Here is a 131,594-nt window from a genome sequence, read left to right as displayed (position 1 = left end):
AATGAACGCTGGTTTTCTGAAAGAACAGGCAGTGCTCTTAACCAGCTGCTGGTTTCTTAAGGAGCTGAGATGCTGTGCTTCACCCTTGGCTTGGCACTCAAGAGAATGACCCTCTCTGTCCTCTCTGCCCATACAGGATGTCACATAGATTTATTCACAGAAGTCAAGGACTTAGAGCAGTCCCACCTACCTGTGCTCCTGGGAAGTCACACAGTGAGGAGAGAGCCACGCAGTCCTGCGAGAGAGAGAACCGTCACAGAGCCCACTGCTGTGTTTGCTTTCAAGATAGTGTGCATTCGTGTGTGTGTGTGTGTGTGTGTGTGTGTGTGTGTGTGTGCACGCTTGCACGTGAATGCAGGTTCTTGCAAATGCACTGGATCCCTCTGGAGCTGGAGTCTCAAGCAGTTATGAGTGACCTGGTATGGATACTGGGAATCAAACTTCAGGCCTCTGGAAAAGCAGTATGTGGCGTTAACAGCTGAGCCATCTCTCCAATGCTTGCCTTTTTTTTTTTCTTTCCCTCCCCAACAGGACCACAAACCTGGGCTAGCCCAGCACACATCTCAGCAATCTGGGTTAATGCTGGGTACAGTCAGCTGCATCATCAGTCACTCAGGCTGCAGAGTGGTTGTGTCCAGGCTGTTCCTCAGAAGCAAGACTTCACTGTGTGCACCTGGCTGCCACCAGCATCCATTTCCTTGCAGCTGTCTTTTTGCTGATGCTGGGCCCAGCTCCTGGAGGCCACCAGCTGCCTCATGGCCCTCGATTTTATAAGGCTGTCTCTTATCTTGTATAACATATATGTTCAGAGCATCCCTGTTCCTTTGCCCTATCTAGAAGCTAGTCACACACCTAAGAGGAGGTAAAGATGTGACATAGTACTCATGATCATAGATGCAAGACTATAGCACTCATGCTGGCATGGGACGGGTGGGCTGTGTGTGTGTGTGTGTGTGTGTGTGTGTGTGTGTGTGTGTGTGTGTGTGTGAGAGAGAGAGAGAGAGAGAGAGAGAGAGAGAGAGAGAGAGAGGGCCACCTGGAAAAGCATCCCTGGATACCTTCCTTTCCTTTGTCATCTCCACTCCCACCCTAATGTGGAGCAGGTGGACAGTGCTATGCCGGCAGGAATGAGGGACTTTCATATATGTACGTATTATAAAATGATGTGAGCTGTGTGTTTAAGCCTGTGTACTTTATGGAAATGAAAGGGAGGAAAGGGGATATGTGGAATGGAGAGGAGGCAGGGTAGAGGAAATGGGGAGGGGAGGGAGGTATCCATCTCCAGGCACTCCTGAGGAATGGTCGCTCAACCTTTTGGTAAGAGGAAAGGCAGACTAAACACATACATAGAGCCACAGACTATCTTTGGAGAACTGGAGATGTCTTAGGCTTGGCTATGTGAGCCCAGGCTGCCATCATTTCTCTCCTGCTGTCCCAAGTGGGGCTTGGAAGACAAGCTTCTCATTGTGCTCCATTTTCTGTACTACTTGAATAAAAAGAAAAGAATACCTATTTTAATCATTAAAACATGAGTTGTTGGGGTTGGGGATTTAGCTCAGTGGTAGAGCACTTGCCTAGGAAGCGCAAGGCCCTGGGTTCGGTCCCCAGCTCCGAAAAAAAGAACCAAAAAAAAAAAAAAAAAAAAAAAAAAAAAAAAAAAAAAACCATGAGTTGTTTTAACCGAAGGCTGGACTGCATGGAGGTCCAGGGATCTGGAGCTGTTACCACGCTGCCCCATGCAGTGGCACAGTTGAGAGGTATGTACTGCAATGTTTTGAGGCTAAGGAAAATTCTTGTATTTCCTAAACTGTAGCAGCCAGGAAAGGACTGTTTGTGTGGTTCTATTGCATCAGAGCCATGTGGGAATGACGGTTCAGCCGTGCCTGAAGCTCAGTGTCCTTGGGTCAGAATAAAGTTAGTAAAGCCACAAGGACAGATATCGGCCAGCACACACCTGTGAGTTCCTGCCCATTGCTGATGTCTGATACCCATTCTAGTTATTAACTAGTTGGAATGTCATTTTAGAGTCTGCTCCTCGAATCAGATAATGTTGCTACTCTAGATGGCGCTTCCAGGGCATGAGTGTGGGCCAAGTAGTATGTGTCCAAGAAGAGCAGGCTAAGCAGCTGCATGTGAAGCAATGACTTTGGTACCTTCATACAGTCCCTGTGGATCTAAGCCCGTGCTGAGGAATGCCGAGGCCCATGACAGCTACCACTGCCTTTGAGCTACTGCCAGCACAAGCCAGAGAGCAAAGGATGCTGATATTCAGTCCAGACTTTTCTGGCCCAAGGAGAGGGTTGGGGAGTCTGAAGCCACAGCTAAGATCAATAGGGTGACTCCATGGAAGGAAATCCTTCCAGAACGGAGTACCTCCAGAACACAGCACATAGTTTCAGGGAAATCCCTAGAGGCTAGCAGGGGCAGAGCAAGTCTTCAGGGTGGAACCAGCTGCAGAGAAGAGCCTCTCTCCCCACAATCTGTTCTGTCACAGGTTCTTTGGGTTTGGTGCCTGGCTATCCAGGGTAGCTTGCTCTGTGACCTGGAGCATGTCACCGTGCTTCTTGATGATGCATACTCACACCCCCTTTCTCCCTGTTGGTCATAAAGCCTGCATCTTCACCTTTTGCTTTTGCTCTAGTCTTTAGTGACCCTGGATCTGCCCATGAGCCCCCAAAAAAGGCTTCAGGTGTCTGCCTGTGTTTGTGCTTATAGGCCTGTGCTGTTTCAGAGGGAGACTATGACTGCTCTGGGCCATTCCTGTAATGGGGGGCTTCCCTGTAGAGTTGATACAGAAGGAACAGAAAGTGACCAGACTACCTAGAAAAGCCTCCCTGGTTACCATCCTTTCCTTTATCATCTCTATTCCCACCCTACACTCACGGCAAGTGAACAGTGACAGACACAGGGCAGCAAGTGGCATAGGTGTGGGTCATGCTCCAGGCCCTGCTGCCACCCCAGGGCCAGGCTATATCTTCTGGTGTCTTAACAGGACTTCCAGGTACTCACATAGGCAGGAATGAGGCCAAGATTGGCACTCTCCCCATGTAGGTAGAGATGCTGCTTTCCATGCCCCCTTCTGTCTCTGGGAGCTGACATGTCAGAAATCATACCCTGAAGCCACAGTGCAGGAGGAGCCATGTCACAAGCCACACAGGAATCAGGTGAGGCACCAAGGACCCAGGCCCCAGGAAAGTTGTAACATGTTAGTGGTCAGTGATGAATCACAGCCTGTGGAGGTCCTGCTTTAAGGATTCAGCTGCTGGAGCAGTGACTGCCCTTCCTACTGCCTCTCTGAACCAGGAATACCAGGGATCAGGGGTACCACGCAGCTGCTTTTAGAAGCCTTTCATCTCAGGGGCTGGGGACATCCATAAATGCCATATACAATCCCTAACTTAGCCACACACCAGCTGGGGCAGACACTGAACTACTTGGTAAGGGTGATGGGGATTGGCTACATGGAGTTCCCATTCTGGGGTGACCAATGACAGCTAAGTTAACAAGGAAGCACTAAGAGCTGAGGAATGTGTGCTGTAATGAACGCAAGTGGGAAGCATCTCCCATGAAGGACTCGGTTTCTGGAGAAAGGATGTGAACCAGCCCCAGAGAATGAAGAGATGAGATCCGGGATCTGGGGACTGGAGCTCTCTGAATCTCAATAGTAGCTTCCGAGGGTGGACTCTGGAGGCCCTGCAGCAGCCTTGTCCAAGAAGCAAAACTTGCAGCTAGCTGGGAAAGGGTCAAAGCAACAGCCAAGGAATTTTCTAAAACTTAATTTTGAAATTGTAACTATTATAGACTCACAGGAAGTTGGAAAGAGCAGAGGGACTCTTGTGTTTACTGTTCTCCTCAGTGGTCACACCATCTTGAGATGAGGGCATTGAACTTGGTGTCAACAAGTTCTGTGTCATTTTGTCATGTGGACTCATGTCACCATCAATAACATCAAGTTATGCAATCATTCCCTTGAGTTGGAAATGGTAGCTTACTCATGTGACCTCAGCATTCCAGGGGTCGAGGCAGGAGAATTGCTGCAAGTTTGAGGCCAGCCTAGGCTACACAGTGAGTGCCAGGCTAGCTAATGCTACATGGTAGAATCCTGTTTCAGAGGGGACAGCAGGTGAGAGGGGGAAGGAAGAGAAGAGAAAATTGTCTTGGCTTGAAGTTCTGGAGGTCCCAAGGTCAAGGGTATCATTTGGTGATGGTCTCTTGCCATGGAGTCCTGTTGCTCAGGGTTTCATGTAAAGAGAGACAGGAAGCATGAATATGTGTGTATCTTCTTGTCCTGCCTCCCTTTTCTTTTAAAGCCACCAGGATTCAAAGGGGGTCTACAATTGACATTCTATATCTTAAGCCTCCCACAGGCCCTGGCCCTCAACATAACTCCTTAAAACTCCACAAGGGGATTAAACTTGAATGCACCATCCTCAGAGTCCCTCCTCTAATCACAGCCAAACCAAAGCACACTCATAACCTCCAATTTACCCCCCATCTCTGTAATTTTGTCATCCTAGAAATATTATACAAACAAAATCATGCCATTTGCGTTCTGTAACTACTGTCTGCCATTTTAATGTTGCTTTGCTTCCAGTTGTTTTTGTTTTCTTTTTCCTGTTAAGTGTCTAATTTTGTCTTCTCTACCTTGTTTTCAGTGTGTACAGGTTTCTGTGGTTAGTGTTACATCATCTATTAGGACACCAGACAACATCTAAATTTCGATACTCTGCAATTGTCTATTGCATTTACGTGTCATCTTCAATATTTTTTTTTATCATTTCCTTTCTGCTATGTAATGGCTTTCTTTAGCCACAAGGAGCGTGCATATGTATGGACTGGGTAGTATGCTGGTGAACACCTCTTTTCTTTCTCTTTTGCCTGTAGATGTCTCCATTGATGTCCCAGAAGGATAGTTTCACTGGGTATAAAATTTATGATTAGCATGTCTTCTTTCAGCATTTAATAGTGTTCTACATCTTTCTGGACTTATAATTTCTAATGAGAAATCTGTGTTATTTGAATTGCATATCTCTCTAGGGAAAGTGGGATTCCTGTATAGAGGCTTTCATTTTTTTTTTTTTTAAGTTTTATGAGTATGTTGTCTTAGTGTGAATTTCTTTAGGTTTTGCTCTTTGGGGTTCATTCAGATTCTTTTTTTTTTTTTTTGGTTCTTTTTTTTCGGAGCTGGGGACCGAACCCAGGGCCTTGCGCTTCCTAGGTAAGTGCTCTACCACTGAGCTAAATCCCCAGCCCCTCATTCAGATTCTTGAATCCTTATGGCTACTTCTTTTTTTGGCAGAGTTTAGAAAATTTCAGTCATTATCCTAGCTTCTCTCCTTTTTCTTCTCCTTCTGGTACTTGGATGATATGGATGTTAAATGTTGTTCTATCCCAAGAGTCTTAAGTTTCTCCCCTCCCCAAAAGTTCTGCCTTTTAAACTGGGTAGTTTCTACCACTCAGATTTCTACCACTAGATTGTTCCTCTGTCCCCTCTGTCATATTGTGGCACTATCATTAAGGGAGTTTTGTTTTTGTCTTTATACAATATAGTTATTTCCTTAGTCACACTCCATATTTTCATTGTTCTATGCATGGTCATAACTGCTCATTGAGACATCTTTTATGATGGCTGCTTTAAAATCCTCAGATCATGCCAACACTGATGTCATCTTTGTTGTTATCCTTTATATCATTTGAGATGTTCCATGCTATGACAGGTGATTTTTAGAAATCTTTTCACTGAAATAGAATTATACCATGTCTCGTCCCTTTCCTTCCTCCAGCTCCTCTCAGTTACCCTCCTTCCAATGTCTCCCTCCCACCTTCAAGTTGATAGCTTTTTTCTCTTTAGTGTTGTTACATGCATACATATATAGGTATGTGAATATGCACACATCTATATAATAGAACTTATTAAGTTTGTTTATGTTGTCTGCGTGTACATAGTTCCAAGGCTTACCACTCTGTACTGGACAACCAATAAGAGAGCTGCTCGTGCCTAGGAGAGGCTAAGTCTCCTTTTCCTAGCAGTCATTAGTTGCCTGTAATTCTTTGTCTATGGGTCAGATTCCCTTCTGTGTTAAGTGTCTATAGGCATCACTATTGTTCCAAGAAACCTCCTTTCAAATGGTTGGTCAGGGTAGTTTAAAGTAACTCTCTAAACTAGAGACTAGAAAGGTAGCCCTTGGTTGACTCTCAAGTTTTTATTTGTTTGTTTTTTAATCAGCCCTTGAATATTTTGGGTTTGGTTTGTTGAGACTCTAGATTCTGCTTCCTTCTTCTGTGCCATACTCTCCTACCCAGTGCCTGTGGGCAGAGTGGCACTGCCCATCACTATCAAGAGGGAAGGGAAGTCTAGCCTCTATACTTCTGCCTAGTTGTTTATAGAATAGTGGAGGGGGACAAAACAAAACAACAACAACAATCTTCTGTGCATCCAGGAGGTTCATGTCTTGGCACTGCAGTGGCTTAGAGCTCCCATGTCTTATAGTGGGGGCTTCTGGAGTGGCTGGAGAAGCTTTCCATCCTTGAGGACATCATCAGAGCCACTGACTTGGAAGGAGTGCCAAGGCCACATGGCCACAGGAGATCCTGCACACTTGCCCTCTAGTTCTTCAAGCAGCAATATCCTAGTGAGCCCAGGCCCTAATGAGCAATATCCTAGTAAGCCCAGGACCTGGTGAGCTGCATCCATCTGCCTGAAGAGATTAAGCAGGTTATGGGGGTGCACAGGGCCAAGCAAGTCGTCTGTCTGTAGTACCAGCTCCTAGCCTAGGTGGTACTTCTCTTTTTAGAGGGCTGGGCTAGAGCCAAGACCAAACATGGGTCTGTAAATACCTTCCACTGACACCCTCCTGCTTTTGCTCACATTTACACTGATCATTTCTTTCCGTGGAGCAGAGTGGGCTTTCCAGAGTAAGGTGACTATACCTGGCCCATTATGAGGCTTCCCAAGGCCTGAGGTGTGAGGACAAGCCAATGGACAAGAAGCTCTTCTCTCACATACCTGCTCAATAAACATCCAGGAAACCAGGGGACTATGCCATAGGCTGGGTAGATTGGGTATGTAAAGTTCATACAGAAACAGTAGAGGAATGTTGTCAGAGGCTGGAGCAGGACTGTGGGATTGTGTGTGTGTGTGTGTGTGTGTGTGTGTGTGTGTGTGTGTGTGTGTAAGAGGAAATCATGCATGAACTGGACAGGGCATTTACTGGTAAGCCAGAGGGATGAGCAGGCCAAAAGGTGGACATATGGAACTCTCTGTGCTGGGGAGTTGTACAAATGAATGTTTGTGAATATGTTTCTGTATACATAAGTGTTTCACATGTATGTACATGTGTCTTTATGTGAGCTCATGTTTGTATGTACATGACTACATAACATAGGTGGGTGGATGCAATGTGTATCTGCATGTACAGTGCATATATGCATGTGAATGTATGCCTGAGTGTATGTACATACATGAATTATGTATGTAGGTCTGAGTGTGATTGCATGCATGTGTACATTTTTATGCATACATGAGTGTGAGTACATGTATGTATACACGTATGTATGCCCATGCATGAGTGCCTGTGAGTGCATGTATGTTTGTATGTCTGAGTGCATGAATATATATATATATGTACATGTGCGAATACCTGTGTGATGTGTGTACATGTGCACGCCTGTGTGTGTGTACATGCATACATGTAGGTGTGGAGGGTTCTGAACAGGAGAACCCTTTACTTTGACCCTTAGGTCATGGGTGGAAACCAGAGACAGGAAGAGCCCACAACCTCCAGAAAGGAGGTAGCAGGTGGGAAGAGAGTGAAATGGGCAAGGAAGCACTGATGTGGGAACAGGGGAAGACTGGAAGAAGTGGGTCCTTTAGCATGCCTGGGCTCTCCCTATGCCTTTCCTCCTTACCTCTTACCACTAATATGGGGCTGTCTGTAGTGAGGAAGAGACAGCTGATCCCATCTGTAGGAGAGACTGTCACAGGTGCAGAAATGACCCTAAAACTGTCTGGGACTGGACATGTGAGGAGAGGGGTCTTAAGAATCTTATTAGGCCTCCTTGTCCAGAACCTTGCTTCTGGGAGTCCTCCTCTCCTCTCCAGTTCCTGCAGGGAAGTGACCCCCAAGGGGGAAACCCAGAGGGAGGAGCCCTGGCAGCAGCAGTCACAGCAGCTGTGCTGACTCACTTCCTCTCTAAAATGTGGTTAAGAGCCCTAAAGCTGCAGACCCAGGTTCAATCCCAGCTTTTCTATGGTCACTGGCTTTCTTCTTCTGCTTCTGGGGACTCAGTAAGGCCACATAAAAATGAGCTGAGACATCAGCAGAGGCCCACAATGCAGCTGAGAGGAATCTGTGGAAACTATTAGCATCAACTAGTCCAAAGCAATAGCCCCTAGCTGGTTTTCATCCAGAAAAAGGGTTGTAGAGGTCATCTATCCCGTCCTACGGGATGGTAGCCTTCTTCGTGTTGATTTGCTGTTTTTCATGTGTTCTGGACACCTATCCACTGTGTGTGGATCACAAAACAGGAAGAGCTTCGAGTGCCTACCTAGCTGTACTTTGGAAGACAGGTTGGCAAAGGCAGGTGTGGGCAAAAGTAGACTGGAGCCAAGGAGCAGAAGCAGCTCAGGGAACAGCTGGATAGGCCCATCCCCAGTGTGCTGTGGCTTTCACACTGTTACCTCTCCAAAGTGTTGCAAGTGGACTACCAAATCTGTGAGGAGGTGAAGCTGTGGACTGGACAGCATAGCCAACTATTGGAAGGAGACATATCAGCTCTGTACCAGGTGTGCAACTGCGAAGCCCATGGTTTGAACGGCACCTCTGGGCTAGGTTGCAAGCTCTAGGGAGCGTGGGCAGGACACACGGCCTGTGCAGTCTCTGTCTACCCCATTTGTACAGTACAACAGAGATTTGTACGTTCAGTATATTTGTAGTGCCTGTGGAATCAGATGGTAAATGTAACCGTGGGAGAAGGGTCTCACCACCATTCAGAAGCATAGAGAACCAGCGCCTATTCTCAGCCTGGCAAAATCAAATCATAACCTTTCCCACTGTTGCTGATATTTCTTCACCATGCGGAGGGGTGGGTTTCACTGGGGAAAACCAAGTTTGCAGCGTCTGCTGAAGCTAGAGACCTAACTACCAAGGTCTAGAGTGGGGAATCCCAGTCCAGTAGCAGAAGGGAGGGTTGATTATCCAAAACGGTCCATGCCACACAGTGAGAGCAAAGACTAACCACAGAACCCTGCATTCCTATCAGAGAGGATGGTGGGATACCATTTCTATAACATCCCCAAACAAGCTACACAAAAGAATATGTCATTCAGGGAGACAGAATATAAACGGTCACACCCAGAGAAAAGCCAGGCAAGGATGAGCACAGGGAAAGAGTTTGATGGCTGCCTGGGAGAGGATTGAGTAGGGACAATGGGCCTTACCGGGTGAGCTGCACTGGGTCCCCAACAGGCTGTGCCTAGTCAGCGCTCGCCCCCCGCCCCCCCACGACCACCTTTTCTGGTTGCTCTGTTGTGTTCTGCGTGCAGCTGCATGCTTTGGTCTGGATACCTTGCACTGGGTGGCCTTATTTAGAAAGATTCTCTAGGCGACCCAAACCTGGCGCACCCAGCTCTGCAGGCCACCCCCGCGCCCGCGGTCGGCCCGGCGAGGTCTCTTATCTTTCTGGGGTAGTTCTAACACGCACAGCTGCAGAACCGAGTACGGGACGGGACAGTCGTCCCCTGAGCTTAGGCATCCTGGCACGCACCACCGCCTGGGGCCCGCGGCACCTAAGCGATCGGTGCGCAGGCCGAGATGAGCAATAGGACCAGGGCAAGTGCTTCCTCTGGACTCAGTTTACCCTTCCGTGGACGAAAGCTGTATTTCCAGTCTGTGCTCGTCGTAGAGTGCACCGACTCCTGGGACCACCCGGACCACCTCACCCACCCCTACCCTAGTCCAGAGTTTTAAGGCTGATGTGGCCATCGCCCTTTGAAGGCAAGCGGTGGGGCCCGGCGAGCGCGCTCTCGCCGCGGGCCCGAGCGCCCCCTGCCGGCCATCGCAGGTCCCGCCCCGCCCCCCGGCCCCGCCCCCGGCTTCGGCCGGCGCATGCGCGCGGCACGGCGCTCCGCGGGGCGGCGAGAGCGAGGCCGGTCCGCAGCCGCGCGGAGCTCAGCGCCCCATTCATGCTGGGCAGCGGCGACGCAGCCACGCAGCGGAGCGGAGCCCGGGCGCGGCGGCCTCGGCCTGGGCGGCCTGCGCGGCGTGGGCGGCCCCGCAGAGGGGCGAGCGGCGGGGCGCAACGATGGCCAGCGGCGGGACGCGCCCGGGGTTGGCGGGTGAGTCGGGGCGCAACTTTCCCCGCGGGCGGCGGGAGGCTCGTCGCGGCCCGGGGTCCCGAGTGGTCTGGGGGCGCTGGCGGTGGCCAGGGGGGTGTGCGCGGGGACTGCGGCGCGCGTGTCCGCGGCTGGCGTGTCCTGCGGTTCCGGCCGGGCGCCCGCGTGTGTCCGGGCGCGGTCTCCGCTATGGGCTGCCGCGTCCCGGCGGGTCGCAGCGCGTCCGGGGCCCTGCGATCCGGGCGGCGCAATGTCTGTGGCCGCAGTCGCGGCCCCTTCCTCCAGGCAGGAGAGAAAGTTTGCAGTGGCCCCGCGGGAAGGGCCCTGCGGGTGCCCATGTCGGCCTGTGTCGCGCCGGGTCCGACCGGGCCGCGGGTGGGGACGTGGGCCGCAGGCGAACGCCGCGCTGGGCAGGCCCGGGCAGGGCCGCGGGATTCGGGGCAGGTCCCAGGCTGCGCCTCGGGCCGGCCTGGGGCAATGGGGTGGAAGTTGCAAGGCTTCGTGGGGACCCCCGCCCCCTCCGGCTCCGGCGTGCGAGTGGGCGCCACAGCCAGCCCAGGCCCGCAGGCCCTCCACCCGGCTGCAAGGGGCGGTGCGGTGCCACCGGAGAGGACGCCGGCTCTGGCCTCCTCGGCCTCCCCCTGCGCAGGGCCTCCACGGGTCATTCCTTCCCTGGAGGTTTTCCCCCTTGCTTCCTGGACGGTCCCAGGCCTGGTGTGTGGCGAGGACGACGGCGGTGTTGGGCTGACTCTGGCTGCTGTGGGGAAGGGCGAGTGTAGCCTCCAGGGAGGCCCCTCTGCCTGCAGAGACCCCAGATGCAACCCTGGAAGGATATGAGAGGGCTTCTGAGAGGCTACTAGGTGCTTGGAGCTGTCTCAGTCTCATCTGTGGGGTGCTGGGGCCACGCCCCTTGAAAGAAAGGGGTGTGTTGGGGGGGATGGGAAGGAGCTGAGCCTCTGCCCCTCTGCCCCTCTGCCCCTCTGCCAGGCTCCTACCCCTGTCTCTGTCTCCTGGTGCTGCCTACCTCTTCCAGCAGGTGCTGCGGGTCTTCCGTCTCGGCAGGGTGGTGCTATCTTGTGCTTCTCCAGCCCTCCCGGAGCACCCCCAGTTTCCCAGGTCCCTTGCTTGTTGGGGTGAGCAGGAGGATGTGGTGCTGCATTATTAAGCGGGCCAAGAGTCTGCTGGGTTTGGGAAGCACTCAAGCCAGTGCCCTAGGCAGAGGTGCAAAGCAGGGTATCTGCTTCAGGGCTAAGCTGTCAGGCAGTGGGGAGTTGGCAGCTTGGAGCCCACCAAAGGTGTCTTCAGGCACAGAGGACAGCATGGGTGAAGGCTTGGGGTGTGTGTACAGTGTTGGCTGAGGAATGTGATTTTGGGTTTGGGACCAGACAAGATATGGTGGACAAAGCCACATCCCATGGAACTCCTTATCAGGAGTATGGGACCCCAGGGAGCACCTTTTCTGGAGAGCAGGACTCTGAAGCCTCCATGTAGAGAGTAAACCGTTGGAGACCAACTCCTGTGACCTCCCACAGGGTGGGGCAGGGTGACAAGGCAGGGAGATCCTTCTCTTGCAGCTGATGGGGAACCAGTAGGTGAGATGTCAGCAAGACCAGCCTGTCTACAGCCATAAGGCTCCAGCGCAGGACACAGGGAGCAAGCTGTCCTTCTGTGAGGGCTCTAAGGTCTTTGTTTCTGAGCAAGAACCATGGTGTTAACCAGGGTTGGGAGAGGGTCCACTGGAGGCCTGTTCCAGAGTGGCCCCTGGCTGAGTCCCCGAACCTGCAAGCCCTGCTTCTCTCTCCTGGTCCCTGCCGCACACACCCAGCACTACCGTGACCCTCCTGTTCAGCTTCTCACTTGTTCATTCTGGGGAAGCTGTGGCCATTTGTGCTAATCCCATCTACATGTCTAGCAGGCGTGTTCTCCATGTCATCCCACTGGGACACCCCCACCCCACCAGCATCCAGTGGACCTGGTTGTTCTAGAGCACATGGAAAGGTGTCACCTGAGAGTTTTTGTGAGCTACTGTGGCCAGGTGGCTCACAGAACCCAGAGCTTGTCTGTCTCTCCCCAGCCTAGCTCAGCACCCAGTATCAGGTCGACATCATTATCCGAGGGACCTTTGCTGGCCCCTGTACTGCCTGGGGTCTCCACAGCAGCTCTGGTTCCTTTCTCTCAGGGCTGGCTGTGTGACCTTGGATCTGTCTGAATCCTGAGTCTTCTTTCTATAGGGAGAAAGTAGCCCAGGCGTCTTTGCTAGTCTTTGTGCAGAGATAGGTGTAGGCTTGGGATCCCCTCTTTCCTGGCTGGCAGCCCTGTGCCCCCCAGGCCAATCCGTTCCCAGCAGCTTCTGTTGGGAGGCGGGGGAGTGGGCCCAGGGCCAGGCTGGAGTTTGGATGGTGGCTTCTTCAGCCAGGTCCCTCCTGTTTAATATAAAAAGTAGGGCCCGTAATTGCATTAAGACGTGTATAATTATCCCGGAGGAGGGGAGAGCCCAGCCCCTGGTAATTGCAGGCCTGCTTTGAACTGATAAACGGTGAGTGATTCATGTTTTCTTTAGAGTTCACATGGACTCAGTGCTCAGCCTAGGCCCGTTTTGTCTGCAAGCAACCTGCTCTGTAGTCTGCTTTGGTTTTGAGGGTGGGAGGCTGATGGGGGTGTGCTCCCCTCTGGCTGCCAGTGGAGGCCCCTGGTGGCTGCTTGTCTTGGGGCATAAAGCAGCTGTCAGCTTCCTGGGAGGGTTCCTGCAAGGTGGTACCACCCTGCATTTGCTCTGGGATGTAGGCCAACACTTTTCGCTGCCCTGAACCTTAGTTTCCCCGTCTGCATGTAGGTTGAGGATAGCTTTGCCCAGGCCTGGGCACTCCTAGTGTCGTTATTTACTTGATCACTTAATCACTCACTTGCTGAAGCTGCCTGAGCTGGGTGGCTCTGGAGAGAGAGTGTGGCTTATGTTCTTTGGGAGAACATTTGAGCAATAAGTAGCCAGAGCTATGCCTCAGATTAAGACAGGTCACCAACTACTGCCTGCACAAGCAGGTCAGAAGGCGCATCTCAGGCTTACCTGAGGAGGTGTGGGGGCTGAGCAGAACAAAGTGCCTGTGCTCTAGAGTTTGACCAGAGAATTAAGGCTGAGCACCTGTGACTAGCTTCCTACCTCTGGCTAGTTCCCCACCTGAACTTAAAGAAGGCACCATCTTTAAGCCTTGGTGTCCTCAGCTATGAGTGGGGCTGTGGGGGAGGGCGTGTGTGGGAGTATCAAGAAGCTGTGCATACTGGCTGACGGCCACTCACCACACTAAACACTTCCATGGTCAGATATCAGCCAGAGAGTGGGGTAAGATACCGCCCACCCCAAGCTCTGTGGCCCTGCTGTCCTCAAGAGTGTGGTGCCTGCAAGCACCTGTCAATCAAGACATGATTTGAAACGAGTGTTGTCATTCCTTTGGCAGCTAGGGAAACCGAGGAAAGGGATTGTCCCCATTGGGGAAGTTACATTTAACCAACACTACGCAATCCTGGGAGGTGGCACTTTCCGTGGACAGTGGGTATACAGCTGGATTTGAGGTGTCATGCCAAGGTTTGGGAGGCAGTGCAGGTTGCAAAAGTGGCCCAAACTGTGTCATGGCTGTGGGTAGACATTGTGGAGGTACCAGGAGTGGGCAGAGGCACTGCTGAGGACTGGAATTTAGGAAACCCTCCCTCTCTCTGGAAGTTTTTTTTTTGCTCAGAGTCCAGTGTGAGGGGGGAGTGCCCTCTGCCTGGAGATGTGGGAATTCTAGTGGGAGCTGCTGCCTCTAGGTCTGTCCTAAAAGTGTTGGCCAAGGTCAACCAGGGAGCAATGCCAGAGTCATGATCCTATAGAAGGTGGCCCAGACTAGCCTGACCCAAAACTCAGAACTACTGCCATGTGGCTGTGGGACAGGCAACGGGTGATGGGGGGGATAGGGGGTGGGGGGACACTCTTTGGCCCTTGTGGGTATGGATGCTATGCTGGGGTCTGGTTAGAGTCTCAAGGGAGCAGTCCACACATTGGAGGACATCTAATAGTGTGGGACATGACTACCTTAGGCCAAATGGTCCTAGGAGTCAATCAAGGCAACTGGCACTCTGTGTGGAAGAGCGTATGTGTAATTACAGCCTATCTCTGCCCAGTTTTGGTGGGGACATTGATTCAGGAAACATGTCACCCATTTGAGATTGAGGGTTTTGAGGTATCTTGATCCTCAGGGGATGGGCAGGCTCTGGTCAGGGTCATATAGACCCTGAGTCTTGAAAGTTGCTGTGTTCCTGGGTACATTCTTATCTTGCCGGGGTGGCAGACAGGCTCTAGCTAAGCACCCTACTGCCAGGCAGGTATCCTGTGCTCCTGCTGCGAGCCTGACACTTGGCTCACCCTTGCTGCCTCTGTGTCTCGGGACATGAAAGTGCCTTCTTTGATTTGTCTGGGTCGTGGTAGAGGGTCTTTTTGGAGGTATCTGCATAGTGTGCACGTGCACATGCAACAAACACCCATGGAGAGCTCAGAGAATGAGGAGACTGTGCATGGAGGTCCTGTGCATATGTGGGCAGCACCACACTCACACCCTCTTCCCTGTTCTTCCCAGGGCCAAGAAACCCAGTCCCATGATGCTCACCCTTATAGGACCTGAATACCTTGGCTTGAGGCCCCAGCCCACCATGCCACTGCCACCTCTGAGCCCTCGGACACTGCTGCTGCTCTTGCTGCTGTTGCTGAGGAATGTGTGGATAGCCATCAGCTCACCCCCAGCTGGTTTGGGTCCACAACCTGCTTTCCGCACCTTTGTGGCCAGTGACTGGGGCCTCACTCACCTGGTGGTTCATGAACAGACGGGAGAGGTATATGTTGGCGCCGTGAACCGCATTTACAAGCTATCAGGGAACCTAACCCTGCTTCGGGCCCATGTGACGGGTCCCGTAGAAGACAATGAGAAATGCTACCCACCCCCCAGTGTACAGTCGTGCCCACATGGTCTGGGCAGCACAGACAACGTCAACAAGCTTCTACTGCTGGACTACGCTGCCAACCGCCTGTTGGCCTGTGGCAGTGCCTCACAAGGCATCTGCCAGTTCCTGAGGTTGGACGATCTCTTCAAGCTGGGCGAGCCACACCACCGTAAGGAACACTACCTGTCCAGTGTGCGAGAGGCTGGCAGCATGGCGGGAGTGCTCATTGCCGGGCCACCCGGCCAGGGCCAGGCCAAGCTCTTCGTGGGCACACCCATTGATGGCAAATCAGAGTACTTTCCCACTCTGTCCAGTCGCCGGCTCATGGCCAATGAGGAAGATGCTGACATGTTTGGCTTTGTGTACCAGGATGAGTTTGTGTCATCGCAGCTCAAGATCCCTTCAGATACACTGTCCAAGTTCCCAGCCTTTGACATCTACTATGTGTACAGTTTCCGCAGCGAGCAGTTCGTATACTACCTCACCCTGCAGCTGGACACGCAGCTTACCTCGCCCGATGCCGCTGGTGAGCACTTCTTCACCTCCAAGATTGTACGGCTATGTGTGAATGACCCCAAGTTCTACTCTTACGTGGAGTTCCCCATTGGCTGTGAACAGGCTGGAGTGGAGTACCGCCTGGTGCAGGACGCCTATCTGAGCAGGCCAGGAAAAGCCCTGGCCAAGCAGCTGGGCCTTGCTGAGGATGAGGACGTGTTGTTCACAGTGTTTGCACAGGGCCAGAAGAACCGTGTGAAGCCACCCAAGGAGTCGGCGCTATGCCTGTTCACACTGAGGGCCATCAAGGAGAAAATCAAGGAGCGCATCCAATCATGCTACCGTGGCGAAGGCAAGCTCTCACTGCCTTGGCTGCTCAACAAGGAGCTGGGCTGCATCAACTCGGTGAGCAGGAGTTGGGGAGTGTGGGTGGGGGCTCCCGCCACGCCTCCTGGGGTCACATTTCGCCTACACCTTGGTGACCCTGCTCTTTGTCGAACCTGCTTTCTACTTTTTCCCCCTCCCTGGTTCTCCTAGCCCTGTGAGGCAAGACCCAAACCCAGCATATCAGCCCCAAAGTCTCTGTTCCTAACCATGGCATCGCCTTGTGCCTTAGGAAGTGGGTGGTAGCACCTGTCCACACAGCTCCAACGCCCTTGGGATGTTGAGTGGTGATGACCGTTTTTAGTTTGTTCCTCTTTTACAAATGAGGTTATAGAGGATAAGAGGTAGAGATTGGTTTGCCCAGGCTCTCACAGCCAGTAAGAGGTAGAATGGGAGTGGAGCTAATACAAGGGTTCCAGGCACTGATGCTTTGCAGTTTATCCCCATATCCTCTTGGCAGGACGTCAGCCTTCTGGGACCCCACCATGCCCAGTACTGGGTGCTGAGTGCACAGTGGGGTACACTCCGAGAGAGGCCCTGGCAGGGGAAGCCCAGCTGGATGCTCTGCAGCCAGTGCTCCCTGCCCCCAAAGCCAGGTATTCCCCAGGAGACAGCAGGTTTTCCATCTCAGAATTGGAGCCACTGGCTGTTCCTTAGAATGGAGTAGAGCAGCAGGAGGGCCTGGCTCCTACAGGAGTGAAGTGAGTGTGGCTGGGCGCTGAGTGCAGCGAGGTGAAGCCACCGCTCCACTGGGCTTCTCAGGAAAGGCATTGTGTCCCCACATGTCCCCTTGATGCCCTGCTCCTGGTCTCAGACCTGTCCATTGCTCCTTGGTTATTTCCAGGGATCGATCACCAGCCAGACTGGCCTCTTTCTGCATCCATGTTAGTAACCTCTACCCCAAGAGACCAGACTCCAGAGGAGGACCAGCTGTCCTCTTCCTTCTCCCCAAACTCCTGTCCTGCCTATCCACCCCCTCCTTGTGCCTCCACTGTAAGCCAGCTCTGGAACCTTGAGGTATTGATCTCTTCCTGCCCGCACAGCAAGTCCCTCCTCTGCCTTCTGGTTGTACCCACTCCCTCCTCCTGCCTTAAACACATTCTTTGTCTGCATGCAAGGTGCAAATGTAAGATTTGCAGAAGGAAGACTTCCATTGGCTGCCCCCCAACTCAAGGCTGTTTCTTCCTTTGTCCAACATGACAGTTTCTGGAGTGGCTGGCCTAGTTGTGGGCCCTGTAGCTCACCTGCCCTTCCTTCAAGTTACCCTCTCTGGGCCTTTCTCCCACTCTGGGCATTCACTGGACCTGGGCTGCCATGCACTCCATTTCTTCCCCAGAATTTTATAGGTTTTCTCAGCCTCCCTTCCCCAGCCTTGTCCCCTGCTCAAGGCAAAGGTCCTTGTAGCTGCTAAATACTTACCTTACCACTCCTTACAGCCCCTGCAGATTGATGACGACTTCTGCGGGCAGGACTTCAACCAGCCACTTGGGGGCACGGTCACCATCGAGGGCACACCCCTTTTTGTGGACAAGGAAGATGGCCTGACTGCTGTGGCTGCCTATGACTACCAGGGCCGCACCGTGGTTTTTGCTGGCACTCGCAGCGGCCGCATCCGCAAGGTCAGGCCTGTGTGGGCTTGGAAGGGCCACCCCCCGGATGGTGTGTTTGTGTGTGTTCAGGTCCCATCCAAGAGAAAGAAACCAGATTTTCTCTGACAGGGAGATTGGGTCTGTGCATGAGATGGGTAGGTGCATGCCTCTGTGGGAGGCCCAGTGACCTTGAAAGGCTCAGATGTCTGGGTGCCTCTGAAAGGCTCCCTTCTTTCTGCACTTCCCATGGGAAGTTCTCCCCTGTCCTTCTGTTGTTTATCTGAGGCCCAAGGGTAGATGGGGCTTGCGAGGAGCCTTCCACCTTTCATGTGATTGGCTTTGTTCTGCTCCACAAGATTTTTAGGGCCACTGTACAGAAGCCTGGGTCCTAGATGCTGGGTGTGGGAAGCTTGTGTCGATACTCTATTGGGCAGACTGTGCAGTCCCCCTCCCCATTCGGCCGTTCTTTCAACCCTGGGAGATCTGGTGTCTGCTGAAGCAGCATTCTGCCTTAGCCAGCCCCACTCCCACCCACCATGCAGCAAAGCAATGCCAAGGCCAAGGACAGGGCAAGGGGAGAGCCCCGCCCCTATCACACCATAGCCTGCCTGGTGCCTGGCGAACTGGTGACTTGAGTGACTGAGGATCCAGCTCAGGCCTTAGGGTGATCCTGGTTCTATGTACTGACCTGTTTGGTCTCTAGACTCTTCCTTTTTAGGACTGGTTGGACAGGGAGGGTTTCCAGAGGCTGTGGATTGGCCTGTCACTGGAAGGACAGTGGGTGGGGTCCCACCTGGGAGGAAGAAGCCTCTAATAACATTGAAAGGTAGAGTTGCCTGGGTACCCAGAGGACCATCAGGTGGGGCCAGGAGATGAAATAACAGCTGAGAGCTCTTGCTGACACAGCCCCCGCCTCCTCCCTCTGGCCTGCCTGCTCGTGTGCCCGTGGGTGTGACTAGGCCCAGGGCCAGGAAGTCCTGGCCTCTTTTCTGTCTCATAGCCTTGCACGTGGGAACCACATCCCAACCTTGCCTGTTCTCTGAGAAGTCCCCAATCTCAATGTCACCATCTTAGGCTGGGGCACTGTTGGTGGTCTTGAGGCCTAGGGACCTGAGCTGGTAATTGAGGGGCTCAGGGTAAGCAAGGAGTCCTATGAACTCTGTTGTAGAGCAGCCACCTGATCAGTGGAGGTGGGTGGTTGAGCAGCTCAGACCAGGCCTCTATTGTGCTTGGAGCCCTGACTTGTTTGTTGTGACTCCCAGGTGGTGTAGGTGTGCCCCGGAGCTCCAGTATAGCCTTTTCTGTAACTTAGTGTGCCTCAAGGAGGCCCATGGGCCTGGGGAACCACTGAGTGAAGTCAGTTAGATGTGTGTTGAGAAGGATTATGGAAGGTAGGGTGCAGGAAACCTAGAGACTTTCTCTTGAGGTTCTCTAGTGCCTACCTCCCAGATAGAGATGGGCTTCTGGGGTTGGGAGTGCCCCCTTTTGATGTCCTGTGGACTGAGGGGGTGGCAGACAGGCCCAAGTGAAGCTAGGAGAACGGGTCTCTCCAGTCCTGTCTCGCCTGGCTGCCTCCTGGGCCCCAGGGGCCCCTTTGGTTCCAGGCTTTGACTGTCGAGCTGCGCATACCTGTTCCCTGGAGTCTTGGTTGGCAATGCTCCCACAGAGAGGAAGTGGAGTCCTGGAGTATGGAATCTTGGAGACTGTCCGTGAGCAGAGGTGCATTGTGGGTGACACCCGTGGAGAAGGCTGAATTCCCAGCCTTCTCCTATTCTCTCTCCTACCTCCCATCTCCCATACCCGTGCTGGTGGGTGGGCAGTAGGAGTGGAGTCCCCTCTGCTGCCTTGAGAGTGTTTAGGCAGCCGCTAGACAGTCCAGCTGAGGAAGTGATCTGAGTGACCCTTTGCCCTGGCCAGTGTCCTCCTCAGGCCAAGGGCCTCTGTTCTTGCCCACAGAGCCTCACCTATGACTTAGGCTCCTTGCATCCCTGGGTGCATCTGGGCTAAGTGCAGTTCTTGAGTGAATGAGGCCTTTCTGGGGTGTAAGGGATCAGCTGTGTGTGCCGGAGGGTATGGAGTTGGACTGGCATTTTGTTTGTAGCTCTGTGGTTGAACTGGATGCATGCTGAATCACCCAGGCCATGAACATCGTTGTGTCATGGGACCCCTGCCATCTGAACCTTTTCACCCAGTCTACCTGTCCTAGTCATGGACTCTTATGAAACAGTTCACCTGGTGTTCCTGTCTTATCCATCATCTTTGGTTGCCAGTATTGTGCAAATGAGGTGTTTCTGAAGTTTGTTAGCTCTCTCTCTCTGGCTGTGTGGGCCTCTCTAAGCTCAGTTCAGTTCTTCCTCAGAGCCTGACAAGCTCCCTTGCTGTGAGCAGGTGCTGAGTGCTCTTGTGACTGACTTACCAGAAGCCTCAACAACCATCCCAGCATCTGTTTCACAGATTGGGAAACTGAGGCACAGAGCTGTCATGTTACATGACTCCAGGGCCCTTGCTTCCTCCCTCCCTCCCCTCTTCAGTAGGTCCTTGGAGGATGGCTGGGACCTAGCAGGGCTCTGAGATCCAGGCTATGCTTTAGTGATTCGGAGGAGCCCCTTCCTTGCTATTCTTTCTGTTGCTGGTCCCCAGGTCTGTATCCCAGGCTGCTTCTGTGGCCCTTGAGATTGGCATGGCCTCCATGCAGTGCCTTCGATTGTCTCTGGGAGTAGGGTGGATTCCCTCTACCTGCTGGCCTGCCTTGGAAATGCCTGGCCTACCACCAGGCAACAAGATTCCCACAGCTTGTACTTCCCCAGGTCATGGCCCTGACAGATGGGCAACTTTCTGTGGTCCTCCATTCAAGCCAGCACTAGCCGGTTGCCTATGGGCTGCAGGCCACCTCCTGCGTCTGGGCTTTGGAGTGGCCTCCTAAGCCCTCTTGTTTTTATCCAGGCTCCTCCCACCCCTGAGGCTTCTGGCCCTGGCTCTGCTGACTGACTAACTGTGTGCAGGGTACTCATGGCCCCACCTCCTCCCCAACTCTCAGCCCTGCTTATTGGAACCTAGACTCTGGGGACCCCAGGCCATTGCCTGACCTAGGGCAGTCAGGCTGGGCAGGCCCCTCCCATCTTTCCCAGGCCTGGGACTTCCAGGGCTTTAAAAAGCATCTAGGGAGCTCCAGAGACTTGCCTGGCCCTAGGCCAGGCCCTGCCAAACGTGTTGTTGTGTAAAATTGTAGCGATTAATTTAAGACCTGCCAACTTCAGCTGCTCAAGGCTGGCTGGGGTGCCCCTGCCTCCCCCTTCTTCTCCAGAGCCCTGCCTGCCAGCACGACCCTCCCCCAAACAGAGGCCATCTCTCTGGAATGCCCCTCCCAGTATCCTCCTGGGCCCCAGAGCCCCAGCCCTGTGAGTAGCTCCCCCTACAGCCTCCAAAGAGCCATTTCTTGCCTGAGTTTGCAGTTGCAGGCCTTGTTTGGTCCTGCAAGAAGGCCCAGGTATCTCTACAAAAACAGGCTCTGAACTCCTGCCAAGTACTTGCTCCAGGTTATTGCAGAAGCCTAGGAAGGAAGGGGTACACCAGAACAATAACCTGTCCGCTTATACTTCAGGGCTGAAGTCCAGCCAGATCCATGCCAGGTAGAATATAGCCTCTCTATAGGGCATCATTTTTCTTGTTTTATTTTCTCCAGGATAATCTGGATATCTGTGGGTTTTGTGTGTGTGAGAGAGAGGTTTGTTCAATGTTGTCAATTAACCCCTTGTTTCTAGAAACCTCTGTAAACTACCTAATGTGCGTATAAAGCATTAGTCTGGGGCCAGAGACCCATGCCCTGGCCATTGAACAGCTGAGCAAAGGATCACAGGCCGAAGCTGGTGGGTGGCGGGGCTCGGGGAAGAATCTGAGGTAGCACTCGTCTGCTCAGGGGCCTGTTGAGGCCCAGCCATTGAGGAGGTTTGCCCTTGTCAGCCAGCCTCTCCTGAAACCCCTTTCCTTTCCTGGACTTGCATGAGACCAAGCCTCCCTATGAGTTGGCCAGAGGTTTAAAGAGGGTGGAAGATGAGACTGGGGTTGAAGTAGGAGGGGGTGGTGGTATCCAGTTATGACCCAGGACCACCATTCTCTCTTGCCCTTTTTCTGCTGTGATCCTTTGGAACAGGTGTGGCTACGGTGCCATTGTCCTGCCAGACCATACTCACAAAGCCTTGAAGCCATACCCTTCAGCCTGTGCTGCCCCATCTGGTCTTCCAAGGGTGTATGCTCCCCAGGGTGTTAATCACAGTGTCCCCAGATGATGTTGTGAGGGATGGACACAGCTCTGCTCAGCACATCTAAAGTCTGAAGCAGGAGAGAACCCTTCAACCGGCTTACTCTGCAGTTCAAGCGCGCCAGTGGCCTTCTTCATTTACAGCTGTTTCTGCTGCTATCAGAGTCTGTGCTGCTGCAGCCCCGCCTGCCAACACAGGCCCTTGACCTTGGATGCCTCCAGCTTGCCTTTTTGCCTCTGCACCCAACCCTGCTGAAGACCCTGTGTCCTCAGAGGCACTCATAATGGTGCCCATGCAAAGGCTCACTGAAGGGCACACCATCAGCATCACCATCCCCAGAGCCCCTCCCAGGCTCTGCCTATTGCTGGGATGCCCTGGCTGACCCTTTGCGGCTGTCGTTTTGGGAATGAGCTGAGTCATGTGCATTTTCTTTGTGTCCCTTGCTCAGCTGCTGTGGGGCTCATCCTGACCACAGTGCCAAGCTGTGGCCTGCTCCGGGTCCATAAGCTATATACTCTGGGCCACATGCAGGTCAAGCATACAACCCTCTGCTTGGCATGCAGTGTTTCATGCAACATCGCTCCAAGGACCCAGCCTTTGGGGCATAGGTTCTGACAGTGTCAGGAAGAGTTGCTGAGCTCTGATCTTGGTCTTTTATTCAACCTCTGGACTGATGTTCTATTCCAAGCATTAGGTGGGAGACCCTTGGCTCTACTCAGCAAAACACATTTCTGTTTTCTCCCTCTGCTGATTTTAAGTAGGGAATGAAGGGGCCCAGGCTGTCTGCCTTCTGTGGAGTAGATGTGCCCCTGTGGAATCCATGTACATCATGGTGCTGAGCGGACATCTGTGTCTCCTGGGAGCTCTGCCTCCTTCTTGCTGTTTCTAAAGGAGACCTGCTATCAGGGGCTGAGTCAAGACACAGACCTGATCACTGCTAGCTAGATACTAGCCCCAGGCTGATGGCATATTAGCTCCTAGTGACCAAAAGGTTACCCATATGCACATGGAAGTCACTCAGTGTGTCCTGCTCCAAGTACCCACCCTGGGCAGCTCTTCCCCTGGGAGCAGTTAGATGCCATCCATAACATGGGAGGCTACAGTAGCCCAGCCCAGGCCTGTCCTAGGAAACGTCTTCCATGAATGGGGAACAGTAGAGCTATAGCACAGTGTCACCAAGTAACCTCCAATCAGGTACTGTCTCCTGTAGAGCTGCGAGCCTCTGAATTCTCAGTCTTAAGAGGTGAGTGTTAACCAGAGTGATTCACTATGTGGGAAAAATCTGTGCTAGAGCAGGCTACAGCTGGTCCTCACAGCCCTGGCTGTCGTTTGTCTAGAGCTCTAGCCCTTCTGCCCACACTTTTATGTGTGGCAGAGGTAGGGGTGAGAGATGTGACCCCTGGAACCACTGTGCCTACCCCAATTATAGCTATTGGGCACCTACAAACCATGTTTTGTCATCCGTGGGCAGCTAAGTGCCAGCTACTCTTACACTATCAAACTGCCTCGACTTTGAGAATGGTGGTGATCAGGGGGTTAGAGGAAGGGCCTTTATGGGAATGGAGGCTGCCTTATGTAGCCCCTTCTATGACAACCTCCTATAGAAGACAGGCTTGGCAGTTTTAATCTGCAGAAACTACCATGCTCACTGGATGCTGCCCCTCACCTCTCTCCTCTAGACCCTGTTCTAGAGAGTGGGACCCCCCAGTACACTCTCACAAGCAGAGAGGCCAGGGCTAAGTAGTTTGTAGGGTCAGCCCAGGCTGTTATCTTGGGCCAAGCAGAGCAAGGGACTTCCTCTCTTAGGTTGGGCAAAACTGGGCAGCCCCCTGCCTCCGGGCAGCTAGGGCGCGTGCCGGCCTTGGCATACAGCCTGGATAGCCCAGACATCCTCTTCAGCAACCCCGCCTGCCCTCTGTCTGGATAATGGCCCCATTGTTGGCTCAGGGCTGGATGGACAGCTGACCTGGCCAGGCTGTCAGCTGCCTGCCCACCCGCCCTGCAGCAGTTGGCCAGGGCCTTAGAGGTGATTGGAGCCTAGCAGGCAGCCTAGCAAGCCTGGGGCTCTGGCCTTCTCCATTGGTGGCAGCCTTCTCTCCACCCTGACAAGGCTCCCCCTGTATGGCCTTTCCTGAGGTGTCCTAGGATCAATGGGCAGGGTTACTGTCCATTGGGGAGATCAGAGTCTGACCTGGCTTCTCTCCTTGATCAGCTCAGATTTCAGGTCCATCACAACAGAGAGGATAGAGAGCTGAGTCTTGAGAAGCAAAGGCACAGGATAAAGACAGCTATGTCACCAAGCTAGGCTGAGTAGGTGTTGGCGCAGCTTGGGGCTGTGTCCAAGGAGGCTGGGTGGCTCCACCACAGCTTCTAGAAGCAATGGGATGTTCAGGACAGTTGTAGAAGATTCTGGTGTCTGGGGAAAAGAAAGAAACATGCAGGCAACAGCTGTAGATGGTAAGGATACTCAGGATGCCCCAGCCCATGCTTTCCCGTGTTCTGCCAGTTGCCCAGCTGCTTTGCAAGGGACTGCCAGAGCAGCTGTCTCCAGGTGGGTGGCCCTGGAGTGGACAGCTGTGGGCTGAGCCATTGGCACATGGGCTCTGCTGCCCTGTCAGTGCTGCCCTGCTCTTGTTGCCCTGGCCCTGTGCCTACTCTGCCTTCTGAAGTTCTTGCTTTTGCCCTCCTGGGATGCCCTCCTGGCTGGCTCCCCAATGTTTCAGGGCAGACTGTGTCCCCAGTTACAATCAGGTGCCTAGGACTTGGTTCTTCTCATAGGCTCTATGTGGTTGATGAAGCTAGCTATACTTTAGTGACTCTAGCATGACCTGGGACCAGTGTTCCCCTCATGTTTGCACATAGGGCCCCATTGGATTGGGTAAAAGTACACCTGAGGACCCCATCAAATGCATTTATGCACAGTGGCCACCATTACATAGGAATATACAATGGGGACCCCATCACACATATGCATATATACAGGGAGCCCGTTACATATACATTTACATGGGGGCTCCATCACATACATGTATACCAAAGGATTTTAGCATCTGGTGACCCCCATCAAACAGGACATCACATATGTGTGTATATGGGATCCCCACTCATGTGCTCACATAGATTCTAACAAACACATGTACATGGGGACATCATCATACATGTATGCACAAGGATCATATATTACATGTGCATACAATTTCTCCTTTGTACATTTACCCTTAAGGACTCTGTTATGCAGTCCCAGGGAATATATACATATGTACACAGGGATCCATTACATACGTATGTATGGAGAACCCATCATGTGTACAAGGGCTTTACTACACATGTCCATGGGATCACACAGAGACTCGTGTGCATACAAAGGGATATCACACTTACATTCCGAGACTAGAACGTGTATGTACACACATATACCCCTTAAACACCTATGTATGCAGAGGCCATATCATCACACATGTACACACAGGGTCTTATCACATGTACACACTGAGACCCCCTTCACATATATGCACATTGAGGCCCTATCATACATATGCACACAGGAATCCAATCACATGTGTGTCCATGATCCTTGTCCCATGTGTGTACACAGGGGCCCTATCAACTGATGTGCACACAAGGACCTATCATGGATACACCCATTACATGTATACATATAGGAACCTGTTCCATGTGTATACCCAGGGATCCCATCATATGTATGCAAAGGGACCCTATTATCCACATGTGCACCTAGGTCTATTAGGAATGCACCTAGGAACTACATCACATACTATACACCCAGGGACCCCATTATATATGCACCTAGAGAACTCCATCACGCACACACGTTGTCACAGGTGCCTCGTATTTTCTTTTCTGATTTTGAGATAAAATAACTACCCTGACAAAAACAATTTAAGAGGGAAGGGGTTTATTTTAGCTCACCGTAGGATAGTCTATTGTAGGGAAGGACTTGGCAGCAGACAGGCAAGTGGCCCCAGACTGTAAACCTCAAGGTCCACCCCAAGTGATGTCCAAGTTTTTAACAAAACATCTAAAAGATCCTGTAACCTCCCTCCACAGTGCCAGCAGCTGGGAGTGAATCTTTCTAAACACATGAACCTGTGGAGGGCATTTCATATTCAGAATACAAGCTCCATCATCACATCTCTACCCAGGGACACTGTGACATGTGTGCACTGATAGGCACAAAGTCCTGATGGCCCGAGCAAGGCTTGGCTCAGTGCACAGTGCTGCTCCACACTCCTGTCTAACCTCCCTGATGCACACCCTTCCTCTAGCTCAGGAATGGTTTCAGTGGCCCCTCCTCGAGCTGGCCTCTACTGGGCTGTGTCCCTAGGACCTGGTTGTGCACGTGGCCCATTGCTGGGCAGGTGGGTGGACAGCTGGACTCATATGTTCCCAACTGCAGTTGTCGAGACCACCTGTCCCAGTCAATTAAGCCATCAGGCTGGGGGCAGGGCCTCCTTAGCCTGGGTGACCTGTGATCCTTTCCTAATGGACTGGAGAAAGGCTTGTTCTCTGCTCTGCCCTGTCCCTTTCCTGATGCCTGGAGCAAGTGTGCCTACCCATTCTGGGAAGACTGGTGACAGGCAGGATAGGGCTGGGGGGGTCCATTGGACATTGTGGCAGGAGGAAACTCCCCAGGTCTCTGTCCAGGGCACCCTGCATGTTGGGGCTACTAACCAGGAGGGAGGAGGGTGGGATCTTTCTGGGATGTGGATGTAGGGGAAGTCTAGGGTGTGGGGGAGTAGAGTCATGGCTGTGGTCTTGGAGGTTTGGAAGACATTGGTCTGGAGTCCTCGGTCCCCTGCCCACGGAACAGGCTTGTTTCCTGGCACCTGTCTCAGGCAAGCTTTTTTGTCTCTGTCATTGGGGGTGGGGGCGGGTCCATGATTCATTCCTGTGTCAGGAGTAGGAAAACAGATACATCTAAACCAAGTTTGGTGTGTGAGTCCATCCTTGTCTCTGGCTGCAGTGCTACCCACTTAGTATAGCAGTGTGAGCTAGCTTGAATGCTCTGCTCTAGCAGTCAACCAGGACCTGGCTCCCTCTCCTGCTCTGGCATAACTGGGGTGTATAGGCTTAGGTTAGGGTTAGTGTCCTTGCCAGCTCCAGGGGTCCTGGGCTGCTATGGTACCTTTCTACCTTAGCTGTTCTACTTGTCCATTCAGAGGCCAGAGGAATAAAGTTTGGGCAACTATTGGCCCAGCCCCTGTACGCCTCCCAGGACCTCCCCACTTACCCAGCTCTTCTGGGTCTGGTTTGACTTAAGCCTGTCTTGGTGGAGCGGCAGCTGAGCGGATGTGGGGGGTGGCCCAGGCTCTCAGGAATGTGACCCTCCCCCTTTCTCCCAGCCTGCAGTCTCTTGGCCCAGAGACACAGGCCCCACCCTAGCTGGCCTGCTTCCCAGCTCCTGACAGAGCTAGCCTATAGCAGGGTGCTGATTTTTGCTGCCCTTGCTGCCCCCAGGTCTGTGGGGTACAAAGAAGGCCAAGCTTACTCCAGCCTTGTACCCAGTATAGAGAGAGGTAGGCCAGATAGGTTGGAAGCTGGAGGTAGATGGTAGGCTGCCTTAGCTGCAGAGTGGGTAGAAACAAGCTGCAGGTCCTGTGCCAGGAGACTGTGCCTGGGCCCGGCTGAGCTGGGCAGACGCGCCCCACGAGTCCCATCTTGAAAGCCCCCATGGGTCTCTCTGTTAATTAAATACATTTGTTTGGTAAAAGCACTAAAAATACTTGCAGCACCAAGGCTGCAGGAGAGGAGCAGGCTAATTAGCGCCTGGCTTGTTTGGTATCTGAACTATATTTCTGCGCTGATGAGATCCCTTTCTCCCTGCCATTTTCTTGCTGGGCTATCCCTCATCCCAAGGCACCAAGGCTAGCCTTGGCCTCACTATGTGTGAGCCCCTGTTCTTGTTCCTTGGCTATACTGATCATAAGGTCTTTACCTGCCCTCTTACCGCAAACCTGCTTTCTTTCACAAGCCTTGTGGTGACCCGTGAAAGAGGTTCCTACTTGCCAGGATCCCTGGAGCTTGATCGTAGGAACTATAGCCCACATATATCTTACCACCGAGTTTTGGTGTCTACACTGGTAGAGGAACCAAGGCACACCTCCTGTCCGGTGTGTCTTGTCCTATCTCCCTGTCCTTGGGGTGAACCGGGTCAGCCTTGGCTCATTCTGAACCAGCCTGGTTCTTTCAGGGCTTTGGTGGGGAGGTGCCTGTTAGAGGGCTTGGCCCCTTTGCATCAGGTGAGGTGGCTCTAGGATAGAGTGTTGTTGGCCTGCCTCATTGAGCATCCTTTCCACAGATTCTGGTGGACCTGGCAAACCCCAGCGGCAGGCCAGCCCTGGCTTATGAGAGTGTGGTGGCTCAGGAGGGCAACCCGATCCTGCGTGACCTGGTCCTCAGCCCCAACCACCAGTACCTCTATGCTATGACGGAGAAGCAGGTGGGTGCTGCTGGCTGCTCGGCCATAAGCTTTTAGGGTGGCTGGGGTGGGATCTCCAGTCAGAGAGCTCAGTCATAAGGAAACTGAGGAATGGTTTGCTTGGAGTCATGAGGCTGCTTTTTCCCCTAGAGGTGGCTATAAAACCTGACATGTCACACTATAGACAGATGAACAGTGGATCTGTTCTAGGAGGTGTACTTATGAGGGCTCCATGCCATCCGTGTAGCCTCAGACTCCCCAGGGCCTGGTATGGAAGGCCCTTTTTCTCTCCCTGTGACCTCTAGCCATGGAAGTTGGTACTTGGGTGACTGCACTGTCCAAATACAGGTGCCTTTGGAGGATTGAACTGGGACTCTGGGCTGGGCTTAGCTGCCTCAGGCTCTGGCTGTCTACAGTGGGTTGTGGCTATGTCCTTGGCGAGACATGGCCAGCCTGGCTTGCCTTGGTCTTCAAGGCTGTGTTCTTACGTGCCCAGCCTTACTGACTTGGTGCCTATTCCTGCCCTTATGTGTAAATTGATGTCCCTATGGCAGATGGACAGGTAGTAGTTGGAGGGGAACAGGCAGGATGCTAGGCTTTATGGTCAGCTCTTGTTTCTCCTCTGCAATCCTTCCTGTTTCTGCCTCTGGGTCCTGAGAACTGGGGAGACCCAGAGTTAGCCTGCCCCTCTGAGCACCACCAGGGCTGACCCCAATCCTTCACCAAGCTGACAAGTCTCCATTCCTCAGTAGTTCAGGCCATGAAGGAGTCCAGACAGGTGGGAGACGAAATCACAGCTGTAAGTCTCAGCTAGCTGCCTGCCTTGGATCTCTTGACCCTGTTGACCCACTTGGCCAAGGCAGGGTAACCCAGCCTGACTTTAGAGTACATTGAGCTTCAGAATGGGTTAGGAGCCTGGGATGGGCCTAGATAGGCCTCACACTACAATCCTTCCCCAGGTGACGCGGGTGCCTGTGGAAAGCTGTGTCCAGTATACTTCCTGTGAGCTGTGCCTGGGGTCTCGGGACCCCCACTGTGGCTGGTGTGTCCTGCACAGCATGTGAGTCTGGGAGGTCTGGCTTGAAGAGGTGGGTGACATTTCCTAGAGGCCCTGAAGCCTGCTATATATATCTCAGTCATAGCTGCCCTAGGTCTTATTTGACCCTCTGACAAGTGATAGGAATGTCATCAGGTGGGGGCAGAGGAGCCCATGTCCTCAGCCTAGGGACCACTCTCCTGTGACCCTGGAGCCTCTGGATCTATAAGCCCAACCTGGGCTTAATCTTCCTGCAGCTGCTCTAGGCAGGATGCCTGTGAGCGGGCAGAAGAGCCCCAGCGTTTTGCCTCTGACCTGCTGCAGTGTGTGCAGTTGACTGTCCAGCCACGCAATGTGTCAGTCACCATGTCCCAGGTGCCGGTGAGTGTTGCTGTTGGAGGTGGCTGGGAGGGAGAAGTGGGTGGAGCAAGTGGAGCAGTAACCACTTACCCATCCCTTCTGCCACACCAGCTTGTGCTGCAGGCTTGGAACGTGCCTGACCTCTCAGCTGGTGTCAACTGCTCCTTTGAGGACTTCACGGAGACTGAGAGCATCCTGGAAGATGGCCGCATCCATTGCCACTCACCTTCTGCCCGGGAAGTGGCGCCCATCACACAGGGTCAGGGTGAGTGTGTGCTCTTCCTGCTCAGCAGTAGCAGGCACAGGAGAGTCAAAGCAGGAGGTGTGTGGACCCAGACAGAGCTTCAGAAGGGATCGAGTGGAGGTGGGGATATCAGTGCTACATTTAAGGAGAGCCTAGTGGTGGTATGAGCACAGGCCTTTCTGCCTGCTATGGTCCATTTTCACTCAGTGCTTGGCAGGTAGGCCAGTGAGTCCATTTAGCCCAACCTTCATGGGGGATCTGTGTTCTGATTCCTTACTGGTCAATTAAGGAAGGGACATCAGCTACTTGGGGCCTAGGCTAGAGGAGTGATGGGTCAGTTTATATCTGGGCTTTCTCTGTGGGTGCCAGGTCTGTGGTCTGTGGCCCTGGTGGCTTAGCCTTCATGTTCTACAGGAGACCAACGGGTGGTGAAGCTCTACCTCAAGTCCAAGGAGACAGGGAAGAAGTTTGCATCTGTGGACTTTGTCTTCTATAACTGCAGTGTTCACCAGTCGTGAGTGTCCCAAGATCTTGCCCTTGCTACAGTCGCATCCCTGTGGTCTTACTGCAGACACTTCTCTGCAGGCCTGCTCTCCTGCAGCTGACATCCAGTCAAGCAGACAGAATAAGAGGCCCCACAAAAGCAGCCTGCAGTTGAAGAGCTAGCTGGGCAAGGCCCTGAGGGCAGAGTGGAAGGAGACTATGGCTGGCATTGTAGCACCTGTGGAGAGCTGTTTTAGGAACTGGGCAGAAGAGTGAGAGATGACCCCTGAAAAGTCCCACTGGCCACCAGAGTGGGGCCAGGGGCTGCGAGGGAGACGCTGATCCGGGCCACTATGGAACCCAGATATGACAGACAATTCGGTGCTGACTCTGGCCTGGAAATAGTTGCTGCACAGTAGGACCCCCAGGCATTGGCTTCTGCCTAGTTCTTGGGTCTTCTGGGTGGGCACAGGGAGTTGGGCAGGGGCAGCATTGTTTGCTTCTTCCCATATTGACTGTGAGCAACTGGCTTCAGATACAAGGAAATTGAGGTCATATTAAGGTCCATTACTAGCCACACTGGTCAAGAGAGGGTCCTGAGAAGGCCAAGGAAGGGTGGGAACTTCAGAGAGAATTTTATCAGACTTGGCCTGGGACATGGGGTTAGCTGACTCTTCAATCTTGCTTTCATTTATTGAGAGACTCCTGGGGCTTTCTCGGAATTGTCTTCAGGAGCTAGGTGACTAGAATTGATAGGGCTGGCCTGTAGGGCAGCAGGGAGGCATATGCTGGAGGCCGTGAGGCTGTCTCTTTGCAAGCCCCCAGGCTTGTGAGATGCACATTTTAATAGCTCCTACCTACCCAAGTAGAATAGGTTTGGATAGAACAGGCGGAGGAGAACTGAGATCTGAGCAGTCAAGGGGGAGCCACTCCTGGCGTGCACCAGCCTGAGCCCATTGAAGTGGGGAGTGTGACATGTGCTCTGGTATACTTGTCAGGACATTCTGGTTCTGTCATGGTGGCCAGGAGTCACTGCAGTGACCAGCACTGTGTCGAAGAGGAAGAGAGTCGGGGGAGGTAAGACCATTCTCAATGAGGCCTGTGCAGCAGGCAGTAGGTCTGATGACCTTCTCAGCCAGGGGCAGCCATAGCAAAGGCCCTGAGGTGACACTCCAAGGAGAAGTATCACACTAGGTCCTCATGGTGGAAGCACAAGCTGAAACTCCCTAGGCCTAACTATCCCATTTCCCCTGCAGCTGCCTGGCATGTGTCAATGGCTCCTTCCCCTGCCACTGGTGCAAATACCGCCACGTTTGTACCAACAATGCGGCTGACTGTGCCTTTCTGGAAGGCCGTGTCAACATGTCTGAGGTAAGGCTGGGTAAGTGACCTGAAGGCTTCATAAGTACCAGTGACCTTCAGGGTATCACAATACCCATGGGTGGCTAGGGTACCAGTTGTATACCAAGGTGTGACCAAGGTGGGGACAACTTCCTGAATGTCATAGCCTGAGATCATGGGTGTCCTTTGTGGTCCTTGCTGTATGGATGGAGAATGGCCTCCCCAGTGGCCTGGTGGGTCTCACTCATAGCTTCTCTCCCTTGCTAAGCCCTAGGATGAGTTCCGAACAGGGAAGTAGACTTGTCTGCATGAGGAGGAGGGCTGTGGGTCAGATGACTAGGAACCTGACCCGAGTCCTTAAATATCCCCTTGTCTTGGCTACTTCCAGATTGGTCCTGAAGTGAAGGCACAATCAGGAACCCTTAGGCAAGGACACCAGCTCCACTCCACAGTGTTGGCCAGTGTCTCCCAGGCATGCCTTGGGCTGCTGAGAAACAAGGAATTAGTTAGACCTTTCAGGGCTGCTGGTCCCTAAGCCAATATACCCCAAAGGCTCTGTGACCTCCTGTCAGCAGGACCTGAGGTACAAGTAGGTGGTGGGATTAATTCAGCTTGACCCTGTGAGCCCCACAGGTTCCACTCATTTTGGCCTGTGAGTTCTAGGAACCATAATTAGAAGATGTTCTCCTAGCATGGATAGGATACAGGAGGCCAGGTGAGGTGGAAGCTATCCCCGGAGACCCAAGCAGGTCTTCCATCCAGAATGTGGCTGGCAGACTGAGAGCTGGGAAGACAGTGTTGGGTTAGTAGGGCATGCAGGAAGATCTGCCTAGGCTCCATTCAGCCATCTCTGCCCTCTGTCTGCTCCACTCACACAGAGGTATTGCAGGGGTCAGTGAGCAATGCTGGGCTCTGGACCTGGTATGTTATACTAGGTGGATGGTAAGCCCAGCTCTGCGTGACTGTTGTGGGGGGTGGGGTAGGGGAGGCTAAGCCTAAGTTGATGCTGTTCTCTCAGCTAGGTCCCATCACAGCCTGAGTCTTGGGGTATAGTCACCAAGTGCTCCTCAGATGGTATGGGAGACAGCAATGTGGATGTGGCCCTGCATGCCCGTGTCTTCACCAGTCTCCCCCACTGAGCCTGTCCAGATCTTCTAAGGTCAAACCATGAGAGGCTGGGTTAGAGTCAGGCTCTACCAGGCCCTGTAGAGCAGACCCTGGGCCTACATCTTGGGAGCCAAGGCAGTCAGTCCCCAGGGATCAGGCCTGTTTTCAGCATCCCTATTTAAAGCTGCTCCGCACGCTCCCACAGGGTGTCTCCTCCTGAGGCTGCTGCCAGCCATGCTGCAAGCAAGCCGGGCATTGCGTCAGTTATTGTCACTGAGGCCCTGGCCCTGGGGGCCTGGCTGTTTTTCTACATGCCCCGGGCTATTTTTACATTTCCCAGGCCCCCAGCTGAGAGCCTGCTACCCCAGCACCCTGTTTTTGGCTCCTGCTTTGGGTCTTTGCAGTTGTGGGCCAGATGGGGTACCTGTGGCCCCAAGACTGAGTAGTGGGGTCCTAGGATCTGGCATGAGTAAAAGGCTAGCCGGTGCAGCCACAGCCTGGTGGGAGCAGGACCTGAAGACCACTGTGTTTGCAGATGCATAGTGGCACAGGGAACCTGGGCTTTGCGAGCCACCGTATCCTGGGGCACAGTGGGACTTGTACCTCTTGCTGCCACCAGACCTAGCTCAGCCAGTGCTTTGCTGCCCTCAGGACTGCCCACAGATCCTGCCTTCTACTCACATCTATGTGCCAGTGGGTGTGGTGAAGCCCATCACCCTGGCCGCACGGAACCTGCCGCAGCCACAGTCAGGTCAGCGAGGGTACGAGTGCCTTTTCCACATCCCAGGCAACCCGGCCCGAGTCACTGCACTACGTTTCAACAGCTCCAGCCTGCAATGCCAGAACTCCTCGGTGAGAGAATAGCAGTCGGGTGGGCCAGGTGGGGTGCTCCATGCTTTGGAGTGGGCCATTGCCCACCTGGTCCTGGTTTGTTAGCAAAAAAAAGCCAAGATGACTTATGTGGCGAGGTGAACCCTCAGGTCTGAGGGCTCTGTTGGCTTCCTGGCCAATACTGAGTCCTTGGGCAAGTGTGGGTGGTGTAGCTGACTGGGATGGTGGTGGGGCTGCACCATCAGGTTCTTAAGTGAAATAGCCCGGTAAAGGGACCATAGCCTGTGTCTTTGGCCACAAAGAAAGACTATACACACCATGGCCATCTGAAGATCAGCAAGTGGCCTTGCTGGATGGGTAGGGAAAACCCATGGTGGAAATCTCTTACCTCACAGCGACATTCCCAAAGTTGTCACTGAGTTTACCAAGTCTGCTACTGAGGACTTTTCCAGAGCAGAGTCCTTTAGAAAACAAACCCTTTCGGGATGTGCACGGGACACCTGAGCTCAGGTTTTGAGCTCTCCTCTGGCTCCTGACTGCTGCCAGGCCTCATTTCCCCTCTGTTCAGGAAGTGTATAGTCAGAACAGTGAACTTTTTGAAACAGTCAAGACTTTAGTTGTCCCCACCCCCTGGTTCCAGCAGCCCTGGGCTAACAGGGGTATCCTACCAGGCAGGAGTTGAGGTCAAAGTAGACAGCTCTCCACCTAACAGGAAAGGCTACACTCTCCCCTTTGACTTCCCGTCCTTCTCTTTCTCACTCCTCGCATATCCTGCACCCCACACACTCCCCTCTGACTCTTATCACCCCCTTTTCTTGCTTCTGCTTCCTGTGTCTCTCCATCCCTGTCTTTGTTGTCTTCTTCTCTGCAGACCCCCATTTATCTTCCCTTCAGCAGTGTTTAAAGGGAAGAAAGGGTATCAGGAAATTTGATAGGATCCAATTAAATTCCTTGAGATAAAACAGTGATGAATTGCTGAGCCACCCCTTTGAGATGCCAAGCCGCATGCCTGGGCCCAAACACAATGCAGAACTGAGATCATCAACTGCAGAAAGTGGGAGGCAGCTAAGCCCAGGCCCCACCCTTGAGAGGGACTGTTACCCTAAGTGCAAGCCAGCCAGGGAGAAGTGAAAACAGCACTTATTCCCCAGGACAGTGATCTTTTGACCTGTGCTCAGGCTGTGGGGTCACAAAGACCTCACACCTCAAAAGTCCTGGCCTATTCAGCAGAGACTCTTGTTCACAGAGCTTTCCCTGATGCTTTTGGACTCAGCCCTACTCTCCCAGACGCTGACTGCACCCCTCAGGCAAAATGGCCCTACTGTTGGAAGTAGTGTCTGAGATAGCCTTGGAGGATAATAGATGGAGACTGGCAATTGATGTGGTTTCTCCATGGCTGTAGGAGATAGAAGTTGGCAGGAGGGAGCAGGACCATGGAGCTAGAAGAGAAGCCATGTATGGAAAGATGACCAGAAGAGCTGTGTATTCTCGTGCAGCTTGCTTGTCGGCAGGCCCATAGTAGTCCGTTTCGGAGATGTTGAGGGGCCCCCATAAGCACCATTAACCCTCCGTGTAGCATGGGGGTGTGGCCCACCACCCTAAGCAGGACCACTGTCCTTTCTTCCAACAGTACTCCTATGAGGGGAATGATGTCAGCGACCTGCCTGTGAACCTGTCGGTTGTGTGGAATGGCAACTTTGTCATTGACAACCCCCAGAACATCCAGGGTCAGTAGCAGGGCTGTCAGCCTGGGTGGGTGGATGGTGTGTGGGTCCATGCTGACTAACCTTCCCACCATTATAGCCCACCTCTACAAGTGCCCAGCCTTGCGCCAGAGTTGCGGCCTCTGCCTCAAGGCGGACCCGCGTTTTGAGTGTGGCTGGTGTGTAGCTGAGCGCCGCTGTTCCCTACGACACCACTGCCCAGCTGACTCACCAGCCTCCTGGATGCATGCCCACCACGGCAGCAGCCGCTGCACAGACCCCAAGATTCTCAAGGTAGGAGCTAGAGACCCAGTCCAACACCTGCTCAGCCCCACCCTTTTAAGCCCCACCTATCATCTCCCACCTGGCACGGTAGACCTTGCTATGTCCGCCCCAGCCTCTGCCTTCCTGCAGCTGTCCCCAGAGACAGGCCCTCGGCAGGGAGGGACTCGACTAACCATCACCGGTGAGAATCTGGGCCTCCGTTTTGAGGATGTGCGGCTAGGCGTGCACGTGGGCAAGGTGCTTTGCAGCCCTGTGGAGAGCGAGTACATCAGTGCAGAACAGTAAGGCAGACTAGGGTGGGTGGTGAGGGCTTAGGTGGCCTGGGGAGCATTTTTGAAGTGCTGAGCCCCACTATGCCCACAGGATTGTGTGTGAGATCGGAGATGCCAGCACACTGCGAGCCCATGATGCCCTGGTGGAGGTGTGTGTGCGGGACTGCTCCCTCCACTACCGAGCTCTGTCCCCCAAGCGCTTCACCTTTGTGGTAAGCCCCACCCTACTGCCCTCTGCTTCCTGCTGCCCCCAGAAAGTAATTAAGGGTACTGCAGAAATAGGCCTGGACTCACCTCTAATATAGGACACTGCCCCAGTTGCCCATATGCAGGCTCAGCCCAGCTACAAGGGAGTGGTTACTCCTACCCCAGGGTTGCCTGTCTGGAACACAGGGTGACAGGCCTAGATGCTAGCGTATGCTTCTAAGAGGGAATTCCTCTAACAAGTCATCTTCCTGCAGACACCCACCTTCTACCGTGTGAGCCCCTCCCGGGGGCCTCTGTCCGGAGGTACCTGGATTGGTATTGAAGGGAGCCATCTGAATGCAGGCAGCGATGTAGCTGTGTCCATTGGCGGTCGGCCCTGCTCCTTCTCCTGGTATGGGGTGAGAGGTGTCAGGGGACACAGGGCTTTCCCTCCTGGCTCTGCTGTCCCTTCCTGTTGCCTGGGCAACGGGTATGGAAAACCTGGTTGGGGTGATCTCTATGGAAACCTAGAGACAGGAAAGGTTGCCATGGAGATGGGGGGCCAGCCTCCAGAGTAGGAAGGGGGCGTGGCCTGGCCTCAGTGGGTACTACTATTACCTCCAGTAGTTCCTCCTAAGAAGGGGACATCTTTCTTACAAGCAAAATAAAAAGTATTTTTAAAAGTTTAATAGAGAAAACAGACATCGTAACAAAAGCTTTGAGGCTTAAAGTAGATAATTTTAGATTAAGGATGATAATGGAAAGGCCCTTTAAATATTTTCCTGTGGTAATTACCCGTTATCAGACTAATCATTGGTGTTTGTAGCCTGGAGACTATAAGGCCTCCAGGCTGTGGTGATATAGCCAAGGGACAGCCTCAGAGCAGGTATTGCCTTGCTGACTGCTAATGAAGGTGACCTGTGACCCCATGCCCCAGGCCAGCTTACTGTTGCTAGGAACAGGGCCTTTTCCAGGTGTCTGCACAGTAGGGAAAGGGAGCTGGTTTGTTCAAAGCACCCAGTGGTAGTGGGACTCTATGCTCAGGGGTCTGAAGAAGGCAGTGCTGACAGGTGAGAAGGGTGGACTAGGATGGCTGACTGGTACTAGTGCTGGTACTTGTTAGAAGACAGCCTGGCCAGGGTCTCCTGAATAGCCAGCCGCAGTAGACAGGATCTATTTCATCCATCTACATTAGAGATTATGTCATTAGAGTACAGTGGAGGGCAAGACCAAGGGAGATGTACAGCTCAATGTAGATGAGACCCAAGCGAGGAAGGAAAGAAGCCAGTCAGGGTTTAGGGTAGGACCAACACTGGTTGGCACTCAAAGGCCAGAGTAGTCATCCAGTAGCCACCTGAGGGAGGCCCAAGCCTTTCCCCGGGAACCAGTTCTCAGCCACCAGTGGAGAGCTGCTGATGTGTTGACATGTTGCCTCGCAGTGCCCTCACCCATCTTGACCCCATCCCAGGAGAAACTCACGAGAGATCCGATGCCTGACACCTCCCGGGCAGACCCCTGGCAGTGCCCCTATTGTTATCAACATCAACCGTGCCCAGCTCTCCAACCCCGAGGTGAAGTACAACTATACTGAAGACCCTACTATCCTGAGGATCGACCCTGAGTGGAGCATCAACAGGTGGGAGACCTACTGTGGAGCCACTGTGGGTCAGGGAGTACCTCTCCAGGGTGTTGTGTAGGGGTTTGCTCACCGGCAGCCTCCTGGGGTTGTTAAAACCCTGGCAAGCAGTACTCTGGCTGAGCTCTGACCCACCTGCTCATGCAGGAAGAGATTGCATCTGTCTTGTATTTCTAGGCCTCGGGCACTGTCTGATTCCTCTCTTCTTCCTTTAGTGGTGGGACCCTCCTAACAGTCACAGGCACCAATCTGGCCACCGTCCGTGAACCTCGAATCCGGGCCAAGTATGGAGGCATTGAGAGGGAAAATGTGAGTGGATGCCCTGGACGTCTGATCCCCTACCTCACTCTGTTCTCCCTCCCGTCCTGTCCACATGGGTATTTCCTAGACTGGTAACTGTTGCTGCCAACACTCCTGCTTCTGCCTCACTGGACTTACCTGTCTGTGCTGAGGCCTTGAGGACAAAGTGGTCAGCCAGGGGTGATCCCTGGGCCTGTCTAGCCTTCAGCCTACAGAGAATGGGCATCTTGAACATGTGTCCCCTTGGTGCCTAGACCATCTACACAGGGAGCTGTCCTTCCTAGGGTGGGGTTGTTATTGGGTAGCTGGCCCACAGTGGGAGAGACAGCCTGCCTGAGATCCTGGTACCTGTGTCCCAGAGCTGCATGGTGTACAATGACACCACCATGGTGTGCCGGGCGCCGTCTATAGACAACCCAAAGCGCAGCCCGCCAGAACTAGGAGAGCGGCCAGATGAGATTGGTTTCATCATGGACAATGTCCGCACGCTGCTGGTACTCAACAGCTCCTCATTCCTTTACTACCCGGACCCTGTACTGGAGCCACTCAGCCCTACTGGGCTCTTGGAGCTGAAGCCCAGTTCCCCGCTCATTCTTAAGGTAGGTTTCAACAAGCCACCGTGGCCTCCTGCTGCAGAGGCTGCTCTAGGGCGGGGTTTGTGGAGAGACCTCAGGGTTGGCCCTCATTTCACCCTGACCGCTGTAGGGGCGGAATCTCCTGCCACCTGCTCCTGGCAATTCCCGGCTCAACTACACGGTGCTCATCGGCTCCACGCCTTGTATCCTCACCGTGTCTGAGACACAGCTGTTGTGTGAAGCACCCAACCTCACGGGGCAGCACAAAGTCACGGTACATATTCTAACTTTTCTTTATACAGAGAGCCAGGAATTCCCTATCACAGCCTATCTATGGCCTCTTGGAACCACCCTCCTGACCTACTGACCCTACCCCCACTTAGAGCAACCCCACCTCTGAGAAAATCCCCACGGACTGAGTTCTAATGCAACCCCATTCAGTCCTTGCCATCTTTCCCACTGGAGCCCCTCTCCCACTGGTAGCCCCACTGCCAAGTGCTAGTGTGTTAACTACCTGGGCACCTGTCTGCTCCCAGCATCTTGTACCTGTTAGCCGCTTTTGTCGCCATTGCACAGGGCCTCAGGCTCTGAGGGGCCGATGCATCTGAATACCTCTGTTCCTTCTGGCAGGTGCGGGCAGGGGGCTTCGAGTTCTCACCTGGGATGCTGCAGGTGTACTCAGACAGCCTGCTGACACTGCCGGCCATTGTGGGTATCGGTGGGGGGGGTGGCCTCTTGCTGCTGGTCATCGTGGCTGTGCTCATCGCCTACAAACGCAAATCCCGGGATGCTGACCGGACCCTTAAGCGGCTGCAGCTCCAGATGGACAACCTGGAGTCACGTGTGGCCCTCGAGTGCAAGGAAGGTCAGCAGGGAGATGGGTGGGGCCAGAGCCAGGGAGGGAATCTGAGTACTGAGTCAGTCACTACCACTGGACTCTGGCTCAGTCCCAGGGAGATGACAGATGGCAGAATTGTCCTACTTGTAAAGGGACCACCTTATGAACAGCTATAATCTAGGGGCTATGCCACTTACTCTTTTGTGTCCCAGTCTCCTGGTCTGCCCAGTGGGCACAGAAACAGTGCCCACACCCTTGGGTATCACATAGTGAGGCAAGGGTACATACAAGTGATCGTGCTCAGCCCCCCGAGAGTCCCAGATAGTCCCATGGTTGACTGGGTACCTGCCCTGTAGACCACTTTGGTGGACAGGAAGTAGATATGACCTGGGACTGGAGGATGGGGGCCCTTGACTCCAACCTATAGAGGGAGATTGAAAGCCCAGTGTACATCCATATCTTCTCTGCCAATTTGTGCCAACAACTGCCAGAGAGGGGAGGCCAGATGCCTGGCAGCAAGCAGGAAATGAAGCCACAGCACTTCACCAAACCTGCTGGGTACTCCAGAGCCTGCCCTGCCCCTCTGATTCCTGATCAGATAGAGGGCAACTACAGGGCTGAAACCTCATAGCTCTGGAGTGTTCTATAGGGCCTGCCACTATGCCCTGTTTTCTTTGACCTTGAGAGGTGGTAAGGGCTAAAATAATGGTGTTGAGGGCCCTGGGGCCATGATGTGTATAAGGCAGAGGCTAACATAGGACTGGGACCCTGGGAGCATTACTGGAATATCTGTCACCCCCTCTACACAGGACTGGGTCTTGGCTAAAGGACTTCCTATTCCTACCCAGCCAATGTTGGGGCCATTTTTACTCTTAGCTAGCTAATCTCATGATAGTAGAGAGGAAGAAAATGTTTGGTCCTAAACTAGGGAAACCGAGGCACAGAAAGGCACTTGGTTTCTTTAAGGTCAGGACCAGTGATCCTGGTCCACAGTAGGCAGACCAGGACTGAGAAGGGGAAGGGGAACCTCAAGTGTGCTGCCCTTAACCTCACATTGCCCCTGACCCCACATTTGGGCACAGCCTTTGCAGAGCTACAGACAGACATCCATGAGCTGACCAGCGACCTGGATGGTGCTGGCATCCCGTTCCTTGACTACCGCACATATGCCATGCGAGTGCTATTTCCTGGGATTGAGGACCATCCTGTACTCAAGGAGATGGAGGTAGGACTGCCACTTTAGAGGTTCCTGGGGGCTGCTGGGCAGCCAAGAGCATGGGGATAATATGGCTTCCAGAGAAAGTTGAAGAGCTTGGCCACATTGAGAGTATGGAGGCTGACCCATGTTGGAGACAGCACAAGGTTGGGACCCTGAGCTCTGGGGCAGGGACCCAATTTCTGGGGCAGGTAGCTTGCCTTGGGTGACACCATTGCCCATAGTGCTTCAGGAGGCTGGAAGGAGACCCTAAGCTTAGAACAGTGCCCCAGGCCTCACCCAAGCTAACCGCCCTTTAGCCTAAGACCCTGGTTCCTCTCCTTGTACTTGGTTGTGTGGGGCTTTGCTGCCATTCACCTGCCTGAGTCCCTTGGAGGATGTAGGTGCTGAGCTTCACTGCAGTGAGGGCAATCTGGCCTACCTGTGTGTTCCTGGCCCAAGTAGCTCGGTGTCACAAAAGGCTTTTCCCCTGCCTTAGCTATTGAAGCTGTGTGCCTCTGTGGTCTGAGCAGGCCTGTGTGCCCCCAGGTGCAGGCCAATGTGGAGAAGTCGCTGACACTGTTTGGACAGCTGTTGACCAAGAAGCATTTCCTGCTAACCTTCATCCGTACACTGGAAGCCCAGCGTAGCTTCTCTATGCGTGACCGTGGGAACGTGGCCTCGCTCATCATGACGGCCCTGCAGGGTGAGATGGAGTATGCCACAGGAGTGCTAAAGCAGCTGCTCTCCGACCTCATCGAGAAGAACCTGGAAAGCAAGAACCACCCCAAGCTCCTGTTGAGGAGGTACAGGGAGGCAAGCCTGGCTGGTGGGGTCACCATGGGAGTCCTGGGACCTGCCTGCTGGAATGGTGGAGGTGACTCCTCATTGCCATTTGCTGCTCTTTCCACAGGACCGAATCAGTGGCGGAGAAGATGTTAACCAACTGGTTCACCTTCCTTTTGTATAAGTTCCTTAAGGTAGGCCTCCGGGGCCCAATGAGTGGAGGGAAGGGTTGGGATGGGGAGGAAGGCACGAAGGCAGAGGCCAGGTCCTAGGTGTGGTGTCCCAGCCCAGCAACCTAGACTACTTGCTCTTAGCTGTTTCTTGTGTTGATGCTTGCTACCTACAGAGGGAGGATAGACATTCATGCTCTGAAGTCAGTGTCTAAGCTGGAGTTTGGATGTAAGCTTGGATGCCTGCTTGGTACCTGGAACTAGCTGCCAGGCTCAGAAGGGACTATACCTAGACAGGCTTCTGAGGGCCTGACACCGGCCTCGAGAGCTCCGTGTTGGGGCGTAAGTCCATCCTGGGCTTCTGGCTCTCCAGAGCTCCCAGAATCCTTGCAGGTGACAGGGTGGGCTGGTTGATTGAACTGGTTGCCTACACTTAAGAGACTGGATAATTACATAGTTCCAAAGTCTCTGACTTCCTCTGACCTTGTGGCCAATGGGACATATGTCACAAGTGGGAACAGTGGGTCGTCCAGGGAGTATAGCCCTATCCAGTGCTCCGTGGATTCAGTGACAAGTAGTACAGCAGGACAGGGGTGGGCTGGTACTGAGTCTGCCAGCACTTGGACTCTGTCCTCCCCCAGTAGGCTGCTGCTGAGCTCTGGATGACCCAGAAGTGGCAGCACATGGGTTGGATGCCTTTACTTGCTGGGAGGAGAGCCAGTGATAGGACATGGTAGTGAGTGAGAGACAGAAGATCTGAGGGACCAGAGATGGAGAAAAGTGACCTGGATGGCACAGAGACAGCTGAGGAGAGGGGGATCTGCGTGTACAGCAGCCCCATAATAGTTAATGTGCACATCTATGAAAGCGTGGCCCTGTGGACAGTTATTTACATGCTCATTAAAGCAAGTCTGAGCAAGGCCTCTGCACTCCAGCAACTGTGCCCATGCTGGGCCTTGACGCATGCTGACCCTGTTTGATGCTCATTCTCCACAGTGAGGAATCTGGATCTCAGATCCCGAGCCAGTTCTGCAATATCTACTGCTACAGTATAGGGAGGCAGACTGCCTCTGGAAGCTGGCAGAGCTGGCTGTGCACCTGTCATTGTGGGGCAGAGGGAACAGAGCCATCAGACATCTGGGACAGCCTCACTGAGGGGCATTGACATCTCAAGGCAGTCAGGGGTGTAGGAATGATGATGGGGGTGGGGAACAAGGCAATGGGGGAGCAGCAGAAAGGGAGGAAGCACAGCTTCTGAGAAATCAAGTGGGCCATCTGCTCCAGGTTTACTCTTAGGCCCTCTCAGTCTCCTTTCAGCTCTGGTTTTTGTGTGGCCTTTTTTGCTGTATAGTGAAAACCGATACTCCAGGAATGAGCCCACATTGGCCTGGGCTTATTCTATCCCTGTCTGGCCACTGAGCCACACATAGGCCTCCTGACACATGCCTGCTTTTTGGTGCTGAGAGAAGATATATTTCAGTGCCTCCCTTCCCTGAGCTGCCCAGCAGATTCTCTTGCCTGTAGTTCTGCCTTCTCTGGAGTCTAAGGCTTGAGTCACATTCTACATAGCCTTCCAGAGTGCTTTCTTTCAGTCATAAGACCAGCTCCTCCACCTTTCATGGCTCAATAGTTGGTCTCTTTTTACCATGCCACAGACTTAAAAAATGTTTTACTGGACTAAAATATACATAATAGAAAATGCACTACCGGGCTGGAGAGATGGCTCAGCCGTTAAAGGCTAGGCTCACAACCAAAAATATAAGAAAATGCACTACCTTCTAGATTTCTTTAAAATTACATTTTTATTTCTTTATTATGTGGGCATATACCACAATGCACATGTGGGAGTAGGAGGACAACTTAGAGGAATGAGTTCTCTCCTTTGACCATGTGGGTCCCAGGGATCAGACTCAGATTAGCAGAGTTGGTTCCTTCACTTGCTGAGTGATCTCACTAACCCTTACCTTATTATTTGAGACAAGGCCTCCCTAGATAGCCCAGGTTGGCCTCAAACTCATGACCTTCGTGCTTTAGCCACTGGAGTGAATACATCTGTAAAGTGCAGCCCTGTCAATATCATCTGCTATCATCTTGCAAGACTGAAATCTGCCTTCATGACACACTCCTTGTCCCTCTCCCCTCCCTCCACTCTACCACCTTTCTGCCTCTGAATTTGACTGATATGAGGATGCCCTCTAAGCAGAATTGTCCGTGATGCCCTTGCATTGCTGACTAGTTTAACTCAAATGTGTGGCTGCAGAGCTCTGTCTAATGACAGACGTGTGCAGCCTACACTGCTACTGTGCTTTCCCTTGGGTCAGTTGCTTGTGGCCAGCTACAACACACAGTATGTAATGGACAACTGTTACAGAAATGCAAGCATGTTAAGCCATGAACCACTCTGAGAAGCATGAACTGTCCCTTCCTACCCTAGTGATCACCCTCTCTGGCCAGCATAGCCATACCACACGCACAGCTCACTTGGACTGGGGAGGACAGAGGGAAGAGCTAAATGCATGGCCTTCTCATGAGTCAGCACTTGGGCAGGGTTTAAGCCCATCCCCTGCTCACAGATACATGTGACTAGAGTGTATGAGCAAGGCAGTTGCTATGCCTGTCTATCAGGACACTGTCAACAATAGCCCCTGTGAGGTAAAAGGGGCAGGGACCCTGCTCAGATGGTCACAATCATCAATAGCCAGTGTCACTGAATCTAATTGAAGCAAACATCTGCAGGTAGAGGAATGGATTTTATTCAGATTTATTGTCGAGTTCTGACTGCATTGACATGCTAGCCCAAAATTCTGGCTTAAGTGAGCCCTCCCACCCCTACCCGCCTCACCTCCCAGGCTGTGGTTGTCACACCCGTCCTGGGTGCTCTTCACAGGGGGCCCTGGTACCCCACCCTGCTTCTGCTCCTCACTCCCAGGTAGGGTGAGCCCATGTCCTCAGGTAAGCTGGCACACGGTGCTTGCCCTCCTGGCAGCTGCATATTGTCCAGGGTGTGACCACTGTGCCATCACTTTCACTGTCCTCTGTCACACTGGCAGAGGGTATTAGGGGACTGTGAATTCTTCCCCAACACAGCCGGCTTCTGCTGGAGCTGTCTGCTCTGTGGGCTTCCAGAGTGAGCGCAGGTGCCTGGGCATAAGATGTGCTGCCTCTAGACCCTCTCCTCGCCTGGGTGCCGTGACACCATCACTGGAGAGGGCACGAGGACAGACAGCACTTCTTTGGCTGCCGTTTATTCAAGTCAAACAACTTGTCTGACCAGCCACTTTGATCTTTGAAGCCTCAATTCTGTGTTTTCTAGGGTTTTTCTTTAGTATATGGTAGGGGTGTTTGTTGTTGTTTAAATAACAACATTCCATAATTTGCAGCTTTTATGCTACAGGTGAAGCACATGACCCGAGGTTGAGGTAGGGTTGACCTTGACTTCCCTTGCAGATGAGTGTTGGTACTGTACCCTATTTACTGAGCTGCACTCCTGGCCTGTTGTCTCTCTCTATGAAGGAACTGTTCTCTGCACCTTCTCAGCAGGGTTGAGAGGAAGGTGGAGCCCTACCTACCCCTGCCATAGAACAGGGAAATGAGGCCCAGAGAGAAAAAGCCCTTAGGCTTAGGACTGCTTCATTCAGGGCCCACCTCCTCCCTGGGCTCCCGTCTCTGACCTTTCTTTCACAGTCTTGGAAAGCCTGGTGAAATGATGGTCCATGCTGGCCCTGGGGACAGCTACCTTCCAGGTCTGAGCTTTCTCAGAGAAGCCCTGGCTTTTCTGGGGCAGATGCATTAGGATTGGGCTGGCCTGTATCCAAGGTTGGGCACTGGCCTGCCCCCTGTGCTCCTTTAACTCTGCTCAGGAACCCAAGGGCAGACATCTAACCTGGGGAAACCATGTGAGGTAGTGCTTGCCAAAAGAGGCGGTTATTGATGGCTCTGAGTCCCAACCTGCTCCCCCTCCCTCCTACTTCCTGGCTGACTTAATGAAACCAAGTTTGCAAATGAAACATAATTTCAAAGACAGGAGTGTTGTCTGAAGGTCTCAAGATGATCTATACTCCTGGCTGTTCCTTAGCAGCTGTCTCTTTAATTGCCTCAGATGCTAACAAGGGGCTAGAACATCTGGGTACAGGAACAGAGTCAGCATGGGCTTGCCAAGGGACCACCTGGGCCAGCCTCCCATCTAGGAATTCTCAGCCAGTGGCCACTGTGAGGAGTGACTCCAGCAGTCCTGAGTGAGCCTTCCGGGCCATGGACCAGTCTGAGCTTCAGCGTCTGCTTCACTCACCTTGCTGAGTAACATGGCCCTTCTCCTGGCCCACACCTGCAGTGCAGGGAGCCGGATGACAGGTAGCTGAGAGTAGGGACAGTGTAGGCCCTTGCCAAGTGTGCATTGGCTACCCCACCAGTCCCTGTTTCTCCTTGGCACCAGTCTGTGGGTTCCTTTGCCCCTTGGAGATGAGGAGTCAGGAGTCAGTGTGTCTGTGCTGGTGACCATGGTGAAAGCATGCTCTGAGTGATGCTGGACCTCTGGCGAGGTGGGTCCCCAGACACCCACAGATCATGGGCACACCGGTGAGCAGTAAGGGCAGTGTTTCAAGGATGTATGTGTCTCTAGTCATAAGGACACTGGGGGTGTCATGCTCGCTAGATTTCCTTGCCTGGTGCTGGCTCTAGAGACAGGCTTGCCTTCATGAGGAGATGGAGCCGCTAGAAATAGCTAGATAGCCCTTAAAGGCCTAACCAGGTCCTAGCCCAACCTCATACCCTACCACCCACACAGGAGTGTGCTGGGGAGCCGCTTTTCATGCTGTACTGTGCCATCAAGCAGCAGATGGAGAAGGGCCCTATTGATGCCATCACAGGGGAGGCCCGCTACTCTCTGAGCGAAGACAAGCTCATTCGGCAGCAGATTGACTACAAGACCCTGGTGAGCCCCCAGTCCTGGGTCCTTCCCTTCCAGTGACACTGAACTGAGTGAACAGGACTAGCAGAAATGAGGGGTGTGACTGATGCTACCGTAACACCCTCCTCACACACAGACCCTGAATTGTGTGAACCCTGAACATGAGAATGCACCTGAGGTCCCTGTGAAGGGACTGAACTGTGACACCGTGACCCAGGTCAAGGAGAAGCTACTAGATGCTGTATATAAGGGTGTGCCTTACTCACAGCGGCCCAAGGCTGGGGACATGGACCTGGGTGAGTGGTGGGCCATTGTTCCTGTGATGTTGGTCAGAGGTCAGGCTCCTTGTCCTGATGGTAAGAAGTCATTCAACAAACACTTCAAGGGAGGTGACAGGGTAAACTAGGGTCTGCAGGCCAGAGTAGAATGATGGAGAAGACCTGTGGAGAGAGGCAGGGTGTGAGTTTGATATTCTCTGGGAAACTGTCAGGGCTGAAGGAACAGGACTTTGCACTGGGGAAAGTCAAAAGATGTGGGACACAGTTCTGGGATCCTACAGGAGATGTGGCTGGAATGGCTGAGACTGGAACCTGGGTATAGCAGGGCCTACCTCTTGGACTCATCCAGGCACCAGAAGAAAGGCCAACCCCATGGGCAGACCATGCCACCTCTGAGCTGTGAATGTAGTTGTCCATAGAGGAGCCTCTGCTTCTGGCTCTGGCCCAGGTTCTTCCTCAAGTGCAGAGCAAGCCCTTCCCTGCCTTCCTGTCTCCCCAATCCCTTGTTTTATGTACCAGTAGGATGAGGAGCTTGAAGAGAAGGTAGGGATGGAGAAAATGAGGGAGGGAAGGAGGGAGGGAGAGAAGGGGTGGGTCCCACCTCTAATACCCTACTTCCTGTAGAGTGGCGCCAGGGCCGCATGGCACGCATCATCCTTCAGGATGAGGATGTCACCACCAAAATTGACAATGACTGGAAGAGGCTGAACACGCTGGCTCACTATCAGGTGACCCACTGCCACCATCCAGGGACCACTGCGTGGGCTTCCTTCCCTTAAACTGGAACATGCCTAGTCAGCTGTGGACTATGCCATGCCCGAGTGATTAATCTACCCTGGGACGGTCCCAATGGAGACTCAGAGTGGTGGCATGACTTGCCTCTGGGGGCAGAACCATGGGTGTCTTTAGGTAACCCCAGGTTGGGCAGGACACCCTGGGACTTGTATCCTTGATGTCTGCCCACAGGTGACGGATGGGTCATCAGTGGCACTAGTACCCAAGCAGACGTCTGCCTACAACATCTCCAACTCCTCTACCTTCACGAAGTCCCTCAGCAGATACGGTGAGGGGCCGCAGGGCTGCAAGCAGGTAGTAGGTGGACAGTGGACCTGGATGGGTTGCCCTTCTTCCTAGTGCTCTGTCAGTGTGTCGGATGCCAGGACTAAGGGGGCATGTGGTGTGTCACTGGGCTCTTGGCCTTCCCTCCCATTCTGAAGTAATGCCTGTCCCCATAGCCTATAAACAAGGGACCTCGTGCTGCTTATGTGACCACAGTGGCCGGCCATCCCCTACATAACTAGCAGGAGCCTTAGTGCCCTCTGAAGGAAACTGGCTGGGGTAGGGCAGGGTCTGGCCGTGGGTAAGGGACACAGCCCTGCCAGCTGACAGGCTATTCCTGCAGAGAGCATGCTGCGTACAGCCAGTAGCCCTGACAGCCTACGCTCACGAACACCCATGATCACGCCAGACCTGGAAAGTGGAACAAAACTGTGGCACCTGGTCAAGAACCACGACCACCTGGACCAACGTGAAGGCGACCGTGGCAGCAAGATGGTCTCTGAGATCTACCTGACAAGGCTGCTGGCTACTAAGGTAGGTGTATGTGAAGATGCCCAGTCCAGAGTTCCTACAGACCTATTCAGGTCACCTAGGAGGTTTGTGCCCTGGGTAGCCCTGAAGCTCACTCCTCGCCCCGCAGGGAACACTGCAGAAGTTCGTGGATGACCTGTTTGAGACCATCTTCAGCACGGCGCACCGTGGCTCAGCCCTGCCTCTGGCCATCAAGTACATGTTTGACTTCTTAGATGAGCAGGCCGACAAGCACCAGATCCACGACTCAGATGTGCGCCATACCTGGAAGAGCAATTGGTGCGACTACCATAGGGGTGGGACCGCCAGGAGCCCAGCCTTACAGGGCCAGGATCACCCTGAACCTTCCCAGTTTCCATCCCTAGATCCTGCCACAACCCCACTACTCTGGCCTGTAGGAATTCCCTGGGTGAGGGGCTGCCATGTAAGAAGCAGAGTTTGGTGGGCCAGAGCCAATTGATAGCATAGAGGAAATGCTATTTATAGCACAAGCCTGTGCTCAGTGACATGAAATGCTAGCACCTGGGGATAGAGATGGCTCTAGAAGGCCACTCTGAGATCACATGGTAGTAAGTGTGGAGCCGTGTATTGTAGGTGAGAATTCAGGCCAGCCAGACCCCAGTGGGCTTACTCCAGTGCTTCCTGTGACTGCTATGGGCTCAGCCCTGACCTGCCTGCTCCTAGAATAGACCACCTATACTTGTGGACCAGCCCTAGATGCCTGCAACCTAGCCTCAGGCCCCATGTCCCCTTTCCTGATTGGGGCTGTTCGGTGTTCTCTGGCTTTGGCTGACAAGAGGACTTGTGGGCTTCTGCTGTATGTAACCCTGACCCAGCAGGTTCTACCCCTGTGTATGGTCTTCCCACCCCCATAGCCCACAATTTTAGAGAAGGGCCACTTGGACTGAAGACTGGTCAGTTGACCTTCCTCTCCTGCAAGGTTGCACCAGATCCCCACTCTACATTCCCACCAGGGCATACCTTTCATGGCCACACACCCCTGATAGCTCCTTTCATCCTGAAAGTTGTGCTCTGACCTCTAAGTCGGGTTGGCCATTAGCTTTCCTAATCTCATGACCCTTGACCTAGTGTACAGGATGGTCCTGGCCTCAGCCCAGAGCCCTGTACCCCTTCCCTCCCCCTCTCAAGATTCCTCTTGGTTTTAACCTCTCGTCTCCTTCCAGCGCCGTGGGAGCCTAAGTCCCAGGTCCATCTGGGCTGCCTGTCAAGAGTCCCAGCAAGGGAGGAACTGCTAGGAGCACTGGCTAGGAGCAGTGTGCTCTATGGAATCTTCTTATTTACTCTAGAGCAGCTACCTCAGCCATGTGGAGTTAGCAGGCTTTTGGCACATGCCTATGGTCACCAATAGCCTCAGTCTCCAGTTTTATTTTGTTAATGTTTGAAAAGCATGTGTTCTAATTGGGTGCTCAGCCAAGGCTGTCGGAGGCCTTGTGGGGCATAGAGGGTGGGTATGAAGGCATATGTCCTTGGACTGGAGCTGAGCGCCGGGACAGGGTATAAGCCAGTGTGCAGGCCTCAGAGGTGGCCATAGACATAAGCTCAACATGAGAAACGATGCTCTGAGAGGCACCAGGTTGTTGGCAGCATGTTCTGTCTGGCCAGTGGGGTGACAAACCTGCCCCAGTCGAACATGTGCACCTCCATTCATTCTCTGGGGGACAGAGTCAGGCCTGTGGGATGGTTGGCCACTTTAGCTGCTGTCTAGAAAGGGATAGGATACAGAGTAGCGATCCTGATCACTCTTGGGCCTGCTTGTCCACAGCCTGCCTCTGCGCTTCTGGGTGAATGTGATTAAGAACCCTCAGTTCGTGTTCGACATCCACAAGAACAGCATAACAGATGCCTGCCTCTCAGTGGTAGCGCAGACCTTCATGGACTCCTGCTCCACATCAGAGCACAAGCTGGGCAAAGACTCACCCTCTAACAAGTTGCTCTATGCCAAGGACATCCCCAACTACAAGAGCTGGGTTGAAAGGTGGGTGGCCAGCAGGGGTCATGCAGACCAGGGCCACAGGTTGGTGGGTGGGTAGGCCCTGTGACCCCAGCCATGCTGACCCTGCCACCTACTGTCAGGTACTATGCTGACATTGCCAAGATGCCCGCCATCAGTGATCAAGACATGAGCGCCTACCTGGCAGAGCAGTCCCGGCTGCATCTCAGCCAGTTCAACAGCATGAGTGCCCTGCACGAGATCTACTCCTACATCGCCAAGTACAAGGACGAGGTGTGCCCCTCCCCCACCCCAGTTCACTTGCGTCTCAGAGCTCACCCAGTACTTGCTTTGCTTCTGTACCTGACAGCAGAACTGTTCCCGGGGCAGTAAGGAAATCAGAGATTCTAGCCACACAGAAGGGTCTCAGGGGCAGGTTGGGGAGACAGGGGGATGTTTTTCTGGGGTGGATAGCTGTGGGCCTATAATAGAGTTTATTGGGCTGGATGATATCTCTGGGACTGGGCAAAGGTTTGCCAAGGAGCAGCTCCCCTGACCTCTCTGGGATGACTTGTCTCTGACTCTGGGCTGGAGTTTGTGTGTACCAATAGCCAAGGACTGGGTATATGTGAGCATTGCCAAGGCACTGGGTGGGCCTGACTGGCCACGATCCATAGAGTCTAATGGCTGAGCTAGAGCTCACCTGGGAACAGGCAGAAGATATACAGGCCAGGTGACCTAGGTGTGGAGACTTTGGCTTGGCTGTGTCCCTGAACCAGACAGATTGTTACAAGTCTAGAGGCAGTAGTCTGCTGGCTATGCTGGGCCAGTGAGATAGATAGCCAGGCAGCCTGTCTGGAGATGAGAAGCCACAGAGACAGGTCTAAGGCCATGGAGCTATGGGCTCAGAAGGGCTCTGGGATCAAACCAGCCCAGAGGGCTCAGAGGTTGTAGTGATTAAGGGCATAAGATGGGACAGTGGGCCTGGGCTCCCATATAGACTGAAGTGTGGGGAGTCAGATGACTGGAGGTAGGAGTGTGATACTCAAGAAGGCAACCTAAGATCATAAGAAACCCAGCAACAGTAGAGAGCAGTGACCGTGCCACCTCAGAAAGCAGGACGTGGAGCACTGCCAGAGAAGACTCACAGAAGCCTAAGAAGGGTGAGGTAGGAGAGGCCATAGCCAGGATCTAAAGGCTGTTGATGAAGGAGATGAGGGTGGACGTAATGGCCTTGGGAGCTCACCCTAGAGTACAGAAGTACTCTGGAGCAGAGCTGTTTTCACAGCTAGGAACTGGTAGACTCAGGTCTTGCCTGACTGCTCCCAAAATCCCCCAAGGCACACCACTGTTACATATGGTGGCCCAGCAGCTTCCCTCAGAGCTTCCAACCCCTGTCTGTGGGTAGTTACCCCTGACTCTGACCCTATCCTACCCCTCAACCCACCCCTGCAGATTCTGGTGGCTCTGGAAAAAGATGAGCAGGCTCGAAGGCAGCGGCTTCGGAGCAAACTGGAGCAGGTGGTGGACACAATGGCCTTGAGCAGCTGAGCCCTGGAAATGCCCACCCAGCAGGAGGCAGAGCAGGAGGGCAGCAGAGGACCCAAGAGACAGCCCTTGGCCCACCTGTACCAAGTGCCAGGTGTAGGGCTGCAGTTGGGTCCTAGCCCTCGCCTTCCTCTCCCTGCTGTGCAGGGCCGACTTTTATCGCTGTGGATGTGAGGGTTCCTGCTGAGCCACCTCTATGCCTAGGGCTCGCTGCCTTGGGCGAGGATTGCACAGCATGGCTGGTCCTGCCCAGGGATAGTTGCTGCTTGGCTAGAGCTGCTAGTGGCTTTCCTGGGAGAGAGGTGGCCTCTGAGGGGCCGAGATAAAAGGCCAGGCCCTCCAAAGGGAGGGCAGCAGGACAAGGGACTGGACCAATCCACAGTTCTTGGCTTCTCCAGCTGCTACCAGCAGGCAGAGTCTGAGGGAGAGGTGAGATACCCAAGGCTAGGCCACATAAGTCTCAGCCGGGGCTGTCCCACCAGCCTCTACTCTAGCACCCAGTGCTTGCCACCACCCTCAGATTCACCGCGTGCTCTGCGCGGCCAAGGCTGGAATGCCACATCCTTCTGCTGGGGAGAGGCCCCACTCCCCTCCTATGGAGGGCCTGCAGACCCCACTTCCAAGTGACACGCGGACGATGGCTAGGCGAACCCTTCTCTGTCCTCAGGGCTGTGCCTCTGGGAGCCCCTGGTCCTGGGGCTCCAGTCAGAGTGCATGTTCCCATTATTTATTCCCCGCCTCCTGCTCCTGTTGCAGCCCACCATGGAGCTCGGGAGGATAATAGCCCACCATCCACTACCCTCTATCCTCCTTGCCCCGACGCTCCCGTTGGCTTCCGGTCTGGCATCTCAACAGTGTCCTGGCCCCTCTACGGTGGGACATCTGGGTACTGCTTTTAAGGGAACAAGAAAGCCTGTGGTATTCTGCCCTGGGGGTTGGGGGGCATTTCTGCCACCCTGCTGGCCATGGACAGTGACCCAAGGGACCAGAGGTCAGCTGTGTCCACCTCTGCCCTCAAGGAGCAACAAGGAGTACATTTTTAATGGACCCTGTACATATATATATGTATGTATGTGTATATATATATATATATGTGTGTGTGGCCCTGGCCCCAATGGGGTGCTGTACAATTATTTGAGGGAGGAGACACGGAAAGGCAATTCTGAGGAACCCAGGTGGAAGAGAGCAAAACCAAGGGCCCTGGAGCTGCCGTCTGATGTGGCCTCTACTTCCCCAGACGGAAGAAGCCACTGCCCAGGATTCCTGGTGCCCTGAGCTTCGGGTGCAGAGGCTGTGGACCTGCATGACTGTGCTAGCGTTTAGTCTGAGTTGATCTTTTCAAACTGCAAGTGTTGAATACTAGAGGTGATTAGATCCTTTTTTTTTTTTTAATGTTTTTTTAATTAGTCATTGGAGAAGCAAGCAAGCGGCCTATTCCCTTTTCAAGTTCACCTTTTTGATGGTACTAAAGATTATAATGGATTTTAAGGGACAGCTAACTGTGGCCAGGCCCATCCTCAATGCTGGGGACAGCACACTCCACGTCCGCGGGCTGCTAGCCTTGTGGTCCCTCACACTCCAAGCTAGGGAGCCGGTGGGACAGCGTGGAGGTCAGTTTAGAGCTGCGCCTTTATTTGCTATGGGACAGGTGCAAGGTCTCAGGGAGCAACTCCTTTGTGGTAGTCATGGGCCTGGGTACCCTGGGCCGTGAATTCTGGTTAGACTCCCACCCCATCTCTGTGGCTCACTCCCTGAGCTAATACTGGGGTCAGAGCCAAGGCTAGCCAGCCTGGCTATAGCCGTTTCTCAGTAGCCCCTGTTGTTGCCTGGGGGTTTACCCATGGATATATCCCTCTCTTCCTTCTGATGCCTCCGGGCTGTGCCTGGGTGGGAGCCTCAGTTTCCCCTAAAGTCTTCCCTGGTTGTAGGCTTCAGATGGAAGCCCCCAGTTCTTCCAGCTCTGCCTGGACCACGCACAGCTTCTAGGCTCATTGCCTTCACTATCCATCCCCACCACCCTGCCCAAGGCTCCAGAATAGGCCAGCCTCATCTGTCCTACCAGGCCGCCTTGCCTGGGTGGGTGATGAGGTGGCTTGGAGCAGCTTCCCCAGGGCATTTGTTCGCAAGCACTTTAGCATATCTGTTTACATGCGAACTGCCCTAGCTGTTCTTACCATCTCAGCACAGCCATCAGGGCCAGGCCTCACCTCCCTGCCACTACTGGAACTGAGCTCTGACATCTTCTTGTCCTTGGTCTTCAAGAGCCATCCATCTTGTGGTATCCTGCAAAGTGTTCCACTCCTGCCTCAATATGGCTCGGGATTGGAGCCCACTGCGCACTGGATGGTGGATGCTCAGGGCCACCCTCTACAGTCCTAGGGACCAGGGAGGTGGGCAAGCACTATTCCAGCCAGCCCGGCCCTAACATTCTTGGTACTGCCGTCCTGCCATGGGCCCCATCCCCAGAAGCCCTAACTTCCTGCCTGGTCTTTCCCTTTGCACCCAGACTCAGGAGTGCCTGGGCTATTCCAAGCTGGGCCTGGGTGCCTGGCCTCCACATGCCTTGGGCTGGCCCTGTGCTCTCCAGCTGCCCCACTCTCTTATGGTTGGACAGCTAAACAGCATCAGGGATGAGGGCCTTGATGTGTCCCCAAGAGACACTGCATTGAGTTCCAGGCACAGGCCAGCAACCTCTGTTGGTACAGAGGGGCCTGACCGCCACCCTCTACTCCAGTTCCCCCAGTTTGGATCTGGTGGCTCACATCGGTGCTACACAAGCTAGAGTAGATATATTTAGAGAGAGAAAGATATTTTTAAGGTGAAACCCATGATTAGCTGTCCTTTAATGCCGCAGAACACTCCCTCTTACCTGCTTCCCCCAACCCCCACCCACCCAAAAAAAACTGGTCATTTGGATGGTCTAAGTAGATCAGGCCTCGGCCATTGCTTCTCTGGAAGCGGCAGAGCCAATACGCTCAGCCATCAGATGTGTAAATATACCGCTATTTCCTATTTTACGGTTCTTCAGATTTAGTACTTGTAAATAAACACACATTAAGGAGAGATTAAACATTTTTGCTAAAGCTCGTGGCTCTGAGTCTTAATTTTAGTGGGTTGGGAATCAAGAGGTAACCATAGGAATAGCTTATATCCTCAGAGGTGGCAGCAGACACCTTGGGGCCTCTGCCCTCCAGACAGGAGGCTTGTGTGAACACCTAGAACCCTGGAAATCTGGCACAGACCCGTGTGTCACATCACAGTTTTATATATGCAGAAAACAAACAGCGTACCCCCTTGTTGGAACAAAGAGGAAGCCTCAGTGGTAGTGTGTGTGGCAGGACCATGTGCAGTCCTCACTGGGAGCACACTCATCTGTAAGGCAGGATCCTGGCTACCTCTCTTCACTATGGCCTTACACAAAGGAGCCCAGAGTGGGACAGCTCATGTGCACGCTCATCCAGTTTCATGGGTTCACAAGTCTGCTGTTCCATGACGTGGCTCAGGTACAGCCTTGCCTTCCTCAGCTTGGCAGAGTGTTGTTTGGAGTTTGGTGCAGTAGCACTAAAGGAGGCAGTTCTCAACGGCTGTGGAAACATGCGACCTCCCTGGGAGCATCTTAATACCTAGGATCCATCTCTGAGGATAGTGCTGATGTTTACCCACTGCACAAGGCTGGGGAGTGAGCTTCCCAACAGTGAGGTGAAACTGTTCTGAGACAACCTGGGGAGCAGAGGTCCTGGCCACACTGGCCCCTCTGGGCTCCGAAGCACTCTAGCTGCCCCTGTCTCATTCCATTCCTTTTTGGACTCTGATGGCATTCCGTAAACCACAATCAGTGCTCCTCCATTCCCAGCCGATCTGTCCTGTCAGATGGGGGGGGGGGCGTAATCACCCTAAAATTGCAAGGGAAACAGATTTAGCAAATGTGGCCCTGTTTGGGGTGTGACATGCCCCGCTTCTGTCTCCTGAGCCCTCCTGACTTTCTGGCACAATCAACTTTGCCTGAATTACCCTCGTTAGGCTGCCAGAAGCTCCAGCCCTGCCACCCGGGAGTGAGGCAACCTCTCAAAGAAGCAATCAGTGCCCCTGCACAGGGTGATCAAGCATGATTACCGCAAGCAGGGTCTGATTGCCACACAGCTTATAGAAGGCAGTGATCCATCCATACAGCACTGTGGTCACTGAGCATATAGGGCAGCCACAGGGGTCTGGGTGGCAGAGACTCAAGGCCTGTCCTCAATGCTGTGGATCAAGAAGACACTTTACTGCATTTCTTTCCTGGATCCAAGAGCAGCCATGACTCTAGCAAAGGACAAAGCAGGAGGCTAGGATGTCAGAGATATGGGGAAGATGTCTACGGATAGCCTCAAGTACATGGAGAAGTCTAACTGAGGCTCAGACAGCCGGATCAAGAGCCAACCAAAGCCAGCCAGGGGCTGGAGAATGACTGGAGACTTGCAAACTCTGTAGTCCCAGAGAAAGGAAGGGTCATTTGCAGAGGCAGGACTGACCTAGACATCAGAGCCAATCTAAAGACCTAGGAGAGGCCTGTGTGAGGCAGAAGCCAGGACAGGCTGCTGAAGAGGAAGGAGGATGCCACCCTTGGGAAGCAGGAAGCTGACTTAGATTTGCTCTTGGTGGCTATAGCTGGTCATCAAAGGCCGATGGGAGGCATCTGCCACAGCACATCTTCATCCATTTGGGGTGCTGTGTGGCAGACAGCTCTTGCAAGTGGCTGTTCTAGTCTCTGATTATCTATGAGATGACTGGCCACACCTAATGGGACAACTGGGTCTCCTGGAGTGACGTTCTCTGTGTCTATAGCTTCAAGCTTTGTTGAACCCAAGATACGATACAGACAGGGCAGCTCTGATGGCCCAGGCCCTGGGATGGGTATTTCTTCAGTGTGGCTCAGACTAGCAGCAATCAGCCAAGATTGGCTAATTTTAGAGCAGGCCAGGAACAAAGGTGAGATATCTGCTCCAAGGGACCCAGGGCACCTCAGTGGGGCCTGAATTCATTCTCAGACTGTCGGCTCCTAAAGCTCTTCTCTGGGCTGAGGCTCTGCAAGAACAGTGCCCAGGACCCCCCAAACATTAGGTAGGCAGAGCGGAGTTTCCACTTGAGAACAGGTACTAGTAGCTATTTGTTCCTAGGAGACTTGCCTGATGTTCAAGAAGGGGTCTGCTGGGAACCGAGCTTTCTGACCATGCTGGCTCTATCCAGCATACTCTACCTTAATAAACACCCAGACATGTCCCTTAAAAGTGCCCTTCTGTTTGCAATGTAGTGTGGTAGGTGAAAGAGCTGGTTGACTTTTACAAAGGTACAAGAAGTGACCAATCTACCCTGTACTGTATCTTGTGTTTGGCAAAGATCGAAGCTACTCTGGTTGGCTGGACACAGGCACATGCCCAGGAGAATGGCCAGTGCACTTGAACCTGAGTTCTGCCACTCATTCAGAGCTGTGCCCATGCACAGGTCCTGGTCTGCACAGTCCTAAGCCCAACTTCTTTGACATTGTAACATTCCCTCCTGGAGAGAAAGGGAAGCTTCCAAGATTTATGAAACTGTAAAATCCCAGAGACATGCCCCTGGCCCCAGTCAAATAAGCGGTGCAACTTCTGAGCAAGAGGCTTTCCAGTGGGACCGCCTGAAAGTTGTGCAGGGAGCTCCAGGAATGCAAATGCAGAGAGTGGTCACCCATGCTAGGTCAGACTTTTCAGTGGTTCAGCTGCTAGCAAGTCACCCATGCACCATAAACTCATTGGTTTCCTAAGTGAGGCTTGGGTGGAATCGTTTCTCTGGTCAGTCATTGGTGCCCAATTGAGATGATTAGTTCTGCGTTCTTGGATGCTTGTCCCACTTTGCCTCCAACAAGAGAGCGAGCAGAGGGGAGTGAGGGGACTTACATTGCCACACAGGAGTGAATATTTACATAACAGGAAAGTGGGAATCCTGAGATCCTCAGTGGCAGCAGGATACCAACCAAGAGAGGCTTCAGGTCTTGCAGCTCCATGTTCTAGGCAGACTTGAGGACACCACCCTAGAGACTGCCAGCAAACTTACAGCTCCAGAGCTTGGAGGGCTTCTAGTACCTCAGGCGTGGGAACCTCTGACAAGACTGCCCCCCACTTGAATTTTGAGGTCAGTCTTCTTTCTCCACAGAGGACCTGGAAATTTGACCAGAGTCAGGAGCTGGCTCTGAAGCCTTCTTCTCTTCTTCAAAGCATGCTGCAAAGAGAAACTGTTGAAAGGTTTGGTAAATCACTTATGTAGGACTGGGTGAACTCTGATTGGCTGAATGTGCATGCATGCAAATAAGATATAAAATGGGACCAATAAGGGAAGAGCTGTCAAACCCCAAGGAGAAAAGAGAAAGCCCATCAAAATATGAGAGATACCTACCCCCCATTTCATGTTTCAAAGGAATTGGAAAGGTGGGAATCTCCCTGCAGCTTTTCTTGTTTGGTGCACTGCCAGCAGTTTGAGCTTGTTTAAGGATCCTGGGGACTTGGAACCAGGCAGCCTGATCAAAAGCCCAGAACTGTTCAATCCTCTCTGCCCAACACAACCTGCTGCGTCCCAGGGTTCTTGTGTGGGCTTTGCACCACCCAGGTGTGGGGTCGTGTGTGGGTATGTTTCATCCTCTTGCTACCTGAACAACTGAGAGGTAAGAAGGCACCTGTCTGTCAGATGATGGCACAGGAGCCTCTTGTTTGTCCCTGGACCAATCCAATCAGTTGTAGCTCTTGACTGTCAAACATAACCCAACCAACTCTTTCAGCTCTTCATTTTGGGAGGGGCTCCTAGCCCCCAGCACTGTCTGCTACCAAGAGATGTTTGCTCCTCTTGTGCAGGAACCCTGGTATCAGGGTCAGTCCACCAGCTTTCCTGTAGCTTTGATCTGGCCACAATCTTTAGTCAGAGTTGTCCCCAGTCAAGCTCTCTGTCCTACCGTTTCTGTGACCCTGTGTGCTTCCCTTTCCAGATCCCCTCATTTTTGCTTGTGAGGGTCTCTGCTGCTGTTTCATGTTATATCTGTGTGATAGGGAACTTATACCAACTGGTGCCAGGCCCACACAACCTGAAGCCCAAAAGCGCACGCAAACCTAGACGGCTCCACAGAAGAACTGACACATTCCTCCCACCTTTTGCTCATTGGCTAAGACCGAAAGGACCAGAGGAAGGACACACAATGTTTGCTCAAGAAAGAGCCATATACTGACAAGATGGGCTCCTAACCTGACGACCCAAACCAAGTTCCATTCCTGGAACCCCTAAGTACCGGACCTACTTGCTCATAAACAAACAAACAAGTGAGTGACTCTAATAACATTTTAGAAGACCCAGAATCCCACTTGTCTCTGTAGGAATAGATGACTCAAATGCATTTGTGTCTACTGATGTGGTGGGGAGGATAGCTGGCAGGAACATCAGGTTACCTCCTTACTGCACTTTGCCACTGGCCTCTATCACCCAATGGACAAACTTGGGTCCCACTCAGGCTTAGGGCAGGAGTCGGGGGAAGGCTTGTGAAAAAGTCAGACAGGCAGACTTGCTGTTTGAAGCATCCTGGTGGTGGGTGTGAGGAAGGAGTATCTAACCCTTTAAGCTGCCTTGAGTGCCATCAGAAGAGTTCACATGGAGAGATCAAGGGGGCAGAGGTCAGGCCAGAAAGATCCTGCCTCTCCTGGTGGGACTGAGGAGAGGGAAGGAGACAACCTGCCCAGCTGTATGAGGTGACATTTCCTGAGCTGGTCAAGGTGACATTTCCTGTTTGCTGTAGCCTATCAAGTCCCAGCAGTCTAACAGGAGCCTAGTGAAGGAGAAGGGGGCTGTTTGGGGCAAAGGAACAAGTACCTGACAGGGCCATTCAGGGCTAAGGATGGAGGAGAATTATGACTCTAACATGTAGGGAGCTGAGCCAAGGAATCCCTGCATGGGTGGCATCCTGAGTGAATCACTGTTGTTGACATCGACAACCCATGTTAAGGACTTCAAACCTCAGACCTATGGAGCCAGGCTCAGGAGGGCCAAGATCTCCTCAGGAATCCAAGTAGGAGTGTTTATGAATGATTATCAGGGTGTGCAAAGACTAGCAACTGTACCTTTCTTCTCTGGGATGTGCACAGTCTGCGACTGCTCCCCATAGACTCCTACAGAGACCAGCAAAACCCCACTCTTGTGCTATACCTAATAAATATGCTTAGCTAACAGAATTCCACCAGATCCCAGCTTTACTGTACATATGTCCATCTGACTGTCCTTTCTACATTCCATCACTGCTCTTAGATGGGGTCCAGGACCCAAGCTGCATGGGATATAGCACCCAAGAGAATAGTCTATGCTCACATCACCCAGGTGACATTCAGTGCTTAGCCTGCCCAGCCACACAAGGTGACATTTCCTCTGGAGCTGACAAGGGACCTGAGCTCTCTTTCCCAGTGTCAGGAGACCCATGTGCTATACCATGGGTGACCTTAAGCCACCTGGGGAAGAAGAAAAGGAAGGGAGCAGCCATTTCTCTTGAGAAGATGATCTGGAACCAACACATTTTCAAAACAGAGACTGTTAAAAAGATATGTTTAATAGCACGGGATTGAGGCAGTTTCAAAGTCTGCGGTTTGACCCTGCCTCCCTGTGGGGCAATATTAGAGAAGCCACAGATGGTTTGGAAGCCACATCAGCAAACCCAACTGAGTGGGGTGTATATGCGCTCGACGACAGATGCCACAGGCTGAGGGCAGTGCAGAGATCACAATCCTCCTCCTCTGGGAGCTGGCAGACATGTGACATCCTGCAAATCAGAGCTTGTGGTGGAGCTCACCAGGCTACCAGAGAGCCAGCTTCCTTCCTGGAAAGGAAAGTGGCAGGTTTGGTTTGATTTTCCTTTGTAACAAAGAGTCTGTGAAGAGAGAGTTGTGGGTCCTCTTTGGGCTGTCCAGCTATGAAGTTCATTCTAAGGGTTGGGACCAAGACATGAGGTATCTATACTGCCCACATACAATGACCAATGTCCATCTGCTTCCCTCCCTCAGCCACATCAGCCTGAGAAGCCTGATAGGTCTGCAGAGCATGGCTGTCCCTCCTGAGAGGCAAATGGCCCATCATCTGTCACCAGGTATAGCATCTGGAACTAGGTGTCTGCTCAGGGCTGATATAGCAAACTTAGAGACTGCAGCGTGCTCAGTCGGATGGACGGACGGATGGACAGATAGACAGACAGACAGACAGACAGACAGACACACACACACACACTACATCACATCACATCACATTACACACACACCACAACACACCATATCACATCACACACTTGAAACTGTCCCCTCAGGCTTCTGCCCACAAGTCAGGGACCACTGTGACTCACTTGTAGACCTCAACACAAAGGGTAAAGCCACGGCTATATCCCACGGTGGGCTAATCCTGGATTAGGAAGCTGCCAGCACAGAGCCACTTGGTTCCAGCATGCTCTCAGCGTGCTGCTAAAGGCCCATTAAATCTTGCAGTCAGAGGCCCTCGAAGCTCGGGCGGGTGGTCGTGACTTTGGAGTTCTTGCCAGCTTCGAGCTCCCACTTCCCACAGTCACTGGCTCACAGCATCTCCCATGGTGGGCCTTTCCCCACACTCAGTGCAGGATCTTCATCGACTCACTAGGGTTAGCAGTGAGGCGGCTGAGGGCTGGCAAAGGTCTCTTGTCCTCACCTTTACCCCTGGGTTCTAGAAAGAACATCAGGTTTAGTTACTCTGAAAGGCCATAGTTCTTCTTTCTCCCTCCAGGTACATCCTTCTTGGTGGCCACTGAATTCAAAATAGTCACACCGTACAGCAACCTTCCCTGTCACAACACACTGCCATTGTTTATCTCGCTGGCCTGTGAGGACAGGTGACTTCTGCTCTTAGGATGGTGTCTGGCACACGCTCAACGTTTGTTGAGTGAATTAATGACCACATGCTAGTCTCTGCACACATGCAGCCTATACATCCCTGTGGACAGTGCCCCATTTGTGACTAGGCAAGTGCACCAAGCTGTCACCTACCTTCCTTGAGCTTGACCTTTCCAACAAGGCCCAGGGCCCTGCCAGACCCTACTATGATGGGCTGTTGTATTGGTCAGTGTATTGTCCCTGAGACAAAATATCTGAGGGAAATGACTTAAACAAGGAGAAGCTCATTTTGGTTACAGTCCTGGAGATTTTGATCCAGTTGTATCCAGTTGTTCCTTCTATGAGACTGGGATGGAGCTGGGTATCATGGAGGGAGAGCATGGCTGAGCCCAACTTCTCACCTCATATTGTCCAAGAAGCAAAGATAGACTGAAAGGTAGGGCACAAAGCATCCCCTGCCTAAGCATGACCCTAGCAACCTGCCTCTTTCGTCTAGGCCCACCTCCTAACTCTATCCCTTGTCAACACTACCAGGGTATCAGGAGTTCATCAGGGGGTGATCCAAGATGAGGTAAGAGCCTCTCCAAAGACCCAGCTCAGCTCCACTTGCAATGGGGACCCTGCTGCCACTCAGCCTGGACAGGGATAAGGGGACATTCCCAATGCAAACCTTTCTTCATCCCAGAACAGGACTTAGGTGCTTTGGAGAAATTGCAAACTTTTCCCAAGGCTGGCTTTTCTTTGCGACCCCAGCTGCCAGTTCTGCGTCACTGGTAGCTCTGGAGACAAACTCCGGTGGTCCTTCCATGCAGAATTCACCATGAGTTTCAGGTTTTTGTTTCCCAAGCTGTATAAATAGCTAATTGCAGTAGAGTTTCTCTCTATCTTTTTGCCCTACCTTGTTGTGAACTGCCCCTCTCATGGAGAATGTGAGTCCCTCATGCCCATCTCTGGTCACAGGTGACTTGACTTGTCAATGAAGTGTGGCAGAGATGCTGCCTTACTCGGTCTTGGACCACTAGGAGACTCCAGGCAACATCTGGAGGATGTGAGACCTTGCAAAGAGAAGCCAACCATGACCACCCAAGATATGCTGTGCCCAGCTGTCCCTAGACATAGAGAGGAGAATCAGGAAGCCAAAAGGCCAGTCAGGGACCCTGTGAGCAGTCAGCTATGAAGCATCAACCCAGGGTTTCAGTCCTGAGCACTGGGCCACCTGATAAGTATCTGACTATAAGAGGTGAGAGTTTGAGGGTTGTTTTTCCTTGAATTCACTTTATTAGGACAGTGTTTTTTGCTAACCCTGCAATTGCTCATCAAACAGCACCAGCTGACAGTGTGCAGAGCTGGGGCCTCCTGAGGCAGCAGAATACCATCCTGCTGACCCACTTATGGGAATCAGCCCCTGGAGACCCTGAATGGTTTCCAGAAGCCACACAACCTGGAATTATAAGCTTCAGGGGCCCTGCAGAGCTAAGCATCTCCAGTATCCTTCGAGGTCACACTGCAAATCCATAGCATGCTGGTGAACTGAAGGGGCTGGGCTGCTGCTTCTTCTCCTTCCCCTTCTCCTTCTTCTTCTTCTTTTCCTCTTCCTCCTCCTCTATCCCTCTTTTCTTTCTTTCTTCTTCCTTTTCTCCTCCTCCTTTTTTGCTTGTGTGTAGAAATTTGTCCCAAAGTAGCTGAAGGCTCTCGTTCCAGCATGAGCTGTAGTCCTCCAAGCCTGTCTAGTGGGTGATCTCCAGGATCCCAGATGTTCCTATCCCTGGTTTTCAGTCCATGACACTGTGGAAGACTCACTGGAGCCTGCCAGGGTATGTGCATCAGGTACTGGGATGAAGGCCTTTGTTCTGTGATTACTGTTGGGCTGAAGAGGCCTGGTATGCCCCAGATTCTCCCCGTGTGGCTGCTGATCTCAGCTCTCCATGTATCTCGCCAACTACTGACTAATGTGTGATCTTTCATCTGTGCAGCCAGGACACCGTGACTTGCACAAAGTCAGATCACTAAGGTCTCCAAGGCTTCAGGAGCCTCGCTGGGAGGTAGCTGAGCAAGGACTCCCCATTGTGGGAGCCCCTGATTCCTCTCAGTCATTCTGTGGTGTGACATTGGCTATGGCCCTGGCAGTGCATTTTTCTTATTCCAGTTTTCCCAACCTCCCTGGAGAGCTATGAGTACCGTGTCAATTTAAATGGCCTCTATGGCTTGAGTTCAGATTCCCCTTGGCTTCCAGGTCCTGGCATCTGCAGGGTCCTAGAGAGAGACTGAGACAGTGGTCATCAGAATGGTACGCCTGCCATATGCAATCTGTGTCCATCCTCTAAACTTGGACATGCAGGGTCAGGGAGCAGTGACAATGCCCAAAGGGAGAACAACAGGCCTCAGATGTCTACAGGGCAGCAGAATGGGTCCCTGTCTGTTGACTGAGCCCTCACCACCCACCTGACACCTGTAGCTTTCTTTTCCTGCCTGCTGGGGCTCTAGAACCCAGCATATTATCCCAAATTGCCACTTCCCTCTCTGCCAGGGTTCCAGAAACATCCCAGCAGGCAAAAATGAATGTCCAAGTGCCATGCTATGTCCCTGCACATAGCACCTGTGGGTCTCTGCTCCCCTGCCTGCCCAATGTGTGCTGAGTCCCTGGGGCCCATCCCAACTCATTGTTTGCCTCAGTCGTGCGTGTGGATCTTAATTCTGAAAGATTCCTCCTCCTCCATTGGGGCTAAATACTTCAGGGCTAAAATGATGTCATTAGCTGAGTCTTTCTTTGGAACAGCAGGTGATTTGCTAAAGGTGGGTGAGTCCTTGCCATCATCTTCTCAGGGGTTACCAGCCTGTTGCTCTCCAAGGCCTACTTCTGTCATGATGCCTTCAGGAGTGTCCAAGCTGCCCGCTCAGTTCCCTTGTACCATCCTTGGTATGTGACTCCTCAGGAGGTCAATACACATTACATTACATGTGATAACACTGCTCAGCCATGCTGGCCAAACACAGCCAGAGTTAGCTAGATGCAAAGGCCAGAGCTTCCTGCAGACAGCAGGGTGACCTCTGACTTATATGGAACAGAGCTTGCAGAAGGGAGCTATAGGAACACCCCAGAGTCCCAGAGGTCTACAGGTAGCAAGTTAAGTCACAGGCTGGCTACAGAGTCATCCCTAATGGTATGTCCAGCTGGGTCTTATCTGATCTGAACCCTCCATGGCTATGATGGCTACTGCCACCATTCTTGGTTGTCTATGTCACCAGCTTTCCCCTTGAAGCTCTGCTCCTTACTCTACTGCAGTTGATGCCAAGGACACTGGCACACCTGTAATTGTTGTTAGACAGTCCCCGTGGGAGCCACTCAGACATCCTTACCACAGAGCAACTGCCTTCTCGGGCAGATTCCCCGAGACGAAGCCTAAGGAAGGCCCTGGTGCCTGCTGTGGTCAGCCTCAAAAGTCACCAGTGCCATTGCCCTGGTTAGCTCTACTTAGCCTGGGAGAACCACCTGTGTTCATGCAGAAAGACCAGCCTAAGCATCAACTCCCCTCTGAGGGCTGCTCTTCTAGGAGGCTGAGCTTGTGGAATGTGTGTTCACACACAGGAAGGCCTGAAGAACAGTCATGAGTGTCTTGTTCTCCTAACTATTGAGTTGGAAATGGAATCAGATCACCTCTAGCCCTTCTTACTAACACCAGGGCTGTATTTTTCCTCTGAGGAGCATAAGCACCAAGGTCAAGAGAGAGCATCAGGGCTGGCTAGATGGCTTAGCAGGTAAAGGAGCTTGCTGCCAAGTTTGATGTTCTCAGTTCAATCACGGCCCTACATGATGTATGTAAGGAGAAAACTGGCTTTTGCAAGTTGTCCTCTAACCTATATATATTCAGGTGTACACACACTAAATAAATAAATAGACATAGTTAAAAGGCTTTAGAGGCTGGACAGATGGCTTCGTGGTTAAGAGCTCTTTCAAAGGACTGGGATTTGATTCCTAGCATCCACATGGTGGCTCACAACTGTCTGTAACTCCTGCCCCAAGTTTTCACTGCCTGCTTCTGACCTCTGAGGGCACTACATACACATGGTACACAGAAACATTCGGGCAAACAGCTATGCACATAAATAATACATATGAAGGGTATTCTTCCTCTGGAGCCCCTTCCACTCTCAGAAATTCTTTCTCACGTTTCCTTAATAAATTTATCTTTGCTCTGCAAAGAGAGAGATAGAGAGGGAAGAGGGGGGAAAGGGGAAGAGGAGGAGAGGGGAAGAGAGAATTAAATTTTCAGACAAAGGGCACTTGTGTTTGTTCCATTTCGTGTTGTTATATGTGGGGTTCTCTTGCATTTTTTTGTATTGTGTGCAGGTCTATGGTGGGCACCCATGCCAACCACTCGTGAAGGTCAGAGGACAACAAATATAGCCTGTGGATACTGAGGACAGGATTCTGGTTGTCAGTCTTAGTGGCAAGCCCCTTTATCCCTTAGCTATCTCACTGGTCCTGCCGCTAGCTTTGTTGTTCAGTCTAAGAGCACAGTTTATCACAGTGGGGAAGCCATGGCAGTAGGAGCCTGAGGCTACTCACTTACATCTGGTGGATAAAGAAGCAGAGACAGGATGGTAAACAAGGTGGACATAAACCTTAAGACCCACCCCCAAACCACCTACCTCCTCTGATCCGACCCTGCCTCCTAATGGTTTCCCACCTCCCCAAACAGAGCTACCTGCAAGAGACAAAGCAGCCTGATGCAGCCTCCACAGCACTGGGATTATTCACAACAGCAACATATTATACTATAAGGCATTGTAAGTTCTCCATATATGAGCTATTTTACTTACTTTATCTACTTACTCGTGTAAATAAATGGATATGTTTTTTTTTAAGATTTATTCATTTATTATATATCAGTACACTGTAGCTGTCTTCAGACACACCAGAAGAGGGCATCAGATCTCATTACAGATGGTTGTGAGCCACCATGTGGTTGCTGGGATTTGAACTCAGGACCTTTGGAAGAGCAGTCAGTGCTCTTAACCACTGAGCCATCTCTCCAGCCCAAGATATGATGTTTTTTATAAGTGATCTTGAGGTGATTTTAACTATAAAAGAGGTTTGCATGAGTTATATGTAAAAATGGCACCATTTACTATAAGGGACTTGAGCATATGAACTTGGTGTGAACAATGTGCAGGGGAAAGTTTGGCTAGGTATAAAATCATAGCTGGGAATTTTCATTTCTTCACACTTGACACTAATGCCTCATTGTCTTCTTCCTTAAGTCATATGTTATGGTGTCCTATTTTCATTTCTATCCCTGTGATACATATCCTCATGAAAAGCAACTTAGAGGAAGAATAGGCTTCTCATAGTCTCCCTACTGTCATACTTCCCTCATGTCATAGTCATTGGGAGCAAGCCATCAGACAGTTTTCCTTGTACAAAGACAAGTGTATTGTGCTATGCTTATAAGTACAGTATGCTGTATCTGTGTCCATGTTCCCCTTGTGCTGCTCTGGTTATGTGGTCATGGTAGCTACAAGGATGTGCTCCTCTAGAAGGAACTCCCTGTCACTGCAAGGGCAGCCAGTGGCTAGCGGCTCATTGGTGCCTGCAGAGCATAGGCTGCCTACATAGGTCCTACATAGGTTTATCTCATGTCTTTGTCTTTGGGGGAAAGCTTCGCCTTACTGTATGGCATAGACTGACCTCTAGTTTGCAGAAAATCTCTTGCTTTGGTGCTGAGTAATGGGATTTCAGGCATAAGCCACCATGATTGGCTTACCTCAGATTCCGAAGCAGGGTCATGGTCAGTCTGGGCAGAAGCAAGCCAGATTCCCTTCTCCCCCACACAGCACTCCTCTCTGGCTCCAGGCTCTCCGGAAATCTAGACAGAGCTCCTATCTAGTGACCTTAGGGACAAGGGCTTCCTTCCCAGTCTGTTCCCTCCTGCCTGTCACATGAGTATCCCCTGACCAGCCATTTCCACATAGCCCCATCCCTCCTACCATCCCTCAGCCATACCGCTCCCTTGGGACCACCAACAGTCTCCTTCTGACTGCTGATTGTTGCAGTTAGAGATTACCAGGGATGTCCTTCTGTGCAGGCACATCGACATCTGCTTTGTCCTTTTTGCCAGCTTTCCTAGCAAGCACGGGTCAGCAGTCACTTCCTGATTCTCCTGCAGAACCTTAAGTACTCTTTAGTTTTTGCTGCCTGTGCCCTTTGCCCCAGATACCCATGGCTTTTTGCTTTCTTTTGTCCTTTGGTTTCATTCAAAGCTCTAGGTTACAAAAAGACTTTCCCCAATTACTTCTGTAAGAAAACTTTTAAAAGACTTACTTTTATATTTTTGTGTTTGCCTCTGTGCATGTATGTGCCACATGTGTGCCTGATGCCTGTGGAAGCCAAAAGATGTCAGATCCCCTGGAGTTACAGTTGGTTTGTGGGCCAGCTGCTTTGTGGGTCATCACCCCATTTCTTTGCAAGAGCGTCCAGTGCTCTTAGCCATTGAGCTGTCTCTCCAGCCCCAGCTACTTAATTTAAAATTGTAGCTCTCACACCCTGGTTAGTTCCATCTCCCTGTTCTACTACATCTCTGCCAAGTCTTCTCCATCTTCCTTGCTGTGTAATATCTCATGTATTTGGTTCCTTGTTTTCTCTCTCCCACGGGCGGCTGACAAACAGCAGGTGCTCAGCAAATTTGTCCAATGAATGAGTGACTGGGGGTGGTGGTGGCAAGTGAAGGATCCTGGGGATGCTCACAGGAATGGATCCAAAGTGGTTACTGAGAGCCCTGACTAAAAAGAAACGAGGATGCTTGGTCCAAGCTGGTCTCCTGATGCGATTCAGAGTTCCACAGCATTCCAGCGCCTGGGAGTCTCCCGCTCCCTCGCCCTCATGTTCCACCCCTACAGCAGATGGAACCTGGCATTCCAATGGGGTCATGTGACTTTGTCAGGGTCTCACAGCAGTAGGTGACTGGTACCCAGAAAGACCTAGACAGAGGAATCCAGGTGGACCCTGAGCCCAGCACCCACTGACCTATATATTTCCTCATTCCAACCTTGAGCATAAGCTAAGTTCTCTGGCCTCTCTTTCTGAAGGTGGTTGCTTGGCAACAGTTGCTAGGCAAATTCATAATGAGTGAAGAGTCAAGGCTCTCTCTTAGAGTCCCTCAGGAATGCCAAGGTATATCAGGCTATGGTGACCCATGTTTGACACAGCCCATAGATTCCTGCCCAAGACATGGTGTGAGTGTGGTATGCTGGGTGCTTGTCAGGCTCTGCCTACGGCAGGGTGGTGAATGGAAGCCACATGGGACTCCATCACTGAAAGGATTCCTTACTGGTATGACATGAGCTTTCAGGTCCCTATAGAGTACAGTAACCAGGGTCTGATCAAGGTGTTTCCTCCTCCCCACCACCACCACCAAGACCATGGGGATATTGGTACTGGCCTTCTAAGGAGCCAAATTCTGTCAACAACTCCTAGGCTATGAGGTAACCCTGGAAGCTAGGCTTTTCTAAGAACACAGTTCAGCTGGCAGACACATTACCAGTCTGTGGAACCCCTGAGCAGCAGGCTCCTAGTGTTGGATTCTTGGGCCTGTAGACACCAAGGTCTTCAGAGGTGATGGCTGATGTCGCTGAGTGAGTGGTTACTTGCTATACAGTTGTGATGGTAGCACTGACCATCAACTTGTCGGTCTCTAGGATGTAGGAGACAAACCTACAGGCACATTTGTGAGGGGCGTTCCTCGCTTGAATTAACTGATGTGGGAAGAGCCACCCTAAATGCAGGCAGTGTCATTACACAGGTAGAGGTCCTGGGCTCATTAAAAAGGGGAAAGGAAGCTGAGTGCCAGCATCCGGCCCTCTCTTCTTCCTGGCTGCGTACTATACATGACCCGTTGTCTCAGGCTCCTGCTTCTGTGACTTCCCAGCCGTGACGGACTGTACCCATAACCCGGAGCCAAAATATTCCTTCCTTCCTTCGGTTGCTTTTGTCGGGTGTTTGATCACAGCAAGGAGAAAAGTAACTAAAATTGCAGCCTAGAAAACAAACCGGTGTCAGAGCAGCCTGGGGATGCTGGTGGCTCTGAGTTTGGTTGCTGGGCTGAGAAGAATAAAGGACTGGAGGGGAGGATCACCACCCTGACCTGTGTCCATGACACTGAATGGATGCAAGATGCCATGAGGTTCTTTGGATGCCTGATGCAGCTCTGTGCTCTGGAGACAACCATGATCCTACTGGTATGTGTGTCTATATCAGAGGGTCCTCGCAGCCTCAACAGCTGTAGCCCTCAGCTGCAAGAAGGTATTGGGCATCCCCGTGGAACCTCCTCCAGGTCCTGATCCCTCAGACAAATACCAAGCGCAGGGGTAATGCTTGAGAACTTTCCTTGTGCCCCATGGCTCACTGGACCTATTATCATCCTGTTTACGTCAAAGGACGCTGAGACCCAGAACAGTTGAACAACTTGCCCAAGGTAACACAACTAGGAAGGAATCGAGGAATCAAGGTATGGACCATAGGCCTACCTCTCAGCCCTTCCCTGTGGGCCATGCTGAACCTCTGTCCTCAAAATATCTGTGCCCTCTGCTCTCATGACCCAGGGCCGTGTTTCATGCTCACAGTGTAGGAAGAAGGCTGTGGTCAGGTCAAGTACATCTAATGTGGAGCTGCCCTCGCCACTTATTCCAGTCTGCCCAACCCAGTGTCTAAATTCCTGGGAAAGGAGGTCACTTGAGAGAAAGGCACTGAAGGAACCTGGGAACCTGGGAGGAGCCATGCGTATCAGTCTCTGGCCTTGAGGCCATGTTCCCACCCTCTCCCCTGTACACCAGAACAACACCCTCAAGGCTGCCGGTTGGGTTAGACTGTCAGATCTCTAACGGGGTTCCTGAGCCCCTGGGAAGGGGCTGAGGATGTATGCTAATAATTCCCCCTGCTTTTCTAGGGCTCTATGTTTATTGACCCAAGGTCCATGTTTGCCTACTTTTAGCTGAAGTGATCCTTCGCAGATGAACCAGAATTCCTTCCCCCATGACTCACACTCCAGCTGAGTTCCAGGGTCCCTCCCCCATGCCTAACACTCCAGTTGAGTCCCAGGGTCCCCTCTTCCACATTCCAGCTGAGTCCCACACTCTACCTGGGTGGGGAACCATTGGTGAAGAACCCAGATGATCTGCAAGCTTCCCAGTGGGGGCCATGAGAACCCTGTACTGGAGACCCCTATGCTTTATTCTATTTTAATAAGACTGTTACTAAAAACCTAGGGAGATACATGCTCCTTAGACAGCAAAGAGATGCACAGAATAAATGCCAAGGTATAATTGGTCACCTTCCTGGGAACCAGGGAAGGGGATGGTACAACTCTCCACCTCCTCCTTCTACATGTGTTGACATGAGTTCTCTAATGTACTCTCTCTCTCTCTCTCTCTCTCTCTCTCTCTCTCTCTCTCTCACACACACACACACACACACACACACACCCTTATACTCACATACATCCCCCATAGGCCCATCCCATCCCCCTACATATACACACCCATACATCCCATATATACACATACACATATGCATACCATACCTGTACATCTCCATACACATACACATACTACATATACATGCCTTTTCCATATACATCCACATACTCATACCTTTGCATACACACCACACACACACCCATATATACCCCCATACTTACCTTCACACACACCTGGGTTCTAAAAGAAAGTAGGCTGAGCCAGTCTTGGGGAGCAAGCCAGTAAGCAGCACCCCTCCGTGGCCTCTATATCAGTTCATGCCTTCAGGTTCTCTCCTGTTTAAGTTCCTGTCCTGACCTCCTTCAGTGATAGACTACATTGTGGAAGTGTAAGCCAAATAAACCCTTTCCTCACCAACTTGCTATTTGGTCATGGGGTTTCATTGTAGCAATAGAACTGAGACACTCTAACTAAGACACCTCCACATAAGCACATATACACCCTACACATACATCTCTCTATCCACACACCACATATACCCCTCTACATACACACCCACACACTCACTCCTCTACACACACCCCCATACACAAACACACCCTTCCAGACACGCCCCTCATACACTCCGTACACATACTTCCCCCATATACCCACCTCCATACCTCCACATACTCTCCTCCACAAACACCCACACACCATTTTCCTCCTTAAAAAGAAAAGAAAAACACGAGAAGAAGCAGAACTGGATCCCACTATATGCATTAGAAACAGGTTGGGCCCTGGGCATTAGTAACTGTGTTGCCGTGAGAAAATGTCCAACAAGAACATCTGAAGGGAGGAAAGGTTTGCTTTGACTCTCAGTTTCACTCGCTTGCAGCAGGGAAGTCAGGGAGGAGTGGATCCCTGTGGATGATGGAGGGCCTGGCAGAGGCTGTTTACACACAAGACCAGGAAACAGAGAGAACACAACCAGGAGGGTGGCTATGACTGCCAAAGACCCAACCCTACCGACCCACTTCCTAACCCCTCTTCAACCGCCCCAAGCAGCTCTACCAGTTGGGGAACAATGTTGGGAGAGACACTTCAGATTTGAACTACGACTAAGCAAATGTGATTGCACAACTGCTGGCTGCCACATTCTGGCCATGTCCTCACAGCACAGCAGATGGCTGGCTTCTTCTGGGGCTTTTGTACCAGGGCTGACTTCTTTGTTGGAGATGGAATTAGGTTCCCCTTTCTTTCTATATTAATTTCCCAAATACTTTGAAAGTGGAGTTCAGGACTCTTTTGTTTGTTGGAAATTTTGCTCTGAGGCTTTGAAGAAAGACCTCCATGGAAGCCAGAGCCTGGGTAGGGGAAGGCAGGGGTCCTCTGGGACTCAGGACACCTTCTATAGTGTCAGAAGCTCAGCAAACCAGTCTCTTGCCTGTGGTGGCCTCTGAACTGCAGGAGGAGAGACTGCGTGGGCCTTGGGTCAAGGACAGCTCCTGTACACTGTGGTGTGGTCGTCCTGAGGTCCCATGAACCATGTACCAGGCACTCCCAGAGGATGATGGTCCCAGAGAAGTTCCCTGAGCAATCCGTAAAACTGTAGGCATGGTGTGCTTGGGCTGGATCATCCAGGGCCGCCATCAACTTTCAACTTCCCTTGATTCTCCCACCGTGAAGAACAGCCACGGGCAGAGCCAGGTGAGAGAGATACCAGGGCCATGAGGGCCCCACAGAGACAAAAGTTAAGAACTCAGCATGACCTAGGAAAGGACACTGTCATATCTGACAGGGATTTAGAAAGAAGAGATTCAAGATTTAAGAAAGGGGCGAGTGAATGTAGAGAGTGGGAAAAGATAAGGACGTATCGCTGAAGATGGAGAGATAGAAAGTGTACAACCCATGGCTGCCCGTGGAAGGCTGCAAAGAAACAAGGATGAAACTGCTTAAGGAGATGAAACCGAAGATGGGGAAGGAGGGACGAGGGCTGAGAAGCTACGAGTAAAAATGGGTTTGCAGAATGGAGAGAAAACCACAGAGCAACCCAGCCTGTTTCAGGCTAAGCCGTCCGGGGAAGGAGAGCAGACCAATGACTAGCTGCGGCAAGACTACGGGAGATCGATGATGCACCAATCAATAAGACAACACAGAGGTAACGAGCTAGAAAGCCAGAGTTCCTCCTTCCTGTGAAGAGAAAACTTCCTGACAGAACCAGACCCTTCTGGGCAGCTGGACCCTGTGGCCTGCATCCTGTATCACATTGGGCTCCTAGAACTGGCTGGCTGTGACCAGCATTCACTACCCAACTTGAGTTCCCTTGGATCTTAGCGACCTGCACTCAGGGGAAGTCAGGTCCTTGACTACACCCAAGCAAATAATTTTGGGATAAGCCAGAGTGAAGTAAGTTAGATGGCCAAAGGACACACTTCAGACCACAGAGCAGTGTTTGGAGGGGCACACAGGAAAAGGACAGGCCACACCCAAGCAAGGCTGTCAGGCACGCTTGGGAGTGTTTAAAATGGTTCCATTTGATCCTGGGGTTTACAAAGTCACTCACTCGCTCAAAGGATGTGATTTACCATGAGGCTTAAAGATTAACAATGTTCAGAACTAAGCGTAGAAGTGGGAGCTGGCTCACCTTTCTCTTTCCTGAAAAAGTAAAATTACCAGAGAACCACGTTTTGCTTTAGATGAGAGAAGGTTCAGTGTCAAACTCCAGGTGACAGACTTTCTGTCCCCAGACAAGCAGAACTTACTGTTTTCCACAGCCTTGTGTGAGTTGTCTCTGAGGAAAGCAGGCATTATCTCTGTAGGCAATTTGATTTTATCGGTTCTGTTGAAGTTTCCTAATGCTCAGTCAGCAGGAAGGCAACCTGGGCCCCCGGATGAGGGACGTCTTCCGTTCCTCAAGCCCCTTAATTTTCCACCTTCTGTCTTGCATTAGCATCTAAAATTCAGAAACTTAGGTAAGGATTTGGATGGGCTCAGCAGACGATAGCTAGAAGCTGCCCCTCTCCTGTGCTGTTCAGTGCATGACAAGGGCAAGAGAGGCCTTGTCTAGACCAGAGCAGACAGACCAACTGACAGTCAACATCAGTGCATTGGCTTGTCCCAGATACTGGGCTCAAACATCCTCAAAAAGAAAACATCCAGGGAGCACCATTCTCCATGATGACTCTCACCTCCACGCAGACTCCCCACCCCCACACGGACTCCCTACCTCCACACTGACTCTCTGCCTCCCTGTTCCTGAAAGATGCATAGCTTCTGAAAATTTCATCAAAACACTGGCCTCTGGTCACAGGCATGAGGAGCCGGGGGTGGGTGGGTGGGAGTGGGGTGGGGGTGTGGTTCCAGGCATCCTGCTGTTGATCGAGCCTGGACTGCCTAGGGTGTTGCAGGCATGGGGTGGGGTGAGGAGCTGGGGATGCTCCTAGTGTGCACATAGCAGTGGGGAGGGGGGAGCAGAAAATCTGCTACACCAGCTTTCTGGGTGAACAAGCAATGCGGACGGCAATGTGAGTACAGGGTGCGGGAGGCACAGAGGACAGGACATTCAGGGTCCCAGACCTATGACTGCCATGGCTCCAAATCACATTCACTCCTCTTCCTGATGCTTTGTGGTTATTTAACAACCAAATCATGCACTTAAGTGGCTTTAGAATGGGTGGTTTGTAGGGGACACACCTGTGTCCCCACTGTGAGGGCAGAGATGCCATTCCCTTGTCTGAGCTGATCTGAAGACGTCAGCTATTCCTCGAGGTGTGCCTGCAGGGAGTAGGTTGTACAGCTTTAGGTCTTGCCAACAGAAAGAGCCTGTCCAGTGTGGTAAGGAAAACCATTCAGAGAAGCATGAAGAGGGGGCCTTCTTTGGGACTAGAGCACAGGAGCTTGCAAACACACATGTGCATGTATGTGCATGTGTTGACCTGTTTGTGTCCATGTGTGTGCATGTATTGACCTGTCTGTGTTCATGTGCGTGCATGTGAGTGTTTATGTGTATGTGTGAATGTGCGTGCGAGTGTTAGTGCGCATGTGTCGTCTGTGGAGAAGGGAGTACAGTGTAAGTTCAAAGCCCCGTGCCCTCGAGTTGCTCAGTCATCTCCCACAGAACTGGAGGAAGGGATCCTGGGCAAAGGCTAAGGATAGGACAGTTGACCAGAGCAGGTACAGGGCGGTGTAGCCAGGGCTGTGCTCATGGATTAGTCTTGGGAAGTTGGTTGCTGAAGCTGGGTGCTGCTAAACATGTTGAGGCCTTGAAGACCAAAGGAAGGGCACAGCACAGCAGCTGTGTGGAGAGGTGGGTCATAGAGGTGGGATGACAGAAAGCAGCAGTATGTATCAGTCACCTCCAAACAAAATGGTCCAAGACTAGCAAACTGGACAGATGCTGTGGGCTGGGCTGGGCTGAGCTGAGCCTGACTGGGTTGTGTTGTTCTGTGCTGGACCTCCCATAGCTTAGGACCAGGCTTACTGTGTGCAGAAGTTGTGTGTGACAGAAGGCTGGCTGGGAGGGTCCTAGGTAGGCAGAACTTTCCAGGGACCTTGTGGGTATAAGTGAGGGAGATCCTGAGGTCAGTTTTTCTGTCCACCTCCCGAGAAGGACATGAGAGCACAGAGCACATGTATGGGGCAGTGCAGTCAAATTGGCCACCTCAATGCCTGGCCAGCACATTTCAAGAGTGACCTCTGCCCTGGAGGGCACAGTAGATGAGGAGACCGCAAACAGAGCTATGACACTTGGATCTATAAGAGGAACTCAGGAAGAGTTCAGAGGTCATTCTGGCTGGGGTCTGAAGGTGAACGGGGTTTTGCCATGTGGTCAATAGGGTAAGTTAGGGCTGAGGCTGGCCAAGGGCGGCCAGTTTCACCAAGGAAGGAGGGGCTCCCGTGGGTGCTTTGGAGCCCACAGCACTACGCAGGCTGCTCTTGCCCAAGCAGCCCAGGGATTAAACTGACTTTGTTGGGATTACAGTTGCCAATCAAGTTCAAGTACATTTTTAAGAGCTTAATTTGCGGCCCTAGGTTTCAAATAAAATCATCAAGTCCAGTCGATTAAACTCATTAAGGCGGGCAGCCTGGCTGGCGTTTACACCGCCATCAGATTCGAAGAATTAATTAGGGGCTGTTATCCTTTGTTGGGATTAGTGGTGCTGGCCTCGAGGCCCTGGGTGTCTGTAGAAGGCATGCTGTAATCTCTTTAGTGGGCCTCAACAGATCGGTGGCTGTGGGGCAGGAGGACCATGTGACGTCCTGATTCTACAGATGGGAGTAGGGCCTCGGGAGCTCCTCCAGCAGGTTGGACTGCCTTGAGGGCACTGAGGTTATGGGCCCTCCACTCCAGCCTTTCCCAGTGTCCCACACAGCAGGGGAGGGAGTGTTTGTGCTCCCTCCACTCTTAGATTGCATGACGTGTTCCCAGTAGGGGGGTCCAGGCTCCAGTTCCTTGGGTGGTGCATGTACTTGCCGTGCTATGCCTGTGGGGCCTCCCAACCGGCTTGTGTTCCCCATAATCCCCAGCACGGTGTCAGGAGTGAGTTCTGAACACAGGAAGGACAGTTTCCACACTGAAGCAGCATGCACAGGCATCTTCGCTTTCTAGCAGAGAACAAAGGGAGGCTGTGTCACTCATGCAGAGGAGCACATGAGACCGGAAATCGGGCTCTGTCCACAGGTCGTCCCTGTTTACCTGTCGTTACCTGTTACTCTGTCTGCTTCCTCACTTGATGGCTCATTTCCAGATGCCTACCTTCTTTCCGTCCTTCATGCATGCTAAATGCATCCAAGGGCCTCAGGACCTTTGCACGTGCTGGTTCCCCAGGTGCCAGGCCCTTCCCTTTCCTACAATATTATGTTTTCAGAGAGGCCTTCTTCTTCTTTTTTTTTTTTTCTTTTTTTTTCCGGGGCTGGGGACCGAACCCAGGGCCTTGCGCTCGCTAGACAAGCGCTCTACCACTGAGCTAAATCCCCAACCCCGAGGCCTTCTTCTTTTATCCAAGAATGTTCTAGAAAAGAACCGTAGACTAGAAAGATCACATAAGCCATGTAGGTAATTTAAAAGTTTACAACAGCCTGGCTAATGAGAAATTAAAATTAGTTACTACTTTAGCTTCCTTTCTGTTGTGATAAAATACTCTGACCAAAAACAACTTGATAGGGAAAGGATTTGGCTTACACTTTCAGGTCACAGTCCATCTGTAGTTGAAGGAAGAAGTCATGGCAGGAGGCAGGAACCGTGGAGGGAGACTGCTTGCTGGTTCATTCTTAGGCTCATGCTTAGCTAGCTTGTTTATACAGCTCAGCACTACCTGCCTAGGAATGGTGATGCCCGCAGTGGGCTGGGCCTTCCCACATCATCAATGAAGACAGTTCCTTACAAACACATTGACAGACCAATCTGATAAAGATAATTACTCAGACGGTTCCTCAGGTGATAACAATTTGACAGTTAATGCTAATTGGGACAGTTAATATTTACATGCATATTAAGTATTTAGCTCTATTTATCTTAATTCCCTTAACCCAACATATCAAAAATATTTACTATTCTGTAGGTAACCAATGTAAAGATATCAACGAATGATTCTCATACTCTTGTGTTGTGCTAAGTCTGTGAAATCTGATGAGTTTTATGCTTTTGGCCCGTGTCAATTCCAAAGCTAAATTTTTATCAGAAGCACTCGATCTGCATTTAGATTTGATAGAGTTTATGTTGAAAGAGATTTACATACCCAAGTAGTTCTAAAATATCTGAACTGATTTGAGCTTCCATTTTTTTAATTTAAATTACTTAAAATTCAATAAAGTCTAAAATCCTCAGGTCCTCATCTCACGGGAGCCCAGCATTCTCAATCATCCAGGGAAGAGGTGCTCATCTTGCAGAAGATTCTATTGGGCTCTGGAATATTCCCTGAGTTTTCTAGGCAGCCCTTCCTGCTGTTTGCACACTTTCCACATCTGTTTACTGCCTTTCTTCTCTTGCTTCCTCTGGACCAGTGGTTCCTTTTTTTTTTTTTTTTTTTTTTTTTTTTTGGTTCTTTTTTTTCGGAGCTGGGGACCGAACCCAGGGCCTTGCGCTTCCTAGGCAAGCGCTCTACCACTGAGCTAAATCCCCAACCCCTGGACCAGTGGTTCCTTTAAGGCAGAACCCATGGGGAGGGACTCTGGCAGCAGAATGGAGGACAGAGTGGGGCTGAGGGTGAAGCACCAATGTGAGGACTGATAGCAGAACTTCCCTAGGCTGTGGCAAGGAGGCTGCCCCTGGGCTGCAGTGTCTGGAGAACTTGGTCCCTGCTGGTGTCGGGTGAGGATTGAGTAGGACTGGCTTGAGGAGAGAAAGCATCATGGCTCCCAGACCAGAGCAGGGACACACTTGTCGCACATACTCAGGATGGCCACAGCATTCTCCCATTCATGCTGGGCTGCCCTGGGCTGGCCTTCTTCAGCCCTCTAGCACCTCTCTCAAGTTGCTACATATGCTGACACCTTGTTTGTCCATCTTAGATTGACTGAGGAAAAACTGGTAACTGACCAGGCTGGGGTACAGCCACCCATTGACGCAGAGAAGAGGAAGCTCCAAGAAACTCCACTGCCTAGAAATGAGTGGCAAGTCCCATGAGAAACCAGCAGCCATCATCTCTGTCAGTCAGGGGAAGTCCATGGGTCCCAGGGGAAGTAGACTTTTCTGTGGGACAGGGAATGGGGATTTGGCACAGTGGGAAGTGGCTGCTCTACTCTCTGGACACAACCATAGCTCTGTGAGTCACCAGAACCCATTTTGTGGCTGTAGAAACTGGCTGGGAAATGGACAGGGAGGCCCTACTTGTCCCCAGGAAAGGGCTGAGACCAGTGTCCCAACCTCTTGAATAGAGGCATGAAAACCTGGTTAGGGTGGGCAAGGAGGGAGAGAGGCCAAGGTGGGGAGGGGGTGTCTCAGCCATAGTCCTGAGTCTAGCCTGAGGTTGGTGACCCTGGGATACCCTAGCTTTTCGTCGGTCAGTGGTGGTGTCCTGTACCCTGTGCTTTATGTTCTTAGCATGGTGTCCAGGGAGCGGTGAGTTGGGTGGGGTCTGGCTTCCAGCTTGTGTGAGCCAGGACTACCCACTCCTCAGGCAGCAGAGGAACTATGGGATGGTGAGTGTGGGGTCTCGGGTGCTGGGTCTGGGCTGTGTGCTCCTCTAAGTGAAGCACCGGTAAAGACACAGCTCGCCTGGTCTCTGTAAGGCCTGCTTGGGCATCTGCTCTGCCCAGTGCCTCTGTGTTGGGCATGTGGGCAAGGGCATCCAAGAGCCCCTTCTCTCCTTGTTTCCTTCCAAGAGTCTCTCTCTGGGGTCTGACCTCTTGACTGATCAGCATCTTCTCCCGTGCACTTGACCTGGAAATTCTCATTGTTTCCTTGACAACTGGTGGGTAGCTATTGCCCTCGATCAGCAGGCTTTCTGATCTAAAATGTTTTTGTGTCCTTTCCTCAAGGCCCCATCAGTCCCTCCCGTGACCTGTGGAAGCTTCAGACCCTGTCTATTTGTTAGTCCTATAGGTGGTTCTAATATGGCTTCCCAGAACAGAGTTCAGGGAAGAGTGTGTGAACCTACACAGAGTTTAGGTCCAGGGGCCAGGGCTCAGCTGAGATGGACTGGAGTGGGGTGGGGTTAGCATGTCATCATCCAAAGTTATCTGACTCTGTGGTCCGTCCAGGACTAGCAGTAATGCCAGTGTGTGTCCACTGCTGTGGGCTTGGAGCACTGGAGCAGGTATGATTCAGCTTCAGAGAGACCAGGGTGGTCCTGCCTTCAGCTGACCCCATAGCTCACAGGTCTTCTGACATATGAAGAAGTGAGTGGCAAGCTGAGATCTCCTGGGCTTCCTCTGGACCAGTGGCTCCTCAAGCTAGAACCCACAGGGAGGGACTCTGGCCACAGAATGGAGGACAGAGTCGGGCTGAGGGTGAAGCGCCAATGTGAGGGACAAACCCAGGAGGTCTGAGCTAGCCACCAGCGTAGCCTGGATGGGGCCTACATCTACCGTGGAAGGTTAGGTATGGTCCTCCATGGAGGGGTGAGGGGTGAGCCCTTCCAGGAGGTGCGTGTGGAACCAAGGACTCAGGATGCTAATCTATGAGGCAGCTGACTGAACCTCACTTACGCCCTGTATCCTCAAGCCTACCTCACTAGCTCTCTTTCTCCTCTGCACCTGTTCTTCCCATGGCCCCACCAGAGCAGCTCCTTCTATGGGCTGAGTCTCTGGCCTGGCCTGAAAATCCTCTCATTTGCTGGGGACACAGTAGAGCAGGACCTATGATAATCTTCATAAGGGCCAGCCTAGTCAATCAGTTGCTCAACAGGCTGGGGCCCTGTTGGAGGCTCACAGACCCCAGGTCCATGCCTTGTACCCTACTACCAGAAGGTCTACAGCTCTGATTGTCATTGGGCACTGACATGGAGGTGGCTAGCAGCTGGGTCAAGCTTTAAGGCCATTGGCTGGCAACCTGGGCCCAGCAACTTTTTTTTTTTTTTTTTTTTTTTTTTTTTTTTTTTTTTTTTTGTATGTTGAGGCAGAGAGAGGCTCATCCAGAATTGAGATCAGGGAGGAGGGCTCTACCTCTCCATGCAAGGGGTCTTGGCACTCACTCACATGTGAGACTTCTGCACAATCTGAACTTAACGATTTCTAGGATTCTCAGCAAATGTTCTTGCCCAATGTTTCATAGCTAAAAGCCCCAAGTTCCACCATTAGGCTCATGAGCCACGGACAGTGGTGGCCGAGGAAAAATGTCTGGTGAGTGACATTTGAGCAAAACTCTGCACAGAGCATCGGGGACCGAGTTCCTGGCCATGGCATAAAGACCCTGAGGCCACACCATACATTGAATGAGCTGACTGGACATCTGTGTCTGAAGGCTACTTTTCTCAGAACTAAATGGAGACTCAAGCCTTATAGCTTCTGAGGCTGGCTTCCAGGGCCATGCTTTTGTAGTAACAAGGTCAGGGCCCGGGCCAGCAGTTAATTAAGTCACAATGGGCCTGCTCCCTCCAGCTAGGGAGCAGAGCCAGAGCGGAGGTTGTGGAAGTCATCTGGAATCAGGAGATGAGAGGCCCCATACCACCTGCCTCCCTGCCTGTCCAGGGATGTGGCCAAGGAACTCGGGTCCCTTAACCTCACCAGCATGTGTGCCCCAGCCCTGCCCACCCTCCTCTGGAATGATCACCTCCTCAACCAAGGCCACCAAGGCTGAAGGCCAGGTGAGCCCTTGCTGGACTCTAGCTCTGGGTGGAGCGGAGATTCTGAAGGCTGAAAGAAGTCTGACCTTCCTTCCATCCTTGCAAAATGGCCAAGCCGTTTAGCTGAACCCAGGTCTTCGGCTGTCCCTGGGCCTGAGACATCAGTGGATGCCAGCACTGCCTCCTCCTGGTCCTTCTGCCCCGGCCCAGTTCTATGGCAGAGAGGCTACCTTTTGGCCTCCGATCTGCAGCTCTGTCCTGGCTTTAGAGAATTGGGAAGGGCCAAGAGAGGAAGGTGGAATTGCAGCCTGGCCTAAAGCCACACTGACCCCTCCCTGGCCACACCCTGGATCCCGGCATGCTTTAATTAAAGATAGATACTCAGAGGCTCAGCTGTCTGCCTCCTAACCCGATGACTGAGCACTGGCCACACTCGTGCCCAGCCCCCTCTCTCCCCCTTCGTGTGTGGCTCCTGCTGCAGAGCACTGCTGGGCCATTCTCTTATCTATCACGAGCAAGAGCAGAGCAAACCACTCTTTCCAGATTTCTCCCATGGTACCCACTTGCTATTCTATCTAGTGTAGCTGGATAGCCCACTATGGACTCGGGACCCTCTGCAGCTCTGACATCCGCCTAGGACCTGATAATACAGAAGCCAGTGCAGGAGGGACTCCCTTAAGTCCTTTGTCGGGAAGCTGCAGTCTCCATCTCTGGGTTGCCCTAAATGACAGCGGCGAACAATGCACCTTTTCTGTAACTATCCACCTGGATGGCAGGGACGAGCTCACTGAACTTCCTGCTCTAGCTTCCTGGCTGTATACTGTGAGAGCCAGTGCAGTTTCCCATGAGGACAGAGCAGGCACAGCACTGAGTGTAGCAGATGACCCTCCAGGTGTTCAGCCACCGTGTGGGCCCTCTGGAACCTCCAACTGTTCATCCCGGAAAGCCTGTGTCAACACTGTTTAGCTGGTGCCTCTCTGTGCCAGCTCAGGGGCAGCATAACCTGGAAGGTCACGGTCGGCACAGAACAGCTTGCTTTCCCTGCCTGGCAGCCTGCAGGGCAGGAGGAACATTTTTTTCTACTTGATATTGTTTTGACTTTGTTGTATACATTTTATTTTTTATAAAGAGGTCATATCTTAACTGTGGATATTCTAATTATTATTTCTAAATTTTTTAGCCATGGTTAAATGCGCAGAGCCCAGTACCATCTTTGCCATTGTTGACAACAGCAGTGTTATCTGGGCAGCATGCTCTGGAACTCTCCTCACCGGTCCATGAAATGCCCTGTTCTCTCCTCCTTGGCCCCTGGCAGTCACAATCCATCAAGAGTCTGACTTCTCCTGTGAGTGACACACATGGGTCTTATCTTCTATGATTGGCGTTTTTTTGTAGTATCGTGTCCTCAGGATTCACACATGTTCTAGCATGTATAGAATCCCTTCCTGTATAGGGCTGTATAATATTCCACGGTATGTTTCAATCCCACTGGGCTTACCTCTATTCCGTACATGGATGTATTTAGAGGGCTTGACTTTTACTCGATTGAAAAGTAAGGCAATGGAAATCACTGCTTTTGTGCTGTGTGCAAACATTCGCTCAAGTGCTTGCCTCAGTTCTAGGCTTTTGCTGCAGTGGCTCCACCACTGTACACTGCAGGCCATGGTGCCCAGGACCCCCAAGGCTGCCACATCCTCACCAACACACACCATGAGCAGTTTGTTCTTTTGATGGTGAGTATCCTAATGGGTGTAAAGTGAAAGTTCGTCCAGGTTCTTATTTTTATGGCATTAGGGATAGAACCCGGGCCTCCTGGATGCTTGACAGGTGCTCTCCTCTAAGTTATAGTCCCAGCCCTCATTTTATTCATCTATCTATCATCTATCTGTCTGTCTGTCTATCTATTATCTATCATTTATCTATATCTATCAATCTATTTATCTATTATATATCAACATCTATCATCTGTCTATATCTATCCATCTATCAATATCTACCTTTCTATCATCTATCTATATCTTTTTATCATCTACTCATCTTTCTATCATCTATTCATCTATCAATCTATCATCTGTATATCTTTCTATCATCTATCTATCATCTATCTATCTATCTATCTATCAATCATCTATCTATGTCTGTGCACATCCTCAATCACTTTTCACTCCGTTTTTTGAGACTGAATTCAGAGAGTGAATACCTGTCAGCTTGAATGGTCGTGAATAAGCCACAGATGTCCTCCCTGTCTCTACCTCCCCAGTCGCTGGGATTATAAATGTGTGCTATGAGGGGCTGGGGATTTAGCTCAGTGGTAGAGCGCTTACCTAGGAAGCGCAAGGCCCTGGGTTCGGTCCCCAGCTCCGAAAAAAAAGAACCAAAAAAAAAAAATGTGTGCTATGCTGCCTGGCTTTGTCTATGGGTGCTGTGGATCTGAACTCAGGCCTTTATGCTTGCATAGCAAGCACTTTACCTGTTCAACCGTCTCCCTATATTTTGTATTTTAACTGTGAGACAAAGTGTACTGGCTGGTTCTGTGTGTCAACTTGATACATACTAGACATCAGAGAAGGAGCCTCAGTTGAGGAAATGCCTCCATGAGATCCAGATGTCAAGCATTTTCTCAACTAGTGATCAATGGGGGAAGACCCAGCTCATTTTGGGTGCAGCCATCACTGGGCTGGTGGCCCTGGGTTCAATAGGAAAGCAGGGTGAGCAAGCCAGTAAGTAGCATCCCTCCATGGCCTCTGCATCAGCTCCTGCCTCCAGGTTCCTACCCTGTATAAGTTCCTGTTCTGATTTCCTTTGGTGATGAACAGTGATGTGTTTATAAAAAGATAAAGGGAGGGGGGATATGTTGTATGGAGGTGTGGTGAGGTATGTGGTAAGGGGTTACCTCAGCAAGCCCATGCTGAGGCATCCTTTCCCCCTGAGGGACCAGCCACACAACTGTACAGTATAGAATAGAGTTTATTCAGGGTATGGGGAGAGGAGTCAAGAGGGTAGTAGAGGCAGAGAAAGGCAGGGAAAAAGAGAGAGTAGAGAAGCAGAGGCTGGCCATGAGCACATGGAGAGAGAAGGGGAAGGATGAGAGGACAGAGCAGGAGCAGGAAGGCAAGAGCAAGAAAGAGAGGAGGGGACCAGTAGCCCCTTTTATAGTGAGTCAGGCTTACCTGACTTAGACAAAAGCCAACAAAATGGAGCTTAGACAAAATGCCAACAAACAGTGGAAGGGTAAACCTAATAAACCCTTTCCTCCCCAACTTGCTATTTGATCATGGTGTTTCAACATAGCACTAGAAACCCTAACTAAGGTTTCACTAAATTGCCCAGGCTAGCCTTGAACTCCCTCTGTAGCCCAGGTGGAACACAAGCTGTTAATTCCCCTGCTCCACAATGCTGCCATGACAAGCTTGTGCTGTGCCCACTCAGTGTGGCTTGCATTTTCCCAGCCACTGAGTTCTCTGCATGCTCTCTGCTGCTTAGCAATTTTGTTAGGGAAACACAGTTGGGGGCAAGCAAGAGGTTGGAGTCCATCCAGTCACCCAACACTGAAACACACCAGACCAGGTTCCCACTCCTGAATAATGTGTGCTGTGGTCTGGATCCAGCCTCAGCACGACTGTGTGACTGACCATGGTCTGACTCACCCAGGATAGCAAGATAAGACTCCAACCTTCCTAGCCTCTGATCCCCACCTCTTGCTTTACTCTCCTTCCTGTGGCCCGTAAGGACCTGGGAACACAAACTCCTGAGCTCAGCAAACCCTAGACCTCAGAGACCCCAAGGGTTCATTTAACACCGGAGCAGTGTTACAGACTTAGGAGAAGGAGTCAAAGTCTGGGACTGCAATCCTCCCTCCACTCCTAATCTCCCCCCCAACCCCCACCTGGCCCAACGGACCCTAAAGTCTCTAGGCCTATTTATTTGCCAAGCTGTGGGCTCTAGAACTAAAACTCCTGCTCCCATTCCTATAGATCCCAGGTCACCTCACTGGCACAGCACTCCAAGTGTGAGCCTCCAGGGGCTTCAGCTGTTCATCAAACAAAGCCCAGCCAGTAGGTCTCCCACCCTTCCCCCTTTCTGGGTTCATGCCTCTCTCTACAAGGGCAGCTAAGAAAGGGGCCAGAAAGGATGCTGCCTCCTGTCCCTAAACATCCGGGTCAACAAGGAAGTCACCAGGTCCGCTGACTAGAAAACACCATCTCCATACTTTCAAACCCTCAGAAGGAAGAAACCTGTTTCCCCTTTAGGAGGACCAGCTCTATCAGCAGAAAGCAGGCAGTGGCAGTTTAAACCCAGGTATTCGAGGTTCAATTGCATGCAAATATATGCACCTGTTGGGAGGGTGGTGGGTAATCTCCGGAAACAGGAAGCAACTCTACAAAGGCACAGAATCCCAGAATCTCAGGAGGGCAGCAGAGGGGGAAGGGCTGTTGGGGTTTGATGGTGGAGCTCTCCAGACTGGTGGAACCCTGGGTCTGGGAAGCACTGGGGGTGAAGAGTGCTGAGAGGCTGAGTCCTTAGCCCAAGGTGTGCACTGGACAAAAGGAATAGCAGAGGCTGTAGTGGCCTTTCTTATCTTGTGTTAGTTCACAGCGAAAGAAAAATAATTTATACATATTAATAAACTTGAAAATGTATTCTCCCCGCATCTTCATAAAAAAAAATGCCGACCTAGCTGATGACTCAGTTGAGAAGGGTTTGCTGCTCTTGTAGAGAACCTGAGTTCAGTTCTCAACTGGTGCCTCACAACTGCCTGGACTCCAGTTACAGGGGATCTGGGGCCTCATCTGGCACCTATAGGTAACCACATACAGGTGCTCATGTGCACACACATGATTACAAATAAAGTGAATCTTAAAGAAAAGAATCCCTGTTTAAAAAGGCAGCAATCAAGCTGGGTGTGGGAGTGAACCTGTAATCCCAGCCTAGGGCAGTTTGATGCTAGCCTGGGCTATTATAATGAGCACATGTCTCAAATGGCAAAGCAAAACAAAAGGTCTGGGGAGGTGGCTTACAAGGACACGGATATGAGCTCAAGTGTCAGAACTGAACCCATGCTTAAAGAAATAAAAAGCTGGAAATGGTAGCATGTGCTTGTAGTCTGTTCTGGGCTTGGAGAGCTCCAGACCAATGGCAAACCCAGTCTCACAGAACAAGGTTACCTAGATGGCACCAGAGGAATAACACCCAAGACCGACCTTTGACCCCTTTACATGTCCACCTGCATATAAGGAACACATGTGCACGCACACACACACACGCGCACACACACGCACACACAACAGTAACAGTCAGAATATTTAACACCTTGTGGGTGTTTCTCGTGAACTGCCCTCAGACAATGAAGGTGTAGGTAGTAATGTGTGAATGAAGACTTCGTGAAGGGGAACGTGTTCTCTCTGCTGGGGCAGAATGAGTTATGTATAGGAAAAGAAATGCATTCCTCCTGGTTTCAGGGCTGGGAAGTTCAAGGCTGGGGGCTGCTTCTGCTTCATCCAGCTCAGGACAAAACAGCACACAAGAACCAGCAGTGTTAAAAATCTCACCTTCCTAAGGCTGGAAAACCCCCTGTCCTTAGCACCTCCCACTAAGCTCCACCCCTTACACTGTTGCCCTGGCAACTAAATCTCAAACCGAGAAGACAGAATGAGGTCATCTCAGAGTAAACTCAGTCTGGGGGCCTTGGGCAACACCACTGAGGGTGAGTGTCAGCTTGCCTCCCATCTGTCTGCTGATGGATGAAAGGCACTATGTCCTCCAGCCTGCTGAGAGGATGGACTGAGAATTCTTTACTACACACACACACACACACACACACACACACCCATGTGTATGTGTGTATGTGCACCATATGCCCTTGGAGGCCAGAAGAGGGTGTTAGATAGCCGTAGGCTGCCATGTAGGTGCCAGGAACCAAACCAGGGTCCTCTACAAGAGCAGGCAGTGCTCTTGAGTGCAGAAGCACCTCCCTACACCTAGACTAAGATTCTGGTCATCATAGAGGTTGCAGGGTAATTAGACAAACACACCATTGCTCTCCAACTATGAAGGCAAAAATGAAGGTAGAAAGTTACACTGTGAAAATCCCCCGACGTGGGGACCCTGCCCTCCTGCACAATTTGACCCAGCCTATGTCCTGTGTGGAGGCCACTATGGAGGCCACTATGTCCCCAAGAGATGGAGCACTCAGGGCAGTGGGCGGGAGCCCTGGCCACCTTGCCCTCAGCCTTGGTTGGTGTCTTTGATCCTGGATCCTGGCTCAGTTCTCTTCTGCCACCTGCCTGTGTGTGTTTGCGCATGCACATATGTACACACACACACACACACACACACACACACACACACACACACACACCTTCAATATGTTCCACCTGGATTGGTGCTCACTTTGCAGTGGGAAAGGGGACGCTTCCCAGAGGGGGGTTGAAATGATGAGCAGGTAAAAGCCAGCCGCTAGGTTCCTCTTCATCTTTTGATTTCAGCAGGAAGTCTGCCTCTGCTCACACGTGGCAGGGCTGGGATCTCAGTGAAACCAGCACTTCTCAGACATCGGGAACAGCAGGGGCCCAACTCAAAGGAAGCAATCTGTGGATAATGCCACCCAGGTGGGCCTCTGTGCAAGGGGGTGGACCGGGGGTCACATTTCCAGGCCTCCCTCCTTTCTGAGGGGTTAGACTGCTGTGTGTGTGGGGGGAGGGGAGCGCTGTTGGGGACTAATGTCTAAGTAGGAACAATGGCTCATTAGTGGTGGCCCTGACAGACTGTGGGAACTGAAAGGAAGGACTTGCAGATTACATCCACTTGTGACCTCCAGCTACCTGTGCTGACCTTTGGAGTCAGCTGTGTGTAGGATACAGCTAGCCCTTGGGACCTAGCACACATCACATGACCTTGAATTGAGTAGAATGTTCTGGTCAAGGCCAACCTGGACTGGACTGTTGGGGTCTGGTCTGGTTTGGTTTGATAACTGGTTTTATCTGGCTTGGGCTGGTCTAGGTCTAGCCTATATTCATTTAAGCTGGCCTGGTCTTGTCTATTCTGGTCTAACTTCTGGGCTGGTCTAAGCTTTACTGGGCTAGTCTATCCTAGTATAGTCTGGTTTGGTCTAACCTGGCCCAGTTTGGTCTATTCTGGGGTTGTCTAAACTAGTCTAGTCTGGCCTACAGTAGTGTGATCTACCCTGATCCAATCTAGTCTAAACTATTCTGGTGTATTTGGTTTGGTCTGGACTGGTTTAGTTAGTCTGGTCTGGCTTATGCTGATATGCTCTAGCCTGGTCTAGATTAGTCTAAGCCAACCTCTTCTGTTGTGTTGTGTTCTGTTGTGTTGTGTTCTGTTGTGTTGTGTTCTGTTGTGTTCTGTTGTCCTGTGCTGTGTATAGTAGTCTGTTTGGGGTTGGTTTATTCTTTTTTGGTCTGGTCTATGCTGGTAGGGTCTAGCCTGGATTGGTCTGATATGAGCTGCTCTTGGTTAGTTAATTCTGTTGAGTTCTGGATTGGTCAAGTTGATTTGGACTGGTCTAATGTGGGCTTGTCTGTTCTTTTTTTTTTTTTTTTTTTTTTGGTTCTTTTTTTCGGAGCTGGGGACCGAACCCAGGGCCTTGCGCTTCCTAGGCAAGCGCTCTACCACTGAGCTAAATCCCCAACCCTGGGCTTGTCTGTTCTATTCTGGAGTATTTAGTCTGGTCTGAGCTGTTCTGTCTGGAATGTTGCAAACCATCCATTGTTCACTAATTGTTTTCTCAGAAAGGAACTGCTGAACAAAGGGACCGAACCTCAGAAGAACTAGACATTCTACTAGCAAACAAGTCCCATCTGACAGGCCGGAGGATGGGGTGACATGAAGACACCAAAGACAGTGGAGACACCACAGCATACGAGCCGAGTGGCCTGCATGTGGTACTGAATTCTTTCTTTCTTTGCATAGGAAAATTTTCCTTCCTGCGTTGGCACAGCAGTTGACTTTCTTACAGAGAATGATCTGCTCCTTTTTTTTTTTAAAGATTAATTTATTTATTATATATAAGTAACTGTAGCTGTCTTCAGACACACCAGAAGAGGGCATCAGATCTCATTACAGATAAATGGTTGTGAGCTACCATGCTAGGATTTGAACTCAGGACCTCTGGAAGAGCAGTCAGTGCTCTCAGCCGCTGAGCTATCTCTCCAGCCAGAGAATCATCTGCTCTTATCCTGTGGCACAGGTGGCCTTCTCCTGCCACCAGGAGAAGGAATGCAAGTTCAGAGGAATGCACGTTACCTGGGCTTAGCAGAATGTTCTTGTCCCTTCCATTCCTGTGGCAGTGGGCTCAGAGGACTTAGGCTAGGTAGTGAGAAACTCCCAGAGTGAAGTTTCCTCACAGGTAAGAGGGCTAGAGAGTCCACATCAGCTACTACTTGGGAAGGTTGTTTCTGAGAATACTCAGGACTCTCAGGAAAAATTCAGCGATATTCCTAGTATTTTAATATCCGACCAAGCTAGGTCTGGAAGTACCCCCCTTCCCAAATACATATTACAACTTTATTATAGGTTGATTTTTATGTAGTTAACTTAATAAAATACCATGCTTCCAGTAGTCATTCAATTAATTCTGCCAAATATAATTTAATCATTTTCTGTTCTAATTGTTACATTTTATTTACTTTTCTTGTCTTATGGCACTGGCTTGAACTTCCAAGGCAATTTGAAACAATGGTATCACTAATATCTAACATCCTTGACTCATCTCTGAGTACAGTCCATGGCAACTCTTCCAGTGTGCTACTTTAAGAGTGATTTTTGCTTCTAATTTAAACTAAGTAACTCTTCTCACATTCTGGAAACTTCTTATTTCATTTTTAGCTTGTCAACAGTTATATTAGGAAAAATATATGTTTGTTCATAAATACTTTCCACATATCTGTCAAGATCAGGGGCTGGCAGATCCAAGGATATAATCTAGGTGGCCTGTCTCTGTGAGCTGAAAGCACCCTTCTACTTCAAGATGTTCGCTACAATCTGCAACAAAGGTTGCTCATGACTGGGAATGCCTGACATTTATCATTCAGACTTTTACAGAACAAATGTTCTGACCCTTAATCTGGAGTGGACCTCAGACTCTAAATTACCACTCTCATGTTCTTACTATTAATACCGAGCCACCACCATTGAATTCCTAGAACAACCCAAAATCTTACAAAGTGTCACTAGAATAGTAGAGAAAGGGTCTGTGCTTCGGGGAGTGACAGTCTCTAACCCTCTGCAGAACTCCTAAACGCCCGTGTGTTTAGGACAGAAGAATCTGAGAAAATGGGAGTACTGCATGGTTTGTGTGTGAAAGTGCATGTGCCTACACACACGTATAAGTGTATGTGTACACATGCTTACGTTTGGTGTACATGTGTGTGCGTTGAGTGTGTGTGCTTGTGCTTTAGTATCAGTGTCACTGCTCCAGGCGTTCCCAGGAAGCAGGCTGTATCCAGTGCAGAGCTGGTGCACATTTGACAAGTTGGGTTGTGGATGAACTCCCTTTCATGGAGATAGCTTTTGTGGGAAGCCCTCATAGCATATGCCCTCATGTCTGGGTTGGAAAATTTTTGCTGTAATAGATTAGGAGACAGTGTCAGAAACTGAGAACTGGGACTTGAGAGATGGTTCAGGTGCTAAGAAAACTTGTTGCTCCTGTAGAGGACTCAGGTTCAGTTCCCAGCACACACATGGTGGCTCACAACCATTGGTAACTCCCGTTGCAGGAGATCTTACGCCCTCTTCTGGCCTTCCTTGGCACTGCATGTACATGGTACAAATACATACAAGCAAGCAGTATTCATAAACACAAAACAAAGTGAATAAATCTAATTTTTCAAAAGTCTGAGACAAACATTAGGATATGTGCATTCAGAGATGGAGGAAAGCAGGCACAGGTGAGCACTGGAGACGGACACCCTGTGCCCTGCATGCCTCTCTTAGACCAGGATTCTTTTTTGTAATTTGAAATTGACTGCACTGTTGGAACTTGACTACCCTATGTTCCTTTGAGTTCAACACAAGGTTCAATGCAAATGTCCTCTGTGGTTTGGGTTTTCTCTGTTGGGTCAGCTAAAATGTTGGCAGAGATCTCTCAAATTTCTGGAGCCAATGTGTCTCCCACACCTAGCCGAGGAGGCTTTGAGCCTACACCTGCAGCGTGTGTCCAGGCAATTTGCTGCTCTACCTCATCCTGTGCAGGCCTTCGAGGCATCCAGCTGGTGGGCTTGCCGCCTCAGCCTCAAAGGCCTTCTATCCTGGTGTGCAGACACAGCCTCTCCCCCTACCCTCCCTCTTCACTCCTGCGACAGTTTACAGATGACCAGCATCAGGTGGGTTCAGCATCCCTACCCCTGTGGACACCCCACTTCCAGTTTTCCTTTACTCTCTGGTGAACCTGTTGCCGGCCTCGCTGTCCTGTGCAGTCTCACACATCTGCCACAATTGTCTCTGAAAGTCTGGGACAAATATTTCTGAGACACAGGCTGTTTGCCCTAAGTAAACACTGAGTTCATTCAAATAAAGACACCAGACAGGTCAAATAAAGACCCTGCCTCTCTACTGGTTGCCCAGGCTATTGGCTTCTCTGTGCTTGTAGGCTGTTGAAGTCTGAGGTCTCTTGGAGTAGTGGGGGAGGGGGGTGGGATGGGACAGATTAAAATGCCACCAAGTTGTGAGCTCTTCAAGAGTCAGCTTTTTTTTTTTTTTTTAAGTGCCACTCCGCCCACAGAGGGCTGCCAGCCTTTGGTTGACTTCCAGAGTTCTGAAATGTTGATTCTGACAATCTAGGCATGCCAGGGTGCTCCGCGCTTCTGGGAAGGAGAGAATTTTTGGAGAACCTGACTCAGCTACATCTTAGAGCGGCTTTGCCTCTTTCTCATGTAGCAGCTATCTGGGGCTTTTCTGCACAGGGCTGGGTCTGCAGCTGGAAGGAGAAGGAGGGAGGGGGTGTGGTTCTGGGGTTGCACTCCCCCCTTCCCAACTCCTTTCCTTTAGGCTTGGAGTCAGGGCAGAAACCAGCCCTGTGGAGAGTGAGCTAATTCAGGGCCCGGGGTGCTCCACACTGCATTTTCGGCACTAGCTCCATGGTGAGGCTGGACTCTGAAGAGCCCCCTCCGGCTGGGACCTGCTTGTATACCGGTTTACAGAGTCTGCAGCTTGATAATTAACTGGCTCAGTTGTCTGTCCCTGCTCTGAGACCTCCCAGTGCCAGTTTCCACTTCCCTCTCTCATCCTCACATCCCGCGCAGCTGGGCGGCAGAATAATGACTTTATTAGGCATATCCTGCTCTTGGTTCTCCAAGGACGTCGGTCCATTAAGAAGACTAATCTACCAACAGCAGCCACACTGCTGGTCCAGGCCCATGTGTGGAGACCAAGGAGGGGGCCCAGAAAGATGGGGCTGCCACTGTGGAGGGTGGTCCAGGCCTTCTACACTGGATGAGGGGTGTGAGCACCGCCTCCATCACTCACCTCTCCCCACACGTGTAGTGAGGCTCTGCCTGGACACTGGGAAGATCTGGGTGAGGTCTTGTCTCTAGGAACTTGGTGCTCAGCTACCCACTGGGTGGAGATGAGGGAGAGGTAGAGTTGGAGGGGCACGATTAGAAATGGGTGCAGGACAGAGACTGAAAGGAAAATCTTCCCCACCCCCTCCACCCCTGGAACTGAGGACCGAGCCCAGGGCCTTGCGCTTGCTAGGCAAGCACTTTATCACTGAACTAAATCCCCAAACCCCTGAAAGGAAAAATCTTAAGAGAGGTCACAGAGAGAGCAGTAGGCAGCCCAGATCAGCCCTCTGCTGCCCACCCCTGTAAGCCAGAAGTCTTTCCTCTGGTCCCCAAGCTTCTCTCCTCTGAAATAAAGATGGTGACTCCTGGACGTCTTGGGTCAGAGGGAGGTAACTCCTTTGTGAGGGACCTGAAGACCCTGCCCAGCTAAGACTCCTCTGGCTCTGGGGAAGGACATAAGCATCATGTAAAGGCCACTGGAATGAGTCGTAGTGATGGTTGGTCTGCCAGTGTAGAGCCAGGCCAGCCAGTCCTCTCCTTTCCTGTTACTGCCTTCATCCCGTGGCGGGCCATCCTTCCTTGATGTACATGGACAGCAAGCTGCTCCAGCCCAGGGAAGGGGAGTCCACAGTACCCCAAGTGACTCCAAGGGTTATGCCAGATCTTGCCTGGCACTGCTTCAGTCACGTCCTATCTGAGGGAAGTGTGGACAGGAATGGGAGAAGTCTTGAAGACCACAGGAGTGAAAGCAGAAGCAGGACTTCCCCCAGAAGTCCGTGCCAAGTACTGTGTCAGGGTGCTGTGTCAGAATACTGTGTCAGGGTATCAGGGTACTTATCAGGGTGCTAAAGGATTGTTTCCAGTATTATGCTCCTGGGTTGCTGTGCCAAGGTGCCATCTTCAGGATGCTATTTAGGATGTCCCAAGACTACTGTCCCCAGGGACAGTGTCCCGATTGTGTATCCCCCAGGGTGCTTCCCATAGGTGTTATCCCCAAGTGCCTCATCCCTGTCCCATCCTGCTCCCCCTTCAGCAAAGCCATCAGCATGAGCTTGTTTTTTTTTTTTTTTTTTTTCAAATTTATCAAGAACTCTATTCTTTTACTACAACTGTATTTGGTGGTCCAGGAAGGTAGTGCTGTATGTAGACGCATACATAGAGATATCACATGCTTTAAAAATCCCCTGGGGAATGGGGTGTCATGTGCAAAATTTTGCAACCTCCTGCTTTTCTGGTTGCATAAGGAGACAATTGTTTGAGGTTTTTGCTGAGTAGACAATTTGTATCCCTTGTCTCACTGAGCTGAACAGTTAGATTTCTTCTCTCTCTCTCTCTCTCTCTCTCTCTCTCTCTCTCTCTCTCTCTCTCTCCTTCATAAAAGTTGTGGGCATTTGTGGGCGTTCTTGTCATATATGGGGTTAGGAATGGAGTTGCTGGGTCATGGGGTAGATAAATCCCTCTACTTGTACGTATGTTCGGTGTGTGAACCATCCAGTGTTCTAAGTGGCAGACAACTGCCCAGTGGAAGGTAGGCAACTAATAAGTGTGCACCAAAGAAGGCAGAGGCAGGAGGATCAAAAATTCAAGGCCAGCTTGGACTACAATGTGTGACTCTATCTGAAAACAAACAAATTAAACAAACACACACAGGCACACACACACACACAGACAGACACACAGACACACAGACACACACACAGACATACACACACAGACAGACACACAGACACACACAGACACACAGACACACAGACACACAGGCACACATACACAGACACACAGACACACACAGACACACAGACACACACATCAGAGAGAGAGAGAAAGAGAGAGGAGAGAGAGGAGAGAGAGGAGAGAGAGAGAGAAAGCAGGAGCTCTGGCTGTGTCTTCTAGGTTCCTTGGGCTAATCTTTTCTCAAGTGACCTTACACTGCCCAGCCCCCTCCTGAAACACCCCCAGGCCCCTACCCTCCACCCCCACCCCCACCTCCCATCTTCTGCTCATTCTCTGTCAAGACCCTTAGCATTTCCCTGACCCTGTTCTTCCCAGATCCCAGTGCTAATCTTTGTGGGGTAGCTGTGGGGCTGATAGCTTACCCGGCTGGCGTGCGCTCTCAATTTGATCTGAGTTGTTTGTACATTGGAATGCTTTCAGTGCGTTCTATCTCATCCCCTGAATTTTGTGATCTTCTACCCTTGTCAATGAGTCATTTCCACCTGAAACACACATAGCTTCCTAGAAGTCCATGGCTTTTCTTTCATGTTGAGTTCTGCAACGTGCCAGGATTTAAAAGTGCTCTATCCTTGAATTAAGAATTTTATTTTTATTATTTTTCATGTTGTCCAAAAAAGAGTGGCACCAATGTGTATATTCTCCTTTCTAGAAAACTCTACATTGCCATGCCTGCTAGCTCATACCTTTAATCCCAGAAAAAGCAGTTGAATTTCTACAAATCTGCAGCCAGCTTGGTTTACATAGTGAGTTCCTGGACAGATAAAGCTACCTAGTAAAACCCTGTCCCGACAGACAGACAGACAGACAGACAGACAGACAGACAGACAGACACACACACACACACACACACACACACACACACACACACACACACACACACACACCAGACACTCCAATTTTCAATCACATTTCTTTGGACCTGATATGACACTTCTTTCCCTTGTAGTCTGAGTCTCTGTCCTTCCTTGCCCTGCTCTGTCCCTTTGACTTGATTTCTTCCTGAGCCCAACGCCTCACTCTGTCAGTCTCTGAAATTTTCAGGGCTCTCAGAGCCCTCAGGATGAGCCCTGCCTTTTCATTCAGGAGCTTAAAACTCTTCCAACTCTTTTATTCATCCACGTAAATTTTAGAATTAGCTTGTCATGTTCTCTAAAATTCTCTGCTGGGATTTAGTTGAGATTAAATTAAATTTATAGATCAATTTGAGAGAATTGTCAGTTTTATTACGTCAATCCTTCTTGCCCGTGAATGTGGTATATCTGACTAATTTGCTCCAGACTTCTTTTATGTTTTTCAATAAGGTCTTATAATTTTCTGTGCAAAGATTATGCATAACTTCATACTAGATTTCGCCCTAATCCTATACATGCATTGTTGTATTTTCCAGCATCTTTTCAAAATTAAAAATTCTAATGGCTGCTGTAGCACGGGGACAAGGGGGACACAGTCCTCTTTGTGCTCTGATCGTCTGCCCCACAACTCTGCTCAGCTCTTGAATTAATTGTACTAAATTGTTTCTAATTCTATAACTCTCAACGTCAGGTCCCATCACACCGTGTGGGGAATGCCTTTGTATTTTCTTTCCTAGATTCCCTTTTCGTGTCTTACTGCACAAGCCAAGCAAGACCTGAGGTACTATGTCGAGTGGACACAGTGGGAGTGGGGGTCCCTAGGCGTCCCTGGGTGCCCCCCACAGTTACTGCCATGGGTCTGACCATGAATTGGGACTTTACAGCAGATTGCTTTCTCACACTGAACCATTCTGAGTTCTTTTTTGTTCCTCCTTGGGAGTTTCTGCTGTGAGTCACTGAGTCATGGTAACTAGGGTCCTGCGTCTGCTCTGACAGTCCTGTGAGTGCCCTCGGGTTTATTCTATTGACTATGTGACACAGAGAGGGAGGGGTCCTGTGTGACACTGAGGGGTCCTGTGTGACACCGAGGGTGTCCTGTGTGACACTGAGGGGGTCCTTGTGACACTGAGGGGTCCTGTGTGACACAGAGAGGGAGGGGTCCTGTGTGACACTGAGGGGGGGTCCTGTGTGACACTGAGGGGGGGTCCTGTGTGACACTGAGAGGTTCCTTGTGACACCGAGGGGGGTCCTGTGTGACACTGAGGGGGGTCCTTGTGACACTGAGGGGTCCTGTGTGACACTGAGGGGGGTCCTGTGTGACACAGAGAGGGAGGGGTCCTGTGTGACACTGAGGGGTCCTGTGTGACACTGAGGGGTCCTGTGTGACACTGAAGGGTCCTGTGTGACACTGAGGGGTCCTGTGTGACACAGAGAGGGAGGGGTCCTGTGTGACACTGAGGGGTCTTGTGTGACACTGAGGGGTCCTGTGTGACATTAGGGGGTGTCCTGTGTGACACTGAGGGGTCCTGTGTGACATTGAGGGGGTGTCCTGTGTGAGACTGAGGGGTCCTGTGTGACACTGAGGGGGTCCTTGTGACACTGAGGGGTCCTGTGTGACACAGAGAGGGAGGGGTCCTGTGTGACACTGAGGGGGGTTCTTGTGACACTGAGGGGTCCTATGTGACACTGAGGGGTCCTTGTGACACTGAAGGGTCCTGTGTGAGACTGAGGGGTCCTGTGTGACACTGAAGGGTCCTGTGTGAGACTGAGGGGTCCTGTGTGACACTGAGGGGTCCTGTGTGAGACTGAGGGGTCCTGTGTGACACTGAGGGGTTCTGTGTGACACTGAGGGGTCCTGTGTGACATTGAGCATGTTCAGTTGGCACCTCTGGTTAGTCCTAAATTGCAAGCAGGCCAATGCTACGGAAGCTGCCCACTATTAACCATGTCCTGGACACTTGGGTAGGCCATCATAGGCACATTGTTGGGCTCTCACACTGGCTGTGGCCACCATGGTCTGACTTCCCACAGGTCTGTCTGGCCCTCCTGGGCTGGATATCATGGACTCATTAGCTGCTGAATATTGTGCCAAAGAACAGCCTGCACATCGGGATAGGCTGTCTCTGTACCCCAAGCCTCTAACCAGGAGTGGCTTCAATTTGCTGTGTATCAAGGTCTCATCCTGACAGTGCTGTCAGGGCCTGAGTTCCCACCCTTCTAAGCCCCAAACACTTGCCTCTCTGGCTGTGCCTCTCACCCCATTTTAAAACCATTTTTTTTTGCATTTATAGTCTATCTATCTATCTATCTATCTATCTATCTATCTATCTATCTGGTATTTCAAGACAGGGTTTATCTATGTAGCCTTGGCTGTCCTGGAACTCACGCTACAGACCAGGCTGGCCTCAAACTTGGAGACCCACCTGCCTCTGCCTCTCAAGTGTTGGGCTTACAGGTATGGACCACCACTGCCTGGCCTAATTCTCTGCTTCTAAAGAGGCCCTTGTCGTGTTTATTCTGTTTTGCTCAGCAGCAGCAGGGACTCTTCGATTATGTAGTAGGCTGGCCTGCCGTACCAGAGTCCCAGCATCTCTGAAGGAAGGGCTTCTTTCATGTTCTCTCAGGAGGAACTCTTGGCTGGTCTCAGAGCCATCTAGCTGGGTCCATCACGTTCAGAAGTAAGTGAAATGGTTTGCTGAAGTTCTGATAGAATTTCTTGTTGCTCACCAGTGACGGAGAACCTATGGTGGACTTCTTCAAACATAGCTACAATTTGCCCTGTTTCAACCTGCACGCACCTGTGCCAAAAATAGCTGAACTTGCTCCCCTCCTTGCATCCCGCATCTTGGCTACATGATGCAGCCTCTCTCACAAAGGCCTAAGGGCTTGGTCTCTTCCCTGGCCCCTGGCTCTGGGCTGGCTGAGACCTGTCTTGGCTGGTAGAATATGCTAGCTTCCAGCCTCAGCTTCCAGTGCTTGATTTGTATTCAGGCGGTGAGAACCAGCCCTGGCTAGTCTGACATAGTATGGGACACACGTGGGACAAACTGCCCGCTGAGTCCATCCTGAGTCCTGTTTGCACCAGTATTGCTAATATCCCTTCCCTTGTGGAGATCACCTTCCCCTCCCTCTACAATCCCAAAGACAAACCAAGGTGTGATCCCACCAGTGTTCACTCTGAGAAACCAAGGAGTTTATTAGGCTTTCAGAGTAGCGGGTGAGGGGTTACAGGCAAAGAGCAAGAGTGACTTTAAACATAGACTGTCCACAGCTAATACAGATGATGGCTCCCTGGGGTTGTGTAGATGAGGCCTACTCCCCTAACCCCCCCACGCATATCCTCCCAGAGACTCCAAGGTTATGTGCAATTAGGGCAGAATTACAAACCATTAGCTGAAGGGGTAGTTGGATACTCAGGTGAGGGTCTCACGAGCCTCCTCACCCTTTCCTTCTAAGAGAGAAGGCCCACAAGCCTAACTGTGATGATCTTTACCAAGAAGGTCCAGCTGGATTTCTGAAGACGGAGGCAGTTTGGTGTGCAAGGTAGTCCTGTACAATCGATGGCCAGTTGCTGAAGAGTTAGTGTGTCCAAAACCAGCTGAGAGCAGTGGACCAAAGACCCCTTTGAGAGCCCCGTCCTAAACACTAACGCCAGAATTATGAGCTAAATAAATGGTGAGCCCGTAGCTCAGTGCACTTTAGGGCTCACCTCTTACGTTGCTAAAGCTAACTAAAGTTAACTGACATGAAACGTCAGACAGTGTGTCCCCTGTGTCTGTCACATCTCAGTGTCACTCTACACTGTCCTCATTCTTGTGCAGCCTCATGGGCCTCTGTGTTCCTCCGCTCAGCTCCTGGATCACAGATGAGCTGGCCATCAGCAACTCTGAAGCACAAGGGATGCCACCCTTGCAAGAAAACTCCCAATCTAGAGTTCAGATTGTGTGCTTTCTTCCTGACCAAGAGGATGAAGCATTCGGCCTCCTGGGTCTGGGCGAGGTGCAGCCATTAGACCCAGCAGGGTCAGCTCTATACAAACCATAGGCCAAGAGGAGATGGGGAAGGATGCTGGGTACTTGACAGTGACAGGCATCCATCCTGGGGATCCTGGGTGCCTTCCTGACTTTTTTCCTGGTGCATGCCTCTCTGGCTCAGGTAGGAAGATGGGAGGGACAGGCTTGAACCTGTCAGAGGACAAGGACAATGATGGATGTTTGGGGTCTCAGGTTGGGTTACTGAGAAGCTGGGAACCAGATTGTAAGTACGAAAGTAGGACTGCACCTGCCCCCCCAGGGTATCACTGGCATGTGTGCCCCTGGAGGACTCTGAGGAACACACACCTGCATCCACTTAAATCACTTTGGTGAATTCGATTCCTCTTCTAGAGGAAGGGCTGGCCTTTGTGAGCTGGCCAGAGCCCAGTGTGTCAGCCTCCTTGCTTGCTGGCCTATGTCTGAGAAGTGTCACCTGGCTGAGAATATCTCCTGTAGGTCACTCACTGACTGGAAAAGCAGTTGGACAAAGCAGAGCAGCCAGACCTTCAGGTGGTCCTGCCCTGAATCTAGTCCTACCCTTTGCTTAGTTTGAGTTGGACTCGGGTTGTAACTGATGTGACTTGTCCTGGGTTCTGGCACCACTCTAAGCAGTTTGCAAATAAGGTAAGTCGTCCCTTTCCAGTGGCTTCACATTCAGAGGTTCAGCTACCTTTGGGCAACTGGAGCCTGAAAATATTAAATGGAAATTTACAACTGATTGCTTTTGAGCTTTAAATTACATGCCATTTGGGTGGAAAGATGAGATCTAGTACTGTATCACCCTGTCCTGGTCAGAATGTGACCACCCCTGTCCAGGGTATGTATGCACTACCCTCCCAATAGTCTGTTGGAATCATCTTGGATATCAGACTGTCACCAATAGGCTCTTCTATAGTTCCCAGTGTCCCCAAAGAACAAGAGAACTGGCTATTCAGATGTGACAGAAGCGTTATAATGCACAATGCTTAATGAAGAAAAATGTCACACACACCAAGACTGCTAAGACCTAAGGACAAGCTGAACTTCCAGCCTTGGAAGTCTAAGAATGGAAAAAGAAATGTGGGTCATCCCTGCTGTGACAATACAAACTCCAAAAGTTATAACCATAACATCATTCCTGTAGCTAAGGCGAGAAGACAGTAATTACCAGGTAGATTCTGCTCGTGGCTCCAGACATCCACTGCAAGTTTGGGGAGTATTCTGGAATGTATTGCCTGTTGTTTGGGAGGCCTGCGGCATCACCCCCATGTCACTCTCACACCTTTCTTGTTGGTCACGGTGGGGTGAGGATATGGAGTGACTTCTGATGGTCACACAGTGAGAATAAAGCAGGTGCGAGGGCCTGCTTGCTCCCTCTGTGGTGCCTGGTACCCCCTCTGTGATGTCTGGTGCTCCCTCTGTGATGTCTGGTGCTCCCTCTGTGATGTCTGGTGCCCCCTCTGTGATGTCTGGTGCCCCCTCTGTGATGTCTGGTGCCCCCTCTGTGATGTCTGGTGCTCCCTCTGTAGTGCTTGGGTGCTCAGAGGGATACCTGATGCTCATTCTGCAATGTCTGGTCTCGCTCTGCTATGTCTGGTGCTCCCTCTTCAATACTTGGGTGCTCAGTGCTCCCTCTGCTGTGTGTGGTGCTCCCTCTGCTGTGTGTGGTGCTCCCTCTGCTGTGTGTGGTGCTCCCTCTGCTATGCCCGGTGAGGTAAACTGCTGTGGCCACAGTGACTGAGTATCTCTCACCTGGCACTCCTGAGCTGGGACAAGGAAATAATGGAAGTGAAAATGGTGGGTACAGGTCTCCACATCTGAAGGTTGGCAGCCACGGCAGAGACAGCCCAGCACTCAGGTGAGAAGCCGTGTGAGTAGCAAGCATAAGAGTGCAGGGAAGATCTCTAGGAGTGGTCTAGCCTAGGAAGCCTTTGGGAGCCTGCACCTCAGCTGGGAAGGTCAGAAGGAGAAAGGAGACCCTGAAGGCTGTGTGGTTGGAGTATGGGCTGCAGATGAGAAAGAGCCAGGACACAGCACAGAACTAGTGGTGTCTGGGGGCTGTTTCCAAAGAATCTCTTCAGGGCTTTGTCAGTTTCAGCCCTGGGTCCTGGGCTGTTCTCTCCCTCACCCCAGCCCCATCCTTGGTTCCTGTGTCTGTCCAGTGTGGAGGCTCCCGGTGCCTCCCATAGCTGACTTGTGCTTGTGCTGAAGTTGACACTCCTGCACCCTGAGGTCCCGGGTCCCCATGCATTCTCTGCAGTCCATCTGCAATCTGACCCTCCTTAGAGTTTGCCACACACAAGACTTTCCTCACCTCCATCCCCAACCCCCAACCCCCCGGCCCCCAGTGCTGGTGGGCAGCTCTGCACTGAGGCTGAACTGTCTGCAGCTAGCTGAAGGGTTTTTCCTTTCTGTGTCCTGAGAATCAAGGTGGGGGCAAACGTTCCCAGGCCACGCAGGATGGAAGCCCAACCTATGGTGTTGATTTCACAAACTGGCAAAGCAGTGGCCTGTCTGGTTTTTGCAGGAAAACCAAGAAAACCTCATATAGTAGAACATGGTCCAGAGGCTGAAAGGCGAAGGCAGTGTGGGGTACAGTAGAGGGGCAAGAGAGGGGATAAAAGCAGGAAGTGGGGAGCCACGTGAGAACCCCAAGGGAGGCTGAGAACCCAGTCAGAAGCAGATGACAGGCTGGCCTTCCTGCCTCAGGACTCATAGCAAGTTGGGAAATTTGGCTCCTTGTGTGCTGCTCTGAGCTGAATAGGGGAGAGAGAACGTAAGCTTGCAGTCTGCCGGAGGCTGCCTCCCCCACACTACCCCTCCGCCCTGCAGGAAGACTTTCTTTTTTATCAAAGATCTGTGTTTTTGTCCTAACCTTTTAAAAATGCACATACATATACATATATAATTATTGTTTAAAAAATAAATGGGCCCACAGTGTACCATTATGCCATCTTGGGTTTCTCTGAGGTGATGGTGTGCTTTGAGATATTTCTTGGTCTCTGTATAGCTCTCTCATTCTTCTTAGTAATACAACGTGATTTCCTAACAAGTCCCTGGCAGACAGTCAAATAGCTTCCAATTCTTTCTGTTTAGTCAAAGATATGTTTCTCCGTGCGCTGTGCATGTGTGCGGTGTGTGCCTGTGTCACGCGCTCAGTATCTGTCTTCTTTCCTTTCTTTTCTTTCTATGATAGAGTCTCACTACATAGCCCTGGCCTGGAACTCACTGTGAGACCAGGCTGGCCTCAAATGCAGAGATCCACCTGCCTCTGCCTTCTGAGTGCTGAAATTAAAGACACACACACACACACACACACACACACACACACACACACACACACACCTATGCCCAGCAAAGATGTGATTATTTCTTTATTCATTTATCCATCTGTGTGTGTGTGCCCATGTGAGTTTACGAACCATGTTTGCAGGTGCCCTAAGAGGTCAGAGGAATCAGATCCCCTGAAACTGAGGTTACAAGCAGTTGTGAGCCACTTGCTGTAGGTGGTGGGAACTGAACTCAGGGCCTCTATGAGAACACTCTCTCAACTGCTGAGCCAACTCTCCAGTCCTCCCATTTCTTGTAATGAAATGGTTTCTACACCATGTGTGTTTGCTGGGCATGTACTTTATGCATGCATGTTGAGTGTTCATACCTGCAGTATTGCATATCTGTGGCATGTGCCCTGTGTATATGTATTAATGTGTGATGTGCAAATGCTTGGTACATCTTAATTTAATAAAACAGGATCCCTATCTCAGAGTGTACATGTTGTGTGCAAGCACATGCACACATGTTGTGTAAATGGATGTATGAGCTTCCATTGAAGCAAGAGTCTGCACATATACACATGTGTGCTGTGTGCATGTATCATATATGTGCATCATATGTGGTGTGTGTGTCTTTCAGTAGCTCAGAAACCCCACCTTGGGCATAGCTCACCATCCCTGTTCCACTATATGGTTCTGAGGAGCTGGCATAAGCATCAGAGGCGATGGACCTTGCTATTGAAAATCTCTAGAAGGTCACGAGTCTCAATGTGGGTCAATCAGCAGTGTCCCTCTGACAATCTACCTTTGGAGATGAATCAACTGTCACAGAAACCAGTCTTTTGCTTATGTGGGAGAGACCTTGTCTCCACCTGTGTTGCAGAAGCCCAGTGTCTTGTGTCCCTTAGTGCTTCAAACACGTGTGTCCTCTGGCTGTATGATCCCAGGTGTTTGACCTTTTCCCATTAACAACTGTTCTGCATCTGTAGGGTGCCTACCATGAACCCTAGCCCTAGAGTTGGTAGTCAGGGCCTGTGTCATACAATTTACAAGCTATGGTGACACTATTCCCAGGGACATGTGAATTTACCCCAGATGGGGAACTGATAATAAACCAGACTCCAGCTTGATAAACCAATGTGTTTATTGGAGTTACCTACAGGAGTATGGGTGAGGAATTACTTAAAGGAGCAGAAGGGACTCAAAGACATTTATATCACCAAAACCCCAGCATGGATGGCAGCTCATGAAATCTAGAAACCTGCAGCACATGGCACAGCATGTAGACAAGTTGATAGGTTGGAAATGTCACCTTCAGGTGGCTCAGGATGTCTGTCCTCTGCTAGGCAGTTCAGCTTGTTTGAGATTGTCTCTCTGCCTTTCATAAATACCTGGGGAGAAAAAGCCTAGTGAAGCTGGTCAGTTTCAGGGACTTCCTAAAGGCTTTAAGTTGTTTACTTTCTGAGCTTAATGGGTTTCTCAGTAGGATGGGATGGAAGTTTAACTCAGAGAAAATCACAACAGAACATATGGACTGGGGAGGGAAAAATCACCTATTTTCCTGCAGATAATGGCAGTTTTTGCCATATGCTCAATCAGGGTATGGGGCAGAAGCTACCCAGCTGCCTACTAGGTGACTGGCTGGGCAGGGTAGTGACCATAGGAACCCAGTGACTGGCTAGCTATTTCTGACTGCCTAGGAAGCATACAGAGAGAAAGCAACAAAATGCAGGCTGTGAAATCTAAGATGGGTGGAGGAATTATAGGGCCTCACTGCATCCTGAAGCAATCTCGTTTCCTTTGTAGCTACAGGGCTGATCTGGCTGAAAACGAGACTCACAATTTGATCACACGGGTGCACAGTGACAATGTCGATTGAATTTGCAGCTCTGACAGATGTGTTTTATAAAGGCCGGGGCACTGATCAGAGAGGAGCAGGATGCCAGGGCATGTTATTGAACTTGGATGAGTCTGAAAAACAGCTGCTTCTTGCTGTCTGGAGCGATGAGCCTCTCCTTTCCTGAGAAGCCCATGAGGAGTTCACAGGAGCTAGTTCCCCAGGAGAACATTGAGTCTCCTCTGCCTGAGCTGCCGTCCCGTCCCTGTGCTCTGGGACACTTGTCTCAAAGGAGATCATTATGGTACCATGGGAATTTTTCCACCACTCACTGATAGAGAAAAAAAAGACACAACCCCAGTTTGCTGATGCTTTTGTTTGGTCTAGCAAGGCTTCCAGACCAGCAATTCATGAAGATGAGGTCAGTTTGGTTGGGTACAGATCCCAACAGAGGTGTGCCTTTTCATGTTCATGGGGAGTGGGACTTGGACTTGGGGAGGGGGGTGAGCTTCCCAAAAGAAGCAGAATGTCAGAGAAGACAAGCTAGACTTGGTCCACGGCCTGTAGTTTGCCAAGTCTTGATACTCAGTAGACTCAGTAGTGGAGCAGGCAAGGAAGGTTCCACGGGGTCTGGATTTCGACCTGTGACCCACAGGGTGCTGTTCTATCCATATGCAGACTGTTGAGTTTGGAATCGAGGGGAGAAGCAAGAACAAGTGAGGTGATATATTTGTCATTGGGGCTTCATCCCCAGGGCTCTGGCACTGCTTAATTAGACACTGAGTGAGGTAACCCAATCACAGAAAAACACACACAATATGCACTCATTGATAAGTGGATATTAGCCCAAATGCTCGAATTACCCTAGATGCACAGAACACATGAAACTCAAGAAGGATGACCAAAATGCAAATGCTTCACTCCCTCTTTAAAAGGGGAACAAGAATACCCTTGGCAGGGAATAGGGAGGCAAAGTTTAGAACAGAGGCAGAAGGAACACCCATTCAGAGCCTGCCCCACATGTGGACCATACATACACAGCCACCAAACTAGATAAGATGGATGAAGCAAAGAAGTGCAGGCTGACAGAAACTGGACGTAGATCTCTCCTGAGAGACACAGCCAGAATACAGCAAATATATAGGCGAATGCCAGCAGCAAACCACTGAACTGAGAACGGGACCCCCTTTGAAGGAATCTTAGAAAGGATTGAAAGAGCTTGAAGGGGCTTGAGGCCCCATATGAACAACAATGCCAACCAACCAGAGCTTCCAGGGGCTAAGCCACTGGACTAACCCTGGGCTCCAACTGCATACATAACAATGAATAGCCTAGTAAGGGCACCAGTGGAAGGGGAAGCCCTTGGTCCTGCCAAGACTGAACCCCCAGTGAACGGGATTGTTGGGGGGGTGGTAATGGGGGAAGGATGGGGAGGGGAACACCCATCTAAAAGGGAAGGGGGAGGGGCTACAGGAATGTTTGCCTGGAAACCGGGAAAGGTAATAACAATTGAAATGTAAATAAGAAATACCCAATTTAATAAAGATGGAAAAAAAAAAGAACTGAGTGAAACACATGCACATTATCCCACTTAATAGAGGGAAAATATTTGACAAAATCTAATCTCTTTTTATGATATAAAAATAAAAATCCAACGGGGGGGGGAAGACATGCTTCCAACAGGGGGAGCAGTGGCTCCCCTGGTGATGCACCTGGGGTTTACACATTCTGAGACAACAAAGGAAGAGAGGAATAACCGTTTGTATTGGTTGTAGGGAACAGATCTGTCTGTCAAAGGGACAAGGGTGATAGGGGCCATGGGGGCTGGGGCTGGAATCTCTATGGTGACCTCCATGGATCTTTGGTGATAAAGGGCTGTGGAAGAGACAGCATCCGGAGGAGGCTGGAGGGGAGGCTGGTTGGTTTCACTGTTAGTGAAGAGCCACAGCAGGGGGGCTGACTGGAATCAAAGGGAACTTAAAGCAGGGAGAAGAGGGAAGGAAAGAACTCCAGTTGCACAATCTGGGAGTGTAACCGTGCTATCTCCCCCTTCGTAGGATGGGTTTACTCATGAATGTTCCCACACATCTTCTCTGTCCCTTGTTCTTAGTGTAGGCATTTAACATTTAACCAAATGCCAGAGAGTATCCAGGCTGCATGGTAACTGGACTGAAAGCAGGGTCCCTGTTGCCTTTGGGGGAGAGGCGAGGACGTTCTCATGTGTCCAGGAGATAGCTACAAATAGGACGTGCAGGGGCTGCTCTCGTTTGGGAGAACAAGGATGTGGCTGGGTTCTGAGGGTGTGGTCTAAGCTCCCCCTCTTTAAGGCTGGAAGAGTGGAAGCTGTGTTTTCTGGGTTTGTTGCAAGCTGGTATGCCAGTGTGAGCCAATGAAGCCACTTGGAGGGACAGCAGAGAGAGGCAGCTGCGGTAGTCCGGCCCCAGGTACAAAGCAAGAAGGCTCTGGTTCTTTCTTTGGTGGTGGGATGGGCTCTGGCCCCAGCGCAGAGGCTGCAGTACTGTTCATCACAGAAGCAATGCCACGGTTATTCCTCCAGCCAGCGTGGGCCTGAGCAGCCCTGTGCTCTGTCCCATCTCAGCCCTGTGTGTGGAACCTCCTTTCTTAGCTGTTTGTTGTGCTACTAGGGATGGAATATGCCCTCCCCGCAAAGCTCAGGTGTCAGAGATTCCATCCCCTGACTTACATGCTAATGATGTCTGAGATGCAGTCTCTGGGAAGTGGCTGGGTGTAAAGGAGGTCAGGAAGAAGGAGGGCTCCAAGGCGACACCAGCAGAATGGGAGTGGCCTGAGCTTGAATGATGCTCTGCCTCCCATGGGATGCCTTGTGTCATGTTTGTGTAACTGAGGTCTTTGCCAAATGTCACCAGATGCCAGCACCATGCTCTTGGACTTCCCAGACTCCACAACCCTGAGCCAAATAAACTTTCTTCTTTATGAATCAGTCCCTCTTGGGCATATTCTTATACCAGTAGGAAATGGCCTGAGATTTATGCCTGGGGTGCTATAGCAATCGCTATAGAATGAGACGCCCTCGGTATGCCCCAGGCTCCTGGATGTCTTCTTAGGTACATTTCAGCTTTTTGGCTTTTCTGAGTGTGACCCTTTGCAAGAGAGTTGGGGGGAACTGCTCTGCTTTCTAAGTGCTGATGGTGAGTGTGTTGATTTCAGACAGGGCTCTTGGCCTCAGCTCCTTCCCAGCTGAGGCAGACAGTTCTTGCTGGAGGGCTGTCCTAGGACTTCTTCCAGAAGCCAAAGTGATAGTCAGCAGTGTGACAGATGCTCTAGGGCCCTTGTGACACTCTCCCTTGGAGCAAGAGGCACTGGGTGAGAAAGCAGACACAGAGATGGATCATTTCCCCCAAAACAGAGGTGCACAGTGGGATTGTGCTACACAAGAACATGAATAGCCTCTTAAAAATAAGGACGGTTTTTAATTTCAGAATAATACATTTTAGCTGCAGGAAATGCAGACAATGCAAAAATACAGAAAGCAGAGAGAGTGCTGGCCCCATCCTATTGTGGCAGCCAGAGACACCATTCCCGGCGTTTCACTTTATGATCTGCTGTGTCCGGTGCATATAAATAGATGTATTTTCTATTTTCAACAAAAAGGAGATTATGGCACGTAACTGTTTGGCGCTGCCCTGTCTTCACTTAAGGACACAGCCTGACCATCTTTTCATATCAGGCATACAATTTTACAGTACCCCTTCCCCGGGCTGTTGATTGTGACGGTTGCGATTGACGTGGTCTCTGTCATTCTTTAAAACACGTATTTGTATCGCATAATTAATGCATGGTTTTTGTAGAGACTTAGAAGTGGGAATAATGTCGATGCAGGGGGAAGGTGCCAATACCCTGGGTGTACCCTGCCCGAGTTTTCTCATAGAGACGGACTTATCTTTGCACGTGTTATTACATCGCCTGCTCTTTTCACACAGCATTTGCACACACACTTGTGCAATGCTGTCATGGACAGACATAGAATTCCATTGTATGAAAACGGAACACACACAGAGAGAGAGAGAGAGAGAGAGAGAGAGAGAGAGAGAGAGATTGACATTACAAGAAAAAGCAAAGGCAGCAATAAACACCCTTCAAGCCAATTCTTCTTTTTCAAGACAAAATTCTACAAGGGGGGGGGGTCAAAGGTGAGCAGAATGGATATGGAAGATGAATTCGCCCCATAACAAGCTATGCCACTTCAGGTCGCCCGGAAGCAGAAACACCCAGCTTCACTCGCTCCCTACCCCAGGTGCAAAAGCAGTAATAATGAAGAGCCAATTTCATAGGTGAATCTGGGGGCTTGTTGTTTTAATTTGCATGTGCTTGAATACTAATGAGGCTGAGCGTTTTTCCCAAATGCTTTTTGATATTTTCATTTCTTTCATTGAAAGTTGGGGGTTCACGGTCCCTGTTCATTTTCCTATTTGTATGTTAATGTTTTCCTGTTTCTTTAATGTGTTACAAATATTAACCCTTTACCTGGGTACATATAGGAGTAATGAAATCATTTTCCCTCACCCAGTACCTCTTTTCCACTTTGTTTTTATTTTCATTTTCTTCATTCCACTTGTTTAACCCTGAAGAAGTTTAAGGTGACAGTATGGTTAAGTATTGTTGACTTTTGCTTTTGACATTATGATCTATCTGTCTATCTGTCTGTCTGTGTCTGTCTGTCTATCTGTCCATCATCTATCCATCATCCATCCACTATCTGTCTGTCTGTCCGCTTGTCTGTCTGTCTGTCTGTCTATCTATCTTCTGTTTTTTGAGACAAGATTTCTCTGTGTAGCCCTGGCTGTCCTGGCATTGACTCTGTAGACCAGGTTAGCCTCAGACTCAGAGACCTGCCTACCTCTGCCTCCCTCCCGAGTGCTGGGATTTAAGGCCTGTGGCATCAATTTTTCTTTATTTATATATTCTGACAGTTTATTTTGAAGCCTTGACTAGTCTATTCCTGAGTTGTCATTAAGAAAGGCGATATGTCAGATTCCAAGTTTCACACCTAAGCACATATGACCGTGTGCTTGTGTGCGCGTACAATGCTGTTAATAACATATTTACATTCCTTGGTAATTTCTTTTGTCTCCTCCTGCCATCAAGAGCTTGAAAAGAAGTTGTAGTTTTCCAATTAGTGTTTTTCCCAACCCCCTTCAGGACTAGAGAGGTGACTGAGCAGTTAAGAGCAATTATTTCTCTTGCAGAGAACCTGAATTTAGTTCCCATCTCCCACATGTGGCACCTCACAACCCTTTATAACTCCAACTCCAGGGGAGCTGCAAGCCTCTACTGTCCTGTATGGATACTGCACTCATGTGCTCACACATACATGGGCACATACACATAAACAGAAATAAACCTAAAAATAAGTTTCCCTTTCCTTGGAACGTATTGTAGTTTGGTATATAGGATCTCATGGCCGTTTGGGCCCCCTGCTCTGTGGGATGCTTCCTATCATGCGCTACTGAACCTCAAGTGAATACTTGACCCACAGGTTCCTTCTGATCCTTTATGCTGGTTTGTTTCTATCTTCTATAACTTTGCATTAGAAAGATCTCACATGAATGGTACTTACTCTGTTATCGTCTGACTCCTCATGGAAAGATGGGCTCTTTAGTTAGGTAGTTATTGTAAAACAGCGTGTCAGGCACTTACTGTAATTAATAGTTCCACTATTCATCTGTCTCCTTACTCCAGGTTTCTTCTTTCCCAGTGACAGATTCTATGGCCATCTTCTTGCCTTTACATTTTTTTAAGAGTTATTTTATTATTTTATGTGTATGGGTGTTCTCCCTGCTTGCTTGTGTATGCATTCATAGTGTATATAGAGGCCAGTAAATGGAGGTTTCGAGATGTCACAAGAGTGGCTAGGAATAGAACCCAGGTCCTCTGGAAGAGGAACAGCCTGTGCTCCTAACCACTGAGTCATCTCCCCAGCCCTGCATCTTCTTGGCTTGCAATGGACCTCAGAGAGTTGCTAGGTTTATGTGTTCATTTTTCCCCCATCCCTTCAGATTCCTGTTTTAGACCTTGTGCTTCTAGTTTCCACAGCCAAGAACAAAACACAGTTTTTCAGAGGCCTCCTATTGAAGACTCTCACTAGAGTACATTCTTCTGCTTGCGACACATTGTCTCCCTTATATGCCCAGGGGTGTGCTGGCCTCTGATAGGGATGGTGCCAGCTCCTGACAGAGGCTTGTATGCTGACATGGACACCTGTCTCCTGGGAATACTTATTGACAAGCTGTACTCCAATGCAACCAGTTATTTGATGGTCCGAATGGTAAATTGGGACATATGAGGTTGCATCAAAGGGACCTTTTTGTTATTATATTGGTGTAGACAGGATCAGAGAAAATCTCAAGGGTCACTGAAATACCCAGAAATCAGCAGCTGTTGCCACCTCCCACTGAAAGGCGGAGGGTCGGGGGAGGCAGTGCTGACCCAGGGGAGGGACAGGCTTGTTCCAAGAGAATGACAGCAGCTATAGGGGATCAGGAAGAGGGAGCTAGGTTGAGAGAGTGCCACATGACTTTTCTTGGGGAGATATGAAAAAATAAATGAATCTTCACCCCAGACAGGACACCAGTAACCAACCAGAGAGAGGATTCCAGCCAAATCTAGTTTGGTGAGTCATGGAGTTTATTGGGGTCACTCACAGGGTGTGAATGAGAATTTACTTACAGGGGTATAGAAGAAGGGCTACTTCTGAGAGCACGGCTGACTCAAAGATTACCCCAGCATGGGCAAGTGCTCATGAGACCCCAGCGCAGCCTGCAGGCAGCTCCTCTGAGGGTCTCCCCTTCCCAGTCACAGTTAGCTACCTTATGAATCTTGTAAGTTGGAGAGTCTAGTACAGCAGTCCTAGAGACTGACCCTTGGAGGAAATGTTTCAATTCCACTACACAGCTACATGAAAAAGGGGAAGCTTTGTTCCTCATTCTGCTCCATTCCAGTTCTGGAGGTGGCCCTCAGTATCACGGGGACACCAAACTGATCAGTGGTCAGCAGAGTCAAACAGTCATCCTTGGGGACACTGGAAGGTGTTGAGAAGGATGAAAAGAAGCCAGCCAAGGGTAGCTTCAGAAAGCAGATAAATAGCAGTGTTGTGTTTCTGCTTTCTCCTGCATCATGTGGGGGTGGAGGGATATCTGCTGTAGCTTCCGGTACCCTACATTCATGTGACAACATCCAGCCGTAGAGCACAGAGGTGTGAATACCATAGTCTTCCTGAGTCGCACTGTCTTGTGCTTCTGACAACCCCAGCTAACTTAGAAGGCTATTAGACAGGTCCCCTGACCAACCAAGAGTGAAGGTGACAGGTTCAGGCTGTCCCAGCCCAGGCCTTTGCTGGATACACCAGGTTCTCTTGCCCACCCCTGTCTGGTTCATGTTCCACGAGCGTCATGGGGTTAGTTGGCCTCAGTCGTCCTCCTGCTTCATCTGTCTGCGGGATCTGAAATAGCTGGCCACTCCCTGAGTCTTTAGAGATGCATTCATGCTCCCAGCCTTTTCTACAAATCAGATGTAGAGCCCTAGAACCACTGCAAGAGCCGCCTCCCCTCTATCACTGCTACTTTTCCCAGCCACAGCCCTGGGGCAGCATTGCAATGAGGCATAGGAGCTTAGAGTCTGTTCTTCAGCTCGGATGCTGTGGAGACACGTGGTGTGGACAGGCAGCGCAGCCCTTCATGGTGTGGAACTGTTTTCCTAGTCAGGAACTTCAGGTGCATGTGCACGTGTGTACACACACACACGCACACACACACACACACACTGCCTTTTGAATCATGTGCTTTCTTGACTTCCGAGAGGCCTCCTCCTCCCCACCCTCCTCTTCTGGTTTCTTTCATCTCCTTGACCTTCTATTGAGAGCCTTAGGGCTTGAGCAGAGCCCGCTCTTGTACTGGTTATGGGGTTACTCCAGCGTCACGACTTCAGTCACCTCCTAGAAACCAACAACTTCCATTTCTAAGCGCTTCCCATACCCTCCAGCACCTACCTATCACATAGACCGTCTCGTGCTGCTGTAACAAACAGGTTAAGGGGCCTCAGCGATGCCAGTTTACCCTTCTTCGATGCTCCAGGTTGGATGTCCTAGAGTCAAGGTGTTGACACTCTGGAAAGGAAGAGGAATCCATTTCTCAAAGCTCCATGTTCCCTGGCTAATAGACTCACTCTTCTAGTCTTCAGATCGTGGTGACATCTTTTAGGGGTCACAAGCCAGACAGAAGTAGCTAAGAGAACCTGGCATGTTCAGCAGAAGCAATGGATTATAGCTGTCATGGCCACCAGAGTCATCTACCACCAATGCCTTTGGGGTGCCATGACTCTGTCTCTCCTACCTCCTTCCCACAGTGCCTTGGGGATGACATGAGGGTCCACCTGGGTCACCAAGAACCACCTCTCTACCTAAGGGTCTCCTTTCTGTAACCATACCAGGAGCTCTTCCCCTTTTTGCCATGCAGCACAACACATCTGGGGATTGGGATATGAACATCTCTAAGGACATTTATCTATGCAGAACATGCGAACAGAACTCTAGACTTGCTTTCCTTACAGCACTTCCTGTGGGCTCACCGCCTCAGACTTCAGTCATGCTCAGCCGTGTTCCTCTCCCCTTCATCTTCTCATGATAACCTTCCAGAGGAACCTGGTGACTGTCCTCTGAACCATGCCCATGTCCCCGACCTGCTGCCCAGTTCTGAATGTCTCATTCGATGGCAGACCTCCAGCCTAGGCTGAGACCCTCTGTCTTACTGGTCTTATAGTTGGCACACCCTCTCCCTGGCAGGGTACATGGTAGCACTCTTGCTTCTTTTCGTCCTGGCTGAGTACACCCCAGGTACCTGCCCTGCCCTTCCCAGATCTCCTCTTCTGGAATTCAGTTTTTTTCATCTGGCTCCCACTGCTTTCTGGCCCCAGTGTCATGGGCTGTAGGGCCAGTGAGCTTCTTACCTGTGTAGCTCAAGTGGGTAGAGTCCGGCTTCACCCTAGGCTCCAGGCTTCATTGGCTGATCAAGTGAACATGAGGCAGAAGCGAGCAGAAGCTCAGCAGTGCCGGGAGGAGGAAGGTGATTTTCCCTTAGGTGTGGGATTGGGCCCCAAGGCGGAAGGATGGTCCCTGATCTAGGCTCCAGGTTGTTTCCCTTCAGCTGGGTGGGGATTGGGTGTGGAAAGCCTGGAGCTGGGAGATGGGTGCATTCGGAGGCTGAACCAGGCAAGAGGACCAAGTGTACACGCTACAGAGCTTTGATGTCAGCGGCTGGCTCTTGACTATGAGGAGAGTGGTCCTTCACTTGGGCTGTGTTTGTGAGCTTTGTGTGTATGCATGGATCTATGTGTCCTGAAGAAAGTTCCAGTCACTGTTTATGTGTATGATTGTGAGCTTCTGGGAGTCTCTGGGGATGTCATTTGTGTACATGATTGTGTCTTTGGGTGCCCACACACACACATGCATGTGCGTGTGTGCACGCGTGCGCGCGTGCGTGCGTGCGTGTGTGTGTGTGTTTGTGTATCTTTATCTGCCTGTGTCTGTTTCAGAGGCTCTGTATGTGTATGTTCCCAGGTGCTTCATGAGGAGGTGTTTGATGTCTGTTATCCGGTTATCTGGTACCTTTTAGTCTGGATTTTCATGCATGTATATAAGCATGCCTATGTCCATGCGTGAGTATGTGTGTGGGGCTGTGTCCTGCTGTGTGCCAGCATGTTCCAATGGGTCTGGGTATCTGTATATGTGTTAGTGTATAAGAGACTTGGTGGCATTAGAATAGTCATGTTTGTGCATCTAGGTGTAGCTGCCCCAGGCATGTGTAAAGGCTCCTTTTCAACCACCCAGCGCTGCTTCTTTGCAGCATTCCCTGAGAGGGGAGTCCGTGTAGCTCTTACTGGTGATCCCTGTGTCCCAGCTAGGCCAGGTAAAGCAGAGCAGGTGGTCTAAAGCTGGTCTGAGGAGTAAGCACACCCTTGGTCCAGCATGTCCTCCTGTCACCAAAGTCCTGTGTCCCAGCCCAAGCTGGAAATCAGCCAGCCCAAGGACTCTTGAGCCCAGCACCCTCCTCTGTCCCACACTGTCACCAGGGCCACTTGCTCGGGTTAACTGATAGCAGTGAAAAACCCATTAAGCGCCTGCTTCTCCCAGCCATTTGCTATCGTGAGGCAGCCTGGCTGACACACGCTGGCTCTTCTTCATATAATTGGAGAAAGTTTTCCCATCACCCCGTTCTCTGTGTGGCAGCGCTGGCCCTCTTGGGCCCCTCTCTGCCATCACGCGGGCTCTTCTCTCCTCCTTCAGAGGCTGACCTAATTTCCACTCTGTCATTTTCTCCTCCACGCTGTGTCAGTTTCCCTAGGAGCTCCCAGGAACCCCAGTCCCAGCTAGCCATCTGCTCCTTCTTTCTCCTCTCTGGAGGGGATGCTTAGCCATCTCTGGGGGAGGCAGGAGCAGCCGTGCTGTGTACTAACCCTGACAGAAGGCACATGGTAAGGCATTGGAACTCAGACCTGTCCGGGCAGGGTAGCCTCATTTTAGATAAGAGCAGGCCCTAATGCTGGATGCTGGACACCCGGACGGCTGCTTCTGCAGAAGTGGGCAGGTTGACTCCTAGCATGCTACATCCCTGACTTCCCTGTGTCCCTTCAGCAAGCTCTGAACCTCTTATAAGAGCACCCTGCCCCACCCCAGACCTTTCTTCCAGGTTCCCATTGCCACGGAACCTGTGCCAGTGCAGCATTCCGGCCAGCCCCGTGGACTCCACTCTGTGTGAGGATTTGGCACGTCTGAATGAGACCAAGCTCTGGGGAGCACATGAGTAGTACCCCCACCCAGAAGAGGAGCAGTGTCCCTCTCAGAGCCCCTGGCCAAGAATCCAGGCCGGAGCCTCAATACACACAGCCTCATGAATGGAGAAGCCAGGCCTGCCTTGGATCATCTGCTTCTCTTGTGAGCTGGAGACAGAGCCACTGCAAGCTCAGTCTTATCCTTGGAGTCCCTGGTAGGTGGAACCCCAGGGTGCAGGTTGCTCGAGACTGATGATGTGATCATTCGTGGTGTTTAACTCTAGTCTCCCTGATCCCTAACCCTAATCCAACCTTGCTGGATTTGGTCTGAGTTCCCATTGGTCATGGTGTTTTATAGCAGTAATAGAAAGCAAACTCTAATTTACTTCCGTTTATAACTAACAGTCCATCATGAATGGAAGTCAGAGCCAGCATCCAAGGCAGGAACCCCGGGGCAGGAGCTGAAGAGGCCATGGAGGAACACTGATTGCTGGCTTACCCCTCAGGCTGACATCCAGGTACATTTCTTAGGCCTCCCAGGACTACCTGCCCAGGGGTGCCACCACTCATAGTAAACAGGGCCCTTGTACACTGATCATTTAGAAAATGCCTCACAGATTTGCCCACAGGCCAACCTCACAGAAGCATCTTCTTGGTTGAGGTTCCTCTTTCCAGATAACCCTAGCTGTGTCAAGCTAACCAAACTATCAGGTCACCAGGCCTTAAGTAACTTGCCACAGCCCTGCCCTGCCTTCCACAGCCATGTCTCCCGAACCCCCGCCTCTTTTCATAATTACAGACACTGCAGAACACCAGCTATAGATACTGTAGAAAGACTACGGTACCTTCCTGGGCTCCCAACGCTAATCAGCTGGGGCTGACCCGTCCACCTAGGTGAACAGCAGCCAGATGAGAGAGGAGCCTATGTCAAGCCAGCAGCCTGCCTGTGGCATTCCCCAGCCACCTCACCCTCAGACTTCAGTGTCTGCGACTCTGCTATTCTATACCCCCTGCCCCCTGAGCCCCAATATCCTGCTCCTGAATCAGCCTCCAGGGAGTTTAGGGCCTGGCCCAGCCCCCAACCCCCAGCCCCAGCCAAAGGTTCTGTAGCCACACAGGGATTTCATGGGAGCTGCATGTCCCTTCAGGGTTGACACATTCCTTGTGGCATGTGGTGTCATCATTATACAGCATTCCAAAGCACATATGCTGTCAGGAGCACTGGAAGAGTTTTAATTAGTGGATAACATTCAACACTCCAGAGACTTCATAGGAAGTCATAGATGGCTGACTTCTCTGGAACCCAGTGGGAGCAGGAGTCACACGGGCGGGCAGCATGTCTGTGCTGGGTGGAATTGGTGCTTAGGCAGGATGTCCTTATGTGAGCCACAGTTTCCTGACTTCCTGCAGTGGGCTGCACCCAGGCTGGCTCCTGTCTGCACACCATACCAGTATACCCTGCTGGGTTTGTGAGGTAGCTGTTGGGTATTGCTACACCTTTGCCTCCAGTGGACTGACCTGCAAAACTGTCCATGCACACATTCCCTCCACTCCTCCCTGTGCTTAACCTTCATCACAGGGCTCTACGGTCCTTTTCCAGAAGGGGTTTACTTACTCACATTTGGAGTAGGCCCAGCCTTATGACTTGGTTTAGCCAAGGGGCACTAGAAATGTGGATAGGAACTTGCCGTCTGCAGAGGCTGCCATGGCAGGGTGAGGCAGCCGACCATGGTAGGACGATGAGAAGCTGAGGCGACAGCCAGGGAGCTTGGGAGTGAGCAATGACACTGTCTGTTAATCAAGTATGGGAGAGCCTGGCAGAGCTGGGTTAGGTCTGTACCCAGATGCCCAGAGCTTGGTTCTTTTGAGCCTTCAGCTTCGGGGCTGTGTGTCACTTGGTAAAACTAGCCGATGCCTCAGGTCAGCTGATTCTGCAACGGGGCCTGGACAAAGGAAGTCAGGGCCCCTTTTCACTCTGACCTTTTCAAGTACCTAGCTACTACCAGAGGACCCCAGGGCCCCTCTGGTTCTGTAGGATGGGGTTTTCTGTCTAGTGCAAGGTTCCTAGGAAGACTTCTGGGGGCCACGTCACCAAGGTGTGTCCTCTGCTGGGTAACACTTACTGGGTGTGCCTGTTTCCTGTTGACCTTAACTATTGCAGCTCCCACACAGCTCACATACCCGATGTTCTGTCGTCCTGTCTGTTGTCCTGTGCAGCACTCTGGCTTTCTGATACTCCGGGCACAGGCTTCTCAGACCTTCAACAAGGCCACCACCTGCCTCTCACTGTCTGTGCACGATCAGATCACATTCAGCTCTTCCAACTGTTGAGACTGTGTGGTGAGGTGTGACTTAGTAGAACAGACACTGTGAGTGACTGGAGATGTCTGCAGCAGTCCTGAGGGCCTTTGTATCAGTTGGCACCACAGGTAGTGGGCATACACAACAGGAGCATACCTGCTCATACTCACAGGCATGCATGGCACACATGAACATGCACCCTCCCATGAGCACCTGTCTTCTTAGATGCTGGGCTTTCCCTCCAGGGCAAGGCTAGCTTTGGGAGGAGGTCAGGATACCACACCTAGACCTGGGAGTACCTACCATACAGGGGACATGAGATGTTTCTAGTGACTGGTTAGAGAGGGGTGAGGGGCTGCTGGCTAAGCAGGGGTGAGACTCCATCTCCATGGACTCTCTGCTCACCCTTCTAGCCCTGAAAACATTCTATGCTGAGTGTGCTGTGTACTCTGCCAGACGTCAGTGAGCTGAGACAGAACCTGAAAGTGACAGGTGCTTCTTGGCTGCGGGCGTGCCCCAGGCTCAGGCTGAATTGGCTGTTGCAGCCCCTGTTTCCTGGGCTAATTGGGGAAGGAGAAGGAAAAGGAGGGGCCAGAGGGGAGGATGCTGAGCTCTGGGCTCAGGCTAAAAAGGCAACAAGGCTGATTTGTGAGAATGATGAGCTGGGGGTGGGGTGTGTGTGTATGTGTGTGTGTGTGACATAGGAAAAGAGAAACAAGAGTATGGAGAAAAGCATAGAGAGGGGGACAAAGAGACAGATGCAGAGATACAGAGGGAAAAGAGACAGGATGGGAGATAACAAGAGAGAAGAGACAGAGGAAGTAGGTGCAGGAAAGAGGAAAAAAACAAACCAAACCAAACAAACAAACAACCCCCCCAAAAAAAAACAGACTAGAGAGATGGAGAGGGAGGAAGGGAGAGAGAGACAAAGAGAGAGACAGAGAGAGAGATGGGGAGAGAGAGACAGAGGGAGGAGAGGGAGAGAGGGGGGAGGGAGGGGGAGAGGAGGAAAGGGGGAGAGGGAGACGGAGAGAAACAGAGGGGGAGGGGGAGGGGGAGAGGGAAAGAGAGAGGAAGAGGGGGGAGGGAAAGGGGAAGGGGAGGGAGAAGGGGAGAGGAGAGGGGAGGGAAGGAGGGAGGGGGAGAGAGAGAGAGAGAGAGAGAGAGAGAGAGAGAGAGAGAGAGAGAGAGAGAGAGAAAACGAGAACGAACCCATGTCAGGAATGCCTTGAATCCTCCCATGTCCACCAGCATGGCTATAGAGGAACCTCAGATATGATCTAGCCCAGTTGGTCATAGACCCTGATTCCTGCCTAACCCCTGTATTCTGCTGTGCCCCAACCCTGGCCCTGGGCTCCTTGGCCTGCCTCAGCCCTGGACCACACCCTGGGCACATGTGCAGCCTCTGCAGTCTCAAACTGGGGAATGAGGCTCCCTTCCATAGGTTCCCAGGCTCTTCAGAGCAGAACTGGTAAGAAGAGACTGTCTCTGTGATCTACGGGGATCATGCTCTGGCTCTCTTGAGCTCAGTGCTCTGTGTGAATGCTAGGGTCCAGGGCCACAGCAGGCACGTGTTAGATGCTGGGAGCTCAAGTCTGGGGAGAGGTTGTTGGGGAGGGGGAGCAGCTTGCATACTTCTGCAGAGTGTCCCTATTGGCTTGGGATGTGTCACTTCCGAAGACTGTCTACATCAGTTTAAGAAGGACTAGAATGCCTCGTGGGAGGTGCTGTAGGAGGGGCCATCACAGGTGGAGAGTATATTCTGGAGCTCATATGCTGGAGGCACAGTGGGGTGTGGTGGTCTGAAGCAGGAGCAGCAGGTAGGTGGGCATTGTGGGAGCCAAGAGACTGAAGTCACAGCAGACCCCTCCTAAGCGGCAGGACCTGTGTGAGTTAGCGTGAAGCAGGTGCCAGGCTTGCATCCTCACCTGCTACACCCAGCTGGGCAGTTCTGGGCACATCTCAATGGGCAGAATGACCCTGCCTAGGAAAGACCTGAAAGGCTCTGGCATTATTTGTGTCTTTGTGGTGGTATGTATGTGTATGTGCATGACAACCGACACACACACACGCATACACACACACACACACACACACACGCGCACACACACACATGCACGCACACACGCACACACAGAAGTCAACTGTCAAGCTCTGCGGTTTAAAATGTGCTTATTTATTTGGTTTGTTGGTACGCTATCTCCTTGGCTGCCTTTATAAATATTTATCAATGTTGTCACAGTGACATTTCCTGGGAGGAGGTGAGAAGGGGAGGGAGGAGAGGAGGATGTCAGAGAGATCTGACAGGTGGAAGAAGGCAGGCTCTAGGGCCCCAGATCAGCCTTGATGGGACAAAGCTCTGGAGAATGGAGGCTACCACCTGGAGACCTGACCTATTCCCAGCAGCCGGGGTTCTACACACAGGATCCAGACGCCAATGTCTCAGGTGAGGATGAATAAGAGTCTCCCATCACGGGCTGAGTCCACGGTGGCTTGTTAAGCCAGTGGTTAATACTGACTTGCTGTAGTGAGGATTCAATATTTAAGTCTTTTTAACAACCGTGTGACAAAGAGGCTCCAGCCAACCAGATAGGAACTTCTCATGCTTTATGCATAGTGGGCCCCTGCCAGGCACTGGAGATCCATGCTGAGCCCAGACAGACAGCCCTGCCCTCTGGGGATGTCTTGTACCTTAGCAGAAGACAAGCATTCCCATGAGATCGCTAGAAAAGCTTCAGGGATGGCATCAAGGAGTGTGTGCACCAATGTGTGCTGTGTGGGCCTCTGAGTGTATGCAGGTCTGTGCATATGGTCTATTTCATGGTCATGGGAAGTTGCACACATTTGTGCACCACTGTGCACCTACTCTTCTGTGTGTAAGGATTTGGTGTAATACATGTTTGCATGTGTACATATTTGTGTGTGAGGGTTGTGGTCATGCTTGTGTGTGAGCCTCTGAATGTGAACATGTGTCTGTGTGCATGAGTGTTGCATGTGCCCATTGCATGTTCAAGACTCATTGCATGCAAAGGAGTTCAGGACTGCAGCAGGCCCAGGGAAAGACACAAGCAGCTGTAGTGTGGTGGGGAGTGCAGGTAACATAAAGCAGTGAGAACTTGACGGAGAGGAGGTTGTCATTCTGTAGCTAAGAAAACACTGGAGTCGGGAGCCTATCAGCTCACCTTTTCTGCATTAACAGATGCTCCAACCCTCCAAAGCATCATGGCTTCACGCCCGCCTGCTGTTCTTTGGTTTTATTGCTCTGATAAAACACTAGGACCAAAAGCAACTGGAGGAGACAACTTACACGTCTCAGGCACACTCCATCACTGAGGGAAGTCAGGGCAGGAAGTGAATAAGTGCTACTTAGTGGTTAGCTCCCGTGGCTTGCTCAGCCTGCTTTATTATAGCACCCAGGACCACTGGCTCAGTGGTGGCGTCACCCACTGCAGAGCTTCCCATATAAAATCACCAATCAAGAAATGCCCTGGAAGCATCCCGCCAGGGAATATGAGGGAGGCGTTTTCTCGGTTGAGGTTTTTCTTTCCAGAAGATTTTGGCCTGTGTAAAATCGACAAAAAAGAAAAAAAAAGGGAAGGAAGGAAGGAAGGAGGGAGGGAGGGAGGGAGGGAATGAGAGAGGAAATGGACCAGGACACCCATTATTTACTGAGCTCCCCACTCTATTGTTGGCCATTCGGGCTAATCAATTCAGCTGTTCGTTTGGGTCTGACTCCCATGAGAGTCTCAGCTGGGATAACAGAGTCTTCCTTACAAGTCTTATGTACCTGCAGCTATCCTGGACTTCTTCACATTCTGATCCTAGAGTTCCCAGGGTGGGGTTGTAAGTAAGCCTTCTGAGGCCTTGGGTTAGAGCTAGTGCAGTGTTATTTCCAATACATCCGATTACCCTCAAGTCCTGACACACGGCTTCCCCCATACTCCCATTGCTGCTAGTACAGCCCCTGTTAGGAAGAGGCTGGGATCTCTACCTTCCCCCAGAGTTAGTGCTCACCTCAGCCAGGCACTCAGTGTGTCTATTATGGCTGCCTCCCTTGCTCCACCCTGATAAGCCTCATCTTCATGGGGGCACCTAGACCTCACCTCCACTGCCATCTACAATCACCCCACACCATGACTGCCCAACCTGCTTGCACTGCCTTCCCATCTCAGGGCACACTGAGGTCAGAGCATGGCTGGCTGTTATGCAGGGTCATGACCTCACCATGGTCCCCGTATTCTCTGATGGCAATGGCCCCTCTGCCTTTGTTTCCTTCACCCAGAGAAGCTTCATTTGGCAAAGCATTTAAAGGTCCAATCCTACCCAACACCCTGACCCCCTTCTCTGCTTTGACCCCCAGCCCCCCCCACAATGCTGTCATTACTTGTTATATTCTATACCTTGAGGGCTATCTGTTGGTTTCTTCAGGATTGGATGCCCATGGGCACAAGTGCTTACATCTGTTTATTTACCTTTGTATCCTGCACAGGTGCTTGACAAACAGCTACAGATGGTTCTGAGTGAATTAGTGTTGGGGACAGACAGGCGGGTGGATGGGTAAATAGGGCACAAGAAGATGGGTGGGTAGACGGGTGGATGGATGGGTGAGCAGATAAGTGGATGGAAGAATGGTAGAAAGACAGGTGAACAACTGGATGGGTGGGTGGACAGGTGGATGGATGGAGTGTGGGTAGGCGGATGGATGAACATGTGTATAGATAAAGGGATAGATTAAGGGATGAGTGGTTAAAAGGATGAATGGGTGGGTGGCTGAGATATTTTGCAACCTACTTTTAATAAGAGTTCAACCTCTCCTCTACCCCACCACCCAGCAGAGGTGGTAGAAAAGTTATGAGAATATGGGGAAGTGGACCTGTTCAGCAGTAGTTCTTTAGGGGTGAGCTCAACCTTCTTCGGCATCAGTTCAGTCCCATGGCTAACACCAAATACAAATCTGCAGCTGCAGACCAGGCCTCAAGGGAGGCAGACACCACACACGAACCAGCAGCTCTAGTTCAATCATGAAGGAACTGCAAGGCTCGCCCACAGGCCTGAGGCAAGGCTGCAGAGGCAGCAAGCTGCCTCAAGAACCTGATGAGCAGTTCTTCGCCGAGTTTCTCTCAATGGCCACAAGTTGAACTCAGCAACACTTTGTAAGGGAAACCAACACATGTGTGTCTTTAGTGAAGAGGAGTGAGACGGAGCAAACCACACCAATGCTCAGTGCACTTCTCCCACTGTCTGTGGAGTCATAGTTACACTCCTTCCTCCCAGATTCCTTCGCGTGTTTGCTATATCAAAACATCCTTTCATTTGTGTCTGCCTTAGCAAGACATTCTTTCACCTGTGTGCCCCAGCAAACCATCACTTGACATCACTGACAAGTTTCCACTTCAGGAACAGGTAGATACCTAGATGAGTTAGTGGATGATAAGGAAGGATGGGTGTGTGGATGGGTAAGTGTGTGGCTTCCGGGTCTCAGGGCCAACTGCTCCTCTTGATCCCATTACAACCACAGCCAAGTGGCCAGCCTCTCTGTGATGGGAGGAAGGAGAACTTGCTGCCCTTGTGCTGACGCCATGGAAAACTGTCTGCAGCTGGGGCTTGTGGCCACCTGTTTCACGGCCAGCCTCAGCCTCTTCCCATGATAGAGAGCCCTCATGTCGGTGGCAACTGGGGACAAAGACAACCTCATAGAAGGGGTCTAGGAGATGCCTTCAGGGAGTTCCTGCAGACCATCCAAAGCCCCAGAGGAAAGCCACACACCAGGGGGCACCTGGGCACAGGTTCAAACTCACAGGGGTCAGAAAGGCAAGGTAACTGTACATGCTACTCTGCCCAAGCAGTGACACTGGCCGGCTTTGGTGGCACACATCTTTAATCCCAGCACGAGGAAGGCAGAGGCAGGGGAATCTCTGTGAGCTCAAGGCCAGCCTGAGCTAAATAACGAGCTTCAGGAAGCCAGGCCTATAGAGAGACATTGTTTCAAGAAAAGGGAAAAGTGACATGGGCCACACCTCAGGGACCTTGGGAGGGAATACAGCAGAAAACTCCAGCAGGTAGGAGGTCCTTTGCTGTTAGCTTAAAATGTACATGCCCCTGGCAGTGCACACGCACCTTAGGCTGGGGCTGGGCAAACTGACACTGTGGCAGTTGGTCACAGCAGACAGGCTCACTCTGAGGACACAGAGCCACCTCACCAGTATACAGGGCTGGGTGGGGAAGCAGCCTCAGGTGGACCTTAAACATGATGCTGTTTGTATCTTTTTGGGATGCATTTCAGCAGAGCTGTGCTGATCACTGTGACCCACAAACCTGGCTGCTCCTGTCAGGAGGAGAGGTGGGTGGAGGAAGCATATGTCAAAAGACAAATCAGAGTAAAAGAAGCTTCCTCTGAAGACACTAAGAGCTAGTGTGGCCATTGCAGCCCACCTATCGGATCTCACCCCATCCCTGACTCCCAGTCACACAATCAAAATATAGGATTTAAGGGAATCTAACAAGCTAATCCTAAAATGAAGGATGAAACGGTTAAAACAGTTGTTTTTGGAAGCCAGAAAAGCTGGCCAATATGCCTTTCAAAGATTTTCACACGTTATAGAAAGCCTGGAAAACCATGGTCTCTGAGAGCTTGGCATAGGGACAGAACTGAAGTCTAGAAGGCTCCTGGATCTGGGCAGGGTGGGGGCTGTATTTTCACAGACTCGGCTATCTTGGCCCTCTGTTCACACATGAGAGGTAAACTTGAATCTCATCTGTCTTAGGGTTTCCACTGCTGTGAATAGACACCATGACCAAGACAGGTCTTATAAAGGACAACATTTAATTGGGGCTGGCTTACAGGTTCAGAGGTTCAGTCCATTATCATCAAGGCGGGAACATGGCAGCATCCAGTCAGGCCTGGTGCAGGAGGAGCTGAGAGTTCTACATCTTGTTCCAAAAGCAAACAGGAAAAGACTGGCTTTCAGGCAGCTAGGAGGGTCTCAAAGCCCACCCCACAGTGACACACTTCCTCCAACAAGGCCAACTTCCTAATAGTGCCACTCATTTCCTGGGCCAAGCACATACAAAGTACCACACCACTGGATCCCAGCTCCATGCTGGGCACAAGGACCAACCTGGTAAACACCAGATTTGGGGTGGGGGTTGTTCTTGGTTCAGGGAGAGGAGACAGGAAGTCACCTTTCAGACTCTAGTAATGATCTGTAATGAGAACAGGGGACAGCCATCTGTGGCCACATAACCCTGAACACCAGATCTCATCTGATCTCCAACGCTAAGCAGTGCCAAGCCCATTAGCACTTGGCTCAGAGGAAGAAAGTCAAGGAAGGCTGCGGGGGAGAGGTGGCAATTCACAGGGATGAGTGTCTGCTAGAGGAGGGAGTCTCTCATGGCGTGTCCCCACACACAGGTTTATCTTCTAACTTTTGTCAAATTGATCATTGACACAGATCAGCACAGCCGTTGGTTTAAACGAGGAAACTGAGGCCTATATAATGAAGCTGCCATGGAGGAAATGGGTTGTACCTGCCATGGCCTGATCTGACCTCTGTGCCCTAGGGTCCCCCACTGACGGGAGCCCAGCCAAGGTCTCCTCTCAGAGGTGGGCACCTTGAATTTAAGCAAGGCTGTTGGTGTGTTTAAATACTGTCATTGACAACTGTAAGTGGGCTTATGAGCCTTATCGGCTTAGATTTGTATCTGCAGGAGAGCCGTTCATCTTAAATAAATATGTTTTTAATAATCTCTGAGTATTTATGGAGCATAAAGCTGTCAGAAGCGATGGAGATGAGGAATCCTGAAGTCGCTTGCCGCACAAGGCCCTTGCCGAGTCATTAAGGAAACTGGCTCCCAGCAGGACGGCAAGTTCTGCTGCCAGCGCGAACAAACGTGCGAGCGATTATCGTCCCAGAGGATTTTTAATAAGCCGGGGTTGGTTATTTAACCTACAATAACTACTTAATAAACATAGTAAATTACTCGCAGGTTTAGAAATATCTGCTCCTCCCCAGCTCCTCCCAAGACCACCTGTGCCCTGGAATGCCTCACAGGAAGTCCTGGTCCGAGGCTCACACTGCTGGTTTGCACTGCAGTGGTCGGGCAAAGGTTCCCCTCTGCTTTATGCGTTCAGTTGATCAGGTAGGTGCCCTTCGGCCTGATTTCAGCAGGAGTCCAGGCAGACTCTTTGGGGCCAGGCTAGCCCATCGGTTCGCTTTTCTGAGCTGGGCCAAGGCATACAGCTCTCTGTCAGAGTCGAGGTTCCCATCCTGAGCCCACCACCTTGTTGTCCTTTCTCTGTGGACTGCTGCCTAAACACAGCATTTTTACCCCAGCATTCATGGTTCCTAACAGTACGGCAAGCAGCAAACACCCATCAGTGTGAGATCTATCCACTACTGAAGACCCTTAACCAACTTTCAATTCCTACAAAGGACCTGGCATCCCTGTTTACATCCAATATGGCGGAACATTGCTCAGTGCCAGGTGCCAATCAGACACTTCATACAGACATGCTCACTCTATGCTCCCTTCCAAGTTATGGGGCAGAAACTGTTGGTTTCTCTTTTACCAGATGGGGAAACTGAGGCTTGGGTGCTTCTCTAAGTGACATTTGAAAGTGTTACATCAGGGATTACACACCCAGATCATCAACTGTTTTTTTTCCCTCTTGCACATAAAATATGAGTCACATAATGTTAGCCAATGATCCGTGAGCTGCCCAATGTACAGAACTTTTATGTCTCAGTCAGCTCAGCCCGTGTAACAAACATACCACATTGGGAGGCTGGAAACCCAAGGTCAAGGAACCAGGAGGTTCTAGTCTGGGCGAGGACTTCTCTCCCGGCTTTACACCCATATCTTGCTGTATTCTCCTATGCTATCCCATAGTGTCTAGCTTACTTTCCACCACAGGCTCTATCTACCCATACTGAGGACTCCTCCCCCAGATGCATTATGGGTAGAGGGTTAACACACGGACTTACATGTGACTCAAAGCTTTGGCTAAAGCAGCGTGAAACATCTGGGACCACATCTCATGGTCCTCCTGGTCCTCATGCATGGATGGGCACAGCCAGATGAGCGTCCTCTTGCTTCTCCCATGGACATAGTCAGATGGAAACTGGACCCGGAGTTGCCTGGATGGCACCTCTTAGATAAGGGGGTGGGTTCTGCACCTCTCATGGCTTGGGTCCAGAAACTTGACTGAGGGAATGTAGAAAGAACAGATACTAAAGAAACAACACAGACAAGCTGGGGCAGGTAGACTGTGTGTACTCTGACGGAGCTGCACCAAATACTGTTAGCTTGCTAGTCTTGGTATGAGGTCTCTAGAGGTGAGCATTGTCAGGCTGTAAACATCCGGGAGGGGGAAGCTGTCATGGATTGCTTTTGCACATACCCATAAATCGTTTATAAACAATCACACTTGGACCAGAAGAAGGCTTTACCTTTCAGAACCTGACCTGAGAAAGGCTTTGCTACTCCATAGGTATGAGGTGTTGGTCTTTGGAATGGCTGTGCCTGTGTCAACAATACAGATGCCCTGAATCTCTGATTAAGACTCTACTGTCCCTGCCCCACATTCTGGGGCTTCCCTTTTCTGTGGGACTTATGATACTGAGCAGCACGGAAGGCTGCAGCCCACTCATGCAGGCTCGTGGCCCATGGACCACATGCGCTCAGGAGCATGGCCGGGATAGGAGGGATGGTCAGTTTTTATTGTCAACTTCATACGACCTTGAGTCACCAGTGGAGAGAGAACCTCAACTGAAAAATTGCCTAGACCAGATTGGTCTGTGGCCACATCTATGAGAAAATGTCCTTATTGATGATTGATGAGAGAGAGCCCAGCCCACTGTGGGTAGCACCATCCCTAAGCAGGTGGCCTGGGCTGCCTAAGCAATCCAGCAAGCAGAGTTTCTTTATGGTGTCTGCTTTGGTTCTTTCCTTCAACATATGCTGTGCCATGGGAGTTGTGAGCTGAAATAAATGTTTCCCTCCCCAAGTTACTATGACCAGTATTCTATCACAGCAACAGAAAGGGAGCTAGGATAATGGGGAAACATGTTCCTCTTGTCTGTCATTGGCACGCTTTAAGTATTGCTAGGTGTGATGAATCCGGGACCCTGGACAGGGCTGTGTGAGATACTGCCCAGCGTCAGTGATGGGATTTCACACAGGAAAAGGAAGATGGCACAGAAGCTTCGCATGGGCCAAGCTGTGGGCAGCAGGGGCAGCCAGTGGGGCAGGTGACCCTGAGAAGACAGATATGGTGCAGCTGGTTCAGGTACACCTCCAGCAGGGGCACTGGAGACACACCTGGTACAAGGGCTAGAGGTGCTACTAGTGGCTTTGTTGGGTCAAGAAGGGCTAGGAGCAAGCAGGGACAACAACTTGAAACAGCCATGCATCATGTCTGGATAGGCTGAGGAGAGGAGGCAGTCAGGTGACCTGCTGGGGATGCAGCAGCCTTTGTGTGTGAATGCAAGTATTTGGGTGTATAAGTGAACATCATTTGGGAGTGTGTAAGCACATTTGAGATGAGTGTGCGAGCAAGGGGGCATGTGTGTGCCTTCCCAGGTCTCGGGCTCGGTCTCTCCACAACTCTTTCCCTTCTATTAACTCTCCTGGCATTCAGTTTCCTCCCTTATTTAAAAAGCTTTATTGTCAAATATTTGACCCACTCTAAAGCTTGAGCCATATGTTTTTGAGTTGAGGAAGAATTAAGAGAATCTGAAACGAGGGCATGTCTGACTCCTGCAGCTTCCCAAGCCCATGTTTCATCCCCTACACTGCCAAGTCATTTCGTTGGCCAGTCCTGGCGGCGTACAGCTGCCTCCCCCAACCACCTCACCCAGCCTCCCATGAACTGTTTGGACTTACTGCTTTTCTTAAAAAGCATCATGCAAATGGAATTGGACCTGTGTATTCTTGTGTGACTTGATTCTGTCAGGGGCATTGTCTCTGCCATGAGTTCCCGCTGCCGTGCGTACCTACACATTAATCACTGCCGAGGCAAGTGGCCCCTTTGTCTGAACGCCCAGCACATCTGCATTCTCGTGGGGTGGGCACATGAGTCGCCTCCAGGGTTTCTTTTGTCCCAGGGAAGCATAGTGCCACCGTGAGGGTCTTAGAGAGCTACACAGTCAGGGTTGGAGTGAGCCACACGGTTATGGATATGAGTGGTCAACCATGACTTAGGCATGGCCCCCAGAAAATAGGGACCCTCCCACTGTTCTTTGCCACTCCACTCCTCATTTCATCTCTGTATTCTGAAAAGGGGGGCCATTCGGACGAACTGATGTCCTTGCTGGCTCCATCAGAGCAGGCTGCAGCCCAGGAAGATCAACATCCTGGAGCAGGATGAGGAAGGGCATCCTTCAGCCCAGTGACCCCTGCAGCCCAGGCAGAGTCACTGGTGGGCTCCATCCATGTGCCTGTGCACTTGGTTCACAGCAGAGCTGTGTAAATGCCATCTCTTTGGCAACCAGGCTATGCAAAATTCACCCTTGGCTGAGGAAATCAGGACCTGGGGGGAGGCGGGGAGCTGTCCAAGGGTAGTGCTGCCCAACAAGCTAGATCTGGGTTGGTCATCTACCCTGGCTGCTCTGCTGCCCTCTGCCAGGAAGAGGCTAGCATGTCAGCTAAAGGCACATGGCAGACTCTGTGTGGAAAGTGGACATAGGCTCTGTGGCTGGTTTGCAGGTGGTCAATAAATGCTCCAAGAAAATGCTTTTCTTAAAAGCTAGGCCCTGTATGAGCTCTGTGCTAGTGTTATGAGGGAGAGGAACCCCGCTGGCTCATACCCACCAGGCTCCCCTGCACCTTGCAGTGCAGGTGCTGCCCTGGAGAGAGCTCAGGATGCCTGAATGGCAGGATGACTTTCTCTTAGCAGCAGGGGTATCAGCTGGAGTCGGAAAGTCCTAGAAGCCAAGGGGATACTCCCCACTGCATTGACTCCCCCAGAATCTCCTGGATTTTTACACATCTGTGACTGAGGAATTGGGGACCCAGGAGAGGTTGTCCTCTGAGGTCTCCAGGGAGGTAGTGAATGGAGAAAAGCAAGAATTCAAGTCGATATTCATCCAGGTCATACTTGGGGGTCACTTATTATTTATATATGCCTGCACCTGGCAAAGAATCATGGACAATCATTTGTTCTCATGAGGTTCATAAGGCAAGAATCCCTCCATGAGGACCCCTGTTCTGTACTTCCAGGATTGGCTATGTCCCATCCACTGCCAGAGGAATCAGGAGGCTATGAGTCCAGCATTTTAAGTCCCAGTCTTGGAAGGCAGAGCCCACCTTCAGGAAGACCTGGTGGACTATCTGTGGGTAGGCAGAACTGAACCTTGTGAGTTGAGTACAAATTCACTGTGATAAAACCAGGAGAAAACAGAGCAGAGGACAGTACACGAAAGAGTTACAGATCTAGAGGCTCAGGGATGGAGATAAGAAAAAAGGTACAATGGATGCTAGGGGCAGGTAGGGGACACTTAGGGACAGGTGGGGGGCACCTAGGGGCAGGTGGGGCTCTCAGCACTCTTGAGTCCTTTGCGTGGGACAGAGATCCCAGGATGCGTTGAACCTTTCCAGGGTCTGGGAAATTATGTGGGCTATCTCCCACTCTCCTAACTGACAGTTCCTTCATTGTGTCCCCAGGGCTGAGAAGGAAGAAGGCAGATGCTGGGCAGCAGCTGGGAGCTGTGGCCTCGGGGACACCATTTCTTTAGGCAAACCTTTGCTCCTCAGGGTCCCACCCAGTGAGTAGTGACAAGTAGGTTCTCCTTGTGAAAAGAGCTCGAAGGTCTATAATGTGTTCAGTATTTAGATTGTGACAACAGTCCCTGCCCCACAGGCTGACTTAAAGTCAATCAGGGTCTCCTGCAGCCCGACGCCAATGTTCTGTGAACAAGACTCCCAAAGGGAGCTGAGGATTAGGGCACCAGGGATGTGACCACAAGGGTCCCTCTGAAGAGGATAGAGAATTGAGTGACCAGGAGGCAGTACTGAGACAGGAACCTGAAAGGAGTCGACGTGGCTGCAGAAGAGTTGCAGTGGGTGCCTGCCGTCTGTCTGTCTGTGTGGTTGTGACTTACTAGGTTGAGCTCTATCCTGGACTAAGTCTTGCTCACCCAGACCAGTCCAGGATGATCAGAGGCCTGCATGGGCCTTGCCTGGAGCTGAAATGATGGACCCAGATACTGTGTCCTGTGAGCTGCCCCACTGCTGAGGAAATGATTACGGTCACGCTTCAGAGCTTCTGTGAGCAGTTTTCTTCTTGTAGCTTGGGTGGCATCTGTGGGCATCCAATGGACTGCTGCATGAGGGGCAATCTGTCACCTATAGCCCTCAGCATGGCCAGGGGCTGCTGGTAAGTGTCCCTTCCTGGCTGTGCAACATGGAGAAGTCTCTTGCCACCTGAAGCCCCAGTTGTGGGGATAGATTTTTCCAGAGCATGATGCTGAGAAGACAAAGGAGCTAATGGTGTGCTTAGGGACGGGATGCTGAGCCCCTGGATTTCAGGACTTTTGGGGCCTTAGTTGGAATGGGACCCAGTAGAGCCCTGGCTGATGAAGGCACCCCTCATTCCTTGGACTGATGTTCGC

The 131,594-nt window shown here is 51.3% G+C and overlaps 1 protein-coding gene and 3 long non-coding RNA genes across 5 annotated transcripts; 2 read left to right on the top strand and 2 right to left on the bottom strand.

Moving 5' to 3' along the window:
* The first annotated feature begins 10,203 nt into the window (after positions 1-10,203).
* Positions 10,204-55,171, top strand: Plxna1 (plexin A1). Its single transcript, XM_002729398.6, has 32 exons — positions 10,204-10,336; positions 14,941-16,201; positions 17,617-17,799; positions 28,348-28,488; positions 29,427-29,527; positions 29,761-29,884; positions 29,975-30,128; positions 30,522-30,621; positions 31,847-31,961; positions 33,690-33,890; positions 35,500-35,596; positions 35,673-35,866; positions 35,987-36,138; positions 36,221-36,341; positions 36,591-36,727; positions 37,784-37,951; positions 38,167-38,260; positions 38,611-38,850; positions 38,957-39,100; positions 39,457-39,691; positions 40,747-40,889; positions 41,409-41,665; positions 41,773-41,839; positions 46,599-46,745; positions 46,858-47,017; positions 47,624-47,727; positions 47,966-48,062; positions 48,402-48,592; positions 48,699-48,868; positions 50,373-50,585; positions 50,684-50,834; positions 51,996-55,171. The coding sequence occupies exons 2-32, from the start codon at positions 14,960-14,962 to the stop codon at positions 52,089-52,091; spliced, it is 5,739 nt and encodes a 1,912-aa protein (XP_002729444.2). The 5' UTR covers positions 10,204-10,336; positions 14,941-14,959; the 3' UTR covers positions 52,092-55,171.
* Positions 55,172-60,657: 5,486 nt separating this feature from the next.
* On the bottom strand, positions 60,658-72,459 carry LOC120102340 (uncharacterized). The gene is made up of 2 exons (XR_010066205.1): positions 61,462-72,459; positions 60,658-60,945 (listed from the first exon to the last, which is right to left on the bottom strand). It is a non-coding gene; the product is annotated as an uncharacterized LOC120102340 (long non-coding RNA).
* Positions 72,460-80,959: 8,500 nt separating this feature from the next.
* Positions 80,960-90,582, top strand: LOC120102339 (uncharacterized). The gene is made up of 3 exons (XR_005503727.2): positions 80,960-82,999; positions 88,143-88,262; positions 89,403-90,582. It is a non-coding gene; the product is annotated as an uncharacterized LOC120102339 (long non-coding RNA).
* A 1,420-nt stretch (positions 90,583-92,002) lies between these two features.
* LOC120102338 (uncharacterized) lies at positions 92,003-101,174 on the bottom strand. Of its 2 annotated transcripts, XR_005503726.2 has the most exons (4): positions 100,940-101,174; positions 95,270-95,389; positions 93,136-93,225; positions 92,003-92,474 (listed from the first exon to the last, which is right to left on the bottom strand). It is a non-coding gene; the product is annotated as an uncharacterized LOC120102338 (long non-coding RNA). The 2 variants fall into 2 exon arrangements; XR_010066204.1 differs by lacking the exon at positions 92,003-92,474 and having other exon boundaries at positions 92,915-93,225.
* Between the last annotated feature and the right edge of the window lie 30,420 nt (positions 101,175-131,594).

Source organism: Rattus norvegicus, chromosome 4 (assembly GCF_036323735.1).
Source record: "Rattus norvegicus strain BN/NHsdMcwi chromosome 4, GRCr8, whole genome shotgun sequence".
Classification (NCBI taxonomy): Eukaryota; Metazoa; Chordata; class Mammalia; order Rodentia; family Muridae; genus Rattus; species Rattus norvegicus.
The sequence above is the reverse complement of the archived record's forward strand: the minus strand, read 5'-3'. Positions and strand labels throughout refer to the sequence as shown.

Coding starts and splice junctions, on each gene's coding strand:
- Plxna1 (XM_002729398.6), top strand. CDS start 14,960: ATGATGCTCACCCTTATAGGACCTGAATACCTTGGCTTGAGGCCCCAG. Junction 31,962..33,689: donor GCCGTGTCAACATGTCTGAG/GTAAGGCTGGGT, acceptor TGCTGCCCTCAG/GACTGCCCACAGATCCTGCC. Junction 50,586..50,683: donor TACAAGAGCTGGGTTGAAAG/GTGGGTGGCCAG, acceptor ACCTACTGTCAG/GTACTATGCTGACATTGCCA.